General features: G+C 46.5%; 1 protein-coding gene across 1 annotated transcript; it reads left to right on the top strand.

The window, feature by feature from the left end:
• The first annotated feature begins 86,992 nt into the window (after window positions 1–86,992).
• On the top strand, window positions 86,993–143,567 carry LOC121045946 (glutamate receptor ionotropic, delta-1-like). The gene is made up of 8 exons (XM_042293614.1): window positions 86,993–86,998; window positions 91,023–91,123; window positions 102,644–102,713; window positions 106,742–106,900; window positions 107,419–107,566; window positions 118,544–118,764; window positions 140,681–140,967; window positions 143,255–143,567. Exons 1-8 carry the CDS (start codon window positions 86,993–86,995, stop codon window positions 143,565–143,567), a joined length of 1,305 nt encoding a protein of 434 aa, XP_042149548.1.
• Window positions 143,568–144,179: the final 612 nt, after the last annotated feature.

Raw genomic sequence — 144,179 nt, 5'->3', positions numbered from 1 at the left:
GCGTCGTCTTTGCTCGCATTTATGATAAAATGAAACAGTATAAAGAATCCGACACAACGTGAAATAAATCTTTCATTTAAACAAAACTGGAGGTGTTAATCACGCCCGCCATTGCATCAATTAACTGCGCAGCGACCTGCTGCTAAACTGCTTTTTGAACAGCAATTAAAAATACATGCGCGCCATCCCTTCTGCTTTCTTCTGTGTTTGGACCAAAGTTACAAAATGCACACAGCTCCTTTGATTGTTTCCTTCCTTAATAAGTATAAAAATACAAACATATATAAACATGCTGCCAAAACGTGATCGTTAAATATTAATAAAAGTTGCAGCGATTGAATGTTAATGTAAGAAAGATTCAAGACTTTTTTCTTTCTGATGTTTGTATAAGATACGCACAGAAGCACCTTGGAGTAGTACAATTCATAAATACAACTTGTGGGCACTCCGGCGGCTCCCCAGCCCACTTGCTCGACTACTGACTCAAACTCAAACTCAAAGTCAACTCAACTCAACTCAACTAGGCACAGGCGGCCAACTTTCCCGCTTGGCGGCGGAGTCAAGCCGGCCAAGGGCACATCGCGCGCGCCGCCTTGATAAGGCGGATCAGAGGAGGGGTACAGGGAGTCGCGGAGTGGAACCAAGGGCCGCCGGTGAAAATGTTGATGTATTGTTCGTCTCGTCCTTGTTTAAATGAATGCTGTTTCTTGCTGTTAAAACCGCTGCCTCCGTTTCATTCCCCCCGGTCGTTTAAACAGCAAGGCAAACCGACCACAAGCTCTAGCACCTTATAATTTGTCTTCACACCCCAAGGGTCTACTTCCAGTAAAATCATACCGGCATTATTTCTAATCTTGGACTGCGCCTGAGATAAATTTTACAAACTACATTTCCTGAGGACTTCAATGGAGGCCACAGGAAATTAAGATTGTGAAATGTAACGACCCACCAGTTTTCATCTTCAGAAAATCAAGCAAGGTGCAGTCTCAAGCTCCTTGGTTTTTGCTTATCATGCAGTCTCAAATGAAACTTCAGAACAAACCGTCGGTCATGACCTTACGGACGTGTTACATGCACATATATCTCCTCCTACAAATGGGCACTTTGAAAAAGTCATGTGGATTAAGGAATATTTTTGGATGCAATCTGTAATTGCAAACTTTGTTTATTAACAGAAATCTTTAAAAGATTACTATCAGGAAAATTTTAACATTCGTATCGCGTTTTGAAAATGCTGACATCATCACGCAAGCCCCAAATACAAAACGCAATTCAGGCAGAGCGCTGGGTGGAGAGAGCGGGGATTATGTGAAGACTCAAAAATGGCTCAAAGACTTCTAGAGGTCGCTACGCCGCCGGGAAATCGTTAATTGGAATTAAGTTTAGTGGCCAAGCTCTTTTATTATCGTTTCATTTCAGTTCTCAGAGCAGAAACATCAAGCCAAATTTATTTTTAATGTGGGTGAATAATTTTTTGTTGAGTGAATTATACCTGGAAATGATGAAGTTGCGTTTAAACAACTATAAAACCAATTGGACGAAATCAAACATCACAAAACACCTACAGTCCAAAGTCAGCGTCATATGGTCACAGATGAAAGGCAAAGAGACGGGAGAAAGGGGAATGAAGTTAAGATTTAAAGAGGGGGGCACTTGTGGCAAAAACGTAACAGAGTAGAACCGACCTCAAGAATGCTGCAGCGAGCATCAACGGCGGCAGCAGCAAGCGACTGTACGTTGACGTAACAGCTAGCTAATGCGAGAAAAAATTAGTGAATGAATCGGCAATACGGCGCTCGGCTCTCGGCTCTCTCCTCTTAATCTACTATTCTCGTCATGTCGAATATTCGACTTAGAATATTCGAAAAAGAACTAAACCGAGACCGACTAGACAGTGTAATTCTAGCCTCCTTATTGTTTACGCTCAGAGTAAGAGTGTACGCGAATCTTCGAGATGAACAGAGAAGCGTATATCCTCGATCACGCACGCGGCATTACTCCCCCATTTGAAAGCGGATCACCCCGATGCAACACAAAACAAAACAAGAAAATGGTAAGCTAAAAATATTCTCCGAAAACGAAATATCCTCAGTGCTACCGAGCGTAGAACGGTTTGAGTTGAACGACGTGAACCACCTCGGGTCGTGGTCAGCGTCCTAATCATGTTTGCACACCGTTGGGCAACACTTCGTAGTTGAGCGACGACGACGAGGTATACCTTGTATGGACCGAAGTACCCCTTCAACAGTGTACCGCTGAGGCCTCCGCGACGAATGGGTGTCCACACCAGGGTGTAAGATAGACAGGTGGGGAAATGAGAGGCAAATGAGCGACCGGATTGTGTCCCCCTCGGTTTTCTCTTTTTCTGTGGCGCCATCTATGTGGAGCACCGCGAACTCTCACTCCGGGTGGGTGACCGGTGGCGACCGACTAAAGTGGCGGAGATGGTTTCTCGTGGATTTTCAATGGACGACTGTCGTGCTCTCGGTTTATTTTGGGCACTCTCCCATAGAGTTCCATGCAAATCCGATCCCGATTTTTTTCTTCTCGCCGCAGCGCCATCTGTCGCAAGTCGGCGGTACCCGCAAGCAGACGAGTACACAATCCGGTCACGGCGCTGCGGTAGGCTTCTATGGGCCGTTTCCTCACCTGTGTATCTTACACCCTGGTCCCCACACACACCCTTTCCCCGGGATGGAATTGAAAGTCCCGACGACGAAGGTTGTAGCGGCCAGCGTCGACACGATGCTGGTCTCAAATGCAGAGTCTGGCAAGCTGCGGACTTCTTCGTCCCTTGGAACAACCTAGGCGTCGTCGATAAAATCGCCATCCGGCTCGCGGGGTAGCAGGGCGTCCAGAATGGTGGTTACTTTTCGATGGTTGTTACATTACAGTAGTCTATTGAACAGCCGTGTTGTAGGCAAACGTGACGTAGGGTAGAGCTTCGCCCCACGTCTTCTGTTTCACGTCGACGTACATGGCGATCATGTCCGCGATAGTCTTGTTTAGCCGATCCGCCAGCCCGTTCGTCTGCTGATGGTACGCCGTCGTTCTACAATGGCTGGAGTGGCTGAGCCGGAGGATCCCCTGAAAACAACGACCATTGGTTTGTAATTAGTACTTTGGGGGCACCGTGCCTGAGGACGATGACCACCCCGACAAACTTGACCACATTCAAAATGGTTCACGACGGGAGAGCATTTATCTCGGCTTTCCTTGTGAGGTAATCGGTCCGGCGATGATACACCGGTTTTCTTCCGTAGATGGTGAGAACTGTCCAAGCAAGTCCATCCCGATCTACTGACACGGTGTGGTAGAAGAGTGATCGCTGCAGGAGTTATGCCTGCTTCGTCGGTGTTTTTTCCTCTTTTGTTGCTTAGTTGGCATTTGAGGTGGACAGTCTTAGGAAGCATGGGCCAGCAGTTTTTTTCTCGAATCCGTGCAAGTGTTGTGCTGTAGCCATGCTGCTCCGTCGGCGGATCATGATAGAACTCTTGGAAAACTTCCGCTCGAGGACTCGCAGGGATAACCAGAAGCCATGTTAAGTTGGCGCCGCAGAAGCTTTCTTTGTTCAGTACAGTTTCTCAAACCGCGGAGGTTGTCAGGGATCGTGAGAAGGCACGTTAAACTACACTTTCTCGTCCCTCTAGATTCTCGATGGGTCAATGTAGCTCAGGACTGTCTAGTTGGAGTACTGCCGTTTGCACGGTCACCGCACAGAAAAAAACGTCTTCATCGTTGCTGGCGTCGGTATGCTCAATCGCGAACTCGACTGGTGCCCTTTACAAACAATCGGCGTAACTGTGCTTTCGACTGGAATTGAAGGCCACACTCACGTAGAGTGCTTGCAGTGGAAGACTCCACCGTGCGAGATGTCCTAAGGGAGATATCAAGTTTTGCGATCCATCAAAGCGAGTGGTAGTTTGTGACCGCTGAGAACGGGCTTCCGTTCACGTACGAGCGAAACTTCGTGATGACCCAGACGGCGGCAAGACACTTCCTCTTGGTCATCGAGTAATTTCGTTCTGGGTTCGACAATATCCGACTAGCGTAGGCAATTACGCGCTTTGTCTCTCTCCTCTTGTCGTTGGACTAGCACCGCGACGAGTCCTGTATTACTGGGTTCCGTGTGAACTTGTGTTTCGGCTGATTGGTCGAAGTGGCCAAGCATCGGTGGAGAATGAAGCCGTCGCTTTAGCTCGTCGAATCTGTGTCCCTTTTCTCCCCATTCGAAGTTCCTGGCGTCTTTCTTGAGGTGCGTGAGTGGAATATTAAGCTTGGCGAAATCTCGAATGAATTGACAGTTGTACGCTGCAAGTCCCAAGAATGTTCGGGCGGCCTTCTTTACGGTTGGCAGTGGAATGCCGCTACGGCCCGAGTCTTCTCAGGGTCAGTACGGACACTTTTGGGGCTCACAACGTGACCTAGGAACTTCAGTTCGCCGTAAGTGACCGGGACTTTGTAGCCTGGAGGTTGAGTTCGGCGTTCTTGATCGCTTCAAGAACTGTTCTAATCTGTCGCAAGTGCTCGTCGAAGTAGGCCGAAAATAACATGACGTCGCCCAGGCAAACTAGACAACTCTGCCATTTCAGGCCTGCCAGTGAGGTGTTCATAATAAGCTGGAAAGTTGCCGGCGCCATGCATAGTCCGAAGGTGATCTCATTCAACTCGTACAGTCCATCGGGCGTGCCGAAGGCAGCCTTCTCTCGGTCCCGTTCGTCGACATTCCCCTGCCAGTGGCCACTTTTCAGGTCCATAGACGAAAAATATCGGGAGTAGCAGAGCCGGTCCAGTGTGTCGTTGGTGTGGGGGAGAAGATACACGTCTTTTTTGTCACCTCGTATAGCCTCCTGTGATCTAAACACACTCGAAGCCTTCTGTCCATCTTTTTCACCAGTACATCTGCAGAGGCCCACGGGCTACTTCTCGGCTCGAAAATGTCGTCGTTCAACATTTTTTGCACTTGTTCATGAAATGGCTCTATTTCTTTGGGAAGACCCAGTACGGCGGCCGTTGCGGAGGGAGGGGGGTGCATCCTCGTTGGTAACGATACGATGTTTCGCAAGTGTCGTCTGGCGCACTTTCGACGTCGACACAAAGTAGCTGCTGAAATCAGAGAGGAGCTCTCTGAGCAGTCGCCTTTCTGTGGTACTGAGCTTTGGGTTAACGTACAGCGGTACAGCTGAGATGGCGTACACTGTACGGCTCAGATGGCAAGGGTTCATTAAAGATCGCGGCGGTCTTGGCGGCGTTCCGGACTTCCTCCACGAGGCCTACCGTGGCCCCTTTCCTGATGTGCTGCGCCTCCTGTCAAATGTTTGTCACGATGACCACAATGCGTCCATCCTGCAGCTCTCCTACACCCCTTGCGACACCTACCCCTCTTCCGAGAAGAAGTTCGACGTTAGCTTCCACAAGAACTTCCCCGCAGTTACTGCGTCGGTCACGACGTGCACAAGAATACTTGACCGCTTCGGCAGGTTCATGTAGTCCGCAATACTGCGGACGGCTTCTGGCGTCGTTTTCGGCCACTCCGGAGGTAGGACGGGCTTTCAAAGCGTAAACCTGCTCACTGCAAGGTCTATGACGGCATCATATTTTCAAGAAAGATAATTAATGAGGCGACGAAAACTCAAGCAAACTAAACGTTTAATGGGGGGAATGTGTGCACAAAACAAGAAAGAAAAAACAAAAATTAGAGCAGTTTACAACTTCCTGTAGTGCCGAATTAGAGCGCAGTTCTTGAGGAGGAGGCGGGAAGGGTACTGAGGGTCACGTGTACTCGAGGGGGGGGGGTCACGTGACCTAGGGGGGCAGGGGTCGCGTGACCTGGGGTGTGGTCACGTGACCCCCTGAGGTCCCTCCCCAAGGTCACGTGATGGGTCACGTGACCTCGGGGGGGGGGGGGGGGTCACGCGACCTCGGTTGGGGGTGTCACGTGACACCCCAGGTCACGTGACCACCCAGAAAAATTTTTCCGCTAGATTTTGCGGGGAAACTTTTCCGCTAAATTTAGCGGGAAAATTTTTCCGCTAGACTTAGCGGGGAAATTTTTCCGCTACATTTAGCGGGGAAATTTACCCATGATGCACCGCGCAGTTACGCCGACGGCGACGGCGACGCCGCTCAAGCTGGAAACGGGCGCCTAAGATCTGCGCTCTAAAAAAACTAGCGTCGCAAGTGTCGATGGCGGCAAAGCAGCAGGATCGAACGCTGGGGTAAGACGCTTCCGGCTCGCAACGCGGAGTGACTTATGTACACGCGTGGGCTTCTGGAAAAATCGGAGCAGATGGTTCGGTGCGTAGAACATTTTAACCTCGAATAAGCAACAGGGTTCTTGAATTTACCAGAGTTAAACATTTACAGAAATAACAAAAAGGCGCCTCAGTTCCCAAGCATAGTACCTCGAGCCCTTTGCGTAGAAGCCTAGGAGGACAACCATTCGGCGACGAGGACGCTTGGTCGGCGACGTGCGTGGAATTACTCGCCTATTTTGAAAAGAGCATAGTCTCGCTGCTACTTGCAAGGAAACAAAACCGCAAAACAAACAAAATAAGGCGAAAATACGGAGGCTGGTCAAACACAGTCCTATCAATCGTAGCACGGGATCATAGTCCGCAGTCTTATCGTGCATAGTACAGCTGGATGTGCAAGACGTGGACCACTTCAGGTCGTGGTTTGCGGCGTGATCCTGTTCTTGTCCCGTCGGGCATCACGTTGTAATTCAGATCTCCCAGGTGTCGAAGCACCTTGTACAGCTGAAAGTAGCGCCTTAAATCCTTCTCGTTTAGGCCACGACTTCGTATCGCTCTCCACACCCACACCTGGTCTACGGGCTGAAGGTGGACATCTATACGACGATGTTTATAGCGGCCAGCGTCGATACGTTGCTGGTCTTGGATTGTGACTCGGTCGAGCTGGCGAACTGCTTCTGGTCGTTGCGGAGTCACATGGGCGTCGTTACCTCCGTTGCCAGCTAGCTCGTGAGGTAGCGTGGTGTCAAGCATGGTTCTCACCTTGCGACTATACACCAGCTGGAAGGGTGTAACACCAGTAGTCTCGTAATCGCAGTGTTACAGGCGAACTTGACACACGACAGAATCTCATCTCACGTCTTGTGCTCCACGTCGACGTGCATAAAAACCATATCGGAGATGGTGAGGTTTAGACGTTCAGTCGGCCCATTAGTCTGAGTATAGTACGCTGTGGTTCGCTGGTGGTTCATGTGGCAGAGACGGGGGATCTCTTGAAAAAACAGTAGGTGCGCAGGCGGGCTGGTGGATGTTGATCATGATGTAGAAAACCCGTGACTGTGGTAAAAGCGAGGAAACTTGGTCGAAGAAAAAGACAGGGCGAAAGAACGTTCTTTCCCCCTGTCTTTCTTCTTCGACCAAGTTTCCTTGCTTTTACCGCAGTCTCGAATTTTCTACACCAGAATCTCTGGAATCAGCTGTGCCATGAACCATGACCCACGATGTGTAGTAAGATCTTTGGAAGCGCCGTGCCAGAGGACGATGGACTCGATAAAAAACGAGGACAATTCCAAAGCAGTCCCTAAAGAAAGAGCTTTTTTCCTAGTAGTATTGTCTTAGATAATCAAAGGCTACGATTATTAAAAGGTTTCCCTGCGTCGATGGTGGGAAACAACCAAGAAGATCCCTTCCGATCTGCTGGGAGGGTGCGTTCGGGAAAACCACCGGCTGCAGGAGACCTGCCGGCTTAGTCGGTGGTTTCTTGCGTCACCGGCTCTCGTGGCAAGATCATGTGTAGAGGTGAACGGTCTTCGGTAGTTTGGACCAGTAGCGCCTTTAGCGAATTGAGACCAGCGTACGGCTGTAACCGAGGTGTCCTGAAGTCGGGTCGTCGTAGCAGGCTTGGAAAACCTCTCCAACATCGGTAGGGATTACTTGCAGTCATGGCGATTTGTTGTCTCCGAAGTTATCCTTCTAAAGTACACCTTATCGAATGTTGAAGTTCGACAGCGCTTGTGAAAAAAACGCGTGGAATGGTACTCCCGCGCCTTTCCAGGTGCTCTAATAGTGCGCGCAGGACAAGACCGGTTTGTTGAAGTTCTGCCATGTTGCTGACATTTACTGCGCCGAGAAAGCAGTCCTATTCATCGTCGTCGGTGATACAGCTTCGACGAGGGACCATCCGGCGTCACTGTGCTTCCGAGAGGACTTATGCCCCACGGTCATGTTGAACTAGAGTAGTCGGAAACTCCATCGAGCGAGGCGTCCTGAAGGGTCCTGAGGTGCGCAAGCCGGCAGGGCGAGTGGTGGTCCATGACTACGAGGAATGGGCTCCCGTACAAGTACGGTGAAGCTTTGTGATTGCCTAGATTACCGGAAAACATTCTTTTTAAAGCATGGAGTAATTTCTCTTCGGCTTGGACAGTGTCCGACTTTTTTAGGTAATGACTGGCACGGTGCCTTCTAGCACTTCAAGCAGCCAGTACAGCTCATACTCCTGCGTTAGTAGCGGCCTTGTGAATCTTGGTTTCCGCATCCTTATCAAAGTGCCAAAAGGACAGGAGGAGTCTGGAGTCATCGCTCTAGCTCGTGGAAGGCCTGCTTTTGCTCCTCGGACTATTTGAACTTTTCAGCGCCCTTTGTGAGGTTTGTGAGCGGTGCAGAAATTATTGCGAAATCTCGTACCAAGCGTCGATAGTGGGCACAACCTTCAAATAATCTATGCACGGCCTTCTTGTATGTCCGCGCCGGAAATGCCGGGACGGCACGAGTCTTCTTTGGTTCTGGGCAAACACCATCGTTGCTAACCACGAGGCCTAGAAATTTAAATCCGTCATAGGCGAATGGGCACTTCGATGGCTAGAGGGTGAGTCAGTCGGTTTGTATGACTTGGAGAACAACTCTGAGTCATCGCAAGTGCTGGTCGAAATCGCTCAAAAACACTACGAAGTCGTCAAAGTAGACGAGACAGCGCTGCCATTTTAGTCTTGATAGCACGGTGCACATAACACTGTAGAAAGTTGCTGATGCGTGCATAGACCGAAGGGCATAACCTTAAACTCGTACAGTCCATTCGGCGTAACAAAGGCTGTCTTCTCTTGGTCCCGTTCGTCGACTTCGATCTTTCAGTAGCCGCTCTTCAGGTCCATCGATGAAAAATATCGAGAGTGGCGCTGTCGGTCTACTCTGTCGTCTATACGGAATGCGGATAGACGTCTTTCTTTGTCACTTCGTTCAGCTGCCGGTAGTCCACACAGAACCTAAGCGTTCCGTCCTTCTTCTTAACCAGTACAGCTGGGGAGGTCCACGGACTGCTTGGAGGCTGGATTCTTTCGTCGTCCAGCATTTCTTGCACTTTTTCTTGGTTGACCTCCCTTTCTTTTACGGAGACTCGGCGATCGATGCACACGGAGAGCGTCGTCCTCGGTAGCGTTGCGATGCTTCGAAACGGCGCTTTGGCGCGCCTTCGACGACAACGTGAAGCACTTTATGTATTCGATGAGGAGGTCACTCAGCTGCCGTCGTGTCGAGTCTCGAACCTATGCGTCAGTGTCGAGCTGCGCTGGCGGCGTAATGTTTTGCTGAGGTGACGATTATTCTTCAGCAATCGCGGTGATTTCGGCGGAGTTCTGGAGTTTCTCGACGTGACTCACAGCGGCGCCTTTCGTGAGATGTTCCGTTTCTTGTGGAATGCTCGTCACGAGGGCCACGGTGCGTCCATTCCAAAGTTCATTAACACCCCCTTGCGACCCCTATTCCTCTTTCCAGGAGCAATTGAAACTCGCCTTCCAAGATAACTTCGCCGTAGACAGCTGCATTGGTCGAGGCGGGTAATCAACAATTGGTCGCAGCGGGAGGTTCACGTGGTCGGCAGCGACTCGGGCGGCGTCTGACGTTGTTTGGGGTTCCACTGGGGGCGGGAAAGGTGTCATCAGCGTCAGTGTATTCACTCCAAGCTCGATGACGCCGCCATACTCACACAGAAAGTCTATGCCAAGAATGACGTCACTGGCACAGTCTTCTAGAACAACAAATTTCACAAGGCAGGACTCGTCTTGAATCCCGACTCGAACAGTGCACCTTCCGACGGGCGTAATATGCTTTCCTCTGGTGGTTTGATTTCGTGGACCATTCCAGAGTGTCGTAACGTTTTGCAAGTGGCTAGAGAGCCTCCCGCTCAAGACTGAGCAGTCTGCTCTGGTGTCCATGAGGGCCGATGCGTCGTGGCGTTGATAACAGCATTCGGCTTGTTAGACACCGTTGCAACAGCGTCTTTGCGATGCGTGGCGTCGGGAGAGTGGGACCGCTCCGGCGTTCTTGGAGGCTCTTTACTTCGGCCGCCTTCGGCCGCCTTCGGCCGCCTTCGGCCGCCTTCGGCAACACCACCTCCAGGCGTTGCCGCACCTAGCTTTTCCGGCGCGACAGAGGAGAGAGGGTGTCACGGCGCGACCGACGTAAACGCGATGCGGAACATCAGGGGACAGAGAGCGGAAACCTCGTGGGGCTGTCGGCGCCGGTGACGGAAGGCAACGTAGGTACACTCAATGTCGCGAGAGCGTTCGCCATACCTTGGGCGGTATGGTTGGCGGTATGCGCACCTCCGTTAGACGTGGTAAGCCTCACCGCAGTGGTAGCACACTGGGCGCCTGTAGGCTGTCATTTACACGCCGGTCTTCCTTGCCACACCTTGCTCTTGGTGAACGTGCGCCAGATCTTCCTGGCGTCAGGGATACTGCGCGCTGCAGGCTAACGTCGGGGGTGCGTCATGTTCAGACGCGGTGCAGGTGGTGCTCGAAAGACGATTGCGGTGTAGCATAGGGCAACCTCCTTCTGTGCTGCAGCGGTGACGGTAGTATCGGGCTGAAAATTTCGGTGAACGTCCTCGGACGATCTCGGCGACTGACGTTGAGGGTGGGCGATCTGCAGCAAGTGGTATCTTGCGGAGCTCTTTTCGGACAATGTCGAGGATGATTGTCCGAATTCCGTCAAAACCGGCGGTTTTCAGGTCCAGTCGAGAAGAAGCGACGGTTGGAAGAGTAGGCACGCCAGCAAGTCGATTGTAATGTATTCGTCGGGCCGACACTGCGAGCTCAATGTTGCTGGCTTCAGTCACAAAACCGTCCACGGTTTTCGGGAGATTGCAGGCAAGGCCTCCGATAATTTCACCCTTCCCGCCACGCATCAAGACGCAACGTTTTTCTGCTCGGCTGCCTCCGAATCGGCTCAGGCACTTAGGCGCATGACATCTCCAACGAAGCCGGTCAGGAATTTGTTGGGGCCCTGCACCCTTATTTAGACAAGGTCGCGGACAACAGTGGTGGTCTATGAACGTCCGTTTCAATTCGGTGGCGCAGGACTCTGATGTAGTGAAGGAGGCTTCATGGTTTTCAAACCAGTGCTTCGCAGTGCCTTCAAGCGAGAAGTACAGTTTGCGAAGACGCTGCCCAGTCGTCCATCCATTGTGGCGGGCTACACGTTCATAGTTTTGTAGTCAATCCTCGATGTCCTCGTGCACCTCACCGTAGGAAGGCTTCGGAGACCGGTGTGCGACTGGCAGGTATATTACGGCGGCGGCGGCCGGGGGTCTGCGGCGACTGGCTGTCAATCGTCGGAATCGTTGGGTGCGTGTTGTTTGGTGGCAAAAGTCTGAATTCCGGGGTAGGCCTTCGGCGCAGTGGCCTCCTTGGGTCTCGGTAGTTTCTGCGGACGGTCCTCTTGAGCTGGCGATAGGGCTTGCGCTGCGAGTCCTCGCAGGGGTACGCTTCATGGGCTGCGTTAACCGGCACCTCCACCATAATGCCACGAATGACAATTGATGAGGCGACGAAAACTGAAGCAACTAAGCGTTTAATGAAGAAACTTCTATCCAAAACAAAATAAAAAAGGCTTGCATCGCAGACGTGGATGGCGACGAAACAGCAGGATGAAATACTGGGGCGAGACTTCTTCCGGTTCGCTTTGCGGAGCCACTAATTTGCACGGTGGGCTTCTGGAAAACTCGTCATAGAAGGTTCGGCGTGTAAAGCATTTTAACCTAGAATAAGCCACAGGATTTTCACATTTACCACAACTCAATGTTTACACAAATAACAAAAAGGCGTGTCCGTTTTAGGCATCGAACCTTGATCCCTTCGCGTAGGAGGCAAGGACGTTAACCATTCGGCCTCGACAATACTTGGTCGGCACCGCGCGTGGAAATATTCACACAGAAAGTCCATGCCTAGGATGACGTCTCTCGCACAGTCCTGGGGGAGAACACACTTCACTGGACAGGTTACCTCGTAAATTTCGCCACGAGCAGTTCACCTCGCAACAAGCATGAGGAGGTGTCTTCCAGCGATTCATATTTGCGGGCCGTCCAAGGCTAATTTTGCTTTCTGACGACGGCGAGACAGCTTCCAACTCAACACGAAGTAATCTGGTCCGGTGTCCACAAGTGCCGATGCATCGTGGCCGTCAAAGATAACGTTGAAGTACTTAGACATCTTTGCAGAATCATTGTTCCGATGCTTGTAGTCGCTAGAGTGATGGCCCTCCGACGTTCCTGGAGGATGTTTTCGATGGTCGTCTTCGGCAACCCCAACTTCATGGTTGCCGCGCTTAGTTTCCTAAAACAGACAAGTTGTATCGGCGGCAGCTACGAAGTGGTGACGCCGGACGTTGTGGCGACGGCGAACGGGATCATCGGTGGAAGCGGGTGCTGGTGACGGCGGGCGATGTAGGTACTCCTTGATGTCCCGTGGTCGGTCTCCATTCTTTGGACGGGGGCGTGCGGTGCGAACCCACGAAGCCCAAGCTGCCGGTAGGGGCATGCCGGTTCACGCGGTCGGCTTCACCGCAGTGGTTCCATGAAGGGCGTTGCTCAGCTGCGCGCAGCACGTACGTCTTCCTTGGCGCCGAGATTTTGTCTCGTACGTACGGAGCTTGTTCCTCAGTGCGCCGAGCGTAATGCGGCATAAGGGCTTTCCGTCGCGGGGCGCCGTGAGCTCTACTCGCGAATTGCTGGCGGCGGTCGTCAGGACATTGTGGTGTAGCTCAGGGCAGTTGCTTGGACCCGGTGGGAAGCGGGCTCCCGTCAACCCGCTTCCCACCGGGTTGACGGGAGCCCGTCGACCGATGGCTCTCCGAAACTCTTCTCGCACGACTTCGGCGATCGACATCGATGCTGGGGGGTCGGCAGTATTCAGCAGCTTCTTGATTTTTCGCGAACAACGTCGCGGATGATCTCGCGAAGCTCGTCGGCCGTGATGCAGAGCTTGGAGCGGCCCGATGTCAGAGTTGGGACGTCATTGAACCGATGATAGTGGCGACCTCGGGCCGCTATTGCCCACTTGATGTTTCTTGCTTCGGCAACAAACCCATTGATTGTCGTCGGAGGGTTGCGGAGAAGGCCGCCGAAGATCTCGCTCCTCACGACATTCATGAGAAACCGAAACTTTTTCTTGTCGTTGGCTTGCGGGTCGTCGCGCGCACTTCGGCGTAGCACAACTTCAACGAAACAGGTTACGCTTTCGTTGGGGTCCTGAATTCATGTTTGAAGCAAATAGTGCGCCCTCTGCCGTAGGCGTTGGTTCCTAAAGGACCGCTAGAACTCGGCCACGCAGATGTTTTACGACGTGAGCGAAGCCTCGTCGTTCTCGGACCAGTGCCTCGCAGTACCCTCCAGCGAAAAGTAGAGGTTCTGCAGGTACCGCTCTGTTGTCCAGTCGTTTTGGCCTGCCACGCGCTCGTAGTGTTGGATCCACTACTCGACGTCCTCGTGCATCTCGCCGTGCAAGGGCGTCGGCGTACGAGGGGCGATAGGCAGGTAAACGACAGCGAACGACAGCAGTCCCCGGGAGGTCATAGTTCGTTTCGTCGAATTCTTCTCTGTGGGTCCGGAAGAAGTCAGCATTCCGAGGGCTGATCCTTGGTCGGGCGGTTTCCGCGGGACTTGGTTGTCTCCGCGGAAGGTCACCTGAAGCCGGGGGCTGGGTTTGCTCGGCGGAGTAAGCTCCATGGTCTGCGGTACCCCGTACCTGGACCAAAAATGACACAAGTGACAACCGAAGTGGCAGGAGAAAACGAAATGAGCTAAAAAAATGAAGGCCGTTTACAATTTCCCTAATTTTCTGCTAAATTTCGCGCGGAAGTTTTTCCGCTAGATTTGGAGGGGAAATTTTTCTGCTAGAGTTAGCGGGGAAATTTACCTATAATGCACCGCGCGGTTACGCCGACGGTGACGGCGACGCCGCTAAAGCCGGAAAAAGCGCCTAAGAGCTGCGCTCTAAAATTTAGTGAAACCGATCTTGCGCAGGAATCGAAAACAAGAAGAACAAAGGTTGATAAAGCAGCAGCGAGCGTCAGCGGCGGCGTAACAGCTGTCTCTCACGAGAGAAAGTTTGTGAATAAATTGGCAATACGGCGCTCGGCTCTCAACGTACTATGTTCGTCATCTCAAATATTCGGCCTAGAATGTTTGGGAACAAGCTAAAGCGACACTGAATATACAAGGTCAATCTGGCCTCCTTATCCTTTATGTTCGGAGTAAGAGTGCACGAGAATCTTCTAGATGAACGGAGAAACGTTTCTTCTCGATCATGCACACGGCATTATTAAAAATACACTGTTAAAAATGTTTACTCAGGTCGCAAACAGTTGTCATGAAGTCCATGACTTCATTGAGTTAATATTCTTTCAATCTCTAGCATTGTATGTGCTCAACTTCGGACTTATGTCGAACCGTAGATTCTACAAAATATTAAACACGTAAGGCTCGAAAATAAAATGCAAAGAAATCATATTTTTGAATATTTTATATATGTTCACGCAAGCGCTATGGAGTAGACGTAGATGACGAAGAATATCTCCGCGCTCTTGAACCTGCCTCACCGCCATGTATACCATCCCCTTTGTCAATATTATACATAGTCTTCCACTTTCGTAACGCCCAGTATTTATTAGTGTTTTATTCCTCACACATACACCGTTGTTCTAAAAGAGTTTTCTTGGTATTATTATTTGTAGTGTGGGGACGATTCAGAATGTCCACAAGATTGCAGTGCCTGCCGTGCGGGAAACGCTGCCGATTGGGAATGGAAATGCCGTGAGCCAAAACCCATGGGAAAGTAACAAATGATCTACTCTTGTCAAAAGCGTTAACTTGCGTCTCTTTGCGCCATGAAAACGTATCAAGATCCACGGGGTTCCATAAATTGTTCAAAGGCTCCCATAATAAAAATGTATTATAAACAAAACATGTGTCTGGATCGCCAAGAATGTGCGTGCAAAACCTAATGGTTTAGCAGCAGATTTTCAAATTTAGACTGTACAAAAGTAGCTTCTCTCGTCCACTAAATATATATCAAGACGCCTTCTACACCTGACCAATTTGGCTGAGGGTCAAGTCGCCTGGTCAGCTCGCACTAACCTTCCTTACGGCGCAGCTCAATTCTTTGCAGATTTGAAGCCACCTGGCCTACATTTCCATCTGACTCGCGGCCGCCGCTCTTACCTATCACCGTTGACCTCTCAACGTATTACAACCATACCTTCAAATTATCGTTTAACGTGTCCTGTGAGTTGGTGGATTTGGGGACCGCTTATCTCCACAACAACTCAGTGCGACAGGCAACAATGTTGTCTCTGGGGCTAGACTGCATTCATTTTGCAAGCGGGATATTTAGCCAAGAGAAGCCTGATTGAGTGTTTGCGTGTGTTCAGCTAAGTAAGAAGTTTTCATCTGTGCGCACTGATTGTTTCTGACTTATCGTGGTATCGTGACGAGAAGTTATTCTTGCAATTGTCAAAGATTGTTCCAATATATTGGTGAAATTTTTTACTCTTGGCGGAAATGCGGGACTGAATCCTGGTCCGAATTACACAGTAGAACAAAAACTGAACATGCTTCTTGAAGGCCAAAAAGAACACAATAATGTGTTGAACGACATTAGGCGTGACCAGCGCTTACTTTAAAAGTGAGTAAGCGAAAATTGAAAAGAAATATCACAATCGAAAGGAGAATTTATCATCCTGAGCCAATGCACCAAAGTGTCATTGATAACACTTATAAATTCGAAAAGCTACAAGCCAGAGTCCAACACCTTGAATCCTTATCTAACGACGTAACCGAAGCCCATACTGCCATCTGTAACCTCAAGACAGCTGTTTCGAACTTGCTCAAACTGCTCGAAGGCTTTCGGAATCTCTCGATGCGAAATAACTACCTTATTTTTGGACCTAAAGTCCGACCTACAAAAAGGATTTTTTTCCAGGTAAGATAATGCTTCTCTTAATTGTTTTCTTTTTCCCCTCTCCCAGACGGTGTGGGGATCTCTGTTTTTCTAGAGCCACTCGATATGGCAGCGTAGCTGCCAGAGTAGCGCCACGCTTTTCCCTGTGCCGCCTCTCACAGCGATTGGTCACAAGCGGTACCATAGCAACGAGCTGAGCTGGCTCGGTTTCCGTAACAACCGAGTGACGACTCGTCACGTGACCTCTCAAGAGCCGTGATGTCATCGGTAAGATGGCAGCGCCCAGAGCTGGTGGATGCGAGTTTGTTCGGGACCCTTAGTCGTGATGTGCCGCAGCTTGTCGACGATTCAGGACTTCTTCGTGCTTTCTGACGTAGGTATAACGTGAAGATCTGAAAGAATGATACTTTATACCCTTTCTGTGCAAGATCGCTCGGGATATTAGCAACTGTGCGACAGCATCATTAATATCGCCTTAGCGGTGCTCGGGTCTCCGGATGTGTCTGAGGATCGATAAGACATTTGGCATGCAATTTTCGCATTCTCTTAGCTTTATTTGGACGGTGGAGTGTCTGAGAATCCATGCGAAATCTATGCGTCGCATGTTGGGCCTTGGGGAATTTGTTTTTGCCCCAGATACCGCATGATCACCAACTTTTAGCGAGGAAGCTTTTGCGATGTTTACGTTTTGTACTAATGAACCAGGGAACCTGGGTTCAATCCCCACCCCTGCCCGTTTCGATCTGGATGAGCATCATACCGGCGTGCGGTTGTGTGTCACTACTGCGTGGTGCACATTAAAGACCTATAGACTCCGGCCAGGCTAGCGGTTATACTGCATTGGCTAAATTGCTCATCTACAGCGAGTGGCTCGTCGCAACTTTGAAATGGCTGACCAACTACACGCTGTATGACTATTCACACAACTCCCAAGTATACTAATCAACGATTTTACGATATGCGCAGCGCAAGTTCGTCTGCTTCTTTTAGTAGGGGTTGTGGTGACGTCAGAACGCCGAGCTCTGATTGGTTCTGAATAATGTATAGTGGGTAGACCTCAATGCAGCCTGCTTTAAGGTCTACTCACTATCCTTCGATCGGAGCCACTCAGATCTCGGCGTTCTGACGTCACCACAGCCCCTGCAAAAAGAAGCAGACGTAATTGCGCTCAACATAGCTTTTGAAATAAAATTTTCGCATTTTTCTAGCTTCCTTTGAAAGTCTGAATTTCTGAGAATCATAACGAGAGGTATACGGCGCGTGTAGGGCCTAGGGAAAATTGTTTCAGCCCTGGGTCACCGAATAATCACAGCATTTCTTAGCGAGGAAGCTCCTGCGATCTTTAGCCTTTTTTACTAATCGCCAATTTTACGAAGTGGCAGTTCTGAAGCTTTTGATTCAACTTGCTTTCGTTGCAATAGCTTGAATTTGATCGCAGTGTTTTTTTGTTTGTTTTTCAAGTGAAAAACTGGCGTTTGGAAAAGTGACGTGTATGAAATGTTCTTCTATATGACAATGCATCAACACATACTATTAAACTTAGATGCTCAGAGGTGTGTTCGTCTTTGTAATTAACAAGTTACAGACGTATTTCTTTCTTACCAGTGTAATATTTATTTTCTGTAGCTGGGCCCGTTTTGTGCTCCCTAATGTCAGTGTGCTATGACGTTATCATCATGTGTGTATGGTTCTAAATATCCTCTTTACAATGTCTACAAAGGCCAAAATGACGTCAGCCGACCCCAACTCACGCATTGGACACGAAAAATGCGTCGCTCGGATGTATGCGCTCGTCACCAATCAATTCGTCCATGGATATTTGAATTCGCGTTCCTGGCGAATGAGTGCCCTGACGGAACTTATCATTACTTGCGAATGCCAAGTTCAACGGTGCGCTTAAAAAGCATGGTGAAAGCTTGGGGTCATCGCACCGGTGTCCTAGCATGTCACGACTGCGTGATTTCACAGTTCTCTTCTGAGTTGAGGATTACAGGTAAGGAAGTAGAAGTTCACCCCTTTAACACGGATATGTGTGCTACACCAGATAAAAATATTGACTTTTTGAATGCCGGTAAACTTCCGAAGACCATTTGGCCTGTCGGCAAGAACACCTCATATCCGGCGTCCGTCTCTTTTGATGGCGTCAACAGTTCTCTAGAGACCACCATGCCGCCCTTCTTGGTTGAACCCCGTCGACGTCGCTCCTCACCGGTTGGTGAGAAAATCTCATCTTGAAGGGATGATCGGGTCTTGAAGAAGTATGATGCTAAACATATCTACTCGCTCACTATGGGGCAGTTGAGCAGCAGTCATGTTCCGAGCGAATCGTCCTGTCGTGGCCGACGCAATCGGATTTTGTTCCATCGAAGCGAAGTCTGAAAGTACTAGGACGGTGCGTTCGTCCCACGAAGCGGCCGCCATCCCGGCGGCGCCGAAAACCGCTCGCCTTGTCCGTCCACGTACGATGCCATAGCAGCTCTCGTCGCCTGACAGTCTCCGGGCTGCAAATCGTCTCACTTTTCAGAAAAAAACAGGCACCGTTCCTCCAGAGGTTCTTGCCGTACCGCGATGCCAAGCGTCTTATACCACTTTTCAATGAACGAATGGAGATATCAACTAGACTACAAAGGTTGCCACCCGGCGTCGCTAGAAGCACGGTTACCATGGCAACCTCCCAGGCCCAAAATGGAGATCACTATCAGCGCTTCTGACGTCGTGCATCTGGATAATTTTGCGTCGTGTTGCTACTCTGGCAGCTACGCTGCCATATAGAGTGGCTCTATGTTTTTCCTGCGTCTTGGGGCTGGATAAGCCGGGATAACCTCCCGGCTTATCCAGCCGTCAGATGCAGCATAAAAAAGAGTCCTCCCTTCGCCCAGATACCAAGTGGAGCAGAGACGACGGGAAGGGTGGAGAGGAGGGTGCTGTAAACAAGTTTGTGGGTCGCTCTTTCAAGAGAAAGAGAACAAAACGGTAGCTGACCTGCTGGTCACAATCGAAACAACTGCGTTCTGATCATGAAAGTTACACGCAAGAAAATTGATATTTTTCATTGAATTGGTAAGGAGCAAGCGACCACAACTCGACCAGTAATTTTTAAATCACGTGTGACTTGAAAGAAACATTTGAATGTTTTTATAGCTATGAGAAGCTAAAGGGAAGCAAAATATCAATTAGAGAAGACTTCACAAAGCGCCTTTAAAATATAAGAAGTAAACTTTGGGTAAGTGCTCGGGTAGAACAAAATCGCGTTGCTAAGGTCCGCTTGGTGCACGACGAACTATCTATCGATGACGAAGAGTTTTGTTTTCAAGTAAGGAATCCAACAGGCACCGTTTGTGTAGTGAATGCCCTTCTATTTGTGCTCTGAAGCACCCATAGCATCAGCCATCACATGCAGCTGTTCTAACCGGTTTCATGCTATTAAACATGAATGCTCGCAGTGTTTTATGTAAAATTGTTGAACTTGAAGTCCTTTTACTTGAGTATGATCCCAATGTTTGTATTACCGAGACGTTGTTAACAAATCACGTCAAACATTGTGATTTTGTTACACAATAATTTGATGTCTTTTTGGGAAAGACCATGTGTCACGAGGAGGGTGTGTCCCGATCTTGGTTTGGGAGGGTATTGACTGTACTCAGATGTTCATGATTGAAGACATTGAGGGCTTATTTTGTAAATCATTGCTTGAAAATCAATAATATTTCTGCGTATATCGTCCACCTGGATGAGGAACAGTATATCTTGCTCATTTTTAATACTTATATTGTAGCAATGAAAGATTGAAAATATCGAGCTAATTGGTGCTCGAGATTCTTATCTGCCTTTAATCGATCGGACAAATATGCGCGAAGGCCATGCTGACATTGCAGCGTCTATAGCCATCCCTTGATGTAGTATTTAACCGGAACCTTAAACAAGTTGTCAGCGAGGATACCAGATGGTACAATGAATCAGGAGTATCGATTACCTTAGTTTTTGTCAGTAAATATCTAGCTAAACCGAGATATATATAAAACTGGAACGTGGCATCTCAAACCATAATGTGCTAATATTTCAGTGACTACTGCACGTTCATACCTTGCGGCTACCGGCCTATACAGCATTCAGAGAATTCACGAGGGCTGATGATGAGAGCATTCTTGAAATGTTGGCTTCACATGATACAGACTTCGAGGGGTTTGTTTTGTCAAAGATCAAAACAATAGAAGAAGCATGGGCTTCCTTTGAAATGCTAATGAAGACTGCAATAGTGCGCTTTGTTCCGCTTAGACAAAATAAAATAGTCAAAATCTATGGATTACAAGAACAATTGCACTGCTGAAAAATCGCACAAATCAACAAAGATATCGACTGTTTACAAAAGGTCTCCCGAGCAGCACGCAGAAAGATGAGCACTGTCCCAGCCTCCTAAAAACAGCATACGAACCGCTAAAGAAAAGAATTAGGTAATGTAACATTTCATAATTTTATTAAATCATCCCCTGAAAAGTTTTGGAGCTACTTTTCACAAAAAAAAGAGTATCTCCACTCAATCACCGAAAAAAATAAAGATGTGTACTTTGATTCGCAATTATTTCCAGCCAGTTTTCACGCGTGATAACTGATTTATTCCTCGCAATGAACTTCGTAAATCCCCTCTTCCTGGTATTTACGATGTACGCATTGGTAGAAAACGTTACTCCTTTTAAACATGAACATCAAAAGCACCCGTTCCTGACTGAATGTCGAACACAGTTTTGAACAAACACGCTGAATCGTGCTCTATTTACCTGGAAGGGATATATGAAAAATTAATGTATTGTTGAAGCCTTCCACGATACTGGAAATCTGCAAAAATAATTTCCATACCAATGCCAATGCCAGGAGAAACAATAAATATACAAAATTATCGTCCAATTTCACGCAAAAGTATTAGTTGTCAAATTCTTGAACACGACCTTGCCAAATAGTTTATTAAAACGTTGAGTATAATGACCTCAGAGGAAGTTACGAATACGAATTTACACGAGGGCGCTCTGCTTTTACGCAATTGACTGAGGTGACTCAGTTTATGTATTGACAGAGAAGGCCAAGCAATGTTGTAATCTTGAGTTTTTCTAAAGTCTTCGACCGCGTGTCCCATTCAACGGTGATTCAAAAACAATAATCAAACGTTAACATGGCCTGAAGCGTATCTTATTGGCAGAGAATAGAGTGTGAAATTAATAATGTAATGTCACAAAACATATTAGTGGTGCTAGGAATACGTCAAGCATTCGTGCTAGGGCCACTACAGTTCGTTCTGTACGTCAGTAACATGAGCCGAGGATTTGAAACTGAAGTCACAAATGAACATTTTGCCGACTATACAATATTTAAAAAAATGCTATTATCAGAAGAAATTTAATTAGCATTTAAATAAATTAACCAGCTCATGCAGAAATGGGGCAGACGGGAATCAACACAAACAAAACTGTTTACATTAATGTAACCCGAAAATACAAACCAGCACATTTCAGCTACAGTAGAGGGGTACCATTTTTACTAATTTAATACAATTACAATTCCCTCATTTTCAATCTCTTCAGATCCTTTCTCTCGTTTCTAAAACAATGTATTTTTCGCATTAACATTACGGTTTTTAATGTCTCCGACTTCGTCCTCTTTCAAATAAAAACATGCGGTGAGGGTAAGCGCTTGTCTTCTGTGGTCTTCCATTTGTATTGGTCTTTCGTGTTTTCTTTTTTCGTGGTGCTTAACCATCTAGGCCAACAAAATATTTAGCTATAGGGGAAATGCCTTTAAAAAGTTACACGAATTTTCAGTTTTATGTGTCATTGAAAAATTCAACCTAAACAAGAATTTACATGTAGCAAAAGTTTGCAATGATGCGTTAAATAAAAATTGGACACTCAGGTGTAAAAAAGAATCCGCTAATGTATTGCTAAAATTAACGCATATATATCACTAATATTACCAACGCTAAAATAGGCAAGCCCAGTCTGGGAGCCATTTGCACACAGAAAAAACATCAATACATTCTAAAGAATTAAATATAAAGCAGTCAACGCAAGTTTAATTCGCTACATATTAACAAAGTTCTGCTCCAAACTGAAATCCGGTGCAAACGTTTTTTTTTCCCTTAGTAATAAAATAATGTTGAGTCGGATGAAATTATTCGACTTCCTACGTGGTCAATATATTATGACTATTCACAAATATATGACCTAAGAGATCCCCAATTGTGTGACTAGAACCAGACACACCAAGTAGATATTTGTAATTGTACACTCTTTGCTAAATTCATTAATTTCTGGAACATCCTGCCAAAAGCGTTGCAAATTGTGCGAATGTCTCTGAATTGGTAGATACTTTTCCTTATTTCCTGTGAGATGCTATGCCAGTCTGTTTGATTGTAAGTCCGTAAGGCTGTATTGTAGTCTAAGGTTTACTCTCCTGGATAGCTAGCTTCGACATTGTACATGTTCCTTTTAAAAGTACACGGAAGTGACGTCTTCACGTCTGATTGGTTGGAAGCAAAAGTGACGTAATTTCCCTAGAAAATAGTAGGCGGAGTGGGCTACCGGACGTGACAACAAACTGACGTTTAGTATTGTACCGAGTACGCTTCAAAAGCTACTTGCTCGGAACTAGGTGTCATTGACGGCGCGGCGGCGTCTTCTTGTTAATTCGACTTTTTCTTTAATGGAGCTTTTTTTTTTTCCCCCGGAAAGGCTGTATCGTGAACACAGCGATACATTCGAACTCCCGGAGGAGATTTTTCGGAAGCAATACCGCCTGCCAAAGATCGTGATGCGGTGGTTCTGCGACGAACAGCGCGAGGAACTGGAGGTGAGGAGAGTGCGTAGCTCGTGGACGGTCATGACTGTGGAGCTTCAAGTGTTGGGCGCACTGCGCTTCTACGCCACGGAAGCTTCCATGGCATGGTGGCGAGCGACGAACACGTAGAGCGGGACCAAAAGACAGTCAGCGTTGCGGTCCGCGCCGTGTCCGCCGCTATCATTCGTCGCCTCGGGGTCCAGCGTGGCTGGATCCACTTCCCCAAGACGCCGAGCGAGAGGTTCAACGCGGAGAGGGGCTTCAGGCTGCTCGGCAGGATACCCAGCGTCATCGGTTGCTTGGACGGGACCATGGTCTCCATCGTCGGCCCGTCCTAGGACGACCCCACCGTCACGAAGGCGGCGTACTGGTGCCAGAATACTTCTACGCCCTCAACGTAATGGTGGTAAGTACACTCATGTTACGTAGTCAAAACGCGCCACAAATGTCTAGAAAAAAAAAACGTAACGACGATCCGGTGTAAATATGTCGTTTTATGACTGCGGGCTGTGGGGTCTCACGACTGCGCGAGCATGTGATCTACGTAGCATGTGAGCCCTGAGACGCTTTAAAAAAAAATACTTGTCTGTTAAAACGTGCAAGCTTCCGTCAAAAAAAAATAAAAGAAAACACTATTTTAGTTTGAAGGTAGTTGTACCTTGCATCCAGGAAGGTGTGTTGACATGCATGTGTCAGACAAAATAACTTGAAAGGTTCTGATATTGCGACTGCTTTGTGAACCATAACTACAATCTACTACTTGTGAATTCAGGTGATTACATGTCGATATCTCTCTCACTTTGAGGTGTGTGACGCCGACTGCCGGTTAATGTGCATCGACTCACGGTATCCTGGGTCAGTGCACGACTACCTTCGTGTGGCAATTTTCCTGGCTTCGAAACCGACTCGAGCAAGGGTAGCTGCCACGCGACGGCCGGTCCCTGCTTGGTGAGCATACTGAATATATTCCTTACGCACACGGTGGCTCCCACTGCTTGAAAGCCACAGTACCACACAAACTGTGCTTGTTGTGAGGCACACAGACAGTGTTGCTGGAACTCCTTGAAGTGAGACAACACAGAGAGTTTGGCCATTAATCTCTGTGTATGTCCACATAACCCTCACACTCTGCGGGCTACGAAAACCACACTACACCAATCTCACGACAGTGATAGACTGCGCAAGGCATGCGACCGCAGTGCGAGTCGCTGTCTGTTTCGGCCCACTCACTGTTACTGTCTGCCTGTACTCTCTTGCTGGTTGGTTTGGACCTCGTTGAGTCAGTCTGAAACCAGGCCCTTTGCATGAAGTTGGAGCGCTTTCGCTGATCCCTGGGCGCTCGCCTGGTTGCTTTGACGGTCGTCAGTCTGTCCGGAATGAGATCAATTCCTCCTTGGCCACTTGAGGCTCGCCGAATCTCTCCTCGGGTCGTCTCTGTCCCACGCACTGGATTATTTTCCCTGACCCTTCTTCTTCGGTCTGCCTAGCTCCTCCTATTAAACCCTCCGTGTCCCGGCAGGACCCGACCCCCTTCCAATCTGGCCACCCCCTCTCATTTCCCCATCTCCAACTCCCCCCAGGATTAGGAGAGAGACTCGTCAAACTAGCGCCTTATGCCCCGCTCGCCAAAGACATGGCCAGCGTGTTCTGCTCTGCCCATGCCTAAGGTCACAGCCACACTCCCAAAAGCAACAAAGCTTTTATCTGACGGATGTAAGGGCCTAATATTTCACTTGCACACAACATGTCACCCCTAAGGGATCCAGCACACGTCCCATACGACCCACCAGGAAAACACATAGTTACATGAAATAACAGGGAGTGTGCAGGCAAGCCGGTGCTAATTAATCATATTGTAAACTGATACTGTAATGCAGAAATATTAACAAACTTTTAAGTCACACTTAAGTTACATTATAATTGACATAGTTGCACACAGCTGTTTTTGTTGTTTTCTTGCCTTTTATTAAAAAAATAATGTAATATGTTCCGTCCTCTACATGTGCAGCTGACAGCGGCTACCCATTGGAGCCTTGGCTCATTGCCCCTATCCCCGGGAACCATGCGACCTCCACCCTTTGCGGCCGGTTTAATAAGGCGCGTTCCTCGGTCAGGTCTGTCGTGGAGCATTGCATCGGGCTGTTGAAAAACAAATTCCGATATCTGCGAAGTCACCGGGCTCTGTATTGAAACCCTTCAACAGCCACTGCGATTATTTTGGCATGTGCAGTGCTCCACAACATCTGCCTTACACCGAGCGAGCCAGAACCGGAGTCAGACTCCGACCCTGAAGTGTCAGAGTTCGAGTCTGAGCCGAGCTCGGATGGTTCTGAGCCGAACTCGGAGGGGCTTTGAGGCAGCGCCTTGTCGCCCGGTTCGCCACCCGCCGCAGACGTGCCCGTGCGGAGAGCCACACGCAAGGAGTCCGCCTCCACGACGGTGGTCCCGACCACCAGGGACACCGTCTGGAAGCCCCTCAGCGCCCTCGCCACGGTGGTGCCCAGCATGGATGCCGCCGGCGACGGGGAACTTCTCGCCACCACGACTGAGGTCCTGACCACCAAGGGCTCCGTCACATCCTTGTCCTCAGTGAAGCGGAAGCCGTAAAGTGCACACTTCGCTTCCTGCTCCACAGTCATGGCCGTCCATAAGCTACGCACTCTCTTCAGCTCCTACACCTTGTGAAGTTCGTCGTACAGCCAACGTGCTTTCTCCGGATACGTGTCCAGTGCATAGCGGTGATATCGACACAGCCGTTTTTTTTTTATTTTATGAGCAGAAGGCACGAGACGCAGTGGACAGTGACAGAAAAGGTTCAGAGGTTTAGTTGCGACACCAACAGGTCAGCTGGATTGCCTCTGCAAAGAACTGAGAATTAATTTAGACTACCTCTAAAAAGCAATGTTTGCTTTTGCAGAGATTGATTTCTTGAATCAGTGATATTGTTGTCGTGGCAATTGTTTCATATTACGAATGCTCCAAAGCGTCGTGCCTTCTGCTCTATTCTATTTTCTATTTTATGGCACTTCATCAAAGTTAGGTGATTGTGTTATCTCAAGACAGTGCGCATGTCGTTTCTGTTGAAAATTGCTTCATTTCTTAGAAAAAACTTCTAACTTCATGAATAAAAGTATGATAACATGAAATGTAATATTTTATTCTCAGAATTAAAACTAAGCATCGACTGGAGCCATGTAAACAATTGGGCAATCTGAAGTATTTATCAAGCAGACTTGGACGTAGCTCAACTACTCTACTCAAACTACTCTAGTTTAACTACTTTTCCGAGTAACTTGGTAACTTTCAATTACAACTCTATTTGGGTAATTAGTAGTTTAATTTAACTAGGTTTTTCGGATAATTCCTACTCAAATTACTAACTACTCTCGAAATCTAATCCTATTTTTTTATAACAAAGGTTTTTGCGCAGAAGTAAATAAGACGTCGGCAGATGAAGTGGCCTTCCCGATCAAGGGGCCCCCTCTCATTCCGTTCCCACGCACTTATACTCGGCAGTAGTAGAAACTGTATCACACGCGTCCTGGGGCCAAGGTGGCGACGAGCAGACAAAACATAACACCGGCGCGCACGAACGCAGGCAGAGATGCTTAACATGCCTTGGTCGGGTATTGACATAATCCGGTAATGCACGCAGGCGCCACGCCTCCAGCTGCAACCATGAAAGACGGAAACACTCCGAGGGTTGTTGTTTTCAAGTTGTCTGCCTTTAGTGAGTTCTGACTCAAGTGGTAGGCTCCACGGTAGGCGCCACTAGAATGACCTCGCAGCTGGGCGCCTGTTCTCATGGTCGCCTCGTCGTCAGCGCATACTCCCTTGCAAAGCCGGACTCCCCCGCGCACAAACGCAAACACGGATAATCCGTTCATGGGAGCACGTTCCCGCTTCCCGCTTGTTCACGTAATCCTTCGCGTCCTTCCGACCTTCCACGCCAGGGAGACCTACTCTTTGTTGAAAAAGTGCTTGTCACCCTCGGGAAATCCTTTTGTTGGACCCAACGTCAGCGGCGAAAAACAATTTCTTTTTTTTTTCAGTGGCGTAGCATTAACATTGCAACGAGACGCGCAGTTGACGGTCAGGTGCACTCGCTCGACGAACTCTCCAAACGTCGTGGGAATAAAGAGGGGCCAGTCATAACAATCTCAACTTGACGAAGAAAAAAGGAAGAAGGAGGAGAGTTTGTTATCAAAGACCCTTTAGCTTAGGATGCCTTTATGTGCGCTTCGCATAGGGTGATGCCAACTGCCTGTTTCCGTCTCTCACACCTCGTTTACCGCCATTTTGTTCCTCATTGTTTCCCCGTGCGCCAAAAAGTGGCCTTTGTGGCCATCGGTCCTCCCATCCGAGGGGGGGAATGCTACTTCTCCCTAAGTGGGTTCCACAACGCTGCTCCGAACTTGTGAGATAGGGTGCTTGTTGCCGGGAGGATTATAAGCTCACGGATTATCGCCGAGGACCGAAACGGCTGCTGGTTTGTCGGCGAGTGATATTACAAAGGGTGGCATCACCCTAGCAAAGTGCACATGAAGGCTCCCTACTCTAGCCGAGGCAAGCCTCACATGTTTCTCATGGACACCATAGATGCCGACACTCGCTTACCCGATCCTGCACAGCCTGCTTCTGAAATTGAACGCTGCCTTTGCATCCTGCGCCACGGTGGAACGTCTGTTTAGCTTGACTAAGGACGTCATTAGAAGGAAAAGGGGAAAACTCTCCGATAACAACTTTGAAAGACAATTGCTTCTGCGAGCGAATAGACTATTTTGGACGTCATAAATTGACTGCATTTATTTCAGGCTTGCAAGGTTTTTCACTGATCAAAACTGCTGTTCCTTTTGCTGCCACAAATATATAAAAAGTAACTTCGAAAGTAACTTCAAAGTAACTCGCTACTTTTTTGGAGTAGTTAGTAGTTTACAAAATTACTATTACAAATGCATAATTTCTACTCTACTCCAACTACTTTTGGCATCAATACTCAGTAACTTAACTACTTTTTTCGAGTAATTTGTACATGTCTGATATCAAGATATTATGTTGAACATTCTCGTCTTATTTGAGCACAATAGTTAACCTCGAAAGGAAAAAAAAAATTCTCTGACTAGCATACCACCATATGAACACTGGACCACTCTGAAACAAGTATCTCAGATGCCCCCGCAGGGGGCACCTGTGAAAGCGGGTGTTTGGAGAGTGGCGTCTCCACGGACCCCGAGCCCCGCAGGGGGCGCTTGCGCCTTAGGTGCTAGGTGCTTGGTGAGTAGCGACACCACGGACCCCAGCCACATTGGTCACATTACGAACCCTGAGTAAAAAGTGGGTAAGACCCACCCACGTCTGGCTGTGCGTGGCGAGCCCGTGTCCAGGGAAAAGGGCATCCTGGTGGTTGAGCCGAGCCCGGGGTAGGTTTGGACCCTTCGGGGCCCCCCGGGCGAGGCAACACACCACTTTGGCCCCTGCTTCCTGTAGACGGGTGTCCTGGTAAGGCCCGGCCAGGATGATCCAGTCAGTCGCCTTTTTTCCTACTATCCCCTCTCTTCTTTTACTTATAAATCTCTCCCTTTTCTTCGCCCCACCTTCCTTACGCCCTTTTCATCTCCTTTGGCGGCAAGGGCCAACCTTGTGGGGTAACGAATTATCTAAATTCTAACCACGCTTGGGTATAGCACCCGGGCAAGTGCTAATGGCTCAACGGTACCAGCAAAGCCCTATTTGTTATGGGCTGTTGACCATTCCCTTTGTTGGACTCGGTGGTGGGTGGCACACCATGGGTGCTGAATTTTTTTCCCATTCGTATGGGTTCCAAAGCAAAATCTTTTCTAGATCGGCCCTTGAAAAGGGGTCGGACCGAAGAAACATAAAAAAAAGCAAGCCCTACAATGCCAGTTATTACCTTTCCAAAGTTTCTGCTAATGCACTCGGAGAACGACAACCAACCACTCTCAAAGCTTTCACCTTTTTTAGTTGCAAAGACTCTAGAGAACGTGATTGGAAAAGATTTCAAAGCGAAAAAACTTCCCTCTGGCGACCTCCTTGTAGAAGTCACTACTGCGAAGCAGAGTACGGCACTTCTGGCTCTCAAGGAAGTAAGAGAATACAAAGTATCTGTGACCCCACACCGTTCACTCAACAGCACGCAGGGCGTCATCTCCGAAGACGACCTTCTCGAAATTCCCACCGGCGAGATCGTTGAGGGACTTTCAGGTCAGGGTGTCGTTTCTGTGCGACGTATTACCCTCCGGCGTGATGGTGAAGAACGATCCACAAAACATTTAGTATTAACCTTCGACTCGACTACGCTTCCTCAAACAGTCAAGGCCGGGTATCTAAACTGTAGGGTTCGGCCCTACACCCCAAATGCAAGGCGTTGCTTCCGTTGCCAACGCTTTGGACACGGAACAGCCTCTTGCAGGGGAAAGGCTACCTGTGCCAAGTGTGCAAGTACTGACCACCCCACCGATAACTGTGGTAACAACACTACTATTTGTGTCAACTGTCAGGGACCTCACCCGGCATACTCCCGCAGCTGTCCTGTGTGGAAAAGAGAGAAAGAAATTCTTTCCCTAAAAGTCAAAGACAATATTTCCAACACAGAAGCAAGAAAGCGACACTCATTTTTATCTCGAGGTTCGTTCGCCGAGGCCGCGCGCAGGGGACCTGCGCGGTCAACGGTGTCAGCAGGAACACAGACGTCGACGGACGACCTGTGTGTCCTCCCCAAGTCCCCTTCAACCTTACCTGGAGTGGTACAAGCCACTTCCCTCACTAACCAAAGGGAGGATCCTGGTCCGCCAGGATCCACCCAAGCGCAGAGGTGTGGACCCCCTGCGCCCGCTAAAACCCAGCTGCCTCGAGGTCGGGGAATTCCCCCTCGCACCTCTGAAGGCGCCCGGAAACTCGGTGAGCCGTCGGGGTCGCAGGCCCGAAAGGATCAGCCTACGGCAACCCCCGGTGAACCAATGGACGAGAGTGGGTCGAAGTCCGACGAGGACAGACTCCACTCAAGTTCAGAGTCCCTACTTTCGGCCTCTGGTGGTACCACCGGCAGGCCGAAAGATACAGCTAAAAAGAAAAATGCTCCCCGCGTCAAAATAGATTTTAAGGTCTAGTGAAACATATACTCTTAAGATATATATATATATATATTTTTTTTTTTTCCTGTTTGTGAGATGGCAGAAACAGTTCTCCAGTGGAACTGCAGAGGCTTACCCCGCAACTATGACGACGTTTACTCTCTACTAGATCTTCATCACCCACTAGCGTTTTGCCTTCAGGAGACTCATTTGAACAATAATCATACTAGCATCCTAACGCGCTTCCAGGTTTTTCGTAGGGACCGTCTCCATTCATCCCACACCTCTGGCGGTTTAGCTATAAATGTTGCAAGGTCTACCCCTTGTGTCGAGGTACCACTTAATACCACATTAGAGGCTGTGGCAGTTCGCATCTTATCTGATCGACTGATAACTGTTTGTTATGTGTATATTCCTCCAAGCTACACCTTATCTCGCAGAGAGCTAGAATCTCTTTCTGACAAACTCCCCCAACCAGCTCTAATCCTAAGAGATTTCAATGCTCACAACCCTATGTGGGGCAGTGGACGACGTGACACACGTGGCTCGATGATTGAGTGTTTTCTTTCTTCTACTGCTTTATGCCTGTTAGACGAACTAGAGCCTACATATTTCAGCGCTCCAAATCGTTCGTTCACATCCATTGATCTGTCACTAAGTGACCCAACATTATTCCCCCTTTTTTCATGGGCTGTTGATCCTAATCCATGTGGAAGCGACCATTTTCCCATAATTTTAAACCGCATCAATCCACCCGCTACACTATCCACACGAACACCCCGTTGGAAGTTCGAAGAGGCAAACTGGGGTGCTTTTAGTGAGGCCACTCAGCTCGCTTGCACATCATTTGACAATCTGTCTGTCAATCAAATCACCAGTCTGCTTAGTAGTCATATTCTTCATGCTGCAATTATAGCTATCCCCATGACTTCGTCTCACCTACCCCGTCGCCCTAAACCATGGTGGAATGCCGACTGTGAAAAATCGAAAAGAAAGAAAAAACAGAGCCTGGGGGATTTTCAGACGTTACCCAACGCAAACTAACTTAATCAAATTTAAACAAATGAAGGCTCGTGCGAGATACATACGCCGCCATTCTAAACGTAAAAGTTTCCAAGGATATGCATCCTCAATTAACAGCACTGCCACTAGCAAAGAAGTGTGGGACAAAATTCATAAAGTCAATGGGAACTACCGTGCTTTTTCAGTACCGCTTCTTTCTGCAAATGGACTTTGCCCCGAGAGCCTTGAACAGCAGGCAGATCTCCTTGGGGAACACTTTCAACGTGTTTCTAGCTCCCAGCACTCTTCAGCTGCTTTTCTGAAACACAAGACTCAGGCAGAGCGGCAGTCTGTTCGGATATCCGGTGGTGCTCGAGAAGCTTACAACTCGCACCTTACGCTGAGTGAGCTAGAGCGGGTGCTGCATGAAGTCAAACCTACGGCTGCCGGACCAGATGGAATTCATTATTACATGCTTACACATCTCCACCCCTCTACACTTGACATAGTCCTGTATTTGTTTAATCGCATTTGGCACGAGAGCAGATTTCCATCCTCATGGAGAGTGGCCACTGTTATCCCTTTGCTAAAGCCTGAAAAAGATGCATCATGCGCGACCAGTTATCGCCCAATAGCGCTAACAAGCTGTCTTAGTAAGACTCTGGAGAGAGTGCTTAACAAACGACTCATGTATTTTTTGGAAAAAGAAAATATCCTTTACAAATACCAGTGTGGGTTTCGTTCGTCACGGTCTACAATGGATCATTTAGTTCGTCTGGAGACTACTATTCGTGAGCCTTTTGTAAATAAGCAGTACTGCCTGTCTGTTTTCTTCGACTTGGAAAAGGCATACGACACGGCATGGCGTCATGGCATCCTGCAAGACCTGTATACTTTTGGCATTCGTGGTAGAATGCTAGCATTCGTCAAGAGCTATCTGGGGATGCGTACCTTCCGTGTTAAATTGGGCACTACTTACTCTAGAGAGTTCTGCCAGGAAAATGGCGTTCCTCAGGGAGGCGTTTTGAGTGTGACCCTTTTTATAGTTAAAATGAACTCAATAGCTCGAGCCATTCCACCATCTGTACAGTATTCACTCTATGTTGACGACCTTCAGATATCCGTCTCATCCTGCAACCCTGCTTTGTGCGAACGTAGGGTCCAACTAGCAATTAACAATTTGCTCAAGTGGGCAGACCAGAACGGCTTCAGCTTTTCACCTGAAAAAACAGTGTCTGTTTGTTTTTCTCGCCTACGGGGAACTTCAGTGAAGCCCTCGTTGACCATGCGATCCGCTTCAATTCCAACAAAACCTGAACATAAATTCCTAGGGCTTATTTTTGACAGTAAATTGACTTTTCTTTCGCATATCAGGTATCTCAAAGTAAAATGCCAAAAAGCACTAAGGATCCTTAACGTGCTTTCTCACACCTCCTGGGACTCTGATCGCCTCTGCCTCCTCCGAATTTACAGATCGGTGATTCGCTCGCGCCTTGATTATGGTAGTAGTGTGTATGGATCGGCAAGTCCTTCAGCCCTACGAATGCTTGACCCTATTCATCACCAGGGACTGCGGCTGTCTACAGGTGCATTTCGCACGTCGCCTATCCCCAGCCTTTACGCAGAGTCAAATGAATGGTCTTTGGAGAAGCGAAGGTTTGCTTTAGGGTTTATGTATTCGCTTAGAATTCGTTCGATTCCCTTGCACCCTTCTCGAGAAGCTGTTGAAGAAATGAGGTATAAACGTACTTTTGACAACAAGCCCACTGTAATACCACCTTTTAGTATGAGAAATTCATCCAAAGCATATTCAATTGGACTGAGTAGTACAATGCCCGTCACTCCTGTTCCACAAACTATAGCTCCGTGGGACCACTGCCTCATTTCCTGTGACCTTTCACTAACAAAAATTAAAAAGAAACTCCTCCAGAATACATAAAACAGGAATTTTTTGAGCTTCAGAGTAGATATTCTGGACAGAACTCATACTACACGGATGGTACTAAGACAGAATCGTTTGTTGGATGTGCTATGGTCGGCCCCTCTGTTCGCTGTGTAAAACGGATTGCGTGTACAGCCACTATTTTAACAGCAGAGTTATGCGGTCTCCGTCTTGCAGTTGATCATATTGTAAAAACAAAGAGCAAGCAGTCAGTCGTGTACACTGATTCACTGAGTTCTCTGCGCTCACTCTCATCATTAAAGACTTCGAAAAACCCAATAATCATGGAGTTATAGAATAAAATTATTGATGCTTCAAAAAGGAATATTAAAATAATTTTATGTTGGGTTCCTAGCCATGTTGGTATACCCGGAAATGAAGAAGCAGACCTTGCTGCAAGTTCTGCTGGTGAGAAAGAAGTGGACCTGCATGACATTCCATACAAAGACTATAGCACACTTTTAAAGCATTGTATTAGAAGGAAGTGGCAGCAAGAATGGGATAAAGAAGTTAATAACAAGCTCCATTCTGTAAAACCATTGATCAGTGAGTGGGAGAGTGCTCGACACCGCGAACGTTTCTATGAGGTTGCCTTGTGTCGACTGAGGATAGGTCATACACACCTTACTCATGGCCACCTCCTGCGCAGGGAAGAGGCCCCAGAGTGTGAGAACTGTTTTAGTCCTCTAACAGTTTTACACATTTTACTTGAATGCCCAGCGTATGACCAAGAACGTCGAAAACATTTTTCTCAATTATATAACGAGCATACGCCTCTACACCTTAGTATTCTACTTGGCAACGACCCACTTGTACCACACAGTTGTGTTTTTAACTTTTTGAGAGCTATCGGTCTTTTACACCGGCTATAATTTTATATTCAACTTCATCTCCATCACTATTTACAAGTCATATACATAGTTTTAATCCACCACAGCTACTAAAGCTCTTTCTCCTCTGAAACGTTCTATGCAATAGTCTGTATCTGGCGCATCATAGCCTAAGATGCTTTTGCGCCATAAAACCCTAATCAATCAATCAATATCTCAGATGCTGCTCGAAACATTCTTATTTGAGTGCAGTAATAGCAAAATCTCTCAGGATAAAAATATTATTTCTGACTAGAGATGCACCGTATAGACACTGGGTCATTCTGAAGAAATATATCACATGTTTTAAGGACACTATGAAGCACATAGTCTCTAGATTGCATTTCGTCAGACATATGACAATCCTACACATAAAAAGAATAAAGGCCAAGTTCCTTGCTTTGGTAAGACAAATAAATGTAGCTGCTATTGCAACCCATGACTAGATTGCAGGCCTTTTAAGTTCACAATGAAAATTTTTTTGACACCAGCCAGGAATGCAAGAACACTTCCTATAGTTAGCGTCGGCTTAAGAATTAAGTGGAGGCTTCTCCCACCTCTTCCCACCTCAGCATAGCAAAGGTTGGAGAGGATCTTCCTTCCTCTCCACTGTTCGCTCTGCTAGACTGCAAAGAGGTGGAAGAAGCTTCCACTTCGCTCTTAACCTGTCGCCGAGTATAGCTGCCGCTGTTCGTCAAACACGAGACATGGCTTACTTGAGCGTAAATCTCTCTGTTGCCCAGTCAATATTTTCTACTTGCTTCACGGGTCATAGCCAAGGAAAATGGACAAACCCAGTTATTGGCGATTGCTGTAATCTGTCTATAGCGCCAATCTCACAGGCTGCAAAATTAAACCGCCGGCTTGGCACGTGTAAAGAAAAATAAATAACTTTATGGTTCGGTTTCAGGGGGGGGGGGGGGGGGGGAAGGGGGGGGGGGGGTTTCGACCGGGGCTGCGGATGGGGCTGCGGGTGGGGCTGCGGCCGGGGCTGGGGCCGGGCTGCGGCCAGGGCTGCCGCCAGAGCAGCGGGGTGGGCTGGGGCTGTGGCTAGAGTTTTGGGGTGGGCCGGGGTTGCGGGGTGGACCGGGGCTGCGGGGTGGGCCGGGGCTGTGGACTGGGCCGGGGCTGCGGGCTGCTCCAGTGCCCTGCTGGCCAGCAGGAGGAGCAGTGGGACCACGGTGCTGTGGTTGTTCTCGAGTCCCAAGGCCGTCCAGTCTAGGTTACCAGAGATCCGTTCCAGGACCTCCAGGAGCTGAAATGTCAAAGGAGTTTCATTAACATTGGGCAGCATATTTCCATACACCCACAGTCTGCCAAGACCTTGCTCATGCCAAAACTCTGTTTCACTCTGCACCATTGTGGACATGCACTGCTCTCTGTGGCCTCCTGGCGGCACCTTGATATGAACCTTGTTAGTTGTAAGTGCGCGTAAGGTTTAGTTTGAGCCTGCACCCGGCCTCGGAACTCCTTCTCCTCTGCAGCCTGGTCCGTGTTCTGTTGCAGCAGCAGAGCCTGCTGCTCCACGGCCTGGATGGCAGCCGCTTCATGCCGCTCCTGCCTGGACTGCCGAAGGGGGGGGGGGGGGGGGGCGAGGCACGGTGGGCCGCACCCACGGCCCCTGGCCTGGCATTGCGTCTGCCAGGAAACTGAGAATATGTGATGATGGTGCTCATACCTGCACCACTGATGATAGGTCCCAGTTGTCCTGGCAAAGGAGCTTACCTCGTGAGGTGGAGGGCACCGGTTCGGCTGCCATCTGGCGCCTGCTGCTGCTTGGCCTCTCCTGGAAGGGGAATTTATAACAACTCGTGAGAACACACAACCTTGTCTCTGCTTCCCATATGTTGATCAAAGGTTTTGACGAGCATGCATTCTACTCGGGGGAGAACATTTTGAGAATGCCACCTCAGAGGCATTCTTACTTTGTTCTTTTGCCAACGTTTCCTATGGGTACCGGGATATATGTCTAGTGCTAGCATATCATCTTCCCAAAAATTACAAGCAAGACACCACAGGGATTTATTGCAACAGCCAGGGCAAGGTGTCAAAAATGAGGCATGTCCCTGTTTGAGTGTCAAACATTAGATTTGGCCACTACATGGGCTGATGTAGTCTTCCGCTAGAGCTCCTAATGTTTGCAAAAGGTCAACGCCTTTCTTAAATGCATCCTCATTGATATTCCGCGGTGCAGCGCATTGGTGCCTGCTGCACTGCACTCTTTGTTAACATGATGATAATTGTTGAAGAACGTACCTGCTGGTCGTCCAATTTGCCGGGGACCCGCACCCCAGGGGCCCCGAGCGCCGAATCGGCGCCCACCAGCGTCAGGATCATGGCCAGGGACGACGCTAGTGGGCGCACAGTCAAGCTCCCACCCCCGGTCCTTCTGTTGACAACGAAAACGACTCAATAAATTTCTTTGCAGTATCAGCAGACTACAAAGATTACCTTGCTGCCTCGTAGAGCTGTGCAGCTCGCTCGCTTCCGCGCCTTCATCACGCGCCGGGACCAATGCTCCTCCCACTGCTTGGAGCTCTTGGTTGGAGGCCCCAGCGCGTCCAGGCGCCAAGCGAGCTGCTCCCACAGCCGCTGCTTCTCGTCCCGCGGCAGGGCTGCGGAGAGGTCAGTGGCATTGCACGCAAACGACGGGTGCTCCCACATGAAGGAGAGTTGCTCCTCCTTCTAAGCAGCCGTCACTCGCGCGCTCCTCGTTGCTTCCGCCGACCCCTCCGCTGCCCCCGGCACCCCAGGCTCCACGTGGTCTGACATTTTCGTTTGAAGAAGGCGTGTAGCGCGCATCCCGCATAATATAGGAACAGATTTTTCTCGAATTAATTCTTAAATGCATTGCAAAAGGACACAAAAATGTGGTTTGTTTTAACAACGCCCAATAGGTTTTTATTGATTTTCAATACTTTTACCTGTACTAGTACATATGCGACGGCCATCAACCCACAGGATTGGTTGCCGTTCCTTCACTAAACGCAGAAACTGCTCCCCTCGTCGCAGTAAATCCTACTCCGTATCCCGCGCGTAAGAACGCCTCGGGGACTGCGTAGCTCCTTCCGCTCGTCGGTGGTTGGCTCCGGACGTCGCTGAAACGAGTGACAGGTGTCAAGTTTACGATGACGTAGCGGCGTCAAAGTGGGCTGAGCCGCCACGTGAGTGTTTTAGGATACGTTCCTCCTTTCCATTACGTCACATCGATGTACCTTTTTTCAAATGTCGAACCTAGGTATCCTGCTTTGCTCTTATGGGTGGAAGTCATTTCTAATTAAATAAATAAAATACATATTGAAGCTTCCAAGTCATAAACTAAATCAGGTTTTGTGAAATTTGAACTCGTATTTTTTCCAAGCCCATAAAATATTTTGCACAGAAATTTGTCTTAAAGGAACGGGCTCCAGTAATCATATTCAATGCAATATTGTTAACGACATAATATTCTAGGAAAGTAGGGACGGCGCTTTTATGTCACACCGTTTCTTGAGTAGTTTACAAAGATCTTGTGGGCTCCAGCGACACAAAACTTTTTGTCTCCTCCACATGCCTTATTATTTCAAGTTTTGTTGCAAATGTCAACTTTGCCCTCTAGACATTCACAGCCATGACAACTTTCACAGAATTCAATGCTTTTTGTTCTCTTGTTGCTGGTTTCCGTTTTGAGCAAAATGCGCGAGTGCCGAAAGCACAAGCTCGGAGGATGGGATCAAGAAGAAAGAAGGTGGAACCCGCGCACGCTGTGGTTGTGGTGGAACGCGAAGCAAGGCATCGGTGCTATGGATGGTGGAACGGCAAGCAAGGCTTCGGGGGTTTGGGTGGTCGAACCTCGAGCAAGACTTCGTCAAGACTGTTGGTGGGCCCCGAGCAAGTCTTAGACAATGTGCCTCTGCTTGTGAGTGAGCACCATGTGACGCTGTAAGCACCCAAGCCACCACCGACAACTTGGGACCATGATTGGACTCTCCTCCTCCAAATGTATGGCATCTTTGATTCGGCTTCCGTTCCTTTTGTTATGATTTATTTTTTCACGACTGTGTGTGCGTCCCGTGCACCTTTTCTTTACTTTTGAATTTCATTACTATTAAATAGTGTTCCGTAACGCCAGGCACGACTCACTCTCAATTCCTACCGCCTTTCAGGAAGTCCATCGCCTAGGTGCGGCCCTACCACCTGGACAGCGGTCCAATTCAAATTACAAGTTTGTGTATGGGATCTTTTCCAACCGAACCTGTGACTAACTTGTGACAGGTTCAAGTCCTGTAGTGGATTCCACTTTGTCACAGGCTCGGTTGGAAAAGATGCCATAAACAAATCAACTTGTAATTTGAGTTGGACCGCTGTCCAGGTGCTAGGGCCACACGTAGGCGATGGACTTCCTTAGAGGCGGTAGGAATTGAGAGTGAGTCGTACCTGGCATTTCGAAACACTATTTATTATTATTGAAATTCAAAAGCAAAGAAGAGGTGCACAGGACGCACACACGGTCGTAAAAAAACGAAAATAATAAAAGAAAAGAACATATTTTGAAAGCATTCCGCTCTTCGTAACCGCGGCAAGAAACTCACAAAAGCCTCGAAAGCGTAATAAAGAGGGAACAGAAGCCAAATCAAAGACGCCATACATTTCGTATGAGGGAAGTCGAATCATGGTCCCAAGAGGTCGGTGGCGGTCCCACTCCCTTGCGCCACCAGTCGGAGTCGAAAGCTTGTGGTGGCTTGGGTGCTTATAGTGCCGAACAGCGCTCACTCACAAGCACATGCACTTCGTCAAAGCTGGCTCAGGGCCCACCAACCATCTTGACGAAACCTTGTTCGGGGTTCGACCTCCCACACCACTGAAGCCTTGCTTGTTGTTCCAACCACCGAAGCCTAGCTCTGGGCAGCTTCCGCCTTTTAGAGCGCAGCTCTTAGGGGCCCGTTTCCGGCTTGAGCGGCGTCGGCGTCGGCGTCGCCGTCGCCGTCGGCGTAACCACGAGGTCACGTGAGCCCCCCGAGGTCACGTGACCCACCCAGGTCACGTGACCCCCCGAGGTCACGTGACCACCAGAAGTCACGTGACCCCATGAGGTCACGTGACCTAAAGGGGTCACGTGACCTAAAGGGGTCACGTGAACCGCCCAGGTCATGTGACACCCCTAGGTCACGTGACCCTCGAGGTCACGCGACCCTCGAGGTCACGTGACCCTCATAAATCACGTGACCCCCTTGAGGTCACGTGACCCCCTAAGGTCACGTGACTTCTAGGGGTCACGTGACCCGGGTCACGTGACACCCCTAGGTCACGTGACCCCCTTGAGGTCACGTGAGCCCCTGAGGTCACGTGACCCCTTAGGTCACGTGACCCCCTGAAGTCACGTGACCCCCTAAGGTCACGTGACTTCTGGGGGTCACGTGACCCACACAGGTCACGTGACCCCCTGAGGTCACGTGATCCCCTGGTCACGTGACCCCCTTGAGGTCACGTGACCCCCTAAGGTCATGTGACCCCCGAGGTCACGTGACCCCCAAAGGTCATGTGAGCCCCTGAGGTCACGTGACGCCCTTGAGGTCACGTGACCCCCTGAATTCACGTGACCCCCTGAAGTCACGTGACCCCCTGAAGTCACGTGACCCCCTTGAGGTCACGTGACCCCCTAACGTCATGTGAACCCCTGAAGTCACGTGACCCCCTTGAGGTCACGTGACCCCCTAACGTCATGTGAACCCCTGAAGTCACGTGACCCCCTTGAGGTCACGTGACCCCCAAACGTCACGTGAGCCCCTGAGGTCAAGTGACCCCCTTGAGGTCACGTGACCCCCTGAATTCATGTCCCCCTTGAGGTTACGTGACCTCTTGAGGTCACGAGACCCCCTGAAGTCACGTGAGCCCCTGAGAAAAGGTCACGTGACCCCCTAAAGTCACGTGACCCCCTTGAGGACACGTGACCCCCTGAAGTCACGTGACCCCCTTGAGGTCACGTGACCCCCAAAGGTCACGTGAGCCCCTGAGGTCACGTGACCCCCTGAGGTCACGTGACCCCCTTGAGGTCACGTGACCCCCAAAGGTCACGTGAGCCCCTGAGGTCACGTGACCCCCTGAGGTCACGTGACCCCCTTGAGGTCACGTGACCTCAAGGGGTCACCTATCCCTCAGTACGCTTTTATCTTCCTCCTCAAGAGCTGCGCTCTAACCGGCGTTACAGGGAATTGTAAACGGCTTTCATTTTTTTTCTTTTTTTCTTTTTCTTCCCTTCCGAGCTCGTGTGTTCGGCGCTCGCGCATCTTACTCAAAACGGAAGCCAACAAAGAAAAAAAAATCGTTCAATTCTGTGACGGCAACATGTAGGCCTATTTGTTGGTTGATTCTAATGTCAAATATCCATGATTGTCCACATTGGATATCATTTGCCTGTGGTGTGTTCTGCAGCCACAAACATCTGCCATGCCGCCATGCCACCACTACGCATTAGTGTTCAGTGGAGAAGTTTGCTACGTGGCTTCAGAGCATGCAGTCATTAATTTGAACACAAGGGATTTGACACTGATGTCTCATGCAAATGGACACCTCCGTTCCTACCCAAAAGCGTCCATAATGTGAGCTGGGCATAATAACAGAAAAAAAAAATGCAGGTATTTACCCGGTTGGTCACCGAAAATGTTTTTTATATAGCAGAGTATCCATATTATTGAGACATGACTGTTTACCCCCCCCTGCCCGAGTCCTACCAGAGCGACAAAGAAAAACACCTGACACTGATATGCCTCAAGACTGGATAATACGCCAAAAACCCAGACGGAATGAAGGAAGAGCTGGGCAGGACACATCTTAGCTTTCAACTGAATAGTTTACTTTGGTAAAAAAAAATATATCTACTGATAGGAAGTAACACATACTGTCAGAACACTGTAAACCTGATTCGCATGGTGTGATTTTACTTGCGAGTTTGCTGTTGTGACGTCACTCATGCAGCGAAATAATGGCATGGGGGAAGCTGCAGTGCCTGACGTCACAGGTGTAAATTTGCAAGCGAAATCGCGCCATGTGAAGTTGGCTGATGCGTCGTCTGAACACACTCCCCCAGAAACGAGCGTCATGGGCTCTGCAGACCGTGGAATTCTTTGTCGTGTATTGGTAATGAGGGAGTGCTCACATGAGTTGTTATTCTAGGATTTCATCAAGAAAGCATTGTGAATTTTCCTCTTTGTTTTTGTCTTGTAGCAGCCTATGACACTAGTCTTTTTCTAAGTTGGACTTGGACTCGCAATGGACAGAGTGAATTGCTAGGTGACCTTCTGGATACAATACCAGGGTAACAACTCTTGTCTGAGTGCACCCTTAGTGTCATTGTCTGACAGAACTTCACTCTCTGTGGAACTAGTGGCACTGGTTTCTGAGGGAGTGCATTTTGACCTTACAGTGTTCTGCCAGCAGGTGTCAGTTTTTATTTGTATAGATGCTTTTAGAGAGTCAGTTACTCGAGATGCCACCAGTCGGCGCGCTTTACGGGCCGCCATAGCCGACCTTCATTTTGTCGCCGTTGCTCCGCGTTGTACGCTGCACCGGTCACCACCGGAGCTTTGTTTTCGTGTTCTTTTACGTTCCCCGTTAAAGTCGAGTGTTTTCTTTAGGTCTTTTTGATATTTCAGGCTTTCATTTAATCCTTTGATATCTATATTTCAATATAGATGTATTTTCTTATTTATGGAATGGAATCGCACAGCGAATGAATCACGATTCAAGATCATGGCCTAGGCTTCAGAGACTATGCAAGTTCATCACATTATTTTGTTTTTGTCGCTAATAAAGGGCAATCAACACCATTGCGACATATGAAAATTTCAGCTGACGCAGTGAGGCTATCTCCAGATGGCTGTTGGTGGTTTGGCACGTAACACCCCCAAATTTTTGGCAGTGAGGCTATCGCAGCCGTGCTTCTTGGTGCATGTGGGCTATTTTTATACATTGTTTCCGTAGATAAAAGCCGAACCGCATGTAAGCGCTTTAGCGAGCGACGAGACGAGCGACAACGACCAGTCAGCGACGAAAATTTCTCACTGCCGCCCGTCGCGGCGCTCGGCTTTTGGATTTCTAGAAAACGTCGCTCATCGTCGTGGTCGCTTGCTCCCGTCGCTTCCATGCGGGGTTGCCTTGTCGCGCGACTGACTGAGCGACAGCGAAGCGGGTCGCCGTTCCTTGTCTCGTTGCTCGCCAAATTGCTTGCATGCAGTTCATACTTAACATTGGGGGGGGGGGGGGGGGGGGGGGGGCAATGGTTCAGTACTGCATCGAAATGAAGTATAAACCGCATGCAAGCGATTTGGGGAGCAACGAGACAAGCGACTGCGACTCGCATCGCTGTCGCTCGATCAGTCGCGCGACGAGGCAAACCGCACGCAAGCGACCAAGACGATGAGCGACGTTTTCTAGAAATTCAAAAACCGAGCGATGCAACGGGCGTCAGTGAGAAATCTTCGTCGATGACTCATCGCTGTCGCCGTTGCTCGTCTCGCCGCTCGCTTGAGCGCTTACATGCGGTTCGGCTTTTACTTACGGAAACGATGTATAAAGTGCGCACATGCAGCAAGAAGCACGACTGTGATAGCCTTACTGCGTCAGTTGAAATTTTTATGTGTCGCGATGGTGTTGACTGCCCTTATTAGCGATAAAAACAAAATGTGATGAACTTAATGGTCTCTGAAGCCTAGGCCATAATCTTGTATCGTCGATCCATTCGCTGTCCGATTCCATTATATAAATAAGAAAATACAAGAGCGATGTTCAAATGTAGATAGTAAATCGTTAAATGAAAGCCCGAAATATCGAAAGGACCTAAAGCAAACACACGATTTCAACGCGGAACGTAAAAGAACTCTAGAACAAAGCTCCGGTGGTGGCCGGTGCAGCACACAACGCGGAGCAACTGCGAGAAACTGAAGATGGGCTATGGCGGCAGGGTCACGTGACGTCAAGATTGCGGCGGCGGCACCCATGAAATGTTGCCTGAAAGGGTCTATAGACCGACACGCGGAGCGGCTCTGTTTACCAACACGGCCGGAAGGCCGCGCATGCGCTGTAGCTATGTGGGCAAAAGCAGCCCGGCTGTCCGTGTTTTCGCCATTGCGCTCTATGGCGTGCGCTCGTTGTTGACGTTGTAGGGACGCTTGTATCTTTATTTGTGCGTCGTATTTCCTCATAACGTATGTCGACTATTTGAGCTCGTTGCCCGAGCCCGAACGGTAGCGGTATCGAAACAAACTGCGCGTGGACGGCGTTGCCTACGAGGATCCGTACGCCGTAAACAAGGCCTGCTGGACTTCCGACGTAAAGTTACTGCCACGGAAGTCGACGGCTCAGGTCGTCGTTTATTTAGTATTTTCGCCAAGCCAGTTCACGGCCGACACGGTGCAGGCGTACAAGTCTCTCCAGGTCTACGATTACTTCGAGTCGGTTTCCGCACTGCCGGCGGGATCAGCAGACTGTGGGTCTGCGGAAGTGTGTGTATTCATTAATTGATTAAATACACAGAGAGTCTTCAAGTCAAGGTATGATATTTTTCATACCCTCATGACCACAAGGCATTACAACCAATAAAGGTTTGTCCGTTCTGCAGTCTTGACGGTAACAGGTCACAAGTAACGGCGTTACCAGGAACGCGTTACTTTTTTCAGTAACGTAGTAACATACTCGTTACGTTTTCGGCACAGTAACGGGTAACGTACTAATGTTACTATTTCAAGTAACGTAGTTACCTTAGTCGTCACTACTTCCCAAGTCTTAAAGAAATTACACTTCAATTGTTTCCGTGTTTTAGGCGTCAAGCCATGTTTTTCTTTGCGTTTTTTCTCGTAAGTATTTAGGTGAAATCGTGAAAATAGCTAAAGTAATTATGTTCAGTTTCTGCATGAACATAATGTTTCTTGATATATGACCTGTATCGTCAAAACCGTAAAATGTGTTACATCATAATTTAGAAAAGTAACGCAAAAGTAACTTGCCTTACTTTTTATCGGTAGCGGCAACGCGTCCTTTTATTTTTAGATAACGTAGCTCAGTAACGCGTACCTTTTATTTGCAAGTAACGAGTAACATATTTCGCTACTTTTTTTTTTTTTGGTAACGCCTACAACACTGCCGTTCTGTCGTCGATCCCCTTCTGCTCGGTAGCACGGGCGTAGCGAGCCTCCGACGAGCGCTTGGGGGGTGCCCGGGTGCGTTGTGCGCGAACACCGTGGAAACAAAATCCGGGTGGTCTCGATCAGACAACGGTTTCCCTGCACATATGCAAGCCTCGGGACGGAGGTTGAAATGGAAGCCGCACTTGCCTCCAAGAAAGTGTTTGCCGCACAAACGGTCGTTCGCGCGAGGCGGACAATTCTTTTCGATCCACGGGTATTATCCACCTTCTATGCATTTCAGAGTCCGCCGGGAACTTGTGGAAACTCACTCCGCTGCTTTTCTTGTACATTTCGGTGCAATTAACGGCAACACAGCTTCGCGGCATGCTGAAATGCTATGACGCCCATGCGAAACGTGCGCGCTTTTGCCCACACCCCCCGGCTCCGGCGCGATCTCAGCGCCACCGCAGCTCCGTGACGTCAAGCCCGCGTGTCGGTGTATATGTATTTACGTTTTCTTTTTATATGAACCATTCAGTTGAAGGTTATGCCGTGTCCTGACCAGATCTTCCTTCGTTTTGTCTGCGTTTTTTTGGCATATTATTCAGTGATGAATAACCAACTTGCCATCTTAAGCCCCAAGACCATGCACCATGCATACAAAGATATCTTTTGGCAGGCTTGCAATAACTTGTGCTTACTTCATGAGCCCCGAAAAATGGGAAGCCTGCCAAAGGTATTTTCGTGTGCATGCTGAATGTATTTAAGTCATGTCGGGGTCGGTTGTTCCTCTTGGTTGCTCTAGTAGGACTCTCATCCCATTTTTCATTGAAAGTTTACAATACATTTTCACAAGAATATTGCTCACATTCATTGTATTTATTGATTCAATATAATCAAGTCAGACTGAATGTTTTTCTAATCTGATTTTTTTTGTGTCGTTTTAATTACTAGGGATTTGTTTTTTGTGAGCTTATAGCTTCAGTGCTGTCAGTGGAAGTTGACACCACTTTATATTGCAACCTTAGAGGTAGCAAGATGTAAATTTGGGCGAGTTGGTTGATGGTCATATAGAATGGGTTAAAACAGCGCAAAAAAGATGGACCAGTAAAAGGAAAGACACAGAGCTGTGTCTGTGATTAAACATGAGGAAGATGCATAGAAAGGGGGGACGGACAACGAAGTTGTCCGTCCGTCCCCCTCCCTTTCTATATATCTTCCTCTTGTTTAATTACTGTTACCAACGCGCTCGTTTTGTACGTAACTGTGTCTGTGTGTGTCCTTTTACTGGTGCTTCGTCTTTTTAGAGGTAGGTAACATAAATATCAAAAAGTACTTCTCTGCATTTAAAGAAAAGCAGATAGAAAACAGTGTCTTTATTGTGAAGTTGTACTAATGGCTTGGTTTTACTATCAAAACAAACAAGGAAAATTCCCTTGCGGCAATTCAAAGTCTGCTTTCAAACGATCTGAGCAACCTTCCACAGTACTGCGTGTTACATGTGGTGTTCACATTGAGGTGCTCTAACTGGCTTTAATTTTGCATTTACTGACAGTAGTATTCTACAAATGGAGGGAAATCATGCTTGTCACTGTCAAGTTATGTAGTTCCTGCGTTATGTATTCTCCTGCAGTATGAAAGACCGAGTGGAAGCGCCTGGCCGAGGCAGTGACTGGTGGGGGCACTGTGTGTGCTCTGGGAGATCCCAATCTACCCAAGGGGGAACTCACTTAGTGCTCAGCTAAAGCGCAATGCACACTTATCAGTTTTCGGGTTCACGGTGGAGAGCAGTTCATTCACATTATCTCACAGCCACTAATTCTGAAATGGTTGTTGTTGTTTGCGGGTTTTATGGCGCTAGAGCTCCGACGGCCATACTGCGCCCAACTAGGTAAGCTAAAAATACATTGTTAAAAGTACACTAAGACTAGACTAGAGGCTGGCTATAGTTTGTGTAAAATATCTGTAGTTTTGAGAAAAGCTAAAAGACGTTCAAATGATACGAGAGGCTGTTCCCCTAGAACCAAGACACGGTGAAACGGGATGCTGTATTTAAAAAACTCAGGAAAAAAGATCTTGTATTGTTGTAGAAGGCCACGGCAAAGAAAGAGAACATGTAGAACAGATAAAGTTTCTCCACAGTACTTGCATAAAGGCGGTTCCTCACCTATCAGCAGGTATCGATGAGTAATGAACGAGTGGCCGATTCTCAAGCGGCACAGGAGAACTTCGTGGAAACGATTTTTATTATAGGAGGTTTCCCATGTGCCAAGTTCTGGTTTAATTGCATGAAGCTTATTATTATCGGCTAACTTCCATTCAGATTGCCATAACAGTGAAAGTGAAAATCTCACAGACATTTTAAGGTCTTGGTAAGGTATGCGGATATTCGAAGGTAAAAGGTTCCGTGAAGAGGCGGCTAGCCTATCTGCAGCCTCGTTGCCTGCAATGCCCACATGGCTCGGGATCCAGCAAAATATGATGTCATTCCCACCAGCGAGTCCCTGTTTAACTTTGGCCCGTACGAGTTGAGTCAACTTATTCGTAGTTGATGTAACAGAGCATACTGCACTAAGAACACTTTGAGAGTCTACAAAAAGAATGGCTTTCATCACTTTGCTCCTGATTATATAGTCAAGGGCTGTTAGAACACCATATAGTTTCGCAGTAAAAATGCTGGCGACATTGTTGAGGCGAGTGACATGAGTAAACGAATTTGAATAAACAGCGGAGCCGACATAAATTGAGGACTTGGCACCATCAGTGTAAAACTGGCAGTAATATCTTTATTTTTCTTGCAGAGCTAGGAATTCCTGTTATAGAATAAGTGGAGAGACGTTATGTTTATTAAATTTTGTAAAATACCAATCACAAGCTATAGGTTTAATATCCCATGGGGCAGTATGACATGCACTTTGTAGAAAATGAACATCCTCACGTGGTAGGTTAAGGGATTGGCGGAGGCTCTCAAAACGAAGACTCAAGGGTTGAATGACAGTTCCCAAGCAGCACCAAAAAGTGAATTTCGATCGGCCGACGGTTGGCCAGTGTCTGGACAGCTTGGCCACTCTAAGTGCTTGGCCACCGGAGACATAAACAAGGCCGGCAAGGGTCCGGCCACAAACTAGCTGTTTTTAGCTTGTCCGCCGGAGACATAAACACTGCCGGCAAGCGCCTGGCCAGAAGTGCTCATTTTCAGCTTGGCCGCCGGAGACATAAACACGGCCGGCAAGTGTTTGGCCAGCAGTTGTGATTTTCAGCTTGGCCGCCGGGGACATAAACACGGCCGGCAAGTGTTTGGCCACTAGTGCTGATTTTCAGCTTGGCCGCCGGAGACATAAACACGGCTGGCAAGTGTTTGGACAGCAGTGCTGATTTTCAGCTTGGCCGCCGGAAACATAAACACGACCGGCGAGTGTTTGGCCAGAAGAGCTGATTCTCAGCTTGGCCGCCGTGGACATAAACATAGTCGACAAGTGTTCGGCCAAAAGTGCTGATTTTCAGTTTCGCCGCAGGGACACCCATAATCTAAACTTTCATCGCGTTGACGAAACTTTGGCATAACGACGGGCAGCGAGAGAAGCATCATGAGCGAGTGGTTGGCAGGATATTAGTGCGTGCATCGCGCGAACACTGTTAGCGCAAGCAAACGATCACCGTTTTATTCAGTTTTTTTTTTCGTTAGACTTGAAAGGCTATTGTCTTAACTAGCACTGTCGTGCGATATGTTCATTTGGAACATTACTAGAAGTGGGAAAATATTGTGCCCGTCGTTGTTCTATGAAAATAAAATACGAAAGCAGCGCCAACGTCATCTTCGCGCTAACAATACCGCTCTGTCGCTGCGCGGCCCTCTTAGCGCGAATATCACATCCGCGATTTTTCGGTTAGTGCTCCACATATTTACTTCCCAACTGCACTCGAAGAAAAAAAAGTTGTAGTCGGGTGCATCGGGCGCACATGCTCCCCTTTCATGGAAGACGCACCCTCCGTTACCCAGCCAGTGTACCTGTATACCGACCATAAGTCCCTTTCTCTACCTTAAAAACCTATAGGTGTATCATTGCACTCAGCTTAGTAAACCGCCACGCTAGCCACGCACCCCGATCAGCTTGTGCTTGAATCGGAAAAGATTGGATATTTCAGACTTTGTGTTTTGGAAGAGCCTAAACAAGACGTCTCTCATATATTGATTAAACTTAAGCTAGTCTCAGTAATGTTTCATATAGGTGCTAGGATACTGATTTCCTGAGGCAAGGAAAGCTACCAGCTTCGGTTAAAACTGCAACGAAAAGGTTCAAAATCGAACCACGCGTAAAAGAAAAAGAAAATGAACATCTCGACCTAGATGTGCAGAACGCTGGTTTTGTTGTTAACAACGTGGTTGTTGGAGGGTGGTGGGCAACGCCGTGACGCTATTGACGCTATCGTGGTGATTGACGCCAGTGATGCTCGGCCCTACTACACAGTAAAAGTTTTTACACCTTTAAGGGTGTAAAAGGGGTGTTGTAGAAACTTACACTCTCGGCTATACCCTTTTAACACCCTAAAAGCTAGGAATACAGCCTCATAATTTTACCGAAAAAGGTGCTGTTTCGTGTTACACCCTACATTTAGTGAAGAATGTGAGAAGGGTGTAGAAGAGGGTGCTGAATAAATAATGTGAAATGGTTTTGGAAAGCTTATATATGGCTCTGTACATAATGTACAGGTAAGATTTCTGCTTGAAAAGCAACAGTTGTTAGCAGTCTAGTTTCTTATAATGTCAGTTGTAATTCATGCAAATAGCTAATAATAAAGTGCCTCTTTTGCATACAAGTTTTATGTTTGAAACAAAATTTTATATATGAGTTCATATTTAATTTTCTTACCAATCACTCCATGCTCAGAAATCGGAAAGTAGGGTGAAATGCTCTATACCAGCATTTTTTACAAATATTTATTAATGGAAGTGTACAGTAAGAAAATCAGTTAGTCTCGAGTTTATATCTGGCAGCATGGAATTAAAATATTGTGAAAATGTTTGACAAATATTAATGACATGCTGCTAGAACCTGTCACATGACCATGTCAACCCGAGTAAAATAGTCGTTTGAGAATATGGTGACATGCACAAAAACTCACACACATAAAGAGGCAAATCCCATAATAAACCAGTCCGAGACATCTCATAAAAAATGGCCTATGGTCGTCTATAGGAAATTCAATGGGAGGCTATCACCCCCTGTAACTTTGCATGGTCGGCCTCAAAAATGTATAGATACAGCTACAGCCAGCTATAGAAAAGTTTAGGGCCCTGTGTGTAAAGTCTCAGGGCTATGTTTCAATAATAATAATAATAATAATAATAATAATAATAATCGATAAGTTAGTGTTTTAACAGTGTCCCTGGACATCCAATTGTTCTTCTTGCGGGCGCAGTGCAATAGAACGCACAAACAGACGCTTGCGCGCTCGCAGTCGCACACATACACGCGCGCGCGCACGTACACACGCATGCACACGCGCAAACCCACGCCCGCGCGCAGACGCACACGGATGCACAACCAGAAACGCACACGCGCATGTACGCGGACGCATCCACACGCGCGCGCACAAACACACGCACGCGCATGCACACACACACACACAAACAATTACGACGAAGGAAATGTTGCTTAAGTTAGTTTCGGTTTCGGTTTACACAAAAAAGAAACAACCTAAAGTTTAAATAAAACCTAAGTTTTACTCACGTTTTGTGATATTTTACATTATTATTTTAGTAAAATTCTTCTTGTTACTAATATAATAATATTTTGCTTAGTATTGTTCTAAAAAAAATAACAATAATTAAAAAGGAAAAGAGACTCTTGAAGGCTGCGCAAGACCATCGCTATCGCAATCAGCTTCCGTTGGGCTCGGTTGAATGGTTGCTGAAGTTCCAGAGTCTTCGGAAATCTTTTTTTTTGCGTTTTAGCCATTTTGGGGGATATTTTAAATATCGTCCTTAGGAATACCGTGTTCAAGGATAACAATCGATGACTGAGAGCTGGAAGACGCTGCGTCTTGCCAACGCCCGTAAGTTCAGAACCGCCCATGCACGACTCGTGCAAACGCCGGTTAGCAACTTTCTTTTGTTTCTGCGAAGTGGGCTGCTGTTTCAAACATTGTCGTGCACCGTGCGCTTGATAAGCTATGCTTGATTCTAAATATGCTTCTGCCCTGTGTTATTTCGTTATTTGAAAGAGCGTATCTTCTTCAAAACCTGTGGCTCGCTCCGCAGTGTGATTCCCGTGCGGCGGAACCGTGGGCATGTTGTGGGCGCCGTCGTGCGGCGCTCGTCCGACGACGCTTGTGCGGAGCGTTTAAGTGCAGTCCGACGGCAGTTCAAGGATTCAGTCGCCGTCCCAAAGTGTTAATCACAGGTCATGCTAGTTCTGACGTCTTGTCCTAACAGCCGCTCGCCACCGATTTGTTTCATAAAGCGGGAGCGAGAAAAACGTTAGAAGAGCGAACATGCAGCATGATTTTTTGCATAAGCTAATGCCTGTGCGTAGAGACGCGCGGTCTCTTCGTCATATTTCCGAGGGTAAAAGCGCTAAAAACAACGGACAAACAACGCCCTGTGTTTGTTTCTTTTACTTGTCCATTTTTTTTAGAGGTTTCACCCTCGGAAATTAGGTCTCTTCGCGTTTACCGAACCGGCACACTTTTTAAGTTTACGATTGTGTGATGCAAAAAATAAAAGGAGTTTAGATGTCACATTTTTTAGTAGTGGCAAAAGCCCTTACAAAAATCAGAGCAGCTAGAAAAGGCAAAAACATGAAAAAAGGCGGACAAAAATTAACTAATGTCAAACCTGAATATTTGATGGAGTTCAAAGACTACTACCGTACCAACTCGCCCGGTTATTCTTTCTGTCAAAGAATAATAGCCAATAGTAATAAACAAATAAATGCCAACTATTAATTGGTTACAAAGTCGTAATTGGTGCATTGCAGCCCTACGCTACTCTACTCTTTTGGTGATATCAGGTAATGTGAAAATGTATAGGGCTGTTCATAGCAACCATTTATGCCCGACCCATTATATTGAGTTTTTTCTTTACATAAAAGTTATATATAAAAAAGTGCTCTTCCTAAATTAAGCCGCACCACTGAATGTACAATAGCGTGTAACGTTTATGTATGTTCTCAGCAAAAGAAAAAGATGCATTAAAAAAAGGCCAATCATTTTGTTTCCTCTCTGTTGGAGCTTCTTTCACGTACACGCAAAATGTGGGTGTCTACGTCTAAAAGAGTGGAATTGACGCTTCCTGCAGTGCTGGAAGGCCTGACTCAGTTTGGCTAGCAGCTTGAAACCTATGGGAACCTGGGGAACTGAACCACAAGAGTGAGAGTGACACCCGCCTTGCACTTCCTGAACGATGGCACCATGAGGAAGGGGAGCCGCCCTAAAGTGAATGCAATAGCAGATGGGTCGTTGCATTGAACCCCTATACAGATGATACCAAGCAGAAAATTATTAATAAATGTGTTATTAAAACATGGAATGTGAATGGCACGGACAAGAAGGAGGAGATCAACACAGCGCTGTGTTGTGTTCATATCCTCTGTTCCCATATTCTTCATGCTTTCTTTTCAATAATTGGCTACTAACTAGTCCAATCATCAGCACTAGTCAATAAAAGTATGCTGCTATTTATTAGTATGCATTAACACCGTGCTTGCAGTTGAATCCTACAGTCATTTATTAATGGACAAAAACAAAAAGGAGGGTGCAAGCTAGCTAAACAGGCTAAACACATAATTTATTAAAGACGGGTTCTCTGAAGGATGACACAAACGCAGAGAAGTATCAAACACAGCTGAGTATTAATGGGCAAAAATGAATAGGCGACCCAAAAAAGAAAACGCAGGAGAAGACATGAAGTCAGTCTTTACAATTTCTCTTCTGCTTGCCACCACTTTACAAAGGGAATTCCTTCCTTGGCCTTACAGCGTTTTACTGTTCACAACCCCTGACATACCCAACACAGTAAACATAAAAAAGCAACCTACTAACATTGGGGTAAATGTGATTGAACAAACAACAGGGAATGCCTTGAGCTTTCAACCTAGGAAATAAAAAAAATATGCAGAACATCAAGATTTAAAAAAAAAAAACAGACGGACGGATCACACCTGTTTCTAACGAAAATATAGGCCAAGAAACTTCTTCCACTCAATGGCAAAACACAGGGAAGGCACTAATAGATTTCTAGGTGTCATCATTGTTAGTGATTCTTTCAGTATACCCTTGTGGTCATTCTCTTTAGTCAAAATTATTTCATCATCATCATTCATTAAATCATCATCACAGTTGTGTTCTTTAAAGGGGTACGGAGACAAAAATTGAAATATTCAAATTTCGTTCGGAAGTGAATGAAGTATGAGGGATAATAACCGTAAATGATAATCGCACGTTTGTATTTTGAACGACTGGCTATATGTTGCGTTCCGAACGGTGCACTCGAGCAAGCGCTCGAAGAGAAGCGAACGGAGAGCGCGATGCGTCATGGGATATCCGGCGCAAACAAAAGCAGAAAAGATTCCCCGCGTTCGTGGAGTAGCAAGGCAGGCGTGGTCATCAGCTTTGCCCTTGGTGGCGCTGGCAGCGTTGTGGTGGTGTCAACAGCGTCAGCGCGTTACAACCGAGCCGCTCGAAGTGCCCGTGGCGTGACGAGCGTGTGGCTGGCCCACGTGGGCTGGCCCAAGGAGCACGTAGCTTCCACAACACTGTCAACTTAGGGCTGAACGGGGTGGGGAAAGCAACTTTTGTTCGAGTTTTGAGCGATGGGCTAATCTTCTAGGGGGAGAATGGCTGTTTCCGGTTGCACGAACGAGGGTCCGAGAATGAGGGGAGTCCTTCCTTTCAGTCTTCTTGGACAGTTTGGTACAATGCGCGATTTGTGAATTGAGCCAGATGCGCGTATGAGACAAGTGATAAGCGACGCGTGGGTTGCCTGCAATCCTCTGAGACAAACAAATCATGTCACTTGATCTCCAAACAGGAAAGCTTTACATGCTTCGTTTGTGGCAGACCATGATGTTCACAATGGTTCAGCCGTGCAGTGCGATGCTTGGGGCCACTGCTTGCTCACTTATGGCGAATTCGCGTGGTCAATCGTCGGCAACTTATTTTGCCGGAAAACCGGCAATAGTGTTCGCGTGGTCAGTTTCCGTCCGGGGCGCACCGTTCGGGTGGTGGTTCTCCGGCAAGCACCGGCAACTTTCCGGCGCTTTTTCCGCCCGAGCTCCGAACGGCCGGGCGAGTGGGCGCCAGACTGTATCCGGTGTCGTCACTTCCGAAATGAGAGAGAAGGTCAGCGAGAAAAAAAATGAACGAAAGAACGAAACTGATCTGAAGTAACTTTAGCAGCCGCTACGAAAGTCAATCCAAGTCGTTGGGACATGAGTGACGGCGGCGACAGGCTCTCGCTAGCGGTGTCGCGCGGGCAAGAGGCGAAGTAAACTGCCACCGTCTGGCGTTTCGTGTTCGGGTGGTGAGGGTCACGTGGTCTGCCGCCGGCGCGTTTCTGGTTGCCGGTTCCGCCGGCTCGTTCTCGCCGGAAACTGACCACCCTAATTCGCCATTAGAGTTCGAGAAAGGGGGGTGCCGTAGCACTTCCCAATTGCCCACGGGGTTATAATGTGGCTTGCAAGGAGCCCTTTTGTATTACTTCATGAAGTGAGTTGTGTTTAATGTGTCTCATTATTTCTTTATCACATGCCTCGTATGTGGTGATGTGGCAATCCGTCTAAGTGAAAAAAGTGTGTGTTCAGTAAACATGATAAGCTGTAAATCATGTAATAATAATATAAGAATATGCAATACCATATATGATTTTTGTACAATTTACAAGTTCTGGTATGTGTATTGGACACATTCCAATGAAATGTTCACTGGGGTCTATACTTCATTTCACCCTTCGTCCGAGCGCGGCGGACGCTACCAGCCAATCCAGCGTCGAGAGAGCGTCATGTGATCTTGTACTCCACATAACCAAAACGTCGCATGATACCCTCCCGGCGCCAGATTGGCTGGGGTTGCCCAGCATCCACTGGGCCACCCCAGCAGGTGCCCGTTTCATGCCAAGCACCCTTTACCAAGGGTGTTAGCAAGCACCCTATATGAAGGGTGCTTGCCTGAACGCCATAAGGGTGTTAGCCCAGGGACAAACTGATTTACACCCTTAAGTGTGTAAAACCTTTTACTGTGTACTCAAGGCTTCTCTTTCCCATTAGTGCCAGTAAGCTTGTGTAAAGTGAAAAATATTGTAACTGAACAGTAGAGAGTTTTAGTAGATCGCTCCCATGACTCCGATAACGATACCCAATACTCCGCCACCGCCTCCCTTGCGCGTGCATTGTATCGTTATCGGGGCTATCGGAGGTATCGGAACGATCTACTAAAACTCTCTATTGTTGCACTGTCCCTTCACCTAAAGTTGCTTCTTTTTATATTTATTTTACTGCTGCACTACCGGGGGATCTTAATGGTGGGACAACATACCATCCCTGAACCCACGACGACTGGAATGGTGGTCGCAACCAGCATCGTAAGACTTAGTACTCAAAAAGTCCAATAAATATTGAGCAGCCTTGCAGCAGCTTCGCGTGTCATTACTATGTAAAAGTTTCTGGGGTTGAGTTCTCAAACTTGACCTCCCGAAACTCTTGACAGTCTTCTGAGGAACACCCAAATTTTCTGGCAGTCTGTGATAAATTGTGTAATAAGTGTATAACTACAGCCACTTTCGGCCAGTGACTGGCCGGAAGTCAATGGCTAGTGGCTGGCCAAACGTGAATGGCCAGTGGCTCGCCGAAAGTGACTGGACAAAGGTGAATGGCAAGTCACTGGCCTAAAGTGAATGGCCAGTCACTGGCAAAATATGAATGGCCAGTCATGGCCAAAGGTGAATGGACATTCTCTGGCCTAAAGTGAATGGCCAGCCACTGGACAAAGGTGAATGGCCAGTCACTGGCCTAAAGTGAATGGCCAGTCACTGGCCTAAAGCGAATGGCCAGCGACTGGCATAAAGTGAATGGAAAGTCACCAGACGAGGACGAAAACACTGCTATTGCCGAGCACTTTGGCCAAGCTTGGGCCATCAAAAATCTGGTTGGCCATAGTGCACTTGCCAGCGATGGCCCATTCACAATGTGCTGCTTGGGTTGGTTTATGGTTAAAAGTGGAACAAAACTTTGACTCTCGAATACTACTGTGGGTTGGATGGCTGGGTTCCGATAACACCTTGTAGGCATAAACTAGATTCAGATACTGCCGCCTTTTTTCAAGAGACATTTCATTGGAGTCAGCATACAAACTTAAAACAGGAGATGTCCTAAAAGCACTTGTTGCAAGACGCAACCAAAGGTGATGGACAGGGTCAAGCATTTTTAAGGCAGATGGCCGGGCAGACGCATACACGATAGCACCATAATCAAGCCGCGATCTCACAAGAGAAGAGTACAGACGAAGTAGACACCTCCTATCGGAACCCCAAGACTTGTGTGAAAGAACTTTCAAGATGTTCATCGCGTGTAGACATTTTTGCTTCAGCCACTTAAGGTGACAAAAAGTTCAGCTTCCGGTCAAAAATCACACCAAGGAACTTATGCTCTGGTCTAACTGCAATGTTATTTCTATTTAAAGTAAGATTTGGATCTAACCAAAGTCCACGCCGCAGAGAAAAGGGCACACAGACTGTTTTCTCTGAAGAAAACTTAAAACCATTTTCATTTGCCCATTTAGTCATTATTTTTATAGCTAGCTGCAGCTGCCTTTCACAGCTAGACATATTACACGATGCTACAGAAATTTGAATATCATCTACATAAAGGGAGTATGATACGGAGGGAGGTATAACACGGCATAGAGAATTAAGTTTTACAGCAAAGAGGGTGACACTCAATACTACACCCTGAGGAACCCCATTCTCCTGAACAAACAAGTCGGAAAGTGTTGTACCTAGCCGTACACGAAAAGAGCGATCACATAAGAAGTTTTGGTGCAGTGAAGTAATCTGCCGCGTACTCCATATTGAAAAAGGTCACGCAGGATGCCATGTCGCCAAGCGGTATCGTAAGCCTTTTCCAAGTGGAAAAATACCGATACGCAATGCTGCCTCTTGACAAATGCCTCCCGTGCAAAAGTCTCCAGCCGAACTAAGTGGTCGGTAGTGGAGCGTCCAGGTCGACAGCCACACTGATTTACATCCAAAATATTATTTTGCTCAAGGAAGTAAACAAGACGCTTGTTGATTAACCTTTCATACGCTTTTCCCAGGCAACTTGTCAATGCTATCGGCCTGTAATTTGACGGGAGGGAAGGGTCTTTTCCAGGCTTCAGTAACGGAATTACTTCTGCCCGTTTCCACTCGGCAGGGAAGCATGAATTTCTCCACAGGCCATTAAAATAAATGAGGAGAGCTGAGAGTGATTCTTTCGATAAATATCAAATCATCTCATAGTGTATACGGCCAGGCCCTGGGGAAGAGCGCTTCCGAATATTCAAAGCCATTTGGAGCTCCACCATAGTGAACAGTTGATTGTAGGGTGCAGAGGCTCCTTCTTCCAAGCTGATTCTCATTCTCTCTACATCAGATTTTAACTTCAAAAATGCCGAAGAGTAGTGCGAGGAGTTTGAAACGGCTGCAAAATGTGCACCTAACAGATTAGCCTGGTCGTGCAATCAGGATGCAGATGGAAAGAGGGGAACTGTGAAACAACGGTATCTGCCTTCGACCTTGTGAAGTCGGTCCCACACTTCTTTTGCTGGGACATAGCTACTAATAGAGGACTAATATCCCCTCCAAGACTTCCGCTTGGCCTGCTTTCTTGTTAACGAGCTTGAGCCCTATTTCGCTGAAATTCTATTAAGTTCACAAATGTTGGATACCTGCGAATTACGCCCCAAGCCTTATCCTGTTTCTTCTTGGTGATGGAACAATCATCATTCCACGATGGCTAACATTTTTTGGCTATTTTACAAAAAGTTTGAGGGATGGAACGAAAAGCGGCATTAATTATCTGTTCAATAATGTATGTTGTGGCTTCATCATGTGTTAAGGACTGGAATATGCGAGGTTTTAAGTCCGAGTTTAGGCTAAAAAGACTCCAATCTGCTTTTTCCACCAACGAGGGAAATGAAGCGAGATTACGGGAATATAAAAAGACTAGAAATAAGCTGAATGCAGATATGAATAAAAATCACGCAAGCAATACTATGAGAATGAATTTGCGTCAGTTTACAACGACCCACAGCAAGGCTTGGTAGAGAAACCAAACTCTCCAGGACGACTGGAAAGTGGTCACTTTCGAAAGGATTATTTAAAACTTTCCATGTAAGTAAAGAAAACAATGAGGGGGACGAGAAAGAAAGATTAATAGATGTAAATGAATTGTGAGCTGCACTAAAAAAGGTTGGCTCTCTCTTATTCATAAAGCATAGCCCAGATGTTAATAAAAACCGCTCAAGAACCCCACCACGTGAGTCTTGACGGGCGCTACCCCACAAGGGGTGGTGAGCATTAAAATCTCATAAAAGAAAAAAAGGATGAAGCTGTGCAATAAGTCTTTGGAGATCATGAAGATGCAGCGGAATGCTTGGTGGAATATAAATAGACACAACAGTGATAAGGCGGTCCAAAAGAAGGCGCACAGCTACACCCTCAAGAGGCGTAATGAGAGGAACCTGAGAGCAGGCTACCTCATTTTAGACAACAACTGCCACTCCACCAGATGAATTAGATGCGGGGCGATCTTTTCTAAAAACTTGATGGCGACACAACACTGACTTATGATGATCGCTAAGATGAGTCTCTTGTAAGGAGAGAGCAATAGGATGTAGCTCATCCATTAAAAATTAACATCGTCAATATTGCGTAAAAGACCGCGGCAGTTCCACTGCATAAAGTGAAAGTGGGTCATTCCTCTAAAAAGAAGTTAAAAGGTTGCTAAACTAAAGAAAAAAACTAGTTAAGAATATGTAAAAAGTTGTAAATCTGCCGCATATGCAACAAAAAATCAACGTCACTTTGGAGGGATTACAGGTTTCTTGTTATTGTGCTTATTTTTAGAAGTCTGCCACTCCATGTCGTCTTGCTCAGACGCATGAGTGGAGACTTCTGTACCCTCATCCATTGCCTCTACCTCTTGAGGCGAGGCCTTTGCTGCTGGTTTGGGCAGCCTCGGAGGATGGGGCGCCATGCCCCGTCCACGACCAGCCCCAGTGAAATGGGCGGAGGAGGTGCTGGGCGGGGAATCGCCCAAGTGCACCCGTTCCTGCCCCTTAGATGTTGCAGGAGCAGCACCAGAGCCATTGCGCTCCTTCGATGATGTTCTCTCCAGGGAGTGTGGGCAAGAGTGTCCACCCTTCTCCCTGGAAGGAGACTGCGGAGGAGGGACGGTTGCGGTAGCCACCGGCCCATCCTGGCTTTGGGAAACAACCTGAGAGGACACAGGCTGTTGCCCTGTTAGAGTGCGAGGGTTCGCACTCTGGCTGGGAGGGTCCGTAGACCGCCCAGCCGAGATTGCATGCCCCGGGAGCTGAATCTTCAGCTGGGGAGTAGGGGACTGCCGTGGCTTCTCATAGTCGAGAAAGGACGTTTGGGTCGCCACCGCTACCATCAGTGGTGCAGGTCCCCGCTGCACCACCTGCGAATAGCTGCCCCTGCGCAAGAATGCGAAACGACGGCGTGCCTCTGGGTAGGAGATATTTTCTTTGACCTTAAGAGTAAGTAGTTCCTTTTCTTCCTTCCACGTCCTGCAGGATCGAGAGTATTCAGCGTGGGGTTCGCCGCAGTTTACAGTGTGGATCGTTGGTACAGGACTCCGCGGGGTGGTCAGATTTCGCACATTTCTCACACGTGGCTTTTCCACGGCAATGCTGGGAGCCATGGCCAAACCTCTGGCATTTGAAACATCTTCGAGGATTAGGCACATAGGGCCTAACCTTGCAGTGAAGATAGCCAGCCCTAACAGCATTGGGGAGTTTGGTGGAATCAAAAGTTAGAACTATGTGTTTCGTTTTCCGCTCTTGACCATCCCGACGCAGGGAGATGCGCCTTGCAGCTACAACTCCTTGGTCAGAGAGCCCTTCAAGTATTTCAATGTCGGAACTCTCGATCAGGTCATCCTCAGAGATAACGCCCTGAATCGTATTGAGTGAACGATGATGTGAAACAGTCACTTTGTGATCAGACACAGAGTTCAACGCAAGGAGTGCTGTACTCTGCTGTCTGGATTGGATTTCCACGAGTAGGTCTCCTGAGGGCATCTTTTTAGCTTTGAAATTCTTTCCAACCGCACTTTCAAGCACTTTCGCAACTAGAAAGGGGGACATTTTGGAAAGTGATATATCATCTTCTGAGTGAATGACCAAAAATTTGGGGAATGTAGGAGTAGATGAGGTTGTGTCTTTCATAGGGACTTCGGTGCGAACCCTTTTCAGGGCCCGATCAGAGGGAGGTTTTGCTTTAGAACTCATGAAAGATGGGAGGAGATTCAGTGCCCGGGTGCACCGCCCACCACGGAGCCCAACAAGGGGGTTGGTAATGTGCCATAGCAAGAAGGGCTTGGCTGACACAATTACTCTACCAGTGCTGCCCGGGCACTATACCCTAGTGTGGTTGCAGGGACAGGACCTGTTTCCACTCAAGGTTGGCCCTTGCCACCTAAGAAGGTGAAAAAGGAAGGAAGAGAGTGTAGAAGAAAAGAGAAAGAGGTGGGAGGAAAAGTGAAAGAACTAAGAAGAGGGTAGAAGAGGCGACTGACTGAATCATCCTGGTCGGACCAAGCCAGGACACCCGTCTACGAGAAGCAGAGGCCGAAGCGGTGTATTGCCTCGCCTAGGGGGCCCCGAAGGGTCCAAACATACCCCCGGTTCAGGTCAACCACCAGGGTCCCCTTTTCCCCGGACACGGGTACGCCACGCACAGCCAGACGTGGGTGGGCGAACCCACATGGCTCGGGGTTCGTAGTGACGCCACTCACCAAGCACCTACCAAAGTAGGTGCCCCCTGCGTGCGGGTATGGTGGCCCACGTAGCTGGGGTCCGTGGTGACGCAACTCACCAAGCACCTGGCACCTAAGGTGCAGGCGCCTCCTGCGGGGCTCGGGGTCCGTGGAGACGTCACTCTCTAAACAACTGCTTTCGCAGGTGCATGCCCCCTGCGGGGATTCTGAAATGGCTCTCCGAAAGAAACTGGCTCGAGTCAAGGCAATTATTTTCACTTCTAAACTGCATGGTCCATGCCGTCTTTCTGATAAATGAATCCGCTCTTCAGGACATTTTTTTTTCAAATATGAGACTCGGGTGTAACATTAATATTTGTGCCTGTTTTCAAATTTTACACGAGAAACAACTGATAACGAAAACAATGATGAGCATGCTTACTTCGAGCCTCCATGGCCATATCTCTGGGCGCGGTGCCAATAAAGCACACTCTTAGGCTAAACCTAAACCAAAAACGGTTAGCAACTTCAGGTCCAGTTCAGCCCTGAGTGAGCGTCCTTTCCTCGAGGCGGAACGGAATCTCGTGGAGCACACATAGCGAACCCGATTACCGCCATCTCGGCCACGCGGTTTTAGAACGTCTTTTATATCGAAGGAGACTGAACCTACCATGAAGACCTTTTGGGTGGCCTTACTGCTGTGTTATAATTTTATTAGGAGCATGATTTATAGTTCATGTAAAACACATTTACTAAACATGCATCACTGGTTATCTTGTTCCTTCTCCAGGTGCTGCTATCCAGCTCTACGTCACAGCCATGAAGTGGCCATGGGGTGAACCATGGTCAACTGCTGTCATTAGTACTCGAATCGGCAGAGCCCCCTACTAGCTCTGAAGCCCAGTTGCCAGGAAGCAGATACTCGACCAGCAACCAGCCTTTGTCGCTCCAGTGGGACTCGGGCATTATGCCCGAGTCCCACTAGAGCGACAAACAGAAACAAACGTTACGGACAAGCCTCCAACCCATTCAGCATGCCCGTGATGGTACCTTTGGCAGGCGTTTATCCGTTCGGTGCTCGTGAAATAAGCATGAGTGATTCTAAGCCTGCCAAAGATACCCTCGCGTGCATGATGCTTGTGTTTAAGCATAGTCTCCTTTATTCTACAAAGCCTGTGAAATCGCGAAAGACTCAGGTTTGAGACTTGTCGTCATTTGTTTCTGTTTGCTGCTGTAGTGGGACTCGGGCATTAGCTAGCAGGATGTACTGAACATGAAATAAAAAACCACTGTATCAAACTTGACTTGATTTTGCAGTTTCATTTGCATGCCAACCGCACAATAAGTACAGCAGCTCACACATGTTTTCAACTTTCATTTTATTGTTTAAGTATTCCGAAAAAATTACTGAGCAGCTTCATTAATCGTGGCTCACCAAATTCAGAACAATGTAGCAACCAGTTTTTTTCTGCACACAGCACCGAAAATTGGAGTGGTCTGACTATATCATATGCCACAAAAACATCCTTTGAATGACAACGTAGGTTTTTTCGGGAGAAGTCTGTAAATTCCCCGCATAGCCAAGATTGAATGACCAGAGAACTCCCACCCTGGCCCACACTGCATTTACAGCGTTTTGCCAAGCTTGACTGACCACTGAACTGCCAGTGTGGCCCAGGATGCATTTAGACCGTTTTGCCAAGCTGGGCTGACCACTGAACTGCCAGCCTGGCCCAGGCTTGTTTTACACCGTTTAGCCAAGCTTGGCTGTACAAGGAACCCCCACTGAACTGCCGGGCCGGCTAGCCAAGGTGGGGCTAGCTTGCCCCTTGGAGCAAAACGGTGCTTGGGCCAGGGAATCTCCCCGGCTGCCCAAGGAGGCTCAAGCTTGAACCGGTGAATTGTGCTGCTTGAGCACGGTACGTCGAGCTTTTAATCGTGTGTCACGCTGTTCTTGCTGCAATGGCTTGTAGTCTCAAAAGTGGTCCAGCTTAAAGAGACGCAAACTATAGATGTTTGTGAGTGGGGCCCTCACCTAGTCTGCAGCTACATTGCGAAATAGGACGTTCCAACCGGGATGTTTGCTGCCTGTAACCACACGACCAGCTTGTGCCCAGCGAATGTTCGAGCTGAGTACACGTCCTTGACAGTGCCGTTATTTGACAAGCATTTTTATGAATGTTCAACATGACTAACTTACATAGAGACTGCACCTTAACGACTATATCATGACTTGAGATACCTAACTGAATACTGATATGTTAACTAAATGTAAAACAATTACCTGGCAGGCATTAAATTTTTCAAGAGGCTGGGTCGACTCCGCATTAAGTTTTAGGAGTCGATGCATAATAGGACAATACAAACAAAAGCATGCAATAGGATTCCTTTTGCACCTCCAAAATGATGTGTTTCTTGAAGGTAAGATACACAATATTCTTGATTCAGAAAGTGCCTCAGCTGTACAAATGCATATGCACTAAGGGCACTCGCTAAGCCTATTCTACTCAGCTCTGTGCAGGTTAAGCTAAGTTAGAGTATAGAAGTACACGCTCACTGACAGCATGAGAAAGGCAGGGAGAAGTCTCCGTTGTTTCTCCACCAGCCCGTCTCCTACCTCCGGTGACGTTTAGCGCCTCATAAGCCTGGAGCGAGCACATCTGTCCAAAGCGGGTTGAAAAGCACAAGCACGTGCTGGAGGACGCCCAGCCATTCTCTTTTTGTCATCGGCTACACTACATATTTTTAGTATGACATACTTTTAAGTGAGAAAAAGTATTGCAAATATGCAGTCAAAGTTTGACCATAATACAGAATTCTGATAAAGATAACAGTTGCCATTCACCATTTTCCAAATAAGTGCTCCCACCTATCGGAATATCTACACATGTGGTGCGTGAGTGGGTTCAGGATTGAGAGGCTAGAAAACGAAGCGCTCACAAGGCTTGTCTGGCCCTTCCAACCATGCGGGTACGTTAGTTGCAAATCCCCGATTTCTAGACAAAATGATTTAGAATGAGCAAATGTTGTCTACGCCCTAGGTAGAACATTGAATTGTGATTCCCGTATATTGTGCGAACCATCCTTCAAACTGCGGTACCACCTGCAAATGAATTATGTGGTGCTGCGGCACGCGTCCATGCTGCCTGCTTCAGAGGAAAACCACTGCTCGTGTTGAAGACGACATCCCACAATGTACAGGAAACGATGCTTAACGAACTAAAACAAATTTGATATCATTGAATAGACACAGATAGGCTCACAAAGTGTCGACACCATGATTGTTGTTGTTGGTTTTACTCTTGCGTACAAACAAAAGTGTCTTCCTCTTTCCTCCGATGTACAGTAAAACCCCCTTATCTTCATGGCCCCTATTTCTTCTCGAATCGGTCACAGAGAACATAATCGCAGCCACTGAATTCCGCAAAATTAAAGGCCGCGAAAACTAAAGGTTCGCCAACATTAAGGGGTTTACTGTTCTTCCGTGTATCACATGGTGTTAAGATTTCAAGGAGGCTGAAGGTATTGGTTTGAGAAAAAATTGACCTATGAAAAAAAAAATGCACTACTCCAGGTTAGGCACGCGAGGTTCTTTTGCACTACCTATAAGGTGGAAGTTTGTTTCGGCAGAAGTTTTGGTAAAACAGAGTCACAAACGTAGCGATACTTGGCGCCAACTATTTTGTGCTGCATTATAAAGCTAGAGTAGATTCCACAGTGCTTCAGCTCAGCACTGTTTGTTGCGACAGCATATGCGGTTTAGTGTTGCATCCCATTTGCATGATCTAGAGAAACTAACGCTGACAGAGTTGGAGCGCTCCAAATAATAGCAGCCGACTGTAAAAGCATTGAGATGTGCACACATGCGAACTGTGCATTTCTTAAAAGTGGATTCGAACAAAGGTAAAAACAATATGTATACTTACGGCGGCCATAGTTGCCTTTCCCAAGCATGGCCACATTTCCCTTGGTAGCACCATCCAGTAAGAAGCACCAGCAACACGCCCATGACACGCCGCCGACTCCTGGATTGAATGACGACCCGCCTGGGGTCTTGGAAGGAGATCCGGAACACTGTTTTAGGCCGGATGTTGTATCTGGTGGGGCAGGGAGTAAAAGTAAAAATTAACAAATTTATCTGAAGCCCTACATTTCTATGGCATAAACTCTGAGATAGCAGTATTTTTTGGGCCAGTGATGCGCTTTAATTAAACGCAAATGGTTGATTTATATGATGAACCAGCAGCCCCTATTTTGCTTAAGTGTAACGCAGTGTCCAACGTTACGTCTGACGGAACCCGAAATAAAAATTAAAGTTGCGCCCAACGTAACTGTCAAGCATTCGAGTTACGTCCGACGTAACTCAAAATAAAAAAATTAAAGTTACCATATTTACTCGAAAATAGGTCGAACCTTATTTACTGGACCCACCAAGAATAAAAAAAAAAAAAAAATTCGAACATAGGTCGACCATTTTTTTTTTATTTTTAACAGGGGAAAGTTTGGGCAAAAGAAAGAAACAAACCTTTATTTACGTCACTCTCAGCTAAATCACGGGGCATGCCAAAAATTTAATCACCGTCAGAACTTTTGGATATATCATCGTCGTCCGAAGCTTCGTCAGCTTGGTAGAACCTTGCAAATTCGCAACCATACTTCACTGACACCGTTATAAAATGACGACAAGAAGAAACGGAAGAAGTTGCGAAGCGACGAAAGACAAACTACAAACACGCAAGCAAAGCCGCTGTGTCGCCATATCCAACACGCGAGCCGAGCCTTGGCCGAGCCGCCTCAAGCAACAAACAAAAGTGACACCGTTTTTTTTTTTTTTTTTTTTTTTTTTTTTTGCGCGTTTACGAGGATGGAGGGCGAAATGCATGGCACATCGCGTTCCTCTCCTTCCCTGTTGCCCAGCAAGGGGAACGCTAGTGGCTAGAGGCGCGATGGCGAAACCCGACGCCCGAGGGATGCGCGCGATAGTGGCACCGGCCACCACGGGCGGGCCATTTCGGTTGTTTTCGTGCACCAAAAGCTTTTTAAAACACGAAGCTCTACGGCAGCGCCGGCTCGGTGACTCGATAGCTCCATGCCTTCGGTAGAGTCGCAAAATTTGGGCTTGAATGTAGGTCGAAATTCTTTAATCACGATTTCCGAAAAAAAAGGTCGGCTGATATTTGAATACACACGGTAGTGAGCCGCGCGACGAGACACACATTATGAAAGCGATTGGTGCGAACGACCAAGGCGATGCGCGACGTTTTCTAGAAGCCCAAGAACCGAGCGGCGCAAGCCGCGAGAGTGAGAAATCTTCGTCGCTCGGCGCCGGCACTCGTGGCTTCTCGCCGCCATTCGTCTCGTTAATCGCTATACTGCTTACATGCCGTTCAGAAAGGCGCTCCAAGTGCTTACCATTGCATTGGCACCAGCCTCGCATCCAACCATAACCAGTCTTGACTTTTTTTAAGCCGCCCAGGTAGAAGTTAACATCGTACATACATCGTTTTCAAGCATGGCTCCTCGGTCATCGCTCGATTTAAATTTTCGGTAAATGACAAACCGCAATGAAGCACAATTATTCTAGTTCAAAATTGTCACGAACACTTGGCACGCATGCTTACACTGAAGCGCACCTAACTTAATTTAAAATTAGAACAAAAAGGGGACGAGAATCGCTTACCGCTTCACGGAAAGACAGATGCTTTCGGATCCTACTCTTACCAGCCGAACTTCAAAGTCGTCGACGGTCCGGCGATCGGACGACGCGATCCGGCCTCGCTGCGCTGGCCCAGGCTCACCACGCCTGGTTGAACTGGGAGAGGCGCCGCCGAGTTCAGAGCCAGAGTCGCTAGAAACAGACCGCCAAACACCTGTTCCGTACAACGAACGAGCCGACGTCCCCCACGCCGCTATACGTTTCCGCCATCTTCTCCACGACAACGGGAAGCTGGGAAAGCAGGGAAACCGAGCAGCGGAAGCGGAAGTCACGGCGGCCGCTTTACGTTTCGCTTTCAGCCGACGCCGGTTTCAACGGGCCGTTTGCCGCCGTCGACCGGTGACGCGGTATCCTGGCTTGATGTCACGATCGGTTTGTTGCCGTGCACGTTGGCTTTGCCATGCGGTACGGCTGGTGCGGTTGTCGAATACTTGTGGTATGGTGCCTGGATCGCGTCTTTGACTGGTGTGTTTAGCGTCCTATCCCACCCATACATCAAAAGTGGTCCCGATGTGGCAACAAATGACGCGAGTGTCATGCTGTTGCCTGTCGCGATCCTGGCGGTTGGCCGTAGAAATGCTGGCGAAAAGCTCGAGCGAACGCGAGTGTCGCTGTCGTCTCGACGTTCCTTTAGGCGTCCCAACTCCGGCTGCGTTAGCTTCCGTGAACTGTCACAGTGGAAAGCGACCTGCAGCAGAACACGCATCTGCTATATGCACCACAGCTGTTGGGACGCCGCCAGGGTCGCGACCGGCGCCAGGATGACACTTTTATGACGTCATCAGGCGGAAATCGAGGGACCACTTTTTTGGCCGCGGTAAACACACCAGTCGGAGACGCGCTCCAGGCACCATACTTGTGGTGCACATTATTCGAGACAGTCGCGCCAAGACGTCGCCGTGAAGAGTTGGCCGAGAAATTTGTGTGGGGGGGAGCTCAACGTCGGTCTCTGTTCCGTTTCGAGATGTATGGTATATGTAACGATACCGGTGAGAAATGTGGGACGTTTTTGTTGGAAAATGGCGGTCGCCTTTCTGCATATATGATTTGGTGATACCGGTGGTCCTGAGGTAAAAGCGTTGTGGTAAAAGATTTCGGTCGTCTACGTCATCGGACGCAAAATCATACCAGCCGCACCGAATCATATCGGCAAGCAAACTGGCTGCCAGTATAGACAGACGCGGAGCGATAGCGGTGCCGGTATCTCCAGTTATGCAGAAGGCCAAACAGAACTAGCTGCATGCGTCATAGCAAGAAATTATGGTCGTGTCATACCAGAATTGCCCAAGCAGCAGGTATGTTTCTTGTACGTTTTTCCAATAGGGAGTACTCGATAATTTTCCCTTCTATCATTAAGGTTTTCAAAATAATAATTTAAGGTTCTTGCACGTAATTCATTGGCAAAATAATCTTGAAAAAATCCTTTTTTCAGTATACATTTACTGCGTAGTGTGCAGCGAAGTTTTCTATTGGGGAGGAGGACAGACCGTGACGCCCCAAGCGGTTAACCTAACAACTACACGGATGGGGACAACAAATACAATGACGCAGCGTTCGGCCGACATAACCGAATGCGGCGTCAGCGTTCGCCTGGAGTTCGTGTTCTCCGGCGAGGGGGAGGAGGGGCTGTTTTGTTTCCACTACGGCCTGCATGAACAATGCAGCATGCACGATTCCAGCTCAGCACAAAAGCCGAAGTGGGTCAAGCTCGCATTCTCTGGGGATAGATCCGGCACTTAACGTCGCTTCGTCGATTGTTAGTATTTTTTACATTAAACTGCGCCCCGCGCTCTATTGTAGAAGATGACATGGTCATGCCCATAAGGCCTGTCGGCATGTGCACAGGCCTTGTGTTGAGTAAACACCGAGCGTGGGGAAAACAAACGGGTCAGAGCGCCCCCTATAGTTCGATCTCCTGCCCAATAACGGTACGCTATGTCACGTAAATAATATTGTCGCCCGCAGGGTCGATAAAGAAGCGCTCGGTCACTGACTTCTAGAGGATTCGCGTTCATTCCCGCGCCAGACGTAACTTTCCTCCTGCATTCTTGTTCTCAAAAGTGCCAGTTCATCCTCGCCCCGAGCACGCGACGCTCGAACTTTTTTTGCTGAACTTTCGAGATAGTGACGCACGGTAGATAAGCAGCTGCCCGCGACCTTGTCGAGTCAGTCTCGCTAGCGCTCTGTAGTGCCGCCGAATCGCCGCCCGCTTTTCTGCTGCATCGACGCTGTTTCGTTACCTATTTTTGTTTTGCACAAGTTCGCCAGTTAAACGTTTATCCTTCAGTTCACTGTTCGTCTTCTCGACACATTCATTCTGACTATTCTGGTGGAGGCGCGGGGTAGGAAACCCGTGCAGCGTACCCCTACAAGAACTCGGTCAGCAAGCCCCATTTCCCGACGACCTTCCGTTGAAGACTCGGAGCATCGTGCCAGCCGCCGTCTTCAAGGTCAAGCTCCTGAACTTGGACCACTCCCGGCGAGGACAAGGCAAGCGATAACGACGATGGCCTCCTGAAAGGCGTAGACCACAGCAGCACCCCCGCAGTTTACCTGCCCTTCGCCCCTCGGACTCCGACGCCTTTCCACGGGGAGATCCACGAGGACGTCGAGGTTTGGATCCAACACTACGAGCGCGTGCCACGTCATAACGGATGAACCGCCGAGTAGTACCTACAGAACCTCTACTTTTTGTTGAAGGCTACTGCGAGGCACTGGTTCGAGAACCACGAGGCTGCGCTCACGTCGTGCGACGCCTGCGTCACCGAGGTGAAGCGGGCGATCATAAATCAGCATCGTAGGCAGCGGGCCGAAGACCTTCTCCAGGCGAGGACTCAAGGCCCCAACGAAACGGTCACCAGTTTCGTTGAAGACATCCTCCGTCTGAGCAGCCGCGCCGACCCGCAAGCCACTGACCAGAAAAATCTGCGCTTCCTTATGAGAGGCGTACGATGCGAAATCTTCGGGGGACTTATTCACAACCCCCGACGACCGTTGAAGAATTCGCTGCCGAAGCGACAAACATCGAGCGGGCGCTAATGGCCCGAGCGCGCCACTACACTCTAAGAAAAAAGGGAGCGCGACTTAGTCCCCGAAGGGAGCAAGTGCGTTGCCACAACCATTAGTCCCCTCGGGGACTAACGGTAAGGGGAGTAACAGTTGCGCCCCCCTTATTAGTCTTTCGCACTAGCACCGTTAGGACTAACTGTTACACCGTTTCAATTGCACCTCGAGGACCAACTGTTAGGCCCTTGCACTAGGTCTCCTGGGACCAATTTTTACACCGTTTCAATTGAACCCCGAGGACGAACTGTTAGGCCCTTGCACTTCGACCCCAAGGACTAACTGTTACACCGTTTCAAATGAACCCCGAGGACCAACCGTTAGGCCCTTGCACTTGAACCCCTGGGTCTAAACGTTGCGCCGTTGGATTTAGACCCCTGGGACTAAAGGTTTATCCTTTGCATTTGGTCCCCAGCCACAAATCACCAAAACGAAATCGTCCAGTTCAGGTTAAACGTAGCTTTATTGCCTCGTAAATACACATCGCATTCAAGGATGACTAAAGTCAAAATTCCTGAGCGGTAGACTTCACGATAAGGCCAGATTCCGAAGAGTGCACTTGCGTCGACGATGGCTTGAACACTGGGACGGCTGTTCAAACCGGTCGTGGTCCAAGCACCGTTTATTGGGGCACCTGCAGCTTCTTGCCTGTTTGCGAGGAATTTGGATTATTAGCAACAGGGGCAGCATGAAATACCCGATCGCTCAGCAAAAGTATGAGATATAACACACACATATTAAAATAACAAATAGGCTACAAAAGTGCTACAATGGTTCACATCTAACATGCGATCTGTTGACAGCAGACCAGCGCAATATTATATTTTTAGTAGACCGTTCGCTGCGAATTACAGACCCAGCGTGTGCGTGCCCAAACTATGCTTCAAAGTGACGTAACGAGCTCCCGCCATCAACGCGAAAGTCTGTACAACCGAATGAATGTCTCCATTAAGGCCGGTTCTCACACGCAGCGAAGCGCTGAAGTAGAGCTGCTCACGTGTCGTGAGCTGCTTTTCGTCTGCCATGAGCAACAGTTTTGACGGTGCGATACACAGCTGGTGAAAGCTCCCGTCAGCACGCGTTTAGCGCTAGGTCAGCGCTATGCTTGTAGCTCTCAGCTGCATATGTAAAGAGGCCTTTATGGTAAAACGATCCTGCCAGGGTCTGCAAAACACAAAAAATAAGCGATCGGTAGAACTGGAGTTTTGCTCGATACGATTGAATATCAGGTCTCTGTGCTGCGTAACAAAATAAGCAACCATAGTGCCAAAAAGAATAGAGCATGGCGCGTGCTTTGGAAGCTAGAGACCGCGCTCAAACTAAAACACTTTCTGACGCCGCAGTTAGTGAATATACCATAAACAGAAGTACTTTGACATACCTTAATCGAGTTCCCTTGTCTTGTGACTTCAGAACAGATCAAGTGCAGCGTTGCAGCACCGCGATTCCAGACAGGATTTCACAATGATCGGAGACGACCAGCTTCTAAGTCCTGACGAAGGCTATACTAAAACAGGTTCTTTTCAAACAAAGACCCCTTCCCATTTGCCCGACGGACCCTCTCTGGCCCATCTGCCCTGCCCCCTGCGGGAGCGAGGAATGCGGGGGAGGGGGTTGCTGGGACGGGGAAGGGAAATCTCTTTTCCCCGAAAATCTCTCTTCCCCCTTTCACTACACACGACACACGTGACACGACACCAATGCCCGAAGGACGGGAGAAGGTCGAAGGTTCGCCTTCTCCAGGGATTATGTTCGCCATTTTCAACACGCCGGTCAAGTGACGTACAAGCAAGCACGCTTTTCTTTTTTTGTTTTCTCTCCCTCTCTCTCTCTCTTCAATTTTCTCGGGGGCCTTTTTTTTCGCATTTGTTTTGTATTAGCAGGGTGTTGTCATGAATGACGTCCGGGCGCGGTTCGTTCTCCGTTGTTCATCTGGAATGTTATGTGAAACATCGACGACGATGGCATGAAGGCGTCTGGATACTGCCCCTGAATGTGCTGTTTAAGTGGAACGTGCCGTGCATCAAGTGTGTCAGTGCGGATTTTGAGTTCAACATTGGACTACCAAGAAAGGTTAGTTACGGGGAGACGCAGAGACGAGGCCCGACCTGTTCTTAGTAACTCAGTTTTAGCGAGTGAAGTGACCATTTATTCTGACTGCGAGACTCCGGTGTTGAAAGCGCGTCTTCTACGAACTCTTAAGTTTCATTTAAGAAAAAAAAAAGTGCTAGTATTCGGAGGTGTTGCGTTTGGATTAATGCTCATTTTTTTTGCGCGAAGGCAAGTTAAGTGAATGGGACTTGTGAAATGTCAAGAGATTATTTTTGACGAGATGGTTGGGTGAAGTAGAGTCAACACTTTCGTTAACTCGCATTCGAACTACGCGCGAAGCTCTACCATGTAATGTCTGAACGTTCGTGGCACATTAAACAAATTCGCTAGTTTCGTCCGAGTTTTGTCATCACTTTCAGCCGTGCTGGGCAGAGTCTCGCCGATCCCCAAGACGAGCGAAATATGATTCGTCCTCCTGGCGAACATTCCGTTTGCCTTCGGGGACTAAATCCTACAGATGCACCCTGTCTGAGGGGAACTAATGGATGCTTTTGCTCGCGCAGGCCTATCGGTTAGTTCCAGTCGAGCGCTGTTAGTCCCCAGCTTTTGCGCGCGGTACCTAGCTTGAACCAGATGGTCCTTACGGGGAGCAACTGGAAGTTCAGAGGACCAAATGCTGCCGTTAGTCCCTTGAGGCCAACTTTTTTCTTAGAGTGTACCACCGGCTCAACGACGTTTCGACTCTGGCATCGGCAGGCTCCGAGTTCAGCAGCAGCACCGACGCGCTTCGCGAGATGATCCGTCAAGTCATTCGCGAAGAACTAAAGAAACTGCTGCCTGCTGCCGACCCCCCGGCGTCGCTGTTCATCGCCGAAGTTGTGAGGGACGAGCTCGAGAGAGCCATCGAACCACGGGCTCCTGTCAACCCCGCTCCGCTCGAGCAACCGACGGTATAGACCGACACACTGTTTACAAACAAGCCCGCGTTTGCCCACACCAGGTGTGGGCACTGCGCAAGCGCAGAAACCAGATTCGCGTGAGGCGGAGCTTCTGCGCGTGCGTCGTGGCGACAACAGCGCCACCGCAGAGGTGTGACGCCACGACCGCGTGTTGGTCTATACTACGCCGCCATGGCCGGACGACCGCCACCGGCTGCCCGTCAATCAAAGCAGGAGGAAATTTACGTCTTTTGCGAGAATGAACGCGAATCCTCTAGAAGTCCGTGACCGAGCTTTTCTTTAACGACCCTGCGGGCGGCAATATAACAAAACTGCCAGAAGAGAGTCTATCGTGACCACTAAGGAAGCTGCATTGCTTTAGTGGAATTCTGTCCGAATAAATCCTCTCTTTCGGGGTTTGACGACTGCCGTGAACGAACTAAACTGAAATGTATGTGGGACCACTTTTCTGGTAAAGAGCCGCTGCAGACTGTCCTCGCAAAGGGGCGTGAACGGTGGACTGCGTAGGTAACTCGCGCAGTGAAATGTCCATACAGCTTGCAATTCGCGTAACGAGTGTTGATGAAACTTTTTTGTCGACGAAACGTGCGACAGACCAGCGGAATCAATACAAACTGCAACACCTGTGCTCCGTGAAAGTGCACGTCTACGCCAGAACAATTTAGGAAGCACAGCATCACCTAAAGCACGGCACGGGAAATACCAGCTTGAAGGCGGCTCTCCGGTGCGCCGCACAACCAAAGTGAGACTTCGGTCATTTAAACAAAGCGGGACCACGATTGCACACTGCCAAGCACGACTCACGCAATTTCCGTCGCTAAACTATCCAAATATATTGCACACCCTCCACAACTGACTTCGAAGATTCCGGTGGTCAACGAGAGCACAGAAACGCCGCCTTTTAATCCTAGGTCCGGGCAACGTAGGGCATGTTGTCTCTTCCGTGGCAATATCATTGTCGGTCACCAGCGAAATGCACACCGTTCCTCTGTACTTTCTTGTTATACCGACGTCAGACACCACGCTGAACTCTGAAGTCGCTTTTGACCGGCGTCACATGACGGCTTCCGCGTCTGGAACCGACTCGCCGGGACGAACGACAACGAACAAAGTGTCCGAGAAGCTCCGGCCAATGCTCCGACCCAACTCGGGCCGGCCTGTGCCTGGGCGCTGCCATCTTACCTTTGACGTCCCTTATTTGATTTGCTCACGTGAGGAGTGGTCAAATTTGCGTACAATTGACCCCGTAAGTGACTACATCACAACATGGCGTCTGGGTCCAAACAAACCGTTGCTGGGGACGTTGCTATGGGCTAATGCATGGAGACTCCACATGAGGCTAGACTTTTGCTTAGAACTAAGTAAATAATTTTTTTTTGTAAGCAACTTAACTTCTTATATAATTTTGAAGATATTCTTGTCGTCCCAGTGTCGTTTAGCAACGATGAAAGCCATTTCTGAAGTGTTGCACTGTTTTGCTTTGGTAGCAGACGACACGATAAATTTGCTGGCCTCGGCTGCAGCTGGCGTCTTCATTGAACTGCGTCGGTAAACGAGTGACAAAAACAAGTGCATCGCCATGGCCGTTGAGGCCTCCGCAATGTGCGTTTTTTTCGTTTTTGTTTTTTTTCTGCGAAGAACCTAGCTTAGTTCAGAGGGGTGAAAATGCCGTTAAGTCAAACCTCGTCATGCAGATGAATTACGACGACGACCGGAAGTCCATTACCGCGGCGTAGTGCCGGCCAGCATAAGAAAGAAATCGTACGCCGTCGAGGCAACTCGTTTGTTTTTATTATTATTGAGGTTGTAAGGTTATTAAAGAATTGCAGGGTCTATCGCGATTTCGCGGTTTTTTTTTTCTTCTTTCTTGCTATATGCCAAATACAGTGGATGTGGTCTTCTGGTGAAGATCTCCATCGAACCCGCGATGGGACTACAACTGTAAGAAACTCACCTTATGTTTTTATCCACTTCTTTCGCGCTTTGGGGTCTTGCGGAAATCTGAAGAAACTGCAATAATCTTTCTCGACGCGATGGTTACAACCGGGTACGAAGCACCCTCCCAAAGCGCGAGTCAGCGAACCATATTCGGGGTCTCAACCAATCGCCCGAAATGCTTTTTTCACGGGGAAAGGAGATCTTTTAGCAGACGATGATCTCGATCGACGCCCCGACTATAAGCCATATTTTGCATCGCAGCCGACTATGAATTCTTATACGTGTCTGAAACTGATTATATTTTAAACAAATGCAATATCAGAATATCGTCTTTATTCAGACGTCGGCGCCGGCTTGGCCGGCGGGCGTGTGGCAGCCGGCATACTACTTGCATTCGTCGTCTGCTGCAGGCATCTTGAGGACTGGAAGTTGCAGTAGTAAATATTTCAGAAACAAGCAATTATCGGCACACTTCTGTCGAAACATATATGACATTCAAGCGTTCTATATCTGTGACTTTCAGCAGTTTAAATCATACTCCTGATTTTTTAATGGCCGGGTTTTCGTAGCGAAACCAAGTCACATGTATTAGTCGATAACAACAAGCCTAGCAACAGCTTGTTTCAACCCACGACGTCACACTTACGGAGCCAATGGCAGTGGCCTTATGGGGGTCACTTTCCAGGGCAGATCGGAACCCTAATTTATAACTCTCAGCACCTCTACCTCGTTGATTCGACCAGAGTGGTTCCGACGAAACTCATTTGAAGCAACGTGAATGTGCTTGTTATAGTCGACTTACATTTGAACTTTCAAATGTAAAAATAAATTGCTTTAACATTTATATATTAATTTGCAATAAAGCGTGGTGGAGTGCATTGCGTGCTAAACTGAAGCTTGGCCGGATTAGCTTCGTTTTATTTAAACATGGCGGCGACCACCGCTGTTCCATGTGCCGTGCTCGACCTGTTTGCTGTGCATTGGTTGTCCTGTTATCCACCTCCTGCGATTCGCATCAGCCACAAGCATGCTGTCGAAGTATTGTGTGCCCGCCGGAAAGAATATCTAGCTTTCTCGAAAGCAAGGTCCCCCCTAATGCTGTTTGGACCGTATCTCGGACGTCGTCGGCACCCACGAACCGCGTCCGCTAGCCTCACGTCGTTTGCTTTTTCCTTTACGTTTCCGGCGACGAATCCCCCAGCACTGTCCTCATTCCTACAGTACCTGGCTGGGGAAAAACAATTTACGACAGCGCGGCGTCTTTGGAATGCCATTACTATGATCAGTGGCTCTTAATATATCAATCTACGACGTGAATGCGTTTTGGTTCTCGTATGGCACTAACTTTCAAAACGAGAATACCGAGTTGTAGCGCAGCGCAGTAGTAACGCCTCTGACTTATACACCGCGGTCGCGGGTTTGATTCCCAATGGGGGATTGATCTTTTTTGTTGTTGTTGTTTTTCTCTGCAATATTTTGTTTTCTTGAGGCATTTGGCGATATTTGCATTTACGTTTTTATGATTATCACGGAAAAAAAAAATTATGTGTTTTCGACGAAACTTCGCTCTACTAAATTGTATGGGACTCTCTTTCCGGAGGTGCATGGGGGTTCAGCGGGGCTTGGGTGCGGGGCTAGTCTATACAAAGCGTTTCTTTTTTGTCCTAGTATATTTCCCGGTATAGACCTAGACTGTTCAAGCGTTTTCTTAAAAATTTGTTACGTTTTTTTATTTATAAAAACCGTTTTTCAGATTCCAGGTTGGACACTTGGCAGCAGCGACGGTACTGAGCAGCCACGCTCACGACTCATCATCGTTACAGATTGCCCGTTGCGTTGCTGGCCGACGGAAACTTCAACGTGGTGCTGCATCGATCTCCGTTGCACATCAAGCCCGTCGTCGTCGTCACTATCATCGTGACTGCGCTCTTCTTCCTGCCGTCCTGCCATTCGTCGGAACTACGGGACTCCAGCGCCCCTGCGCTACAAAAGAGCGACGCGTCTGCTCCTCCTGACACTTGGCAGCAGCGACGGTACTGAGCAGCCACGCTCACGACTCATCATCGTTACAGGTTTGCTGGCATTTTCCTTTCTCGAATCAATTTTAGGTAACGATAACCGTCGCTGCTGCCACAGCTGTTATCAGTTGACCTGCAAATATATTGCTTGTTCACTTTCGCGCTTTCGTTTTTGTTTTGTTGTTTTCAAGTGACATTCCATGGCGAAGGACATTGCCAAATTATTTAGTGACTTTAAAGAATTCCGACAAGAGTGGAAGTCTTTCAAAGTATCACTAGAGCGAGACATTCGAAGTGACATCCGTGAAATGAAGGCTGACATAAATAGCTTTAAAGACAGTGTGAACTTCATGAACCTCGAGTTCGAAGACGTTAAGGCCAAGTTTGGCACAGGTTTAAAGGAAAATGCCGAGCTTAAGAAAGAAAACGGAAACCTTTCGGAAAAAATCAGCCAAATGGAAAGGCGTCTAATTGACTACCAGGATCGGCTCACAGAAGCTGAGCAATATTCAAGAAACTCCAACCTAGAAATCAAGGGCGTTGTAAAGTACGATCACGAAGTACTTCCCGACCTGATCAATAGGCTAGGGGAATCAATCGGCGAGCCAATCGCTAGAAGTGACATTGCGATCTGTCATCGCGTGCCAACCCAGGACGCCACCAAATCTAACATTATTCTCCAACTTGTAAGCCGCAGCAAACGTGATGCCGTCCTCGATAAGGCAAAAAAGAAGCGCATTAAGAACTCGGATCTTGGCCTTGACACGGATGCCCCTGTCTTCGTCAACGAACACCTCTGCCCATCTTTGAAGCGGGTTCTCGGAAAAGCGATTGCCAGAAAGCATCAATGTAATTGGAAGTATGTCTGGGTTCGAAACGGCAAGATTTTTGCTCGTCAAGCAGAGAGGACCCCACTTGTTCAGATTAGCAATGAGGCTGACGTAGGGAAAATTTGTTAGTTTAGCTACGCTGTCTTGTACAGTCTCTTGCATTTGTTCCTTATTTTATTTTTTATGGCCTACGTCGAACTTGTGTTGCCGGAAGAACTGAGTCAGTTCTTATCGTCCCAAAATTCTACCCATATCTTTCACTTGAACACGCGTTCTGCAACAAATAAACATGACTCTATTATATCATTTCTGGATCAGTGCCGCGTATCATTCGATATGATAATGTTCACGGAAACCTGGTATCAGCAGGATGCTGATATGCTCGTTCTGCCGGATTACACACATTTCTTTTTAAACCGTGAGCATAAACGCGGCGGTGGTGTCTCAATTCAAGTGAAATCTTCAATTAAATGTGAGCTGTTAGATACTTTTACTGAAATTACAAGTGATTATGAGATCCTAAGCTTAAAATATGGGGCTAATATAAGAGCTGTCATGTACCGCCCACCTTCGGCAGATTTTGAAATGTTTATTTCTTTTCTTGAGCGCTTTCTAGACTATGTATCGGCTAATAACTACTCCTTGGTCCTAGGGGGTGACCTCAACGTTAATTTACTAGAAGACTCTTTCCAAACTAAGGCACTCAATAATACGTTGCATTCTAACGGCTTTCGTAATGTTATCACGTCTCCCACTAGAATCACTACATCCACATCAAGTGTAATTGACCTTTTTATTACCAATATTACAACCAACGTCAAAGTAACCGGAACCATAAGCTGCGACATAAGCGATCATATTCCAATCTTTTTGACTTTACATAATCATGACCCATACAAAGGTGCTGCTAAATCTTCTGTAACCTACCAAGAAATGACTAATGATTGCCTACTTGCATTTAGGAATGCAGTTTTCAACAGTGATTGGACATCGGTTTTCTCTAAACTAGATGTGAATGATGCATATAATGAATTCTTAAATATTTTTAAATCACTTTATGCCCTACATTTTCCGTTTAAAACTGTAACCACGAGCAAAAAAATAAGAAAACCTTGGGTAACCCCAGCCCACATAAAAATGATGAGGAAGAAAACTCGCTTATATGAAACGTTTTTAAAGACGAGGGATCAAAATAAACTGTCATGTTTTAAAAAACTTAGGAACGAATTGACATCTGAGCTTAGGAAAGCAAAATCATCATATTACAAGCAAAAGTTTCATGAGGCTACTAAACAACGACCTGACGTCGTGTGGAAAATTATTAATGAAGTTTTAAATCGTAGAAAGGTTTCCCACTCTATTGGCGAATTAACTATAGACGGTCATAACATGTCAGGTGCACGTTTGGCGGAACAGTTTAATGCTAACTATTCAAATGCACTACCTACTGCACAGGGAAACGGAATTAATGAAAATGTCCTTTCTTCTGTGAAACATACTGATGATACGTTTTTTCTCAATCCAACTGACGAAGTAGAGGTGTATAACATCTTTCTAGGACTAAAAAACAGCAAAAGTATTGACATTGATAAATTACAAATAAAGCCAGTTAAATGTGTAATGGATATAATTGCCCCACACTTAGCATACATATACAACTTATCATTATCATCTGGTCAGTTTCCCGCAAAAATGAAGTTGGCTAAAGTCACTGTTGTGCATAAAGGAGGCGATAAGCATGTAATGAATAACTATAGGCCAATATCTGTGTTACCTGTCTTCTCTAAGGTACTCGAAAAGATTATACTTACGCGCCTCGATCACTTTTTTTGTAAACATTCTATATTAACAGACTATCAATTCGGCTTTCGCAAAGGCAAATCTACGGAAGCCGCCTTGTTATATCAAAAAGAAATTATATTGCGAAATATAGAAAAAAGGCTGATTACTTTAGGTGTGTTCATTGATTTTAGTAGAGCGTTTGATGTCCTAAATCATACAGTACTACTTATGAAACTTAGTCGATATGGCGTCCGCGGTGTACCACTTGCCTTGCTTCACTCGTATCTAACAAATAGGAAACAGTGTGTAGCTATTGACGGTTTTTTCTCTTCTTTCCAAAGTGTTCTTTGTGGTGTACCGCAGGGAAGTATACTTGGACCTTTTCTATTTAACGTATACATCAATGACCTAGTAAACATCGATAACCAAGTGCAATTTGTTATATATGCGGACGATACGAGTATGTTTTTCTCTGCGGCTGATGCTGATACACTGTTATGCCAAGCCAATTCTACTCTTACCAAATTTGCATTGTGGTCTGATACTAACGGCCTTAAGGTAAATACAATGAAGTCAAAAGCAATCTTATTTAGATCAAAAAATAAGCCCATTTCAATAAATTACACTCTCATACTAGGTACGTCGTCAATCGAAATAGTCAGCCAGCATAAAACTTTAGGTGTATTTTTTTCAGAGAATATGACGTGGGATTGTCATGTAAATTATTTAACAGCTCAACTTTCTCGGATCGTTGGTATTGTTTCTCGTTGTCGCAACGTTTTACCACTCAACATTAAACTTAAAATTTATTATGCATTATTTCAATCCCACTTGAGTTATTGTCACCTTGTATGGGCTACTACAACAAAAACAAACCTTAAAAACATACTATTACTGCAAAAGAAAATAATACGATATATTGCTGATGTTTCCTACACAGACCACACAGAACCTTTATTTTTAAAATATCAAATAATTCCGGTTGCACGCATGTATGAGTATCGTTTGCTTTGTTCCATTCGTTTCTCCTCCACACACTTCATCGATTTCTTATTCACTATTTCTGAGCTTGTAAGGCATAGCAGTGATGTCAACATACGCCGCAGAGAAGCATGGGTCCTCCCTTGTTCCCGCACGAACTACAACTTTCAAACTTTACATTACAACCTACCACTTGTTTTAAACAAATGCCTCACAAACAACATAAACATATACACGATTAGCAAACGAGACTTGCGCTCTTATATCTTCGTTGTTCCCTAATTTAGTGTTATAATGTTTACAAAGTTCCGATTTTTTTTGATTTTTTTTTTTATTTTGCTTTTTCAAATGTTACGCTAGGAGAGTGTTGCACACTACCAAGCTGCTGCCATGTAATAAGGGTCCCAGACCCAGTCAAGCTGTCTCAACAGCTTTTTGTCTGGGACTCCTTCCAGTGTTTCTGGAAAATAAAGCTTTGATTTGATTTGATTTGATTTTCATACTGTTTTTTTCGGTAGGGCTTTTACAAAAAGATTTGTGAATATCCCTTTTGTTTTACTTGTGATATATATCCTTTTACTTTTGTTTTATATAGAAACTACAATTGTAGACATTTTTATTGCGTGCTGTGATTCTATGGAGACATTTTTGTTTGCTTGTTCCAAATTTGCTTCAAATTCGACGAAATCAGGTGTAAGAAAACTTTTCCGTTTTTCGCGAGTCAGCGGCCTTATCACATTAGTTACGCGTCTTCGCCGGTATGACGAGCTGATAAACCGCCACAGCTCTCCCGCTTATCGGTAGATTTACCGGGTGACCGCTGTGACCATCTGGTTCACCGGCTTAGCGCACCGGCGACCGCTTTCCTTTCCTGGAGTTCGGTAATGCCCGATACGACCGAACCCACAGGCCGGTACACCAGATAGGGCCACCGCTACCACGCTACCGGGGCTCCGGACAAAGTAAACCGGCCGCGGTGAAACACTCCGGGCCGCCGGTATGGCGCCACCGGGACCCCGGACAGCGTATACCGGTCCCGGTATAACTACCCCGGGCCGCCGGTATGATGCTACCGGGCCTCGGGTCTAAATATACTGGACCGGTATGGACCAGTGCGATTCGGAATAAGTTTATATGTGTTTGTTTCAGTAGGGCAGCTACATTAGACTATTTTTACGGTGTGTTTAGTCTAGCTACACTTTCTGCTGCAATTCTAGAACACCAAATTCAATTATAGAGGCTAGGAAAATAAGAACGAGACTGCGGCCGACGACAAAACTACCTAGTGACCAAAACAAAACGACCTCTACTAATCGAGATTAATGTAAATCCACTATTCCCCATTTGTGTATAGCAAACCCAGTGTTTCTTGATTTTATTGATAATATTGTTTTGAACTTTAAAAATATGTTTCTCGATCTCTGTATTCGACTGCTTGACCTCACCAAGGCACCACACTAGATTCTTATATATCACAAATGTTCCAAAAAGTCACACAGAGAGGGGTAAGCAATTTGAGAATCGAATTTCCCTCTACATTTAGTGTGGCAATTAAATTTGAGACTAATAATACATATTGTGTATTATGTTCTATTATGGATTATATATGTATTCTGCAGTCTTTGCCAAAAGTTCAGAGCCCACCACGCGCGCCGTCACAGCAGGTTCGCTTCGCACGGCGGCGCTACTAGCGTAGTCACGCGCCGGCTGCGAGGTTTTTTTAGAGTGATGGGGAACATCGCACTCGCGTGGCGCTCGTTTAGAGAGCCCAGGGAGCGCGACCAACGCCACCTAGAGTCAAGACTGAAGCGCTCCTCCCGGGACCTCTCCGAAGGCACCAATCGAGATGGGCCGGGCGCCTCGGGATTGCGCCGATATGAAGGTAACACGCGTGAATATGACGTCGTAAAACACGCTTTTATTGATACAAATATGTTTTATTATCTATAAAGTAGTTTAGAAACAACAGATGGTCTAGTAAACAAATATGGTTGCACGGGAAGCGATCGGGAGCCGCGGAGCGGCTCTGACATGTGAGCACTGCGAGTGAACATACATTCGCACCAGCGATTTCCTCTTTTCCTTTTTAGCGCAGACATGTTTATTTTTTTTAGAATGATAGTTACCCACTGCAGTTAAGTTGGAAAGGTGCACACAGGAAAACCATTAGGGCACAAAAACTTTGAGGTGCAATATAAGAACAAGACGGGTACAACGATGCCTCGGGGTAGAGGGGTTCGCTTTGAAGAAAGATTTTTTTGTAATGTGAATATAGCTCGGAAAGAAAGATGTCTGTAAACAACCATTGACATGAAATCAAATAAAATGGCATGACGCCGAATGATGCGACATGGGAACATAGTTCACAGTAGCATTGTGATGCATTGAGAACCAAAAGCTCACGGAAAGTATTGCCTAAAAACCAATAGTGTGTAGTTGACGAACTGTGTTTCATTCAAGATAAAAGAGCATAAAAGTTACTTTATTGGTGGGAAGAATAATGGCGGCAAAAACAAGTAAGAAAACATTTTTTTTAAAGAGTTGATATCCACCTCAATCTTCCAAGTTCCTTTTTTTTAATTAATCAAAGTCAATTCGGTTAATCAAGTTCATCGCAGCTTTACTACTCAGACACTTATGAAGCGTAATTATTTTTATCACTTATTGGCTATCAACCATTTTTTTAGACGAATGGACGATCATCTTACACATCCCATTGCTGCTCATGCGGAGAAGGGCTTTGGGTGCGCACTGAACTTCTGCAGCACAAAAGTCCTGGCATCGCATCGTCAGCCACTAGGACGTGAAATCATCGAAACGTTCTTCACTGAAAAAGCAAAAAAAAAAAAAAAAGACGTCTCATCGGCATCGTTAGCCTTGATAAGACGTGAAATAAAATTTGTCAGGCCAGAGCTGTGAAAATAAAAAAAAATAAACATGCGCAGTCATGGTACGATTACTCAATCCTTATCGGCGCTCCCGATTGTAACCTCCACTCCTTCAGCCCTCCTCCGTTCTGCTCAACGTGTGAATTTTTTCGCGCCCGGAAATAAGCATTCGTAGAAGCTAAATGAAAGAGTTTTCTTGTCTGCGAAAGTCCTCCGTATTTTTATTCTTTATATATTAAGTATGACTATCTTGCACCGCAACCGATACACCAACAGAAGAGCAGAACCCTCCAGAGCTATTAGCTCCGACGAGACGGAGGTCTTGATAAAGACAGAGATACGGACTAGTGATTCTATCACGTAGTGTCTCATACGACATAAACAAAAATGGCATTAAGATATCTTACCTCTTAAAGGTACCCGCACAGCCAAGCCACCGCCATAGGTATATTGCCGCGAGTGCAGCTGATCGAGCAGGCAGCGGGTTCGCGGCCTAACGGTTATCGGGCGTGCCTTCCACGCGGGGTTCGATTCCTGGCCGCGAGCAGGCAGCGGGTTCGCGGCTCTAACGTAATGTTCTGGTAAATTCGAGAGCCGTGTTGCGTGTTCGAGGTCCGAATGTTCTACGCGTCGTACCTTTTACGCCGATCATTCCAGAAGCCCACGCGTGTAGATAAGGGGCTTCGCGTGGCGAGCCAAAGTCAGTTGTTTTCGCCCCAGCGTTCAACTCTGGTGTCACGCGGACTTCGACGCCCGCGATGCTCTGCTTTCCACGTTTCTCTTTTTTTCTTTTTTTTTTTTTGGCACAAGTTCACCACAATAAACGTTTCAGTTTCACCAGTTATTTTTGTTTCACCTTGTCATTCGTGACAATATTTGGGTACTACCACCTCAGGCAACGGCCGATTGATGACTCACGACATCGCTCGAGGGGGTTCATGCTGTCTCTCGAGCTACACCCGAAACAGAACACACAAGCCGTAGCATAAACAACTCACACACGAACCTGCAGACATATTAACGGAACAAGCAATCCGCAAAACGCTGCATAGTGTAAAGCCCTTTTGGGAGTGGAAAGTGTGTTACATACGTCGTCGTCGTGCTTGAGCTCGTCGGTGACTTTTGTGCATATCATCTTCTTCTGCGGCGTCTCGATGTCCTTCGTCGGCATTCGAATCTCATAAACATACGAACAAAAACCCAAAAAGGAACGATTCAATTCCCCGAACCGACACCCATGTGGTTTGAATATTGTCAACTTCCGAGCCAAACGGCGGCGGAAACCGGCATTCTTCTTCGGGGTCCCGGCGGTAGCTTCGTTTATTTCGTTGTAGAAAATATACACCCTTCCAATCCAAACATCAGAAATAAATAAAAAAAATATGGCATGTGTTTTATTACAAATATGCAAACTTATACAAACGTCTGAACTTACGATTATATTTCGCAAGATTTTGAATACGGCACTACCACTACTTTGGTGTTCGGATAGTCGAGCGTCCGGAAAGAAAGAAGAGCAGAAAACTGGAAAAACCCTAAAACGACGACTAAGGAGAAGCCCAACTTCTAGTATTGCGTCGTCCTGACACTGGGGCGTCATGCCTCCAAGCCCTACGGCCTTGACTCTAGGTGGTGTTGCGCAAGTGCGAAGTTCCCCCTCACACAAATAACTCCAGCCAGAGAGTGACGACGGTATCAACGCCACCGCTTGAGAGCGAGCTCGCTTCGGCTGCGAACACAGTGGGCTCAAACATTTTAGCAAAGACTGTACAATCATTTGCGTAGTTCAATTTTGTCCATCTTATAATTTGTGTAATTTGGTCCCTTTCATGGCCGATACTAAAGATGATAAAAAAAAGTGTGCGTCGGGATGAAACAAAAAAAAAGGGCACGAGACAGCTTCGCGGGACAGTCGAACTAGGCTTGGAAATGTGAAGACACTGGACCTAAGGTTTAGTCCCCGGCAGTAAGAGGTGCAACGAAATGTCATGCTTCCCTAAGTGTCATTGCTCGAATATGCCCAGGACTGACCAGATCTTGTTGGGAGCAAGAACCTAAGACAGTCATCACATCTGGCGCCCCGCAGAAACAAAGGCTCCTGTTGTGATTGAAGAACCGACCATCCCCAAGGACCTCAAGACCATTCCCCAAGGACCTCCGATTCTACTCAGCGTCTCTATGGCATCTACTCTAATCTGTGACCAGTGCTTTCCTAAGACAGACTTGTGAGCTGAACCTAATCCCGCATTTAACATTCCCCGATCCTTTTATTTTCCCTTGAATATAAATTGTTTTACGTGAACGTTTCGTTATTTGCCATTCGTCATAATTAATGAGCTGTTCTTTTTTTTTGTTTTTCTTTTGACGATAGAACTGAGTCTCGTCAAACTTCTTAAAGTCTATAAGACACCAACAACTTTGCGACACTTCCCCATTGCGTTTGTTCTTACACTGCACCACTGGCGAACGTAGGATCTTCAAACCTTTGAAACCTCAGTATAAAAGTTTTGAATGTAACTAGCGGTATTCCTGTATAACTTAGTAAATAAATGAATTTTTGCATTTTTCAGGACGCTCTTTAAAAAAACCTAAAAAAAGAACCTACATTTCTGATATAAAATTTGTTTTTTGCCTGTGCTACCCAGAATCATTGCGCCCCCCCCCCCCCCCCTATTTTACCTTCTCTTCTTGCAGGGCTTTAAGCATTTAAAGCTGTTGGATGATTGACCATAAAACTGAATATCCTTAATCTACCCAATCCTTGTTGATTGCACTTGTTCGCAAAGTTCAAAACATTTACGAACACATAAATGACACTTTTAATGGCTGTCGCATACGTGCCGCTCTCTGAAAAAGACAGTGACGACGATTTTAATTACTTTTTTTAAATAGTGTCTTTAAACTTCTTGGGAACCTAGGACACTGCCCACTTTTTTATAGACATTTTTGAGGCGTATTTCTGTGCCAACGAAAGAACTGAATAAACCGAAACAGAACTATCTTCTTTCTCATTTCTGAGCCTCCAAAAACGGAGGTGATGTAGCCAGTGACCTTAAGTGTAAATAGACGGTACAGGTGGCATTTAGGAGATCGAGACTCTGGGTACCGCGGTGGGTTATAGCAGAGCGGTGGCGCGGTCGTTTCGTCGGATCTGTCAACATGGACGACTATGCCTCTCTCGCCGGTGAGTTCGGGCGCTTTGCAGAATCATTTGAGTGCCGTGTTCCCAAACTAAACACGACACCACAGTTCCTTGTTGACCGTTTCGCGTACAGCGTAGCGAAGAGAAACGTAAATAATTATGTTTTATTTATGGCTTAATGATAATTTCGAGTCCGATTCATAATTTGCATGGTTATTCAAGTGGAAATTGGACGTGTTCATAAAAATTGCGAACCAAAACATGACGGAGGCCACGCCTTTCGTTTCGACCAATCGCTGACGCGTTTCTTGTGACGTCGCACTTCTAGGCCGCGCAACGTCACGCGAACTCCGCTTCTCCTGGCTTCTGCCGCAACTCTCGGGGCGTCGCGGCGATCGATCCCGGAAGGATCGTTACCGCGACTGTTTACTTCACAAGCGCCGGTTACGGCTGAAATTTTGGCAACGTTGCCTGGGACGTGCCTGGGAGCCATTTCAATCACTGAAAAAGTATTCGAAATTGTCGTCATTGACTCTTCTTAGACTTAAGGCTAGGCCTGCCTTTGTACCTCCGTATCTCGTAGAGCCTCTCAACCAGGGTCTCTGCGTGTGTACGTATGCGCGCACGCACAACTTTTTGCGTTTTGTAATTTTGCAGTAGAACGCCACGTGACTTGAAAACAAAGGTTAGGGCAGAAAGGAAGGTCAACGCTCATATTTGCTCCGGGGAGCACAGATTTTCGCTCCACTCCACCTGATCTATATCTTTCTTGATTTATGAATTTCTGAATTTAATGCTAGTGAAAATAAAATTATCAACCAACGGCCGATAATTTTTCTTTTGCACGAGAAAGGTTTATTTACAACGCTAAGCTAACACAAATTGTGAACTAAACCAGGCTAATATAAATTGTGAATTAAATTACAATTTTTACCATTCTATTTTACAGCACCAGCTACCAAAACGTGTCTAACAATACTGACATCCATAATTATTTGATATCAAACATATCCGCATGGGTCGCTTTAAGCGACCCTCGGTATTCCCAAGAACATAACGGGAGAAAATGTCTACGCCGAAGGAGCTTTTACCAAAAGATTCACCGTTAAGATATACGCTACAAGTCCTATTAAAGATCAACATGACTGTCTACTATTTGCTTCTGTGACATATTTACTCCAAATCTGTCATGTAAGAAAAAAGACATGCCACTTTTATAGAAGAGAGAACGCCGTAAGACAGTTCTACGATAACAAAGCACTTATGTGGGGTACTGTAACGGTCAACACGGAGGCGGGGAACAACAAAATGCTTTCCTCGCAAAGGAGTTGGCCATCAAGTCTGCATTGGAAATGGGAATTAGGAACCTGGGTTTCTTCTTTTATTGATGTACTAGACATGTAGAAGTTCCTAGCCTAGGTTCTTTCCAGAGATTCTTTTTTTTTTATTTTGTTTATTTTTGTTCAGTGTATGCACAAGAGAGTACACCTATCCTCCTCCGTATGTCCAGTTTAGCTGGTGACGTTCAGGCACTTATATAAGCCCAGCGATTTTACTCACTCATACCACAAGAGACACCCAAAGGAAATAGATATACCTTTGCAGTCGTCATTATGGAGGTGAGACTTCTAAAATTTGCAGTTCGTGCTCCTGCGTTTTTCGGTTACTTCTGAAACTTTTCATTATACACGGTGTCTTTAATAACTACATGCTCTATAAATCGAGCACAAAAACCCACACCTGCACATAGAAATCTCTCCCCATTACAGAATGTGCACTCCGCTAGAAGATATCCGATCATGAAATGTCAAGGCATAGCTTCCCAATAGAAGGCCAACATACTTGCCAGGCCCAACGGCGAATGGGTTCGCCGATGACCATGTTAGCGATGTTTATAACGCGTGGCATTATCTTTTAAATGGTGTAGTGTGCTGATGACGTACTCCGTCACCTGCTCGCAGCGCTGCTCTATCGGTGTGTTACAAGCATCGATTACTCGGTTGTCTGCGAACCAGTCCGCATTTAGCCTGGTAAGTTTGTTTGTCTCATTTTTAAGACAAAAAGGAGTTACGCCGTAGAAATTAACTAGCGGAAATGCATCACCTTAGGGCGAATTCTGTGAAAGATAGAGCTCCATATATGCGGGCACTGGTATTTCCGGCCAATATTAGTTCGCAGAGGTTTATTGTGGAATCTTCTTTATTTACCGGAATTACGATTCTATTGAGTAATTGCTGGTACTAATTTTGTCAAGAAATGATCTTTATGTGATCAATATTAGACTGTATAATAATCATTATATAAAAGCTTTAGTCTTAAATTGTTTTAAATTGTGACTAATTAATGTTGATTAATTTGTTGACTCCATAAACATCGCGGTTTTTCAACAGGAGCACTGGCATGGAAACTACAAATTCAAGCAGGTCACCCAATTTGCGCTGGATAGCCGGTTCTTCACGTAAAGATCAAATTGATTAGAATAGACCGTGGCTGCATATTCATCATAACTGTAGGTGTACTATCTATGTTTCTTTTACTTAGCTTTCTCTTCAAGCGAACCTTCCTGCTCTGAATTGTCTTGTTGCTAGTTTTAAGGCACTAACCTGCTAATTTGGTTTTCGCGTAAAATAATATATTTATTTTTATAAATATTTTTGTACTGTGACCTGTCCAATTTTATCAATTATTATTTTTATTAAAAAATTCCAGTGCAGTTTTTGATGCCGTACTTTTTATTTTTTTTTCTCTTTACACAAACCCTTTTGTGGCTGAGAAACAGTTACCATATTAATATTTCTTTACTCCGTTTCGATCAGTTCCACCTAGATAGAAGATAGCACCAGTATTAAAAAAAGAAACACAAATTAAATAATGTATAAGAAATACAAATCTTGATGAACGTAAAATAGCATGTCAAATATTGTAATAATATATTTTCTATTATTTGTAATATACACCGGATATTCATGAGTCAACTAAAATTGATATATGTATGGAACATGAGCGGAATAAAAACTACGAAGAGTAGGTTGAGCGCTCTTACTGGTCGAGGCTTGATTCCTGATTAAATTTATTATGGCTCTTGGTATCTTTAAGGTGTTACCATGATTAATTTTGTAATGATGTTGAGGAACACTTTAGTAAATCATTGGTGAGGCACACTGAAGTAAGTTAATAATAAACATTTTACAACCCTGTGCAAATAAATTATTCCCAGAATTTTGTAGATTAAAGTAAGTACCACAAAAATAAAGAAAATACTTTGAGCGATTTCTACGGTAGTTTAGACTCGAACCTATAAAATTCGATGAAGCTATTCTCTTAAAATTACATCGTTTCATTTTGAAGCTCTCTTAATTAATGTAATCGCGGAAATTTGGGTCTGCGTTAGGGATAAATCATTTAGAATGCTCAAATGTCCGAGCTTTTATCGTTTCTGGAAATCTGCACGTTATTTGACTAGATAAATAAAAAAATAAGAAAAACACGGAGACACAGGGACAATAAAAAAGGGAGATAGGACAACAATAACGTCTCGACACCGTCCCGATATCGCAGTGCGGACAACATCGGCAGGCAACTGTGACGATGATTACATCCACGAATCAGTGGAATATTTCGTGGCAGCTTGTTCTGTCAGTCAGTTTTAACTAAAAGTAGCTTGAATTTTTCATGTCCTTTCTCAATCAATTAGCACTTTCCGTGAACTCCTAACGTACATTCAAGTTGTCAAAACAGGAAGGGGGTTGTAGAAGCTAATTATAAAGGTTCACTGTCAGTTGTTATTTTGAATATATTTATTACACGTTTTATATAGCATTAAAGTGATGTACAATGTATGTAACATACACTATCTAGTGAAAATTAAAAAAAAACTCTGAAGACGGTCAAACTATGATTGTAATGCAATTAAATACAAAGGTGCAAGCGTTTGTCCTTTGTCCCCCTTGTTCCCCTTCTCCAGGGATTATTTTCGTCAGACGGTCAAACTAAGCTATTTTATTTTAATTCTGACAATCGTGTGTAGTACGCTTTTTTTTTCATAAGTGTAACACTATTGTGTGTACCTCGCTTGTCAAGTGTTAGGTCTATCCATCATTATTTGGTTTGTTCAAGCAGCGGTTCCTCCGGTTTTTCTCATCAAACATCTTATAGCGCCGTTAGTGTCCAAGTACTTGTGTGGGGCGTAAGAGCAGGGAGAAAAGTACTCTGATGATTACGATAGAGTAAAACATACCTAGATAGTCTGGTACATGACAAATGAGAGTAAACGCCAATTTTTTGATAGCGAGGTTTGAGCTCGACGTAAGTTGTGCCAGACATTAATTGACCGTTCATTTGTTTTTGTTTCAGATGATCACCAGCAAGCGAATATTGAAGGTGTCTTTTATACACGTAAGAAGTAAAACGTATTAAACTAGAACACAAACTCAGTAGATCTGCATAGTTTACTATAATTTCGTAATTGCTTACGTACCATCTCAAACATTGCTAAGAATGTTGGTCCCTTTCTCCCTATAAAACAAAATAACCTAATAATTGTATCATCAAAAAATAGAGTCAGTTGCAATTTATTAAAAAAATAGATTCTTCACTGGAAGCGGGTACCTTACTGGATAATTCACAAAAACATCATTTTATTATTACGTTTTTGTAAATCCCTAATATGTTATTCATGCACATATAAAAAGAAACATGGTCTTTTGGAATAGGACAATTGCAGTTCATACTTCAAATGGGAGACACAATGCTCTTCTATTGGGACACTCTCTGCAAAGCAACGCACGAGTAAAGCATGAGTCCTATCAGTTGTGCATTGTGACTGAGTCGCCGGATTGGTGATATTATGAACAACATTGTGGCGTCGATTTAGTGAATTACCTAATATTAATGCTTTACTTAATATTTAAGCTTACGAATGGGTAAAATATCGCGTAGTACGGATTAAAAGTTACATCACTCCGCAACAAAGCTTGCCGTTCTACTACGATATATTACAAGATAAAAGCTTTATTTGCGGTCCTATTAAAAAAACACTATATATTGCGTTTATATTGTCTAAAAAACATTATCATACCTTGGTCCTCCAAAAAAATTAAATAGAAAGCGTTTTTTTTAGGTCGATTTCGAATTTGCTCAATGTCCATAACATTCCTTTAAAATTTGTGCAACGATATTTATGTTGTAAAATTACATATCCCATTGATATTAAAATTAAATTTAATATTTGGGCTTTTTGGTGATGTCAAGGTCAAAGGAAGAGAGTTCGAGTTTTTATGATTCCAAAATATCATAATTGTTTTTTACTTGACATAATGAAACCATGTTATATGCCACATAAGCGTACGAGTGCAGTAGTTTTAGAACCGACAAAATAGTGAGTGGTCGAACACTCCATCTCTGACAGGTGTAAGAAATGTCAGTTTACCCCTTGGCGTCTTTAGTGGTCAAATACGTAGACACAAAATCTCTCAAGTTCGCCATTTGCGCTATTCTTCCCTTCCAATTGCTCCCAAAACACATTAATTTTGCTCCAAGTAAAAATTCGAACAAAGAAACACGCCTCGATTGTTATGAAAACACTCGTGTATAAAACTACCGTTCCTTTCAGTTTTTTATTCACAATACTCCAACTCCTTGCAGTGGCCCCCCTATTTATCGGTGGGATCAAGGAATGGAAAACTAGCAATTGCGGGTCCAATGGGCATGGTGGTGGACGCAATTACGGAAAGCCTCAACATGACGTAAGCCTCCACAATGTTGTTTTCTTAAGCCTAAGCCATACATTTCTTTTCGTCTGATCTCGCTCTTTTTTTATCCTAAGATCTATCTTGTTCGAGCCTCCACAATGATGTTTTCAAAATATTGTCCACAAATCCATTTGTGAAACTGTTGTGTATTGATAAAATTAGCGAATATCTGTAATTAGAATGCGCTACCTCCACTATTCTTCTGAAAATTTGATCCTGTCGTTTTTTTTTTCGTAATTAAGTAAATTCTGCCGTTGTGTGCATATTGTTTGTTTTTAAAACTTCTGCATCTGAACCGTAAGAAAAACAAATACTACAAATATCTTCATTGAAAAATAACGTAATCGACAAATTATTCACACGAAGAGCGCTCGAATGTCATCTAATTTCGGGTAATATTAAATAGCAAACTCCTTAACCAGAGACAGTCGTTAAATTTATGAAGCGTTTAACAACTAGAATTGTATAGAAAATATACCTCTCTATGTTTTCTTTCACTTTTTAGTTCTAGTTGCTAGATGAAGATTTACATAAAAAATAAACAAACGACTTCGTGAAATAATAAACTTATATACGCCCGGAAAATTTTTTTTACGGGCGTATATAAATATATTATTTTCCGTATCTTCCTCTTTAGTCTCAAACGTTAGGAGGGAGATAGTACTATTGAAGGAGACACCAGTAAATGTGTTTTGCAAGTTGAAAGAACTGTGCTGTCTGTCCTTGTCCCTAAGTGTTTTTATTCTTTCTTTGACTCTTGAATTTTCACCAACACGCTCTTTGATCTTTGTCTCTTATATTTTGAGCTTCGTATGTCTTGTCCATGTCCCACCTTCAAACCCCCTGAATTCGACCCTGTAGGGTTATTTCAAGCAGCAAACTTCTTCCCAAGCATGGCCCTTCTTCGCCTCAGGGTACGTTCCCTTGAACTTCACATCCGCAAAGGCATTGCTCACCTTGGAGTGGAAGCTATGCTGGGTTTCTGTTGCCACAACTAGGCTTCAAACTACAGACTCATGCAAATTTTAAGGAAGGAGGTATCACGACAGTTACTCCTAATGGAGACGATCCGCCCACAACAAATGACCATCATCTTTGGTCCATCTTATCGGACCCACCCATCTTTCCGGTTCCTCCCAAAAGCTGCGTCCAATCTTCTCGAATCTTCATGGAAGAAGGTTGTCACCGGTGTGACCAGTTTTCACCGTAAAACCCTCCAAACGAAATTAGAGCCTCCGGTCGTTCTATATGACCATCAACTCAGTCGTGGCACCTTCGATCTCCTTTCCAAGGGTCCCAAGTTTTCTCCGAACATTCCAACTACAAGGGTCGATTAACTTTAATCCATTCTGTTGCGACTCACATTCCAGAACAAAACCGGCAAGCTTTTCTTGAAGCTGGAGTCCGATCCACCTGCGCCCATCCGCCTCCACCTACGGGCAAAGTTCCGATCCGGGCTACAGTCGAAGAATTGCAAAGAAGTCACCTGAAACTACTGGAATCAGATAAAACAGGTGTTTTTTGACATCTTAGATGAAGGTTCCTAAGGGTAGAAGGTGAGCCAGGCATTAAAAAAGAATTTTGATACTCTTAAGACTAGGCCTTCAGGCTCTCTTCGTTCAAAAGCAAAGCAACTTTGCTTCTCCTTTAATCCCCCGGTTCTTAAAGCTGCCATTGGGGCTCCTTCCAAGCAATATCTAATTGTGTTTTTACGGAGAAAACCCATAAAAAAGGAGTTTCTTTATGACGCATCATTTCAGAAAAGAGATGTTGGCAGAAGCCTCTTGATCTTTTTCTCCAAAAGTATCTGTCATCGATCAGTCTCAACCAACATTTCCGAGTTCCCAACTCCACAGAACTTGTATCTCAACTTCATGACCTCCATTTTACTCCCGCGGCCTTTACAATGTTTTCGTTAGACATTGAGGAATTATATTACCGATTATATCCCGCATTTCTTATGGAATGTGTATCAAGTGCCATCCACAAACATGGCCCATGCGACTTTCAGAACTCATCTGGTGTATCTGAACGGGGTTTCCTAGACCTGTTGGCCCTATATCTACGATCAACACTCGTCGAACATGGAAAGGAAATTCTCAGGGAAAAGAAAGGTGTCTGCATTGGCTCCTGCCTTGCCCCGGTCCTCAGCGAAATATTTCTTCTGTCTGTGGACAGGGAGATTGAAGCACGCTTTGAAGAGTTGACACTCGTCTTCCATGTTTTTCCTTACGTGGATAAATATTTAGTCATTCACCCGATCTCATTTTTTTCTGAATCTGTAGTTCAAGCCTTTACTTCTTCATCCTTAGGCCTGAATTTCACAAGGGAAGACAGCTCAGGCGATGGTCTCCGGTATCTCGATCTTCGTCTCCATCTTCTTTCGACCGGCATTTGTTGGGCCTTCCAACAACGATCTCGGAAACCTATTCTTCCATTCCGCAGTTCCCACTCTAAACTGGTAAAACATTGAATCATTTGGTCTCCCCTTTCATCTTCTCGCACCAAATCCTGTTCTCACTTTGCAAGCTAAAGCATGACAAAACAACAAGAACGTCTTCTCAAAGCTGGTTATTCGCAAGGTCTACTGAGCACCATTCTTGTTCAGTTAATTCTAGCCACCCAAAGGCCCCGTGCTCCACGTAGTAAGTCTTCACGTGTTATCTGCATTCCATATGTGCACAACTCGGCGCACAGATTGAAGGGAATTGTAGCGCGCTTCAACACTTCAGCTGTCTTCTCTTGCAAGTTGCGCCTGAAACAACTGTACAGGTGAGTGAACAAGAACGAGTCATTCAAATGATGTTCCATTAAACATGCCAATCAGACCGTTCCCTATGAAGAGGGGGTGGTATACTCCATCCCTTTCTCATGTAGTGACCGATACATTGAACAGACAGGGCGTTGCCTGAACATTCGCCTACGAGAGCACGTCCTCGAGGTCTCCCGTGCTTCGCGCGACACTTTTCATCCAATAGTTGTGCATTAACGCCTCTGCACGAACTGTGAAGCCCGGTTCCAGGACATCAGCACGATTGGCAGACACGAGAACAAGCTCGGCCGAGAGATCATTTAAGCATACAAGATAGCCGGTGACGATCACAACATCGCTGCTCCTTCTCTCGCGTTGTCCAGAGTTGAGATGAACTACCTGAAGCCAGAGCTGACTTAGTCAAAGGGCCCCTTATCTGAATTTGTCAATAGTGTTTTTCTTCTTTTTTCTTCCTTCCGGCATCTCTTTATCTTCTAGTGTATTGGGGGTGATTTTGTATTTTTTTTACTTCGTCAAGACTCTTAAAATGAAGAAGCCGCATGTTCTAGAAAAGAGGACCATGTTTTCTACAGGTGACTAAGATTCATAAAATGTTTAATTGGACTAACATCTGCAATTTCAAATTTGCTTATATAGGGCATTCTAAGGGAAGACAAGGAGATCACGTTGACCAAGACGATATTACCTCTCGTGGTACTGAAATATTCTAAAATTGCTTTCAAGGAAAAACTTTCATATTTCTTATATGTTTCAAGGAAGAGAAGATAAAGGCACCTCTTGTGAGCACGATTTAAATGACAAAACGAGTGAGTGGTCGCAGTGTCACTTTTTTCTTAGCAAATTTCATATTCCGTTTTTCACAGCTTACATATCCAGCTGTATCCGTCTGCTTGTGCCATAGGCGTTACACAGCATATGGTTGGCTACTATGCAGCAAGTTGTCCGAATTGTCTAACTGGCTTAAAGTACCAAACCCTGTCTGAATCATGAGCTCCGCAATCTTTTGCAAAGCAAGAATTTGTTTGAAGCGAATATACTCTCAACCGAGGCTGCTACCAATTATTATACACTTAGAACATCAAAAAAGTATATCTTTGATAAAAAGCCTTCTCATATTGAAAAAAATAATCCTAAGGACGTCGACATCCACTTTTATGAAATGTTTAATTTGTTAAAGTCGTAAACGAAAATCCGCGTGTATTTACGTTACCGCGTAAAGTGTGTCAAAGAGACAGCAGATCGGCGCCTGTGTAATTCGCTAGTTTCGTGGCGCCATTTTCGTTTCTCCTCCGCCTCCTGAGCACGGTTCTGAGGATGTATACGCCATTTTCGCTTCAGATGTCGACTCCGCTACGGTCGAGTCTCCTCAGCAGGCAGTAACTTGTTCGTCTACCTTCTCGTTCTTGCCCATGACTTTGGGAATTTTTTTGTTTTTAATTTTTAACGATAAATACCAACTAGTCCAAACGACAACGGTAGTAAACTAACAAAATTTTTCCTCCGAGTAGCTACGAACTTTCCGAAGTCTTGCACTGCCGTGTACACTTTCGTCTGCTCGGATGGTGACGTGCCTGCGCTGGCACTACGGGGATCTCCACTGCAGCAGACAGAAAATGCCAGGGCGAATTTTTCGAACACCCGGCCTCCAACACGTGCAGGCTGAATTTCGGCGTGTTCGGGCCTCATCACGTCCACGCCCGAGGAAAACCAGACGACGAAAACGTTGTTGAAGTTTGGAAGATATAGAAAGTATTGCCACTTCAATTCAGCGGAATTTGTTCTATTGTTAGCTCAATCGGTTGAGCAGTTGACTGAAGAGGAAGGATTACTGTCATCCAAAGGTTTCGATCCGGCTCGATGGTCGGATAGTTTTTTGTTTTCTTCGTAGCGGCGGCGGCGGCTACCAGCGATCTTGCGATTGGTGGTACCACCGGGAGCTTTCGAAAAGGACAAAAATGCAGTTAATTGGGGAGCTTTCCGCTACCATATATCTTTGCAAAACTTATGAGTATTACTTGTCTACAGTATTGGTTTCTAGGCTGTTCGTACAAACAAAACTCCGAGCTCCATTTAGTTTTTAACATATGTAAATTTGTTTGCTTCAATAGACCCTTCAGCGGCAGCTTCGAACAATTCTATTTACAGCGCGCGTCCCTGGTTTTGAGAGGGTACGTCAGTGTTGCCCGACTGCGCTGGGCTGTGGGTTTTCTGGTCAGTGGGCTGTGGCAGCCTGCGTTGGCGCACTTCTGAACGCTGGTGGAGGCTAAATTGCCGCGTTTTATTTCTTATGCTATGGCGAATAGTTTTTCTCGGGTTTATTAAGAATACATTGTACAATTTTTGGGGACAAAAACAACGAAAGGAAAACTGTTTTGGTGAGTCCGTGCGCGACAGAACAAATGCAACTGGAATATTTGCTTTATCTTATGTTGATCTTTTTACGGCATCATACACTCAGCCGTGTCAATCTACAAAGGTCCTAACCGTCGAAAATATTTGACCGCAGAGGATATCCGAACTGCATGGGTATTCTCCGCCCACAACATGAAATTCAACGAGCGAACAATATATATTGTACGTACCCCATGGTGCCGCGTCATCCGATCAGGATTTCAGAAAGGTCTCAAATAACACAGCATATTCAATATGCAGTGTCGACGATAGTCACTTCACGACGATCGGACGGAATCCGGCGTGCTTTGGGGCACGTGTAAAAGAGATCTGTTTTTTGTTGTTTTTTTTTTTGCACAACTTCAAAGCAAATGAACGAACGTGTCTATTATTAGGAAACGACCCTACCAGCTATTTTTTTCGAAGACACGGAACGTAGCCGGGAAGGCTTTTTGGAGATTATCTCAACGGAAATAATCCTCTAAGAACGTCGAACTGACTGCGTCACGGGCTGCTTGACTGTCGCTCTCTTCGTTTGTTTCCTGCGAAGACCAAGCAGGCAAATAAAACCTTCCAAGAAAAGCCGGCGAACTCCGAATGCACAATTCAGGAGGGGAGCCACGCTGACCGGGTCTCCACAGCTCAGGCGGGTGGCAGAAAGTTTTGGCTGATAGGGGTCGCTAAATTCGCAAAATGGCGGCGGCCAGAGAGCTCGTTTGCAAAGGTCTATAAAGCTGAATTAGCCAAGCGGCGCACGCTATTATAATATTCAAAAACAATTATTTTCTTCACGTGACTTTCTAGGTTAAGATGTCAAAGAAATCTAGTGTTGATGCCCAGATTTGATCGAAAGAATCTACTGCAGATAAATGTAATTTTATACAACTATTATGCATTTCAACATTTCTATCCATTATTTTTTTATAATAGGCGAGTTCTACATGTAAATTTGTTTCGGCATTTTCTATACTACATTAAACGATCTTAAAGACAAGAAATGCTGGCGCTACTTTGGCGCGTACCAAGAACTACATTTTTTTACGGAAAATTTACGATTTCACTGATTGAATCTACTGACGCGCCATCTAACACGGTGGCAGGTACGAAGCCAAGCTCCCTGCGGATGGCCAAATGGGCATCCGTCAGTACGGGTTCTTTTGTTCCTCTGGTCACCTTGCGCCGTCCAGACCGCCAGGTCCGGATGGGGTGACGGGCTTCGTTGTGGGAAGCTGGGCGGGTCTTGCCGGAGACGAAGTTGCTTCCCTTGGCTGTCGACGACTAATTCAGTTGACTTTGGGAATTACTTTTAAACAAAACAATTTAATACTTTTGAAACGAATGAAAATACAAAGAAAAACGATACTGCAAAATGGTAACTTCCCCTGTACGGGTTTGGGAAGGAGGTGGTCGGGTGTTAGCTTCTCCAAGCTCGGGAGTTGGCTGGCTCGTGGGATTACGTCCCGATTACGGGGACAGAGGTCCCTCGGAATCCCACGACCTGACTCGATTACGGAGCGACAGCTCTCGAGCCCCAGCACAAACTGACCTCACTCGCTGAGTTTCTAATCCCAGTTACTCGTTGGTCCGTCCCCTTTTTGTGGACCGGCGAATCCTCGACGCGTTGTGAGACAGGCGTTTCCCACCGCCAACCAATCGGCTCACCTTCTCGCCACGTGGGAATTGCCTGCATTCCCGGGTGGGAACCCGCGGTCTGCGTTCATCTCACGGTCAAAGGTCGGGCTGGTTCGGATGCAAGCAAAGCCATTTCTCGCATGGCAAAGCGGACAACCGACCCCAGTGTGGATAGCGCCGACTAAGTGAGCCATCCCGCAATTCATTCTGCCAGAGGCGGTCTGACGTTGCCGTTCTGCCGCGACCCCCCACACTCGAGCGAGAAAGACTAAACCGATGTAAACGCGCCGTGTAAACAGCGCCGGCCAGAGCCACTGCGCTCTGGTGGCGGTGGTGGTGTAACTTTACTTTTTCCGGCCCGGAACGCACGCTCCGATTCTCTCGGCAGAAAACGCGCGCCCGAACCTCGCGTCGTAAAGTACGCCTGTCTCTCGAGGTCGCCCGCCAAGGGAAGTGTTTACAACAGCGCCTTTCCCCCAGCCAAATCTCCCTGGTGCTAACGGCCCACCCGCGGAGCTCTCGTCGATCCTTACACCTCCTCCCCTTAAGACTCTTGCTGGACTGAAAGAACATCTAAGAGTCAAACATAAAAAAAGGATCGAAGACATCATTCGCATTTCTACATACGAAGCAAAAAAAAAAAAAAAACACGCAAGTGGCGCTGTAAAACAAAACGATTATCTTCGAAAATAAGCGCATAACACTGAAGATGAATTCGTATACATATAACCGAGCACTTCAACGTTACTGACACCAAAGTGTAAAAGAAAATCCATGAGACACGCGCTTTGCAATGTCCGCCTATTGAATGACAGTACATCACTATACGGGTAAATATACGTACATGTCACATTGCACACGTCAACGTATACGCAAAAAGAAGCGAAATAAAAATAAAATAAAAAATTTAAAACGTTGGGCGGAGCACGCCTGCTGCAATATCCGCGCTTGGGAACAAAACAAAAACACCTCGCAAAACAGAATTGTCTTTGGACTCGTGCAAATCTCAAGTCGTAAGGGTCGCAAGGTCCAACGAAGTCTCTTCTCCACGCACGGACACAGCAGCAATGCCACACTTTCTGAGATGGATGACTCAGGCCGCGCGGCAAGTGGAACCGCTCATGCTCTCGGGTGGGCGCAGCGCCGAGTCAGTGGTACCCCAATATCTGTTCAGCAAGCGAGACAAAGCGTCTGCGTTACCGCTAGCGGACCCCTTTCTGTGGGTCATGATCACATCATAGCGCAGTAGCGCTAGAGCCCACTTTGATAGCTTTGCCCCATGCGGTCTGCAGGACGTCAGGTAGGACAGAGGGTTGTGGTCCGACACGATGTGCACTTTTGCGCCCAAGAGCCCGCCATAAAATGTGACAAGCGCCCAAACGAGAGCGAACGCCTCGCGCCCAATGGTGGACCAGCGTGTTTGAGTAGGAGTGAACGTATGGCTGGCGAACGCGATCGGCTTCTCGGCTCCGCCACTCCCGATCTGGCCCAGGCACGACCCTGGTGCCACTGCTGAAGCGTCTGTCAAAAGCCGGCAAGGCTCCTGTAAGCTCGGGGTCGAAAGGATCGCCGCCTCACAGAGTGCTGTCTTTAGCTGCGGGAATGCGCCCTCCGCCCCCTCCGGCCTAGGTATTTCGTTCAGTTCGCCCTTTTTGGCAAGGGCCGTGCAGAGCTCGGCGATAGCAGCGTAGCCTTATGCGTACTCTCGGAAGTAGCCACACGGTCCCAGGACACTCTGTGGTTCCCTTTTATTACGCGGGTAATCTAAACCCTCGGTCGCGGCGTCCTTATTTGGGTCGTGTTTATTCGTTCCAGACCCCACGACGTGCCCGGGGAGGGTGACTGACCCCCCGGCAACCTGACACTTCTCGTGAATGAGCTCACCTGTTTGTTCAGTCGCGCCGTTTTCGGGGGGTGCGCAGTTTACCTCTCCAAAGTTAGCATCTTCGTGAAGCATGACTCCCACATGTCCCACTCGAGCACGGCTGTTTCTCAGCCGGCTCGCACGAACCACTTTGGTTCCGCCCTCCCGAGTCACAGGACCTGAAGCCGCCATGAAAGCATTCGGTGATGCTACCCTGTGTTCACCCCCATCAAAATCTTGGTCTTTGTGCCGGTTCAGCAACTTCCAGTCATACGATGAAAGTGAGCAATCTGCCGTGATAGTCAGTGTATCGGTAACCGCACACAGTACGGTGACCGGATCACTCTGAGCAACCCCTCCCCGGAGCCTGGCCTGCAGCGGCAAACGCACGAGTTTTGCTGTTACCTGTTGCCCAAAGGCAGAAACAAGGCGAACTGTGCCGCTATGCTCGACCAGTTCCGGCGGAACGGCGCTCTCTCTGACGACTGTTATTTCGCTTCCGGTGTCTAGCACGGCCGTTAGCTCTTGGTCGCCGGAGAAAAGTTCGACTAGGATCAGTCCTGAACTTCTGGGTCCCCACTTGTCATTCTTATCTACTGCAGCCGTTGGCTGTTGAGGGAAACTCAAAACAGCAGTTCTGTCCCCTACCATCACTCCCTGTACGAGTGGCTTTCGAGCCGTTTCATCTTGCTCTTTGCGGTTAGGGCAGTTTCGCGAAATGTGCCCGCTTTGGTTACAGCCAAAGCACCGAGGCGAAGTGCGAGGAGGGCTCTGCTTAGAAGCGTCGGTCTCTGGCTTCGAGCCGTCGCCTCTGACTTCTATACCCCTCGCCGTTCGTCCGTCTCTCTCTGCCTCCTCGTACATCTGTACCACCTTAGCTAGCTCGTGCGCCTGCAGCCACTTTGTCTCTTCACGCAGTGTGACGTGCCGGAGACACTCCTCACTGAGGCTCGACTTCACCTGGTCTGCGACCATCAGATGAATCAGGTCCTCTTTACTCTCTACATTGCGCGCCTCCAGGTAGTAGCTGAAATAGCTCGCCGTCCTCGAGGCGAACTGCGCCCACCCCTCGTCTTTTCGCTTACGCGCGCCGGCAAACCGCTTCCGGTACTCGCCAGGGGTGAGTCGAAGCTCGTCCAGGACGGCGGCCTTGACCCTGTCGTAGCTAGCTATCTCCTCCGCAGATAACCTCGTAAGAAGATATTTAACTCTTTCTGACAACGCCGGCATTATCAGATGTACTCGGCTCTCATTCGGCACTCCGTAGGCCGCGAACATCTTTTCGACACCGTCGAACCAAACAGGAACTTCCGCGTCAGGTGGCAGTTTCAGATTTTTAAGAAGTTTCGCGCATTGCGAAACAGGGTCCAGCCTGCCCATTCCCGTTGTCACGGTAGCCGCCCCACCGACACTCGGTCCACGCATTGCCGCGATTCTTTCCTCGCTCTCAAGCTTGAGTTTTAATATGGCAATTTCGTGCTCGTGCTCCATGCGCCGCATGGCTTCCGCGTGCGCATGGGCAGCGCGCTCGTCGGCGGACCGACTTTCTGACCCTTCCGCTCCTCCGTCGGTCCCTTTGTCCCTTTCCGCAGTTTTCGCTTTATCCCCCGATCTCTTCATCTTTTCCTGCACACTGACTCCTACGTCTGCGCACACACCAAAGAAACGTGAAGGTTCCACTCACCGGCGCCGCGGAGTCTCCCTTGGACTGGATGGCACGGGGTGACAGTGGGCTCCCTTGACGCTAGTCGGTCCCTGATGCGTGGGCTCTCTGCGGTAGTCGTTCCGTTGCCGCTCGATGATGTTTCTTGAATTTTAATGTCGCCGAAGCCAATCCTGTCGACTGCGCCAGTACGGGTTCTTTTGTTCCTCTGGTCACCTTGCGCCGTCCAGACCGCCAGGTCCGGATGGGGTGACGGGCTTCGTTGTGGGAAGCTGGGCGGGTCTTGCCGGAGACGAAGTTGCTTCCCTTGGCTGTCGACGACTAATTCAGTTGACTTTGGGAATTACTTTTAAACAAAACAATTTAATACTTTTGAAACGAATGAAAATACAAAGAAAAACGATACTGCAAAATGGTAACTTCCCCTGTACGGGTTTGGGAAGGAGGTGGTCGGGTGTTAGCTTCTCCAAGCTCGGGAGTTGGCTGGCTCGTGGGATTACGTCCCGATTACGGGGACAGAAGTCCCTCGGAATCCCACGACCTGACTCGATTACGGAGCGACAGCTCTCGAGCCCCAGCACAAACTGACCTCACTCGCTGAGTTTCTAATCCCAGTTACTCGTTGGTCCGTCCCCTTTTTGTGGACCGGCGAATCCTCGACGCGTTGTGAGACAGGCGTTTCCCACCGCCAACCAATCGGCTCACCTTCTCGCCACGTGGGAATTGCCTGCATTCCCGGGTGGGAACCCGCGGTCTGCGTTCATCTCACGGTCAAAGGTCGGGCTGGTTCGGATGCAAGCAAAGCCATTTCTCGCATGGCAAAGCGGACAACCGACCCCAGTGTGGATAGCGCCGACTAAGTGAGCCATCCCGCAATTCATTCTGCCAGAGGCGGTCTGACGTTGCCGTTCTGCCGCGACCCCCCACACTCGGGCGAGAAAGACTAAACCGATGTAAACGCGCCGTGTAAACAGCGCCGGCCAGAGCCACTGCGCTCTGGTGGCGGTGGTGGTGTAACTTTACTTTTTCCGGCCCGGAACGCACGCTCCGATTCTCTCGGCAGAAAACGCGCGCCCGAACCTCGCGTCGTAAAGTACGCCTGTCTCTCGAGGTCGCCCGCCAAGGGAAGTGTTTACAACAGCGCCTTTCCCCCAGCCAAATCTCCCTGGTGCTAACGGCCCACCCGCGGAGCTCTCGTCGATCCTTACACCGTCTTCCCAACGGATCCTGGACGGGGGCTGTGGGAAATGTTCAACGGCGGGTACGCTAAATTCGCTCCTCTTCCTGCCTAAACTATTCACATTACAATGAGTCCCATAACATTCGTGACTATGCGCTTTTCATAGCCATATAAACTAAAAATAAGAACAACGGGCAAGGCAAGAAGCCTTTCAGGTCACGTCTTTCCGCAAAACCGAAAGCACGAAACTAACCTTTGGTTTGTTATGTAAGCTGCTGAAACAATAAGAAATAATGTAGGAACGAAAATAAAACAAGTTTAAACGAGTCTGGTTGATATAGGCACTGAAAAGTAGACACAAAACGCAGATTCTTAATATCCTGGCGATACTGAACCACATCCTCGCGTTTTAAATATTTATGCTTTTTTCTCTGAGATATTGTTAGAAGCACAATCCACATTATAGTATGGTTGATAGATGTTTGAGAGGCGATATACCAGACGCACGACTAAGAGATAAACACACAGAAAAAATGGGATTGAAATGCAATGAGAGCGTGATAGCGAAAGCCTATGATGTGTTAGAATCATTATAGCAATCCTTCGCGAATGAAATCGGGACTTGTGAAATTGTCTAGTGAACAGTAAAAATAAATGCGCCGTAAGGACCACCGTTCTACTGCTTGAAAATTTTCTCGTTTGGCAATAAACTCTCCGATCACTAAATAAACTTGAAAAATTAATATACCCTCTTTCGAAAACAGAAATAAACCTTAAATTCAGATTAAATCATAATATTCTGCCGAGAAGACCCAGCCAACGTGTTTGGAACAACGCAAATTTGCGCGTGTTTACGTTGAACCTTGTGGCAAAGGAATGGCGATCCTGAATGCGAGAAATGGTTATTAAAAATCAAAATAGGCGAACCTAACTAAACAACATATGAACTACCTGCCTGTCTTCGCATTTACGGACCGCGTCACAAATAAGTGGTGCGCATACAACGTTACTGTGACTAATTCTACTGGGCTATCGCGGAGTGACTTGTTTTTAAGTATATATACTATGTAAATAAACACTAAGTTCAGGTTTTGATGAATGTCAGAAGAATGTAATGGTAATAGTGATTTTCGCAACTGAGAAAATATCGCGTAATAAAGTATTCGAGAGTTTCGCCTGCTCATTTCAGCCGATTTCGGAACCACGGCCGACTCTACTTGGTTTTTTGTCAAGAGTTGTCTCGCTGAAACACGTTATGGACTCTTTTTAACACTGGAAACGCACTCCAGGTTGAACGGCAAAAAAACGCCAAGCTTAGTCAAAATTTTTGATTTCCTAGGGTACAACTTTAGTATAATAGTGTTTTGCTCCAAGCCTTTAGTTAAGGCTAAACTGCTTGACTAGCTTTTCCATGGCTTTACTAAGGTTCTCACAGTAACTACCAAAGCTCCAAACATAAAAATGGTACCAGAGACCAACGAAACAATCAGCGGCGCAGCCAAAAAGAGACACTCTTTCTGATGTTAGCCTGAGACTGAGGCAGGAAAAGAGGAAGTTGCAAAGTTTCTACTTTGAAACTTCCTCTTTTCCTGCCTCAGTCTCAGGCTAACATCAGAATGGTTAATTTCCACCAGCTCGCCTGCGCACTCGCTATAATAAAAAGAGACACTTCTTTTAACTTTAAGCCCAATGTTGCAAAGTGAAAACCGAACAACCAGAAGTGAAAAATAATTCAGGCATTTCATCTGGAACTGAGACCTACAGAAACAAAGGGGACAAAGGAAGAACCATTCAGTAAAGCCTAACGCTGGCACTTGTTTGGCAATTTAGGGCAAGGGTAAACCAGACTCACATCAAAGAACATCACGTGTGGCTACACCTTGGCGCTTTTGGGGCTTTCATGTTTCGCAAAACAACAGTGCCATGTGTGACCTATCTACCCTTAGCAGCATACGATTTTTTCGCAAGCGTAGTAGGATTCACGGGTGTTAATATCAAAGCAAAATTATTGGGTAGGTTTTTTGTAAGTACGTTAGTGTGTTATGCGGCGTGGGTCAGAGGTAATCTTGCGTTTCCATTTTCTGCAAAAAGTCCACAAGAGAGGGGTGTATTGGGCCATGTGTTCAATGTTGAAAGCCTTGAGGCCGGTTAGCATGAATTCCCACCCTCCAAGATGGCACCGAAGGGCCACTTGAAGGCTATGGCCGTCCAGAGGACTTGCTCCTGATTCGCCTTCCGGACTGGGGCGGGACAGGAGGGACAGCAGGTGAATGCCATGGTGTGAATCGATTTGACGCGGACAGCCGAAGTGACCGCCGTTTCTACACAAACTCTTCGAAGCGAAAAATCCTTTAGGCGTGCAAGACCATCATCGAAGTTCTTCGAAGATAGGTTAATGGTTTTATATTTCAGGAATACATAAAAACAAAGAAAAGTTTCTTTTTCGTGTCATATTCGTAGATAGAAGCTTCGGGATTTGCTCCTGTCAGTTGTCCCGGCCTCAAAATCTTGAGCCTCGACACTTGATTCCGCCTAGTAAATTATACATCACAAACCAGGACCGTTAATGCCGGCACCAAAGAAGAAGATTAGTCTTTTTTTTTTTAATTTGGCGCCACACAGAAATAAGAATAGCCGGAAATTTAGCAAGAATGCAATTTCAATTCCGAACACGAATATTTTGTTGTAGCGCGGTAATATCCATGAATATTTAACTCGTTTCTTTAACGAAGGCCAGTTATTCATTATGTAATAATTATGACGTTCACAATTAACTGAGCAAGATATCGTTCATATGCAGTTATGTTACGCTACAATATCAATGAACTAAACCAAATCTTTTCATAGTGATCTAGTGAGTAGATACCATAGTTAATGGAAAAAACGCAGGAAAGCTGGTGAACTAACTCAATTGTAAAACCGGGACAGCAAAAAATAATAAAAGGAACAAACGCACACGACTTGTGAACTTTTGGAGCCGCCGCGCGTGGTTGTCTTTTTTTATCTCAGGCTTATAATATAGCAATATACAATACTCACGCCAAAAATATGATGGCTGTTTTAAACTATAGACATGTTAATTTTAGAGTTTATGGACATTAATAATACCAAGCGCATAGCTCACCGTGCTAAAAAGCAACATATTGTGACAAAACAGTGCTAGCAACGAGTTGAAAACTACCTATTTTTATGTACGAAATGGTAACGGTTGGAACATCTCATGTCATTCAACTCACTTTTAGATTTCACTCTTCGTCGACTTGCCTTGCGTCCTAAGCTCAGCAAAAACAAAGTTGACGCAAGAGTTTGCGGAGCGTGCCGACTGGAATATCGCGTGGATGACTCAGCGCCTTTGTGGCCAAAGTCCAATCGTCGCGCTCCGCGAACATGCAGATAAAGCCCCTGTTTTTTTAATGTTAAATCAAATTTCTATATGTGCAGGTCGATTACTTTTTGCGTGTCTTTAGAAAAGAACAAGAGCTTTGTTGCACGTTTTTAATGTGTTTTGCCAACACTCTTTTACCACATGCATTTTGCAACCGGTCTGATTCTGGATCTATGAGCGGCCTTTGTTCAGGAGGTAGACAGGACCATGGCATCCATGATCCAGTCGTGCAGTTGGATTCAAGTTGGCCCATGTCGGCATTCCTGGTTTTCAATTTCAGGGACCTTTTAAATTATGAGCAGGCCTATTTTTAATGCTCATTTATTTAAAGACACCAAGCGCTCTTATTTTATGTTTCCTTTTTTATCATCATGTCAAATACTTTTTTTTATATATATATTTATTCATTATCATGCTCTCAAGACCCCCAGGCATTGTAATCAGGGATTGCTGTTACATTTAAAATCGTTTTCGTGTTTCTACCAATAGGTGACTTTAAAAGGGCGGCAATGGAGCCAGAAAGGTGGTTACACTCGTTTGATGTTCTCGGGATGAAGGAGTCAAAGTGGATGTTTGTACAGCATGCTGGCGCTCCAACCTTAAACTGATGACCTTTGGCAGATGATACATATAGTGCGCCAAGGAACAATTCATCAGCAAACGCATTGCGCTAAAATCTGATTTGTGGCTCTAACACCGAGGGTCATGAACGGCATTTGTTCAGGAGGTGGACATGACCATGGCACCCATGATCCAGTCGTACAGTCGGATGCAAGTGGGTCAATACGGAGTGCCCATCATGTACGTGCAGTTTGGCATTCTGTCTGGATCCGGAGTGGGCACATCCAACGTCTTCGGCTACATTCTCACGTTTGACTGGAAGGTACTCCGGGCTTCATGACCATGCATGACTATACACTATCTCGAAAACTTCTACGCCTCTGTATTGCCTGCCAAAGTTACGTTTTACTCGCGTAAACAAGGAAAGTGAAACTCTTTCTTATATGCCCATTCATTGCAGTGCTATGAACTGAACCTAAAACTTGTTTCCGTCATAAAAAAGAGAAGAAACAAATAGGTATGTTTTCAACTGAAACTTAAGACGAGTTTCAGAAAAAAAAAACAAGTTAATACGTCGGAAACACAGTTTTCAAACTACCAGAGGCAACATACCTGAAGCGAATAGGTACCTTTAACTTGTCAATCGGAGGTCATCTGACATGTCATGTGCAATATTTTTATCAGGACACGGTTCAAAGAAAGACAATCATACAATCGTTAGGTATAAGCGGTATCTGTGTAAATTATCACAAATATTGTAGCTAAGTTTTCAAAATTCATTGTGCCTTGCACAATCGATATCACGAGTCACGCTGAATTTTGTGCCAATCCTACGCACAGGTGTGGGCCCTCATCCTAAGCGCTATTCCCATTCTGGCGCTGCTGATGGCCCTTTCCAATTGGGTGCGCTCGAAAATGACACCAAAACAGCTGGCCCATGAGATGCACGACAACGGTTGGGAGCTCTTCAGAAATCTTCTCTATGAGAGTGAGTGATCTACAAGAATTAACGGTTACGTAAAATTCTCACGGTGAAACGATATATAGAATGTACTACTTTTCCAAGTACTCGACAAGTAAACTCCTTAGATAGAGAGAAACTAACTGGTATTCCTTAACTTCAGTGACGTGTTGCAGTTCCACATTTTCTCAACATTTCAAAAATAGTACTTTTCGATTCTCGTATAAAGTTATAGACTTTACGGGTTCAGTGCTGGATCTTTTACGCCCCCTACTTTAGACCCGCGCGATTGCACATGTTGGGGGGGGGGGGGACATTGGTGCCGCTTCAGCGTTTGGCTTGAACTCTTGTTGTCACTCATTGAACACTAGTCCAAGAAAGGCGCTGACCCAGCCCCGCTGCCTAATGTGTGCGTCTGCCTCTTAGAAAATTCAGCAATATTGCCTTGTATGCAGGGGATGTATCTTTCGTGTAGTTTGTTTCCTCTTTCGACTTTCTCTGTCCACCCTGGTGATTGAGCATGCCATGACGTTTCTTCCTTTGAACAAAGCAAGGATTTATTACCGCCCGAAAAACCGGAGTAATGATCCCGGGGCCCACAAGATAAGAGCGTAGGGATGACCTTCGGCTTGGCCATATTTTGAAATAACTCCTTCGGAGCAACGACCCTCACACGGGAGCGCGCCCCGCCGTCGCTTGCGGTGCTTAGGTCTATGTGTCGTCGTTCTTGACCCGTGGCGTCAGGGCAACCGGTCACAAGTTTCAGCAGAATTGTTGATTACCTGTCGTCATCTGTGAAACCTGTTCTGAGTCGCAAAAACGTTGCTGCAATTATATAATCAAATATTGTTTTTCTGCAAAATCTACACGATGACTGCGCATTTGTTGTACATGCTCGAATTCGAGCTAGGAGCCCGTGGGTTCGCGACAATTTAAAGTTTTATAACTCACCAGAATAGGTCGCCCTCTGAAACTTATGATGGAGGTGTAGATTCGTTCATTACAAAAGAGTAAGAATTCCAGAGCCCTCCGAAAGACCGAGTGTTGGGACGAAATTGCAACAGTTTAAGGGTATACAGTTTCCTGTAATATGTCTCAGAGTATGGTTTACATATACACAATTTTAAATATCCAATTTGCGACGTCCTTAGCATAACTTCTGGCCTGCTAGTCCCGATTAAAACTTTGTGTGTTCATAGCTTAAATGACTTAGTATACACCACCATGTTGGTAATCTTGCGTTAAGCGACGGCTTCAATATTCACCGAGAAACAAGGAGTCAAAAAGGTAGAGCTATTTATGTTTGCGCACCAAGAATGTTTAGAGATTCTAGCTGTAAAAAGAGACGGCGTGGTAAAAGCAGACGTTGCGCGACTTCCCGCTGCAAAGTGTACTCCATCATACATTAAGTAAACTCTTTATTATATAGTAAAAACCCAAACTAAAGAGCAGCTCTTTAATACCGAAGGGAAGCAAAAACGGAAATAGCGCATAAAAAGACCCGGCTTAATTGGAAAGAAAAAAAAAATGAATTGATTATAGCATTGTTATTTCTTGAAAGACTAGAATAAAAGAACTTTACAACTTAGCATGCACCTTTGGCTTATTCATGCTGGCCAATTTTCTATTTACGTGCAACGGGGGGTCTACTGTAAACAATGGTTTTATTTTTTAATATTATTTTTTTGGAAAAAGAAACAATTCAGATTTTTTTAGAGTGTAACTAGACCAGAAAAAAAGATAGAGTGTTCCCGTTCATTTAAGGGAGAACGAACTTTGAAAGAAAAGGTGAGAGAGAGGAACTGAATTAGACGTATCCGTTGTGTCTGCTTATTTCGTGAGGGCGTCATGGGATCTTTACGTGGCCATATTTGGGTGTAATGGGCCTTCTGGGTGGTACGGTTTGCTTCTTTTAATTTTTGTCTTTTCGAGGCTCTCAGCCAGCGTTGTTCACCTCTAAAGAGCCTGACAAAGAGGGAAACTTTTATTAGTAAGGTATGCTTGTTTTTTGCTTTTTTTTATGTCGTTATCATCTAGTCTGGGATACTGATCGAAAGAAAGCACACGAAGTGCTAGCTAGCCTTATTAACGTACAGTTATTTTGCGATTGTTGGCACTTGCAGCTTAACAGCCAAAAAGTAATAATCTTTACTAACATAACTTAAACGCGTTTTTCTATTTTGTCATTGATTTTGAATTTTCTGAAAAGCAAAGGCTTGAAAGTCCGGCGTTGCACCGAAAGCGATTTTCTGTATGGCAATCCACCGACACCACGCATTGGTTTATTGCCATGTATTGGGTGCAATCAAAGGAAACCTCATACTGTGTGGTGTAGCAACAAAAAATTATCGGGAGAAAGGCATTTTCCCCAAGACTGGGAAAGGAGGGGGGGGGGGGTGAGTTGAATCTTATAAGCAGGGGAGAAGAGAATTTTACTCCCGAAAATATATTCCAAGCTCCGGCGAGCAGAAACAGCTCGGTGCATGTGAAACTGGTTCGCACGTGGTGTTTTCTTCGTAAATATGCACATACGTACATAATTGTCATAACAAAACTCTTAGACTCAATTTACTACACCCGTCTGAATATATTTTTTCGGTACACAAAAAAAAATAGGTATATACTTTTTTTTTTTTTTGTAAAATTGGTGTTAGCCCCAAGACAAGCAATCACCCCAAGAAACAAATAAAAACGAAGATATTGAGCAACGTTCCTCTCTCTTTCTGTAGGTAAATAATGGCAACATATTTTTAAAATGCATCACTCCGTTTAACGTGCACTTTCCCTGTGCTGTCGCTTTGATGGGCATACAGTAGATAGTAGCCATGCAGTTGAATTGACCAAAGCAAACGTTCGAAATGCAGGAGGCAACCTCTATTAGAACGATGCATGATGCGCATTGTTATGTGGTGGGGATCCCAAACGTTTCATTATAACGCTCGAGGGAAATGATTTGTGTAATCAGCGTTTCTGAACTAATTTAAGAGCAAAACGGGCTACTCATAATTGTACACTAAAAGGAGAATTATCAAATCCGCACCACCTACATAAAGAGCCAACACACTTCGATTTGCGTCAAATGATTGCGCCGAAGTCATTGAGAAAAATCTCCTTGGAAGTAATAGTGCAGTGCTCGAACGCTGGGCCATCGAAAAGAACGAAATACGTTTACGGTCTTTTTTCCATCAAGCCCGTTCGGAGCCAACGCAACGACCTCATTGACCTAATAAAGCAGAGCAAAAAGTGCATCTTCATGGCGCTTCTCGTCTTTGTGCGTTTTCTATCGAACTGTCAAACCATTCAAGCACAAAGAATATTGCAAGATAGCGGCGCATTCACTGTGCGCAATTAGTTTAGTCCGGGATAAAATATTTAAGAAAAATCTTACAAAGACGCTGAGTGCCATGGCTCTACACTTTTGGCACATCGTGATTGATTTTCTGGAATTGTAGCGCTGGCGGCGTTCGGCCTTACGAGGAAAAGGTGTATACTCTCATGAAATCCGTGCTTCTCTACCATATAACATTTAATGGCATGCGATGAATCTACTGCCAATTTTAGACCGCTGAAGGCGAGGTGAGCGGGGCTGTGTGTTTTCGATACTTTATCTTACCAAAGATTCACTATCGAACTACAAGCAGCCAGGAGCAATCAGAAGCCATTCATAACGCTTCTGATATATATATATATATGTATATATATATATATATATATATATATATATATATATTAGATAGGTAAATAGATAGGTAGATTGATTGATTGATTGATTGACGGACGGTCGGACGGACGGACGGATGGATGGATGGATGGATGGACGAATGGATGGATGGATAGATAGACAGATAGATTTCCCCAATTTGCATATATTAGTTCTGAAAGGCATTTTGAAGGAACATACTGCACGGTTTCAGATTGACTCTTAATAGCAGCTAAAGGACCATAAATCTGATGGTATTCAGCGTAAGAGGAAAGGAAGTATAAATTGAATTCGCCAGATTGACGCCTCTTGTAATAAAAGAAAGCTTCTAAAAATCTCAAACATGGCGGTAGCAAACTGCTGGCAATCTGTGTATCATCCAAATCAGGCTTACCTATATATTTACAGAAACCTCTTATGATAACAATAATATACATCAAAGTATCAACAGGTTCACTCGGTAAACCAGAATAAATAACCTTATAAATATATATTTACATCTTTATTTATTCAGGTTTAAAAACGAACATAGCGTATTTGCAAAACAGAAATTAAAATTCTGATGTTCATGCTTATACTTGGGGCGTCGAGATTTCTCTAAATATTAAGCAAAAATACAGTCGGGCCGTCCAAACAACCTAGAATTAGATTTTTGTCTGTTTCGCACTCAGCAATAATTGCTTTATCCGTCTGCAGAAAAAAAAATTACGAAACAAACAGACACGAAAGAAGTCTCTACGCCTCTCCGTTTCAATCGAGTTTCGCTTTACCCAGTCTCGGGGTTGTCTGAATGCTCAGTCTTCACCACTTTTAACGAGTCCTAACCATTGTATGAAATCGCAACACAGTTTTTTAAATGCTTAGATGTCTTGCCGTGAGCATTTGCAGAGAACTTAATTCGGGAAGCTAAACTTAGAAAGAAATTGCAAACTGAACTTATCACGAAGCCCCAAATCCATTTTCTACAGGGTGATTCCACGTCAGTTCCTGCAAAGGTAGTCCGGGTCATAATTTAGATTTTTTTTAATATATGTGAAAGCCATGTTCTTGGGAGGAACATTCAACTATGTATAAAATCTGTAACAATGTGTTTCGCTGATATAAAACAGAGAAGCTCGAGGCGTGGAAATCGAGATTTCACAAATCTACTTTACATAGTCGTCATTTTCTCATCGAAGCTTTCACGTCACCAAAACTTTTTAATTGGTTTTACAAAAGATATACAACACATACACAAAAAAGATACCAAAAAATATTTCTATGCAAAAAAAAATCATGGCATAAAAAGGCGTTTTAGAGAGATTCACAATTATTTTACAAATAAACCATCTTTTATAATACTACACGAGACATATGAAAATGCGTCTTTTTAAATATTATTTACAAATATATACACAGTACGCCCAGACCTAATTGTCGTTGCGGTATTAATGCGGAATTTCGCCTGATTTTTCAAAATGTGCAAGATTCGGCATCGATATTTAAAAAAAAAAAACTCCATCTTTTAGTTTATTTTTATTTTTTTTAATTCTCTTGGCACTTTACAGTGACTTGAGCTAACCTGTGATGGCAAAAGATTGAGTAACATATGACCTCCGAACGGGAGAAGCTACGACAAACCTTCACTCGGAGCGAGCTGACGTCCTCGTCATATCGGCTTTGCCGCACAGCACCAAACATTTTGAGCGTTAGTTTTGGCTTGTACGTTATGTTATTAAAGTTCTTTTTTTTTCGCAATAGGTGAGTATTAGTGACGCGAAAAGGAACTTTGAGCTGGAATACTATTAATTCGGTTTCAAATCACAGTAACAAAACGGCCCAACTCTGCAAATTCGCTAACTATGCATAAAGATGCTTAACCCTTTCAGTTGAGCGAGTGGCCATGCATACATTCGGCCTCTCGGCATGTGATGACTTCCACAGATGAGATGCCTGGATTCATCTCACAGGTTTTGCGGTGGTCCACTTTGCTTACTTCACCGCACGAAAATCTCGAACCCGTTCCGCAGACAGGTGGAACATGCAGACATTTGTTATTTTTTCACGTAGCACCTTCACGAAGTCTTTAGCAGTGAGAATTGTTGGGTTGAGCGAAGATCTGAAGTTGGTGAGCGCTACATGGTGTTTACCAAACACCACCTACTCCAACACAAGCGCTTTTTCCGTGTCCAGTGGCTGAAAAGATCCATCTTGCCGAAGAGAACGGCTTTCGAGATTATTCGTTCAATTGGAAGCGTTTCTTGAAATGCGCCGTCGCTCCGTCTCATACAAACATTATTTCAAAAGAGACTTGGTAATGTTCATAAACATACTCTTTTATGGCCTCTATGCCTAGACGAGCGGGAGCTGTGTCTTGTGTCGTGTCATCGCTGACAACGGCAAAGCTTTGCGTGCCTTTCGTGGACGTAACCACACTTTGTGAAGAGAGACATTTCAGTTTTTTTTGTTTTTTTTTCAATCAAACTCTGCACTTCGGTTGGGAAGATTCCTGTCCAATTTTTCGCAAAATTGAAGTGGAACATTACTGCCTTCGGTGTAAGGCGGTCCTTGTGTCACGTATCAGGCTTCGTTGAAGGTCACGGATGTAAGAGTGCCTCATATACTTTTCGCCCTCCAGTTCCCGCAGGAAGGCGGAAGTGTTCATAAAATTTTGACAAGTTCGTCGGCGTCCCATAACGCGAAACAGATCACTTCTTCGTCGTCGAAATGGAGCGACTGCAGCAAGATTTTCTGCGTTTTTGGGCACTTTTCGCAAAGGCGCGGGAGGCAATGGTTCTGTGGAGCGCTGCAGAGGTAGATGCGCTTGATGTCGTCACCTGTAAATGTCCTCTTTGGGGCATTTGTTATTGCCGTTAAAAGCAACTGAATATTGACGCAATATATGCATGCGCACACCTCGTGCTCGGGAATTTTTTTTTTTTACTCATTTTGGTGGTAGGGAACAAAATTCGGAGATGCCTAGTTCTGCATGGGGATGGCCCTTCCTAAACATCTGGTAAGCCTCCTTAATAGCGCGGGTCACAAACCTTTTCACGACTTTGGACATGCCGTTAATCATGACTTTGACGACGTCCTTTTTGTTGGGGCTTTGAGCAGAGCATGCGAGGTCGTCGTGTGTGCGGTACTCAATGCGGAGGGCAAGTTCGTCTGCTCCTTGCGCAGGGGGTAGCGGTGACGTCAGAACGCCGAGCCCTGATTGGCTGATCGCGACCCCCTATGTGAGCGTCGTCTGCTCCTTTGCAACGTCGTCTGCTCGCAACGTCGTCTGCGTCTGTCTTACCTTTCCTGCGACTTTCGAAAGTGCAGAACGTTCACAAAACCAAAGATCTGCGTAAGACAAAACTTGAGAACAAATTCGTATTCACGAAACGAAATTTTCGTAAGTTTTTCGCAGGATACGACGAAATCCTACGACGGCTCCGAAGCTGTCTTACGCACTTCTTACGATCAAATCAGCATGGCCGACAGCGTCGCGGTCGCGACAACCAACGGACGTTTATTTTTCTACGTGCGCTTCTCACGCGTCCCGACTTCAAGCAGCAATAAAAAAGTAAAAAGTACTTGAAACAGACCATGACGAACAAGAACGCTAGATCCACAAATACCCGGGAAAAGCTCTGACGGCCACAATTCCACCGACAACGACCAAGCGAGCACGGCAGATAGGCCTAGCATGCACTCCGACTGGGCGACCGTCTGCCCACGACCGGCAGGTGTGCTGAATGGAATATGCCCGCGCGACCCTTGTGAACCCTTCTGGTCTTATACTTTGATCGTTGACCTCAATTTTAGATTAAGAGGTCAATCTCTTCCTCTTGTCATCTCCTTGTTTTCCGAGGCAACGGTGACTCTCGCCGGTAAAAAAGCGGTGAATCTCCGACAGACGCAGGAAAGGTAAAGCAACCATCGCTTTGACTAGCACACTAAAGCGCGAAACACATGTACGACGAAACCGTCCGATCTGACGTGCGGACTGCCGGAATGACCTTGGGGGAGAGGGTTTTCGTAGCATCGGAGAGCGTGGAAAACGCTCGCCTCCGACCGTTGTATTGCGCGGTCAGACGTCGGATCGGACGGTTTGGTCGTACATGTGTTTCGCGCTGCAAAGCAGACGACGTTAACTGCGCCAACCCGTCGACGCCGTTAAAGAGTGAGGAGTCTCGCCGCACACGAAAGGAGGGAAAAAGTATTTGGGAGGGAACTTGCGGACACTAACCACCCTCACTCTCCGTTCTTAGAAAACAAACCTCGGCGCCTCGGGACACCTCGCCAGTGAGTCCTTTGACTTCCCTCCTTGATGCGCGTCTGCTAGTTGTTAGACAAAAACAACGTACTGCTCGAGATATTTCGTCTGTCTGCCCTCTCTGAAAGGCGAAGTCGAGCTCGCTCGACTTCCGAAAGTCGCAGGAAAGGTAAGACAGAAGCAGACGACGTTGCGAGCAGACGACGTTGCAATGGAGCAGACGACGCTCAGATAGGGGGTCGCGATCAGCCAATCAGGGCTCGGCGTTCTGACGTCACCGCTACTTCCTTTCTCATGCGCAGAAGGCGAAAATGAGCCCACTTGCGAGGCGTATTGCAAACCTCACGTCTTCGGCAATCGCTTTTTTCCTCATATAGGGATCAGGGGTTTCCCACACACCACTTTTTCGCTTCAGGTTTCTTATTTGATCAATCATGTAGGCAGTCGCTTCCGGCACCAGACGCAATATTTCTTTCTTCGAGATGCTTGGTGGCAGAAGCGTATACAATTGCTTGCGTTCCTGGTGGGAACTGCATTCGTTCAGCGCTTCGCGGATCGCGTCAAACCACATCGCTCAGCGTTCCCAACTGTCTTCACCGGTTTCTACGCCCTAAACGCTTGACAGCTTTCTTCCAACCGAAGAACTCACTTGAGCTTGTCGTTTCTTCAAGTACATTCGCTCCTTCTTTTTTTTTTTTTTTAATGGTTTTTTTGTGGTTTTAATTGAGTTACCGAGGGACTAGCTGCATACAAGTCTCGACTCACTTCAGCCAAAATTTCATCAGAGGCCCAGAAAGAAGTTTGATGTACTCACGTTGTGAGGTGAAGCAATCTCATAATGAAAATATTTGTAGCAATGCTGGCATAAAAGTCAGATTCGTTCACTGTCGGTGGAGCCAGCAGCTTTTCCAACCGCACTTTGTTCAGTCTCCCTACCGGTACAAGGTGCTTATCGCTATACACTTTCTTCTTGTGTTGCCGTAGATTGTCCACACGGAACAATCGCATGGTGCTGAATCGTTGGGCCATGGCTGTTCGATTTGACACTGGGCTCTTGCTCGCTTCGCAAATGACAGAACGTGAAACGTCCTCGCAAACGCCTATTTGAGAGGTTCTGAATTACTCTCTCCCGGCTTCGAATAATCGGTCAGAGTTCCGAAAGAAAATGTCCTTCTGGTTATCAACTTCTCCCGTTCCTTGTATATATAATCGGTGCTTCGCGCATAGTTAAGCTGGTGTTGTTTGTTTGCAGTTCCACTTATTGAGCAACAAAAACGTCGAATATCCTGTAAACAGAGCGAGTCAGCCGTTTCTTGCTTTGAATTGCCGTGAAAGTTTCCTTTATTATAAAGTTCTTGCCGTTTTCGGTGTTGGAGTGTGTGTGTGTGTGTGTGTGTGTGTGTGTGTGTGTGTGTGTGTGTGCGTGCGTGTGTGTGTGTGTGTGTGTGTGTGCGTGTGCGTGTGCGTGTGCGTGTGCGTGTGCGCGTGTGCGCGTCCGTACGTGCGTGCGTGCGTGCAGGCGTGTGTGTGTGTGTCTGTGTGTGTGTGTGTTGAAGGGGGTTAAAGCGGTAAAACGAAAAGGTGCCCGTTCCCGTTGCTGTCCTTAAACCTGGAGTGATTTACGTTGTCTGGTTAGGTTCGGTCAAGCTTTGCAGTCGCCTGTCTTTATCTTCCTTATTTTTTTTCTTTCTGTCTGGGCATGAGTTTATTCTCATTCTTCTTCTGAATAAGCTCAGCTGCGTTCGCGATTTCGTTTTGCAGTGCCCGTTATTTGTGTATTTCCTCGTCCCAGTGGTTAGATTGCAATGTTTCCCGACCAACTGACCTAGGTATTTTCCCTTACAACTATTCTCGCCTGAATTTCAGTAACTGGCTCTTCACGTATTTAGCTTTGGGTTTCAAGGTACGATTAGTAACTGCCGCCAGCAGTGATCTTCGCAGGTGTTTCTTGTTCGAGACGAGGGGTGGGTAAAAGGGGGCAGAGGTATGGTCGCACAGCGATAAAGCGATGCTCGAAACAGCAGGGCTTTCCACTCTTTACGATACAGCCCCGCTTTCCAGCTTTTGACGCTTCCATGAAGGCGACGTTATACGACAAAGCCGCTATGGCGAAGACGTCGGCTCACTCCGAGTGAAAGCTTGTCGTAGCTTATCGCGTTGGAGGTCATATGTTACTCAACCTTTTGCCATCATAGGTTAGTTCAAGACACTTCAGAGTCCCAAGGGGAGTTAAAACAAGCCCTAAAGATGGAGGTTGTTTTTAATATCGACGCCTAATTTTGCCCCATTTTGAGAAATCAGCCAAATTTCCGTGTTTACACCAAAAAGAAAATTAGGGGTGGGCATATTATTTTCTTATATTCGAAAAGAATATTTAAAAAAGCGCAATTCGATATGCTTTTTTTAAGTATTATGAAGGATGTTTTATTTGCAAAATAATTGGGAATATGTCTCTAAAACGCGTTTTTATTGCATGTTTTTTCCGCGTAGAAATATTTTATTGGTCTTTTTAATTCTGTGTGTATGTGTTGTATATCTGTTGTACAACGTATTAAAAAGTTATGGTGACGTGAAAACTTCGATGAGGAAATGACGACTGTGCAAATTAACATTGCGAAATTTTCTCGATGTCGCGCTTCGAGCTACTCTATTTTATATATAATCGAAACAAATTGTTATGGCGTTCATATATAGCTGAATGTTCCTCCCAAGAACTTGGCTTTCACATATATTTTTAACAAAAATATCTAAATTATGACCCGGACCATCAATGCATGACCTGACTTGGAACCACCCTACATGGGAATAATATATGCTGCTTCATTCTGTGAATATTAACATTAGATAAATATATCTTAGGAGGCTCCCCTGAAACAATGCTTCTGGTACTGCGTGGTAAAATGAAATAACTTAGTCAAAACAAGCGGCGCGTCTAGTTGAGTGATGTACCGTGGCGTCCACGCTAAGTTTTACGGCTAAATCTCTCACAGATCGCTTGAGAATTCCCTGACAAAAGTGATCAGAGAGAACATTAAACAAGTCTATGTGTGCCTCTGCCCAGGTTCCCCGAAGGACCGTAGCCAGATGTCCAGCCGCATTGTACTTACCGCCTGGTTTATGGCGGTGCTGGTGATCGCCAACTCCTTCGCCGGTCACCTCAAGTCCAGCATGGCCATCAAGAACGAGCCGGCTCAAGTGGACAGTGTTCGCGATGTCGCCTATGCGAAGGGACGCCTCAGACCCATCGTCTGGAAGGGATCCCACTGTGAGGCCTTCCTTTCGGTAATGGCCATAGCCATTTTGATTCAACTTTGATCCGAGACGCAAAAAATGACCTATTCAAGTGAGCGTAAAGGACACTGATACGTTGCGTCGTAAGTGCAGTGCGTTTGGGAAAGGAATATGTAGTGTCTTGGAAGCGGGCCGACACTGAAGTGGCAACAACATCTTGGATTTTATAACATAAGACATGATGCGAAAAACCAGCTTGAGCGCTCCGCTGTTCGAGCACTCACCCACGTACATGCGCCGCCCTTATATCAAGATTAGGATGAGAAAGAGCGAATGGAGAACGGGGTGTTTTTGTGTGTTAGACATGTGGGAGTGAGTTTTCTATTTGTTGATCAGGACAGAAACACTATATTTTCCCTTCCATTCATTCATTCATTCATTTATTATTCCTTGAGGGCCCGTTAGGGCATTATACGAGGGGGTCAATAACACACTAATAATCATGGTTTAAAATAAATTAACACTCACAGAGAGGAAGTCAGCAATACAGATGAATCAAAGAACAACAAAATACAAGTAGTTAAAAAAACATTACACCATATTATTAATATTTTAACGGTATGCACTGTGAACAGTTAAAAGGAAGAAAAAAATTAGCAGATAGACAGGTTTGTAATTTCCAGGTAATTGATCAGTTCTTCGGCCAATTTATCAGAGTTAGTCTCGGTTACAACGCTATCGGGTAATTTATTCCAGTCCTTTGATTGTCATGGGCAGATAGGAATTATAAAATGATACAGTTGAACTAAAAATCGGGCAAACTTTGCGGGAGTTATCATGGCGGAGAGATATGCTGAGGGGAGGAAGGAGGAGGGATGCTCTAATAGAGGCATTGTTATAGTATAACTTATGAAACAGGGCTAGTCGAGAAAGAATGCGCCTAAGTGAGAGTGTAGGAAGGTTAGCTTTGCTTCTTAGGCCTGTTACGCTAGTGAAACGAGAGTAGTCTGAGAAAATAAACCTAAAAGCTCGGTTTTGAATTGCTTCTAATTTCATAACTAGGTAATGCTGCCATGGTGACCATACAGAACACGCATACTCTAGACGAGATCTAACAAATGTTATGTATGATAATTGTTTAATTTCAGGTGAGGAAAGTTTGAGGTTGCGCCGAAGATATCCTAATGATGAAGTAGCCTTAGATAAAATAAAATTAACGTGAGTTGCCCAAGATAGATCACAGGTTAAATGAACGCCGAGGTATTTATAATACGTACAGGAGTCAATTACTGTGTCGTTCAGTTGATATGAAACGAGTGATGGGGACTGTGATCTGGTGAAAGACACTAGTTTCGTTTTATTTACATTAACTGTCATTTGCCATGTTTGACACCATTCTTCTATTATTAGTAAATCAGCCTGTAAGAATAGGTGATCACTATTATTACTTATCCGTCTGTTTAGAGCACAATCGTCAGCAAAGAGGCGAATTTCAGATGTTACGTTAACAGAAAGGTCGTTAACGTTTATTAAAAACAGCAAGGGGCCAAGAACACTACCTTGGGGTACACCTGACGTTACACAAGAAAGAGGTGAACGGGACTCGTTTACAACAGTATATTGGGTACGATTGGATAGGAAATTTTTTATCCAAGTGATTACTGAATTATGAATACGCAGTTGGGTTAGTTTTTGCAGCAGACGTTGGTGGGGAACTTTATCGAATGCTTTAGAAAAATCTATGAAAATGACATCGGTCTGTAATCTCTTGTCAAGGTTACTGTGAAGCTCATGAATGAAATGTATTAGCTGGGTATCACACGAATATGTCTTACGAAAACCATGCTGATTTTTAAAAAGCAGATCGTAATTTTCCAGAGATTTCATGGTAGAAGAGCAAATGACGTGCTCTAGTAATTTACATGAGATGCTGGTGAGAGATATTGGGCGATAGTTCGATACAACATTACGATCCCCACTTTTAAAAATAGGGATGAATCTACCAATTTTCCAATCAGACGGAAGCTTGCCGACATAAAGTGGCTGTTGAAAAATAAGGGTTAAAAATTGGGATGAGATATGTTTTGTATTTTTCAGCAATTTAGAATTTATTTGGTCATCACCGGAGCTGGCAGAATTTTTGAGATTTTCTATCGCTTTCACTTACCCAAATATGTTATTTCGATAGAAGGCATAGCAGAATGAGAAAGGTTATTTGGTAGAGGAATATTGTCATTGTTTTCTAGTGTAAATACTGAGCTAAAGTATGCATTTATTAGTGAGGCGCGCGCTTTCGCTATCAAACGCGGGAGTTCCATTCATATTAATCAGGTGGATGGATTTATGCTCTTTAGGATGAATGACCTCCCAGAACTTATTAGGCTTATTCTTCAAAATGTTAAGAAAGTCGAAGTTAAAAAAATTTGTTCTTTGCATTTTTCACTTCTCTTTTATATTCCTTAGCAGACGCGTTGTAATTATTCCAAGCAATGGTATTGTCCTTTTCTTTAGCTTGCTTGAAATGTCGTTTCTTCCGAGCACTTAATTTGGAGATTCTCTTGTTGTACTAAGGCTTTGCATTGTTTGTTTTAATTCTGATGGTTGGAACGTACGTGTCAGTCAGAGTTGTTACCTTGTTTTTAAAGAGATTCCAATTTTCCTCAACTGTTCTTTGATAAAAGTTGATACGAACAGTATCGTAAAACTTTTGAAGATTTCTATTAATTCTATCATAGTCAGCTTTATTGTAGTCTTCAATAAATTTATTATGGCATGATCTGATGACGACGTCAAACTGCAGGTTTAAGTGTATAACATTGTGGTCACTAATAGCGGGAAGATGAGTGATGTTATTCACATGTGAGAGGTCAGTAGTAAGGCACAGGTCAAGAACGTTGCTAGAGTGATGGCTAACTCTTGTTGGTTTAGTTATCATTTGGGAGAGGTTAAACGTAAGAGCTAGATCGATGAACTCATTATCAAACTGATGACCTGATGAAAGGGAGTTCCAATCAATATTCGGAAAGTTGAAGTCGCCAAAGAGGATGACCGACGCATTTGGTTTAAGGGTATTAAAGATGGACGAGAGGGAGTCATGAAGTTCGCTAATGAAAGTAGCGTGATAATCGGGTGCTCTGTAACACACACCAATCAAGATATCGGAACACTGAGAGTGAAGTTGAAGCCATACCATCTCGAGGTTACCTGGAACATTAACTTGTGACGCACTAATATGATTGCGGATAGCGATTAGGACACCGCCACTCCTCTTTGTTAGTCTGTCGCATCTGTGTCAGGCATAATTCATATTGGGGGGAACACTTCTGAGTCAACAATTTCGGGTTTCAGCCACGTTTCTGTCAGAATGACGAGGTCGGCAGTGCATGATTCAATCAGTAATAATAGGTCGCCGCGGTTTGTTAAAACACTTCTTATATTTGTAAAAACGACCGAACATGACTTGGTGTTTCTGCGTACTCGGGAGGACTAGGGTGGGCGGCGGCGTGTACACATCTCCTATGGCTTTTTTTCTTCACACATACTGTTTTTTGCAGAGTCGAAGCAAAATGTTTTTTTATCAATGACTAATCTGTTCGAGCGCAGCTTGCACTGCTTTCCTTGTTGTTTCGCAAACTGAATCAGTTTTCGCCGTGCCTCGCGTACTGCTGGTGAAAAATCCTCGCTGACGGCAAGACCGGTATTTTTTAGTTTGTAACACGCGCTCTAGATACTATCTTCATGCTTGGTAGAAGCAAGCTTGACAATGATAGGGCGTGTTTTTTTATCGTGAAAGCGACCTAGCCTGTCCGCTCTTTCTACGAAACTAGATTGTAGCGAAAGACCTAGGTTGCGAGAGCGCATGTCAAGGACCAGTTTTTTCTGATTGGGCCCAGGTTTCATTTTGTTTGTCAGCGTGACCATAAAACACAAGATTGGAACGTCGCATCCTATTCTCAGCGTCCTCACACCGTGATTCCAAAGTATGAATTTTTTCTGTCATGCTTTTTAAGGATATTTTTGTGCTTTCTGCATCTTTGCGTATCTCGTCCAAACTAGACACGCATGCTTCCACATTCGCTACTCTTTTAGTCAGGGCAGTCACACCTGATTCAGTACGAGACTGATCTTCTCTCAGTTTTTTTAGTTGGCTTAAAACTTCATTTTTCCCTTCTTTAAGGTTTCGTACAATGGCCAGGACAGATTCTAATTGGGCTTCCTGAACCTTAGTCATTCCAGGGTTAGTCTCTACATCACCGGATAATAAGAGAAGTAATTGGTTACAACAGCCACCGGCGTAAGTAATGCTATCATTGATGAACAGATACCAATGGGTCGGGCACGACACCGCTATTAACAAGAGGTCATCGTTTTTGTAACAATCAAGGTGAATTACACCAACCTGAACAAGAGCGAGCGGTAAGACTTCCATTTCTAGAGCGGTGACGTGCCCGAAGTGCCGGTCCGGAGCTTGTTGTTTAAGTAGTCGCGGGCTTGTTGTAGTAGAGCAGTGTTGCCAGCCAAGGTCTGCGCTGAGTTCCGTGATTGGCGGGAAAGGCGTTCCGATGGTTTCAAGCTGAAAAAATGGCAGGGCTGTTCTGTTGTCGATCATCGAGCCAAGCCGTTGAGGGTCGTTAGTCAGTCCGGTAGCTGTAGCTGGTGCAGGCAGACAGGGGAACCAGACGGGCAGCCATGCCTGGAGGAGCACCTGAACGAGAGCGAGCGGTAAGACTTCCATTCCTAGAGCGGGGACGTGCCCTTGAATATGCTACGCTCACACTAGTCAGTGTATGCAAAACAAAGCCTTCATTTGTAATTAGTACAATTTAACAACCCAAAACTCTAGTCCGCAACGTTTGGACGCACCATCACAGTACTGATGTGTACCGATCCGGAGACATCTCTCTCGTATCATGTACCGAGGCCGCGTTGATGTTTCGCCGTCTCCTGAAGCTGGCAAAGGCGCTGCGTAGTGGTCGATGTTTTGTAAGCCCGTCTGTCCCGTACATGTGCCGCCTTCAGTGGGTACCTTTTTTGTGTGTTCAAATATTCTGGCAGATTCTTTTTCATTAAGTGACATGGCACTCGGTTCCCGATGCCGGTCGGCGATTCAGAATACTACAGGGAGCAGGAAACAGCCAAACCGCCGCCGTGATCGGCAAGCGTTTTTTTTTTTATAATCCTCCTCCCTCGAACGATTGTGGTATTGATGCCTTTTTCATTTCAGGACTCCAGGCGGCGTATTCACCTGTAGCACATAGGACACTGGTCCAGATCGTGATGTCAGAGTTGCCTCCAGCTACCTTGGACCTTCTTTGGAGCTTTTGAAGAACAGTGTCATTAACGGCGAAGAGTCTTTCAACTTCTCTTCGACCACGCGACTGCTGAAACTGTTTTTGTTCCACCATTGACCATGCACTAGGCTTCCGTAAAATGAGTCGTTTTCTAAGGACTCGCCCTCTTAAAAGTAAAGCACCAGAGTTTTTGGCAGCTGCATGCAATGTATTCCGATACGCCAGAAGAAAACTTGCCGGTCATTCTACCAGAGCCCGTCATTTGATGGCTTTTATAACGGATTTTTTCCCTCTCCTAATGATTCTCTCAGCCAGCCTGTTACTAGACGGACGACATAGAGCGAACCGCACAAGTTTTCTTCCGTTCATCGTGAGAAATAACCGAAATTCTTCGCTGCATAACTGTGGCCCGTCATCTGACACGACTGCCTCAGTCCATCCAAAATGACTGAGGAGGTCACGCAGCTTCTCTGTGGTAGCTCCTGCCGAGGTCGAGGGAATCAGGATCGCTGCAAAACTCTGGCCCGTTATCTAACACGACTGCCTCTGTCAATCCAAAATGTCTGAAGAGGTCACGCAGCTTCTCTGTGGTAGCTCCTGCCGAGGTCGAGGGAATCAGGAACACTTCTGGCCACTTTTAATGTGCATCAGCCATCACCAAGAAATTGCGTTGATGAAAGGACCCAGCAAAGTCCAGGTGCAGCCGATCGTATGGCCTTGTAGGCCAAGTTCACGAATAGTGTGGAACTTTAGTAGGTAGCGCCCGTTGCTGTTGGCAGGTTGCACAGGTGTGCACCGTGTTCTTCATTGAGGCAATTTTTGCCACCTCTTTCATTCGCACCATGTCTGGTTGTCCTCCGTGAAGCTCGTCCAGAATTGTTGTCTGCGAAAATGAAGGAACTACAATGGACCTTCATTTAAAAGAACATCCTCCGCTCTCAAAACGCTCCATTATTTTTAAGACAAACAGTTTCATTGCTTCATCCCTAACACGCTCAGGGCAGTTTCGCGATACCGGTGCTTGTCACAGGAAGGGTTTCAACCGACGTGCATAACAGACTGCTAACTCGTCATATTCAGTTTCGTGGTTGTCAGGAAGAAGTAGCCGCGATATTCAGTCAGCTTCTACATTGCTTTCTCTTGAACAATATTGTCATGAACATACAGGCGCGGAAACAAAGAATAACTAGGGGAAACTCAAACGTTTAATAAGGCGATCTTGTGCCCAAAAAAAAAAAAAAATAAAACAGATGATAACAGCAGAGTGTCGCGGGCGTCGAAATCGGCGTAACAGCAGAGTCGAACGCTCGGGCCAGACTTGCTGAGGACTGCCATGCGGAGCCCCTTACGTACACGCGTTGGCTTTTGGAACGATCGGCCTAGAAGGTTCGGCGACGAGAACATTCGCACCTCGAATAAGTAACAGGATTCTTGAATTTACTAGAACACAAAATCGCAAGGATAAACAAAAAGCGTCGCTCCCAGGAATCGAACTTTGCACTTCGCGTGGTAGGCAGGCACGGTAACCATTAGGCTACGGCCATGCTGCCTGCTTCGCAAGTTGCGCGCGCGGCACTACTCCCTCCCTTTAAGATGTGCCTCACCGCGATGCAGCACAAACAAAAATATAAATAAAAATAAGCGCAAATTAAACAGTCATTTGGAACACACAAGATCCACAGTCATATCGATCGTATTATGGTTTCAGGCGCACGACGTGGACGATTTAAGGTAGTGGTAGGAGGTGTGATGATGTTCTTGTTCCGTCAAGCATCAACTCGTAGTTTAAATCTCCAAGCCGACGAAGTACCTTGAAGGGTCCGAAATACCGTTTCAGGAGTTTCTCGCTGAGCTCACGGCGGCGGATCGGTGTGCAGACCCACACCCTGTCTCCGGGCTGGACACGGACGTCACGACGATGAAGGTTGTAGCGGCCAGCTACAACACGTAGCTAGGATTTAGTCTAGACTCTGGCGACCTGACGGACTTCTGTCCGTTGGGAAACCACATGGGCGTCGTCGAGTCCGTCGACAACCGGTTCGTGGGTTTCGCATCGCGTCCAGCATTGTCGTTACGTTGCGACCATGAACCAGTTGAAAGTGTGTCACCTCGGTGGTCTCCTGCACGGCCGTGTTGTAGGAAAATGCGAAGTACTGCAACTCCTCCTCCCATGTCCTGTGTTCCATGTCGACTTACATGGAGATCATGTCGGCGATGGTCTTGTTGAGTCTTTGCGTCAGCCCGTTGGTCTGCGGGTGGTACGCCGTGGTGCGACGATGGCTTGTGTGGCTGAGCCGAAGGTTTTCTTGGGTCTGCTGTGCCGTGAACGATGATCCGCTATCAGCATCAGAACTTCGGGAAAGCCACGCCGGAGAATGATAGACTTGCTGAAAAGCCTGGCCACCTCATCAGTTGTCCCTGACGGAAGGACTTTCCTTTCTGCGTACCGCATGAGATAATAACTAGCAACAATTATCCAGCGGTTTCCCAGGGTCGACGTCAGAAAAGGACCAGGTAGGTCCATTCCGATCTGATGGAATGGTGCATGCAGCTGGAGGACAAATTTTGTTGGCGGTTTCTTGCGACGCTAGCACTCGTGACATGATTGGGTGTAGATGTGAACGGTTTTGGGGAGCTTGGTTAGGTAATACTTTTCACGAATACGGGCCAGTGCCTGGCTGTAACCAAGGTGTGCGGACGCCGGGTCGTCGTGTCATCCTCGAAAGATCTCCTCTCGAACGTCGGTCGGGATGACCAGCAGCCAGAGCAAGTTGTTGTTCCCGAAGTTCTCTTTCTAGAGTACACTTCGTCGAATGGCCAAGCTCGGCAGGGCTTGTGAGAAAACACGTGGTACGGTATTCCCGCACCCTTCCAAGCTCTCGATTAAGGCGCGCAGCTCCGGATCGCCTCGTTGATGTCGTGCCATGTCGTCGGTGTTCACTGCTCCTAGGAAGCACTCGTCGTCATAATCGTCGCTGCTGCCGGAAGGTGTTTCGACAGGGGCCCTGGACAGGCGGGCAGCGTCGCTGTGCTTGCGTCCTGACTTGTAAACCACAGTCATGTTGAACACTTGTAGCCAGAGGCTCCATCGAGCGAGGCGTCCTGGTGGGTCTTTGAACTTCGCAAGCCAGCGGAGCGAGTGGTGGTCCGTGACTACGCGGAACGGGCTTCCGTACAAGTGCGGACGAAGCTTCGTGAGTGCCCAGACGACCGCAAGGTATTCTTTTTCAGTCGTGGAGTAATTTCTCTCCGCCTTGGACAGTGTCCGACTTGCGTAGGCGATGACTCGCTCGGTGCCTTCTTGTACTTGGACCGCGCCAAGTTCTGCGTTACTTGCGTCAGTGTGAATCTCGGTTTCCGCATCCTGATCCAAATGTCCAAGAGGAGGTGGCGTCTGGAGTTGTCGCTTCAGCTCGTCCAATGTCTGCTGCTGCTTCTCGGCGCATTCGAACCTCTTGGCGTACTTCGTGAGGTTGTGAGGGGGGCGGAAATCCTTGCGAAATCTCGAACGAAGCGCCGATAGTATGCACTAAGTCCAAGGAATCTTCGCACGCCCATCTTGGCTGTCGGCGCTGGACATGACGCGACGGCACGAGTTTTATGTGGGTCTGGGCGAACGCCTTCGTTGCTAACCACGTGTCCTAAAAACTTCTGTTCGTCATAGGCAAACCAACATTTTGACAGCTTGAGGATAAGTCTGGCGGTCCGTATGGCTTGGAGAACAGGCCAGAGTCTTAGCAAGTTTGAAGTTTGAAGTTTATTTTGTTTCTCACGGGCCAGGCCCGGTAGGGAGTTAGAGACAAAAGGCATTTCTGCCTGACTGGGCCTCTACCCCCCACAGTTCATTACAGCACAACTTGCATTAGTTGCCATATACGTAAAGAAAGTATATATCTACATAGCTACAAACATGCACACTTGTTGCACAAAATCGTAGAAATTATTTTACAAATATAAACAAGGATTAATCTGTCCTCAGATGAATACAATATTACAAGAAATAAGAAAACAATTCACAAAACGCTTTGAAATTCTAAACCTAGCTAGATTATGCCACAAAAAGATGACTATCATTTCTACGACATTGATTCGTAATCACTGACATATAATCACAAAATGATTAAAGCAGCAAAAATGATTAAAAGAGCAAAATACATAGAAAACAATTCGCAAAACGTTTTAAAATTCTAAATCCAGCTAAACAATGCCACACAAAGATGACTATCATTTGTACGACATTGATTCGTAATCACTGACGCAAGTGCTGGTCTAAGTCGCCGGAAAACACTACGACATCGTCAAGGTAGATGAGACAGCTCAGCCACTTCAGTCCTGCCAGTACGGTGTCCATGATAAGCTGAAAAGTTGCTGGCGTTGTGCATAGTCCGAAGGGCATCACCCTAAAGTCGGACAATCCATCCGGCGTGACGAAAGCTGTCGCCTCCCGGTTTCATTCGCAGACTTCGATCTTTCAGTATCCACTCTTCAGGTCCATTGATGAAAAGCATCCAGAGTGGCGCAGCCGGTCTAAGGTGTCGTCGATGGGGGAAGGGGGGGCGGCAGTGGATGGATGTCTTTCTTGGTCCCCGCGTTCACCTGCCAATAGTCCACGGAGAACCTAAGCGTTCCGTCCTTCTTTTTTACCAGTACGACGGGAGAGGCCCATAGACAACTTGAAGGTTGGATAATGTCGTCGTTCAGCATATCTTGAACTTGCTCCTGGTTCTCCTCCCATTTCTTTACAAAGATTCTGTACGGCGATCAATGCACGGGGTGTGCGTCTTCCTCGGTAACGATGCGGTGCTTCGGATCGGCGGTTTGGCGCACCTTCGAAGACGTCGCAAAGTAGTCACGGAAATCCGCTAGGAGGTTTGTCAGCTGCCGTCTTTTTGGGCTAGAAAGCTTTGGGTCAATGTCGAGCTGCTCTGGTGACGTACAGTCTCGCTGAGGTGGTCAAGAGTCTTCAGTAATCGTGGCGTTTTCGGCGGAGTTCCGGAGTTCTCGGACGTAGCCCACGGCTGCACCTTTTGTGAGGTGTTGCATTTCTTTTTGGAAGTTCGCGATGAGGACCACAGTGCGATCATCCTGAAGTTCAGCTACTCCCCTTGCGCCGCCTATTCCTCTTCCCGGGAGCAATTGAAGGTTTCCTTCCAGAACAACTTTGCCGCAGGTTGCTACATTGGTCACAACGGGTATGACAACACTCGATCGCGGCGGCATGTTCACGTGGTCGACGTCGATTTGGACGGCGGCTGACGCTGTTTGGGGTATCTCTGCAGGCGGAACAGGCGTCCGCAGCGTCAATTTGTTCTCACCGAGGTCGATGACGGCGCCGTGTTCGCAGAGACAGTTCATGCCGAGAATGACGTCTCTAGAACAGTCTTGTAGAACGACGAACTTCACAGAACACCTTTCGGCGTGAATTTCGACGCCAGCAGTGCACATTCGGACAGGCCTGATAAGGTGTCCTCCGGCAGTTCGAATTTGTGGTCCCCTGGGGTGTCGTAACTTCTCGGAGGTGGCGAGAGAGCCTCCCACTCAATAGTGAGTGGTCTGCTCCGGTGCCCACGAAGGCAGACGCGTCGTGGCCGTCGATAAAAACTTTTAGGTTGTTGGGCACCGTTGGAGGAGCGTTGTTGCAATGCGTGGCTTCGGCAGAGTGGGAGCGCTCCGGCGTAATTGGAGGCTTTTTACTTTGGTCGTCTTCAGCAACGCCACCCCTACACTCTAAAAAAAAGGGAGGACAAATGGAGGAAAAAACGATTTTCTTCCCTGTCGCCTGCGGAAGGGAGGAAATCGCACCCGTTCCTCCATTTCACCAATTTACATGCAGCGCAACCTGGTGGCGTTTGAAAAAGGGACGAAAATTCCTCCCCCATGTTAGCGGCGGCAGCGGCGGTCGAAACGCCGCTGCCGTCGCGAACATGTTGAATGGCGGGACGGCAACTGGAGGGATGGTTTACCGTCACCTAGAGCAATCCCACTACTGCCCATGCGCGGTGCTAGAAAATAAAAAGCGGAGCTGCGGGGGCTAGCGGAAATACACGTACTAGTTAAAAAAAAAAAAAAAATAGCGAGGCGCGTAGCGCGGCGTGCGTCTCGCAAGAATCACGCCGTATGTGCTTGCTTCGAGATCGTGCTTATTCATTGTGGATGAAACCTTGCAGCGGCGATAAGCACAGGCGGCGACTTATCACTGGCATGGAAAGTACGACGCTTTCGTCGCATTGCTTGCTACATGAAAAGTAGAGATAGTGACACTGGAGCGAGGGCACAAAAAAAGGACGGACAGGCACAGAACTATCTATCCTTAACCAGCTCGCCTGTCTATTTGCTTTGACTTTAGTAACAAGTAGGGCGTACCAGAAATAATCGGTATAAGCTTTGAATTTTTTTTTTCTTTTTGCTTGATCACGTAGTTGCTAAAATCACTGCTCTATTCGAGTCGACACGTCTATAGGAACCGTGCGGATCTAATTCAAGCCCCGACCAGGGCGCCCCTAGCGGCAAACGGGTCCGTTGCATCGGGCATCTTCTGCCAGTCGCTGCGTTGGTTGTGCGTTGTAGTGGGTTAGCGCTGTAATTTCTGAGATGACTATTCCGCGCCAAGAAAGCCACAACAAGTGCTGCCTGGTCGGCTGAAACAGTACGTCGAAGATCGCGCACGGCACGTAGTACTACATCGTCCCTTTGAAGCCGTACGAGGCGGAGTACTGCGCGACCTGGGTACGACTTGTGCGTCCATACAGGTTAGTGGTGTTTCTTACCTTCCAGTTCGTGCTTTGTTTAAGCTGCTGACGTATAATACAGTTACCTTCTTTTCTCTTCTAGCGACGATAGAACAGCATCAACACCGACGGCAAACTCTATGCAGCAAATACTTCCCCGGAATCGAGAAGCGGAATGCGGTCGCCCTCCTAAGCCTACCCTTGGAAGATAGTAAAGAGAATCGCGGAACGGCGCGAAAAACAAATCGCCCAGTTATTGTCAAGCTGATTCAGAAATAAACGTACATAATTACTGCAGTCCCCTCAACGCCAACTAAATTTTTTTGCGGGCGCGCTTAATTTTGTTGGCAGAGTACGGCGCTCCGGGACATCCACTTGTCCGTCGAAACGGACCTCCTTCACGTCGTACACGCGGCCAGATTCATGAAAAAGTTTTCTCTTCGTCATATTGGCACCACGGAAGAAGCTTTCTGGATTTGTAACCGCCTTAAACCCCGTCGTAATCATCCCGGGAACACTGTCCGCTGTGCTGCTAATCGCCACTGCTTCCCCCCGATGATTCTGCACCGGCTACCGAAGAAGCTTTCCGGATTCGTAGTCGCCCACTGTCCTCTGTGCTGTTCGTTACTATTACTTCGCGATGATTCTGAGCCGGCGGCACCGGCTTCCGAAGGAACTTTCCGAACTCGTAACTGCCTTAAATTCCGTCGTAATCACGACGGGGACGCTGTCCGCCGTGCTGTTCGTCGCCATTGCTGCCCGATGCTCCTGCGGCGGCTACCGCCAGGTCGCGGCGAACAATAGGCGACCGCCGCGACACGGCCGGCTTGCTCGCTTCCTATACGTTTTCAGCCCCGTCACCTCCGCGAGAAACATATACTCTTGAAATAAAGCGTACGTACTATAAAGCGAAAGGTAATCCGTGTGACGTTTATCTCAGTTCTGTGTAAAACAGAACACCATATCCAGTCGATAGGAACGAGCACTGCGTTGTGGCGAGCGACTTCGTCCGACACGCGCTGTAGGCCGTCAACATCGGGTCACGACCGGCTTCCGGGAACAGGCGATTTTTTTTTTTTTTTTTCAAAAACCTGAGCTTTGCACAAGAAATGACACTGAAATGACGATTCGGCGAAGGAACGAAGCAGCGGATCCGGGAAACAAGATCAACCGCTCGTTCGGGAAGAGTCCACTTGGAAGAAAGGGTAGTACAAGCATTCCATTCTCGTTGCGGGGCGAAGGGGGGGAGGGAAGCCAGATCCGCGGTCTTGAAGGAACGGATCATTCACCACAGCGGACGGTTCACCGCCGCTTTCTTAGTTTGTGCGCCATCTCTTGCTACTGTGTGCTACATATCAAATAACGCACTCGCAAAAAAAAAAAAGTACAGTGAACAAATATTTTCGTCGCACTTTTGTTTTCTTTTATGCGGCCGACTTAGTCCCTTATCGCGCGGTTTCTCTCGTGTCGGGAAACGAGCGGTGGCCGGCTGTAGTACACGACCAAGCCGACCCGGCGTCAACAACGCGGATCTCCAGTCTACTCGTCGCAAATGTACTGGACGTACTTCTAAAAGAAGCAAGGATGAACATAAGCTTATTCGATAATAAATTAACATTCTATATAGATAGCGACATGAATAGAATATTACTAATAATTGCTGTACAACCGTTTATTTTAGCTTTAGTGTCCCAAATTGTTGCATTGCGTTAGCTCTCGTAACGATATATTATGCAACGGGTTGGAAACGTTCTTTACAACATGAAAACACGGCTCCGCTACGGTATATATAGCAGACGCCATACCCTTAACGGATTGCTTATAGAGATGCGGAAGTGACTGAACGATCTAAAACTCTCAACACGGGCTTCTTAACTTTATGACTTGGACATCGTGATGTTTCTAAGCTGTTGCGATACCAAAGTCATAGTTAGTGGGTCCTTATCGCTCCCAGCACTTACGTTTTATGATAAAAACGCTCCAGGTTAAAAAATTAAAACAATATTAAATTTCTCTAATACGGGTGACAAAGCATGACCCAAGATATGTTCCCTGCTCTTGCAACGACTCTTGTTAAAACCAGTAATATTTTAGAGCGCAGCTCTTAGGGGCCCGTTTCCAGCCTGAGCGGCGTCGGCGTCGGCGTCGCCGTTGGCGTCGGCGTCGCCGTCGGCGTAACCGCGCCCCTCCCTCTCCTCCTCCCCTCCTCCTCCCCTCCTCCTCCTCCCCCTCCTCCTCCCCCTCCTCCTCCCCCTCCTTCTCCTCCTCCTCCCCTCATTGTGTAGTATGGTCCGGGCGGGTCACGTGCCCTCGGGGGAGGGGGTCACATGACCCGGTTCCAGCCTGTGCGGCGTCGGCGTCGCCCCTTCCCCTCCTCCTCCTCCCCCCTCCTCCCCCGCCAAGGTCACGTGACCCCGGGGGGTGACTCCCCTCCCCCCGCCGAAGTCACGTGACGGCTCGCCCAAGGTCTTGTGATCCCGTCCCTTCGAGGTCACGTGACCCCCCGGACCTCTGCCCTCCTCCCCTCATTGTCTAGTATGGTCCGGGGGGGTCACGTGACTTCGGGGGGAGGGGTAAAGGAGAGGGAGGGGAAGCAGGAGGGGAGGAGAACTAGCAGGCATGATCACGAGGGAGGAGGAGGAATATACCCTCCACTCCTCCTCCTCAAGAGCTGCGCTCCAATTCGGCGTTACAGGAAGTTGTAAACGGCTTTCACTTTTTGTATACGGAACAAAATTCGACCATCCATCGATCATTTCAACACGCATTGTTCGACCCGAATATCTGCTCTTTTCGTTGCCGACCACTTTCACACCGAGGCAACATTGTTGCTCTCGCCAGTATTGTGCTGATGTTCCCAGGATGTGACAAGATTGTCGCGCGACAGGGCGCCCAAGAACAGGGTTGACCAACTGTTGATGAGCATGAATTGCTGTCGCCGCAGTGTGTAGTTAATGTGACAGGGCTTTAAGAGCGCAGGGACATTACCACTCACGCTCACGTGTAAGAGGAGGAATTATTCGTACAAGTGCGGCCATGGGTCTCCTAAGAGCAGGCACGCCCACCCGATCTTACACACACCCTATAGATGCCAGTGTGACGTGTAAGAGCGCAAGTGCATGCGTCTGTGTGCGCGTGTCCATGCGTGCGTGCTGAAGGGCAGTGGGGCTGTCGCCGCTACAGGTTTTGAACTAGGGGGGGGGGGGGGGGGCATGCCCCCCCACTCAAAGCTGTTCCGACCGCCGCCACGCCTCTCCTCCCCTCCCACCACCCGCGAGGCTTTTTTCTATTTCGGAGCTGCACTTCATAAGCGAAACGAACGATGAATTTGGAAGCCATGTTAACCCGTTCGTTTGAAGTTGTCATACATTGCTTGTAGAATATGTGCGTTCTCACTAAATCTCCGAAGATTCTCTCAGACTGCAGCCTTCATTTCTCGTTGTGCGCCAGAACCACTTACACTGTTTGTCTCGTCACGTGTGCATGTAGTATTCTTGTTTGTGAGCTTTTTTGTTTGAAAAATTCAATGAAATTCTTGCCAAAACTTAAAACCAAAACGCGCCCCCGCCAAAACTTAAAATAGATTACACTGGCACTGAACACTCCAATCAAGCAATCGCTCGATCGGTGGCAAATTTCAGCACCAGTGTACTGCATTTCAACACTGCATTGCCAAAATGATTCTTCAACCGTACTAAAAGAATAATAATTAATTTTTAGTTAATTAGCTTAATGATCTACATTTGCTTTGATCGAGGTGTTGAATTAAGAGATGGGGGCTATTCCAAGAGACAATTGAAATAATGTATGAAGTACGAGTAATATTTGCTCCGTCTCACCGTGTTTATGCGACAAACGATGGCAGTCACCGGCCAAATCGGATTCAAAAATAAAAAGGCCATATATAGAGAGAGTGCGACCTTAACGTACGTGGTGTTGCTATTGTGGGGTGTTCTGGTTGTGTTTCGTGTATTCTGTGTGTTCAGTGTTGTATGTGTATTTGCCATGTAGCAGTCGAGGGTGTGGTACATTGGAAAACAAATTGCCACTTCACCGACACTTTTTTTTCTGTTTTGAGCGCCATCTGGTGGAAGCTATATGAATTACACGAGGGGAGAAAGTTTCCTCCATTGGGCGAAAAAAGGTGGCGATTTTCCTCCCTTCTTATGGGGTATCCACACGAAGGAGAACTCCGCGGACGGATGTCGTGACGTCAACATCCCGGGAAACTCCGTCCGCGGCTCCGCCACGTGCACTTGCGGAGCTTTCGTGCTGTCAGCACAAAGCCTCCGCGCCTCCGCCACGGAGGAGAACGCGCCGCGAGGCGTCAAAAAGGGATGACGTATGTCTCACGTGATGCGCGCTCCGTGGAGGAAAGGGGCGGATTTCTCCTTCGTGTGGATACCCCTTTAGGGGAGGAACGTTTTGTCCATGAGCAAATATAGGTGGCAACTTTCCTCCCTTCCTAGAGGAGGAAATTTCCTCCCGTTTTGTAGGCGGAAATTTTCTCCTTTTGTAGAGCAATATATGATACACGCGAGTTCCTCCTTTAAGGGAGGAAGTACTACTCCCTTTTTTTTAGAGTGTAGGCGTTGCCACACTTAGTTTTCCCGGCGACGCAGCGGAGACGGGCTCTCTCGGCGGGGTCATGGCGTTGGAGACGGTGAACGTCATGGCGATGGCGAGCGGTATTAACTGCGGAGAAACGGCACTGAGCAGGGCGAGCGTCGGATGTACTCCTCGATATCGCGAGCGCGTTCGCCGTATCTCGGGCGTGGGTCGTGCGGGTGGAAACCACGCAGCCCAAGTCGACGGTAGGGGCAGCCGCGGTATATGTGGTCGGCTTCCCCGCAGTGATAGCAGAGCGGGCGTCGGTCGGCCCTTCTCCACACGTCAGTCTTCCTCGGAGAGGGTCGCACCGGACGGACGTCTTGGACTTGTCCTTCCTGGCGTCGAGGATACTGTGGCATCGGAGGGTCTCGTCAGAGTGGATCAGTGGCCTGGCGGTTAGCTTGCGGTGGTCGTCGGGCCATAGCGGCGTAGCTAAAAGTCGGTTCCCCTGGCGTCGTCGTGTTGATCGGAACCTCAGGTTGGAAGGCTTGGTAAACTTCCTATCGGACGACCGCGGCGAGCGACAGCGAGGACGGGCGATCTGCAGCGGGGAGTATCTTGCGGAGTTCTTTCCAGACGACTTCACGGACGATCTCCCGAAGGCTGTGGACACCGTTGGTATTCAGGTTCAGAAAGAAAGCTGACAATTGGAGCAGCAGGCGCGCCGTCGATTACGGCGGTAGTGGCTTTCTCGGGCAGTCACGACGCGCTCGATGCTTGTCGCTTCGGTTACGAAACCATTCACCGTCGTCAATGATTGTGTAGCAATCCTACGAAAATTTTACCCTTCACGCCACACATGACAGCGTGAAGTTTCTTCTCCTCGGTGGCCTCCGGATCGGCCCGGGCACTTAGAAGCAGGATATCTTCGACGAAGCTTGTCATGCGTTCGTTGGGGCCCTGCACTTTTGTTCGAAGAAGGTCCTCCGCTCGCTGCCGACGGTGGTAGTTGATGAACGTCCGCTTCAGTTCGGCGACGCGTGGCTCCCACGAAGTAAAGGAGGCTTCGTGGTTCTCAAACCAGTGCCCCGTAATGCCTTCAAGCGCGAAGGAAAGGTTCTGGAGGCGGTGCTCATCCGTCCATCCGTTGTGGCGGGCTACACGTTCATAATGATGCAGCTAGTCATCTATATCCTCGTGAGCTTCACCGTGAAAATGCGTCAGATGCGTCAGAGTGCGGGAGTGACGGGCAGGATGAGGACGGTTGGGGTAGTAATCGTCGCGTTCCTCTTTTTGGCTTCTTTGGCAGGGGTCCGAATTCCGGGAGTTGGCCTTCGGTACGGTGGCTTACTCGGGCGTTGGAGTCTTCTCCGAAGGGTAGCCTCCCGTGGCCGAGCATGTCACTTGGCCGGCGTGTCTTCGAAGGGTTACAGTTTAAAAGCATAGATTATTATACCCTCCACCAAAATGACGCGAAGGAACAGGCGAGGAAACAAAGAATAATTGGGGGTAACTCAAACGTTTAATGGGGCGAGCTTGTGCCCAAATATACAAAATAAAAAACAGAAGATAACAGCAGAGCCTCCCGGGCGTCGAAGTCGGCGTAACAGCAGAGTCGAAAGCTGGGGCGAGACTGACTGAGAATCGCCATGCGGAGCCCGTTATGTACACGCGTTGGCTTCTGGAACGGTCGCCCTAAAAAGTTCGGCGACGAGAACATTCGCACCTCGAACAAACAACAGGATTATCGAATGTACTAGAACACTAAACCGCAAAGATAAACAAAAGACGCGTCGCTCCCAGGAATCGAACCCTGGCACTTCACGTGGGAGACAGGCACGGTAAACGTTATGCCACGACCGCGCTGCCTACGTGGCTAGCTGCGCGGGCGGCAATAGAGCAGATTGCAACGGTAAGCAGACAGCGTAATAGCCCACTTCTGCAAACGAGCTGCAGTAATGCTTGGTATTCCTCTTTTTGGACCTAGAATTTTTTGCGGAGGCTTGTGGTCTCTCACCAAGCCGAAATTTCTGCCATAAATATAGTAATGGAATTTCTTGATTCCGAAAAGTAACGCTGGCTTTTCTCGTTCAAGCTAGCTGTAGTTCCGTTCACTTGAGAATAACGTGTGGGAGGCGAATACAATCGGTCATCTGGCACCATTTCTTTTCACCCTAGCGAGAACTGCGCCCAACAAGTGTGATTAAGCATCACACAGTACATTTCACTGGGCTTCGGGATCATAGTGTGCCAGCACTGGCGCATCTACAAACAACATTTTTTTTTCTTGAATGTCTGATCGCACTTTTTACTCCACAGCCACGGTGTATTTTTGAGAAGCAGTCGTTTCAGTTCGTATATTAGAGTTGACAGCTCCGGTAGAAATTCTCCCTAGTAAGTTGCCTTACCCATGAACGTTCTAAGCTGCTTTTTATTTGACTGGCACGGAGGCCTCGATCACGGCACTATTTTCTCTGGTGTTACTGCGATTTCAATATTACAAACCACGTGACCAAGGAGCAGCAACTCAGATTTAAAAAAATTCGCTTTGTCTACCTTGATCCGCGCTCTCCTTTTCTACAACCGGGTTTGTTGTGCATCAAGGTTCTCAAGCAGACCTGCAGACCTTGTTGTTCTGCCCCATGACTAAAATAATATCAGAGTGGGATATGACCTTTTTTAGTCCTTTTTAGATGTTGTCCATGATTTTCTGAAGAATTGCAGGTGCCGACGCAACTCCCATTGCTAGGCGGTGTACTGCTGCGAGTCCTCTATGGGTATTAATGGTTAAGGACTGCGTGAAACCTTGTCCATTACTACATGCTGGTACGCTCTACTCAAGCAAATTTTCGAGAATACTTGTCCTCCTGACAGTGTGGCAACCATTGCTTCAATCTTGAGTAAGAAATAACTGTCAGTTGTTAGACACGGGTTCGTCGTGCTTTAGAGTCCCCGCAGACGCGAACAGTGCTCTTTTTTAGCACCGGAACAATTGGCGAGGCGAATCGACTGTACTCTATTTGCTCAATCATCTCCTAGGCCAACAAGCTTCTCAAGCTATTTATCCCCTGCTTCTTTCAGCGCGAACGTACTAATTCTAGCTTCGTAAAACTTCTGGTGAAGTTCAGGCTTGATGGAAAGGTGAGCTTGCTCACTTTGAGTCTCGCCGAGTTCTTGGGGAAAAAAAAACTAAATATGCCCATACAGGACTTGTTCAAAAGTGCGCTGGTCTTCAGCGTCCACGTGGTTGAAGCTACTTCAGTTTAGGTCAAGGTGGTGCAGGCAGTCTCTTCTAATGGGGGAAGGGCCCCCCTGGGAAAGACCATTCAGAGGCAGTGGCGAGACTGATACTGATGCTCCTGGCGCGGTACCCTTCGGGCGCACGCACTCCCCTGTGAGCTTACGAAGCAACAATGAAGTACGTCTCAGCTTCATCTTCGGAAAACATTGCCGAAAAAGACGATGCGGCATCACCGATACTGCTGCTCCAGTGTCCAGTTCTATTTTTGTGCCACTTCCTGAATATAGATTCTAAACCATATCGGTTCGTGACGCGAATTTTTCTTAGTGGTGTCTCGAGCAGTGGCTCGACGTCCTCCTCGATCTCGAACACGCCGAAGCTATGCTTGCGGAAGTCTTTCCACTAAGTATCATGGCCGCTCGCTCTTTGGGGGGTCGGAACTAGACGTCGATTAAGAGTGGCACACTTTCTGAGTTTGTCCAACTCGGTCGCACCTAAAACACGTCGCGGTTCGAAATCGGCTTGCAGGATTGTGTTGAGGCAAGTCACATCGCGAACGCGGAGAGCTGTCCCGTTCAATACCTTCCTCTGCAGAAAGCAATCGGAAGTCCTCCTGGGCTGTTGGAATATCCCGGCACGCTGTTACGTTTTTGGAAGCCGCCTCTATTTATAATGCGCTTCTAACCGCTTTTTTTCAACGAAAAAAGTCATCCTCCACAAAACGTCTTTTTTGGGTGTCTATTTTATCTGCAGATTGTTTGATGCCTACCCCGAACTTAAAAATCCTGTTGCATTTTTTTTTTTTTTTTTTTTTGTGACCACTTCGCTTTTTCTACAATATTTAATGCTGTGTGTGAAACGTGCTCTCCTAACGCGTTTTCCAGTTTCAGTAACGGCTGGCTGGGGTGCTCGGGGTGGGCACACTCTTCAGTAACTTGTACACTTTCGGACCCACAATGCTCAGGAACGCATTGTTTTGTTGGCTTTTGAATATTATTCACTCGTAGAAATGCAATTATTTTTTTTCCTCGTATGACTTCCAATCTTACTGAGAATCATCAAAAGGTTCCACTATCCCAATGGTGGCCATCCTGTATGCTTCCATGCGAATAATCATTGATTCCTGAGGCGCGTCTGACTACCTTTCCGACTTCACGGTACTGGTAGATTCGTTCATCAGCCCGGAGATGTGTTCGCGATGTTCGTCGCCAAAGGTTGTGTTTTGGAAGTGGGCCGACACCGGAGTGGCAAGAACAACTTGGGTTTATGAGCATGGATGCGGAAGCCGCTTCGAACGCTCCACAGGTCGAATACTCTCCCGCGTGCATGCATTGACGCCCGTATATCAAGATACGGGGAGAGAGAGAGCGAGAAGGAAAGGGGCGTCTGTTTAGCATCGACACATGACAATGAGTTAGCGATTTGTTTATCAGGACACAAACAATACCGAACGCTTTCTACTCGTGCGCTGCAAGTGGTTAGTACTGGCTGTTCGTGCACTTCAGACGGAATTTTTTTTTTTAGTAATTGCGAAATTATTGGCGAGCTTTGTCCGCCACGACCCGAATTATTGAATCTGATCCGGATCAAAATCGACGAGCTCGATTCTTAGAACTGGGAAATGAACTTCGGTGACATTCACTATTTAGGAACACACTAAGTTTACTTATCGTTTACGTAGTGATAACTGAAGAAAAATGTAACCTTTTGTTCCTCTTTGTTGTGGATCGCTTTCGCATCCTAATGGGTTCAGGGAGATCAATTAGAATGTACAGTTTCACGTAACTTTTATAGAAATCATTTATACTGAATAACAGCTGCCGTAAGTACATGAAGTGAATACAGTTTAATAATTGCGGTGAAAAACGAATGCTCATCGTTGTTTCAGAGTTAGCTTTATTTAAACGCAGCATTGCCACTAACGCCCATGCGCTCTTCTTCATCTGGTTACAGACCTCGCGGTCTCTCGACCAAAGTATAGTGTGGCAGAGTTTCACACCAGAAAGGGTCTCAAGAATGTTACTTTTTTTTGTTGTTGTTGTTGATAATTATAATATGTGCCGAGGAAGTGATTTTCTTGCAACTATTAGTACGGAGTTTTTAAAGTACATGACCGCGGCGCTAACCAACCTGGACACTTCCGCCCCTGGTGACAGACATCGAGGTCTCCCGAGCTGAGCCGGGTTTGGCAGATGGTATCGCAGAGGAACGGATCCCAGATCGGCAAAGATATGTTCCGCGACGAGCACATGATCCAGGTGCTCCACCGGCAGGCGGTCCTCATGGTCGACCACAACTCGCTCCAGTGGCGCATGGCGGCTTTCTGCAGCCGCAACCATGTGCAGGGATTCCACTTTGCCCGGGAGCACATCGACGAAAACCCACTCTCCTTTCTCATCTCCAGGGCCATGCCGAGGGCCCTCCATCGCAAAATATACGTCAGGTGGGTTGCCCCCGCGCGCGGCGATCGTCAAAGATGCATCGCGTGATAGATTGTAGACAGTAAACTTGAGGAAGAAAACGAGAACGGACAAACACAAAGTTTGGAAGTTTGTGTTTGTCCGTCCTTTCTCGTTTTCTTCCTCAAGTTTACTATCCATACCAACCCGATCGTTCTGTCCCTAGATTGTAGACACTTGTTGAACAAGAAGTAGTCATCTGTTGTCCGTGATCGCCGTGGACTGTGACCGAACACTCCCAGAGAATGGATTACGCTCATCTTTAATTACCGCTGGAGTTCCTCTTTTGAGGAAGACTCTACTTGGCTACCTTGCCGAAAATTTCATGAAGCTGATTAGCGTCAAGGAACCTGGCCGTTAACTGTGCACCGTTATAATGACCGTATGTTCTCTGCTTCTAAAAAAACATTATTCTGGAAACATTGTACTGGGGTGTCCCAGCCCAATGAATCTATCAGCGTCAATCTAAACATTGAGTAGCATTCTAAACTCATTTATAGTTTGCTCGTTTAGAATATTTGATTATGTTTAAACTAAGAAAATACCCTAGTTTAATCATTACAAACGGACTCGCCACAAAACGCCACTTGCAAATTGTTTGAATCGACTTTTGTGTGTTATTCTAAAAAAGAACAGCGACAAAATTACCGGAACAATCTTACTTTATATCCTGCCTAAAAGTAATTGTGTCGTGTGTATGCTTAGACAGCGAGAAGCTAGTCAGCCCTAAAAGAATTGGGATGTCAGGACATTAGATTATACATTTGCTAGTATTGTACTACAGCTAGCCTGGTACCCTTTAACGTGCATCACGCTGTAGTAATATAGAACCGCACGCCGTTAGAATGCTCATTCACATAAAATGTGGCAGGGGTGAGGATTATAGCATAGATCTCTAGGTTAAGCACCCGTAGTTTTCTTTCGACGAGCTACCAGCTGCTGTGCGCTGACACGCACAATCATCCTTTCACATTTAGTGTTGCCTGAGAACCACTTGGACGTATAGACAGGTTTTCGAATGTTATAAGATCGAGGAATGACAAATGGGAAACATATGAAACTGCGCCCCTTATTGCAGACAGTTAGTTTAAGAAGTTTAGCTTATTAAAAATTTCTACCCTTTATGAATACAGAATTTTAAATCAGAAAAAAAGTAAACATTATAAATCGTTGTCAACTCTAGCGGCATTGACACCAAATCTACAAGTTCACTTAACTAGTCACACGGAGTATTAAAAGGTTGTCTACTGTTCTACTAACTATGGTTGGCAAATATTGCGATATACCATACCAAAACTGTTACATTTCCTTATAGAAATAGAAATCTGCATTGGCACTATCTCCTTCAAGGCTTCGCGTTCTCTTTATCTGTAGCAGTGATTTACCTCCTCCACTCAAATGATTCTTTAATTTTTTTTATGCTATTAAGAATGCACTCTTTGTGTTTTTCGGATTTCTGTCTGCAACGAATGTGCATGCCATCTGTTTAGGTGATTAATAACTGTTTTGTAATCTCGCGCATATATATATATATATATATATATATATATATATATATATATATATATATATATATATATATACATATATATTTAAATTTATATTCTATTTTTTTTTTTTTATTTTGCTGCTGGGCCAATGTACGGGCCGAGGACTGATCAAGTCTCCTTTCAGGCTTTCACACTTTGCTCCACCATGCTCCATGGAAAATAAACTATTATTATTATTATTATTATTATTATTATTGGCGAGTCTCTGCTTGTTCTATTAGGTTTTTGTATTACTTTTAATTATGCATAACGAGCACATTTGTGGTGGCGTATCTGATGTTCATTTCATTTTAAGGGCAGTTAATATAAATTGCGCCAATACATAGACAAGGTTTTGTACGGAGAAAATGGAGTCCATTATATACTAACCTCGTTGTTCCTGCCAAACTAATAACGAACCAGACAGGCGATATGATATACTTCGATTGACATTGCATGGGAATTTATTTCAGATCATACACCCCCTTGTTTTTTTACTAAGAAGGTGCAATAAATTAAAAATATATATATTTTAAAAGTATATAAATTGCCGTTGTTTTTCTGTTACACAAGCATGCTGCAATTCCTTGAGTATTGTCCAAAATCCCATGACGCTTCGAGTTCCTCTGTGACCATATATAATGCTATTATACATTTACCTTTTATATATGACGTAGAACACCTATTCCCTACGTAGACATTGCACTTTTCCGATGTTTTCTATTTTTTGTCGATATTTTAGAATCACATGGTTGTACGGGAGCGGTCTGGTGAACAAATGGATGACGGACAGCCTCGGCGACTGGCAGCGCTGCGTGCGGCAAGGGGGCGGCCATTCCGCCAATGACCTAACCCTCAAGGACACACAGGCCAGCTTCGTGCTCTGGGCCATGGTCCTAGGACTCGCCCTTGTCGCCTTCGTTGCCGAGATGCTGGTCGGCTCAAGCAGCGCCAAACATCCTCCCGTAGCCCGACCGCTACCACAGAAGCTGCCGCGTCGAAGAATGGGGATGACTCATCTACGGACTGCTTATGGCATCCTCAAACGCCATTAGCGCTATCACCGAATGCTAATATGTGGCACAGGCATTTCTGTTTGAGTGTAACTGAGTGTGTTATGACAACTTATGACTGCTTACCACAATATGCATGCTATGCGAACTAGGTACACACCACGCAGTAGTGGAACGCAAGGATCCGTAATACAGCGGTCACAAAACCTCAATATCTAAACCGGCCATAAGGCTTACAACTTTCGATTCACTATAGTGGACATAGAATGCATACTATAATATAATACCCAAAACATAGCAGTAGTGAACAACAAAAAAAAAAAGACTGAAGTATAGTTGCATTCGCATACACGAATACATCTGTTCGATATTGCCGTTTTCGGTTATCGTTTGACAAAATAATTATGTTTTACGTTTTGCTTGTAGTGATAGCATACCACATTGACAAACACGTTTTTTTTTAGTCACGCAGTAAACATCTGACGTCACTCGCTTTAGAAATAGCGGCACGTCTTTGACTAATGGTAAGTTTTCCTTTCGGCAACCCCAGAGATGCGAGATTAATACTTTATTTACACACAACGCTTGCGTGTTCTGCCTCTTTTCCCTCTCAACTTCATTTCGGGACAACATGAAAAAGAAGATTCTGCAAAT

This window comes from Ixodes scapularis, unplaced genomic scaffold (assembly GCF_016920785.2).
Source record: "Ixodes scapularis isolate PalLabHiFi unplaced genomic scaffold, ASM1692078v2 PGA_scaffold4__175_contigs__length_147842914, whole genome shotgun sequence".
In the NCBI taxonomy this organism is placed as follows: domain Eukaryota; kingdom Metazoa; phylum Arthropoda; class Arachnida; order Ixodida; family Ixodidae; genus Ixodes; species Ixodes scapularis.
Note: the sequence above shows the minus strand (reverse complement) of the source record. Positions and strands in the feature narration are given on the sequence as shown.

Bases quoted from the DNA above. Each gene is read 5' to 3' on its own strand.
- LOC121045946 (XM_042293614.1), top strand. The intron at 106,901-107,418 runs GTACTCCGGGCT...TCCTACGCACAG, and splicing joins TTCTCACGTTTGACTGGAAG to GTGTGGGCCCTCATCCTAAG. The intron at 118,765-140,680 runs GTAATGGCCATA...CCCTGGTGACAG, and splicing joins ACTGTGAGGCCTTCCTTTCG to ACATCGAGGTCTCCCGAGCT.